The 110,065-nt window shown below is 47.2% G+C and overlaps 6 protein-coding genes and 1 non-coding gene across 16 annotated transcripts; 4 read left to right on the top strand and 3 right to left on the bottom strand.

Moving 5' to 3' along the window:
• Positions 1–4,273: 4,273 nt before the first annotated feature.
• TRNAS-CGA (transfer RNA serine (anticodon CGA)) lies at positions 4,274–4,355 on the top strand. Its single transcript has one exon. It is a non-coding gene; the product is annotated as a tRNA-Ser (tRNA).
• Positions 4,356–11,084: 6,729 nt separating this feature from the next.
• POLR1C (RNA polymerase I and III subunit C) lies at positions 11,085–14,907 on the bottom strand. Its single transcript, XM_075266521.1, has 9 exons — positions 14,827–14,907; positions 13,273–13,344; positions 13,081–13,188; positions 12,879–13,011; positions 12,624–12,743; positions 12,393–12,548; positions 12,004–12,153; positions 11,809–11,925; positions 11,085–11,710 (listed from the first exon to the last, which is right to left on the bottom strand). The coding sequence occupies exons 1-9, from the start codon at positions 14,887–14,889 to the stop codon at positions 11,592–11,594; spliced, it is 1,038 nt and encodes a 345-aa protein (XP_075122622.1). The 5' UTR covers positions 14,890–14,907; the 3' UTR covers positions 11,085–11,591.
• Positions 14,908–15,182: 275 nt separating this feature from the next.
• YIPF3 (Yip1 domain family member 3) lies at positions 15,183–24,951 on the top strand. Of its 2 annotated transcripts, XM_075267293.1 has the most exons (10): positions 15,183–15,329; positions 15,402–15,611; positions 15,686–15,792; positions 16,267–16,312; positions 16,404–16,496; positions 18,383–18,514; positions 24,094–24,207; positions 24,288–24,411; positions 24,625–24,759; positions 24,803–24,951. In XM_075267293.1, the coding sequence occupies exons 1-9, from the start codon at positions 15,255–15,257 to the stop codon at positions 24,750–24,752; spliced, it is 1,029 nt and encodes a 342-aa protein (XP_075123394.1). In that variant the 5' UTR covers positions 15,183–15,254; the 3' UTR covers positions 24,753–24,759; positions 24,803–24,951. The 2 variants fall into 2 exon arrangements, with proteins under 2 accessions (XP_075123394.1, XP_075123393.1); XM_075267292.1 differs by having other exon boundaries at positions 24,625–24,951.
• Positions 24,952–27,115: 2,164 nt separating this feature from the next.
• On the top strand, positions 27,116–32,760 carry LRRC73 (leucine rich repeat containing 73). 2 transcript variants are annotated; one of them, XM_075266518.1, is made up of 7 exons: positions 27,116–27,216; positions 28,125–28,427; positions 28,508–28,668; positions 28,756–28,878; positions 31,428–31,528; positions 31,778–31,964; positions 32,239–32,760. In XM_075266518.1, the coding sequence occupies exons 2-7, from the start codon at positions 28,156–28,158 to the stop codon at positions 32,307–32,309; spliced, it is 915 nt and encodes a 304-aa protein (XP_075122619.1). In that variant the 5' UTR covers positions 27,116–27,216; positions 28,125–28,155; the 3' UTR covers positions 32,310–32,760. The 2 variants fall into 2 exon arrangements, with proteins under 2 accessions (XP_075122619.1, XP_075122621.1); XM_075266520.1 differs by lacking the exon at positions 27,116–27,216 and adding an exon at positions 27,230–27,250.
• A 473-nt stretch (positions 32,761–33,233) lies between these two features.
• TJAP1 (tight junction associated protein 1) lies at positions 33,234–49,232 on the bottom strand. 6 transcript variants are annotated; one of them, XM_075267303.1, is made up of 13 exons: positions 49,191–49,232; positions 48,089–48,131; positions 42,053–42,162; positions 41,598–41,651; positions 41,142–41,281; positions 40,251–40,685; positions 39,145–39,173; positions 37,699–37,860; positions 37,550–37,616; positions 36,705–36,734; positions 36,306–36,413; positions 35,650–35,733; positions 33,234–35,412 (listed from the first exon to the last, which is right to left on the bottom strand). In XM_075267303.1, exons 5-13 carry the CDS (start codon positions 41,256–41,258, stop codon positions 34,243–34,245), a joined length of 2,202 nt encoding a protein of 733 aa, XP_075123404.1. In that variant the 5' UTR covers positions 41,259–41,281; positions 41,598–41,651; positions 42,053–42,162; positions 48,089–48,131; positions 49,191–49,232; the 3' UTR covers positions 33,234–34,242. The 6 variants fall into 6 exon arrangements, with proteins under 6 accessions (XP_075123404.1, XP_075123402.1, XP_075123405.1 ...); XM_075267301.1 differs by having other exon boundaries at positions 40,251–41,281; XM_075267304.1 differs by lacking the exon at positions 36,705–36,734.
• An 18,988-nt stretch (positions 49,233–68,220) lies between these two features.
• DLK2 (delta like non-canonical Notch ligand 2) lies at positions 68,221–79,020 on the top strand. Its single transcript, XM_075267308.1, has 7 exons — positions 68,221–68,233; positions 73,303–73,430; positions 73,903–73,992; positions 74,663–74,726; positions 75,847–75,977; positions 76,094–76,238; positions 78,296–79,020. The coding sequence occupies exons 3-7, from the start codon at positions 73,920–73,922 to the stop codon at positions 78,999–79,001; spliced, it is 1,119 nt and encodes a 372-aa protein (XP_075123409.1). The 5' UTR covers positions 68,221–68,233; positions 73,303–73,430; positions 73,903–73,919; the 3' UTR covers positions 79,002–79,020.
• A 1,500-nt stretch (positions 79,021–80,520) lies between these two features.
• Positions 80,521–101,031, bottom strand: ABCC10 (ATP binding cassette subfamily C member 10). 3 transcript variants are annotated; one of them, XM_075267299.1, is made up of 22 exons: positions 100,992–101,031; positions 97,080–97,264; positions 94,436–95,693; positions 88,002–88,229; positions 87,537–87,696; positions 87,335–87,462; positions 86,962–87,041; positions 86,713–86,884; positions 86,504–86,602; positions 86,183–86,372; positions 85,685–85,762; positions 85,252–85,437; positions 84,983–85,121; positions 84,057–84,246; positions 83,607–83,950; positions 82,769–82,938; positions 82,535–82,695; positions 82,144–82,397; positions 81,930–82,075; positions 81,747–81,844; positions 81,528–81,640; positions 80,521–81,404 (listed from the first exon to the last, which is right to left on the bottom strand). In XM_075267299.1, exons 2-22 carry the CDS (start codon positions 97,238–97,240, stop codon positions 81,269–81,271), a joined length of 4,491 nt encoding a protein of 1,496 aa, XP_075123400.1. In that variant the 5' UTR covers positions 97,241–97,264; positions 100,992–101,031; the 3' UTR covers positions 80,521–81,268. The 3 variants fall into 3 exon arrangements, with proteins under 3 accessions (XP_075123400.1, XP_075123398.1, XP_075123401.1); XM_075267297.1 differs by lacking the exon at positions 100,992–101,031 and adding an exon at positions 98,875–98,908; XM_075267300.1 differs by lacking the exon at positions 100,992–101,031 and having other exon boundaries at positions 94,436–94,561; positions 97,080–97,238.
• Positions 101,032–110,065: the final 9,034 nt, after the last annotated feature.

Here is a 110,065-nt window from a genome sequence, read left to right as displayed (position 1 = left end):
TAAGTGAATGGCTGGCAAGGATCCATGCCTGGGTGGGGTTTAAATAGCAGCAGAGAAAACAACCCACAACACCTGTGATGGCTAATGGCATGGAGAACTGAGAGCAAGGAAAAGATTAACCCTTAATCACCTAAGCACAACCAATAGAACTCTTAACACGTCTCCCGGGGAGTCGCCGCGCAGCAAGGAGACTGCGGTGACTCCGTATCCTGACAAAATCTCCCTCAACCGCCCGAAAGGAGGAGGACGTCCTTTCATGGCCGAGGTTCCTCCGCTGGAGGCTCTAGAGGACAAAGGTGTTCTGCCCCCCCCAGTTCAGGGGTAGGGGACGTGGCGGTTCCTGTGAGCAGAAGAGGGGCCTCTGACTAGCCCCCCATGTCCTAAGTCCTCTAGAAGTAGATGGGCCCGCTCTACATCTAGATGCCCGGCACCAGGATATTCATCTTCCTTGAGTCTCTTAAGCTACCCAGGACGGCTACAGAACATATAATCCATCCCTCCACCGGTAGCCGGATTAACATCTCACCCTTTTCAGGGCCCCAAACAACTTCATCTAAAGGTACCCGACCAGGAGGTCTCCTCTCTCGTCTTCTTGGTACCCAACACAGCGGGCAAAGGACGCATGTTCATCAATCTCTGAGTCCTGAACCAGTTCATCCACAGAGTTCGGTTCCGCTGGAAGTTTTTCAGATCGGGGATACTCTCATGACGGCCCGAACCTCAGTTCAGTTCCCCCGGACCTTAGAGACGAATATCCTCCGGAACCTACCTTTTCTGCGCACAGGCTCCCTGTAACAGAGATGGGACATCTAGATGGAGCACTACGATATCCTCAGATCGCCACCCTCCCACACGGCAAAGCTTCAGCCCCTCATGCCTTCAAGTAGGCAGTGGCTCCGGTTGTCACCCTGCGCCTTCAAAAAGGCTTCAAAGTCCCTTATCTGGATATCTGGCTTCTCAGAGCCCACATCAAGGAGGTCCCTTCCATGCAGGTTCACACCGTAGTAGCCAGTTCAAGCCGGCAGACCTGGCTGATAGACCTACCAAAGTCAATCGTGATTCCATCAACACGAATCCAGTTCCGGGGATTCACCATAGACTCTCTTACCTAGAGGATCTCTGCGCCCATTCCTCACAAAAGGGTCACGTTAAGAACGGACAGGAGAGTCCTAGGCGTAACATCTCCCTCTACAGGAACCATCCCTGGGGCTCTGTGGCATATGGGCCTACCAGACAGCGAGATCCAGAGAGTCTGGAATCACGGTCCTTCGGGACTACCCAAGCCTATCCAGGTAACCATCAGCACCCGGCAATCTCTTGCCCGGTAAGCCCGTCTGCGCAATGGGATGTCCTTGGCCAGGTTCACTTGGACCCTGTTGACAACAGATGCCTCCCTCACAGGATGGGGAGCTCATCTGGGGGAGACCCGGGTACAAGGCACCTGGAATTACCTGGAGAGAACCCGCTCATCCAGCTGGCAAGAGCTTATTGCAGTTCACGGGAATCCTCGGACGTTGGTTCCGCGTCCACGGAAGAATGTAGTCAGAATCTACACAGTCACCCTTAGTGCATCACTAGAAGAAAGTCGGGGCCCTCCCTCTTCCACAGATCGCCAACAGAAGCTTTACCCGCACAAGTCGCTCCCAGCTGTCGGCGGTTCTTATTCCAGGTCGCCTCAATATTTTACGGAATTAACTCAGCAGAGTCCTGGCAACTTCAGGCGAGTTGTCCCCAGACCAGGGTACCTTCCACCATCTCATGAAGAGGTGGGGTCTCCTCAAGGTGGATCTGATGGCCACCTCAAACAGTGCCAAAATAGAGGGGTGTTGCTCCCCGTCTCTGGAAGACAACCCCTTGGCACTGGATGCCCTGTCAATACCTTGGAGGTTCAAACTAACTTACATTTTCCCTCCCCTCCCAAGGATTCCGTAGGTATTGACAAAACACAGGCAGGACCAGATTTCGGCAGAAGTGAACAGGCCGTTCTGGTCGAAAAGGGCATGGTTCACCGATTTCATTCCTATGAGTCGGGGGAACAACTGAAGGCTTCCACCAGTGCAAAATCTGGTAATCCGGAACAGTCGGCCTTACTCAGGCCCGGACAGATTCAACCTCACTGCCTGGAGGATAACCAGCCCCTTGCTGGCGGAAGAGGATTGTCCCAGGGAGTGCTAAGGACTTTGGCACACTCAAGAGCAAAATCAACTAATCAGAGATACCAGAGGGTCGCCCGAATCTTCCAGAACTGGTGTACAAGTAACCAGTGCGACCCAAACAGGGATGCAGTCTTGGAGTTCCTACAAGATGGCCTGGAGAGAGGGCTGGCACCCGCTACCCTGAAGGTTCAAGTTTCAGCTCTGTCCGCTCTCCTGGAGACCAGGTTATTACTAGATCCTCTAATCAAACAATTTCTAAGAGGGTCTACTAGACTTCGCCCTCAGATGCAGCCTCCCGTCCCGACCTGGGACCTAGCTGCGGTCCTACAGGGGCTCTGTGCACCTCCCTTCGAGACCCTAGCTGAAGTGGATTTGAAGTACCTGTCATACAAAGCTTACAAGGTAGCAATAACCTCCGCCAAGAGGGTTGGCGAACTACAGGCCCTAGCGGCCTCCGAACCATTTATAACCTTCTTCCCAGACAGAGTGCAGCTGAGGTTCGTCCCAGGATTCTTTCCAAAAGTACCCACTTATCAGAATATCAACCAGGTAATTGTCTTACCTGCCTTTTTTCCTTCTCCCACCTCTGAGTGGGAGGAGAAGATGCACACGCTGGACTTGGTGAGAGCATTACAGATTTACCTGGAATGCACTGCACCTTTCCGGAAATCAGACAATTTGCTAGTTAATGTGTTCGGCCACACTACAGGTGTCAAGACATCCAAACCAACTCTGTCAAGATGGATCAGAGAAGCCATCATCTGCTCCCTACGTGCCCAAGACCTCCCGGTACCAGACTTTGTCCGTGCCCACGCCACCCGAGCAGTGTCAACATCGTGGGCCGAAAGGCGTTCCCTTTCTTTAGAGCAGATATGTGCCGCGGCTTCCTGGAGTTCACATCTAACTTTTGCTAAACATTATAGACTGGATTGGCGTACGACAGAGTCTACCGTACGACGGAGATTACCCACCCTAGGGTAAAAGCTATAATTGCTAAATCCCCAGTTGTGCTGCTGTTGGGCGTAGGGGGAATAAAAGATTATGAATGATAATCTGTTTTCCCTTAGCCCAAACAGCAGCACAAGGCTCCCTCCCTTTGCTGTATTTTGTACTATGTTGCACTATTTTATATTATTTCTATGAAATATACGCTGTACTTTATACTTGCTACTAACACAATGGGGAGTTGGTCTTCCAGCCTCTTATAGAGGTCAAAGCTGTTAGGTAATTAAAAATTCCACCTGTCCGAACAGCTCATAGAGGCAGGAATACCCCAGTTCCCTGTCGTCCTCAACAGCGGCACAATGTGGGGTATTTCTGCCCCTGTGTGCTGGTAGGACAGGCGGATATTTAATTAGCCAATCAAATGCGTGGCAGGCCCTATAAGAGGGCACAAGAACCTCCCCTCTGCGTGTTTTTTTCTGTCCTGTGTGGACAGAGGACAGGTGGGAGGACTTGTGTCCTCTTAGAGAAGCTCAGCAGGATCACTCACCTCCTGAGCGGTTGTTTTCTTCTTGTCACCTTCTGTGCCCTGCGGGGAGAAGGTGCTTGTTAGCCATGTGTGGCTACCCCCCTCTATCCCCCCTGCCCCCCCTCTCCTCTGCTTCCCCTGCTCCTTGTGACTTACCTGACATTTTGGTGAGAGTCCGGGGACTCCGCATGCCGCCTCTGGTGGCCGCGCAGACTGCCGGCGGGTGGAACCACACTGTTGTGTATCCTGTTCCCCGCCGGCCGCTGTAAGCGTGCACTTCCGGTTTCGCCAGAAGTATCATAGCGCCATGGCAACGGCCTGGCGCTGGCGGCCGCTCACTCAGGGAAGATTCAGGCCTTATTAAAGGCCGGAAAAGACGGGGAGATGTGGGGGTAAGTGCCCGTGTTAAGGGCCTCTTGGTGGGGGGGAATGTATATCTTTGCAGACCCCTGATTACAGGGTTAGTTGTCTGGGCAGGTTGCCTCACCTGCTTTGATTGTGGCTCCGCCCACTTCCAGCCGGCCAGAATTAAGAGGCTGGCTGGCCTGGTGTCAGAGACCTTCCTGCAGTATCTGCTGAAGGCGTGCGATTGTGGTGTTCATTGATCTTGAACTCTTTTCCAGTTTGCAAACTTTATTGGGAACCGGCTGTGATGGCCGAGTGGTTAAGGTTTTGGACTCGAAATCCAATGGGGTCTCCCCGCACAGGTTCAGATCCTGTTCACAGCGCCAGCCCGGCTAGCTCAGTCTGTAGAGCATGAGACTCTTAATCTCAAGGTCGTGGGTTCGAGTCGCACGTTGGGCGCCAAGTCACCTCTCTGTCCGGTCTACAGGACCTGGTAAGATTTACCCTTTTTTTAAAAGCTGGTATGATGTCATGGTGACAGTGTTGCATGGTCTATTATCTCTCTCTGTAGGATATGTCATCCTCTACTACCCCTCCTGGGGATGGTAGGAGGAAAACCTCTTCCAAGAGGAAACATCTTTCCTGCTTCGATTGCGACACACCGCTCCCTGATGGTAGGTAGCGGCTTGAAAGGTTGTGCCCTGCGGGGTACTACTGGTCCTATAACTTGCCTATTTTCAGGCTATGAGTGGGCCCGTTGTCGCGGGTGCAGAGGTCCTCCACCTGTGGAGCCCTCTCCCAGAGATATGATGGCATGGGTCAAGGAGATGGTGAGTTTGGGCATCGCTTGGGTAAATAGTTTTTCCCTTGCTTGTACTCTCCTTTTTGTTTTGCAGGATGATTCCCTCAAAGGGATCCATTGCACCTTGTCTCAGCTCACCAGGAGACCATGCTCTGAGCTCCGTTCCTCGTCTCTCCCCCCCCCCTTGTAACACCTGCGGGTGGCAGAGGATGATTCCTCCGAGGACGACTCAGTTATTCCAGCAGAACTGCGTTCCATTATGAACAAACGGGCAGGCTGCTGAAGTCCATCCGGTCTACAGTGGGCCGAGATGTTGACGGGGAAGCCTCCACGTCTGCCTCTGGGGGACATATTGCCTTCCATGCGGACGCCACGCTGACCGACCTTATGGTGCAGCAGTGGAAACAGCCAGAGAAAGGACATTTGCTTTCCAGGATCTTCAAGTGGGATTCCTGGGGGCCTCCCCCGAAGGTGGATTTGGCCGTAGCAAAGCTGTCCCGCAGAACCCTGGTGCCCTTGGAAGATGGTCAAATCTTCAGGACCCTCTGGATCGTAGGGCGGACTCCGTTCTGAAGAAGGTCTACTCAGCTTCCTCCGCGCAAGCCTCTGTGGCCATAGCCTCCTCTATGGTTGGTGACTTTTTCCGCAACCGCTTAGCCGCCTTGGAGCGGGATATAGACTTGGGCGTAGACAGAGATGAGATTCTGGCCTCTATGAAAAGAGTTCATAGGGCTGCAGATTATTTGGCGGAATCCTCCTGCCATCAATTTAAAATCTCCGCCAAATCTATGGCGTTGTCTACTGCGGCCCGTAGACCCCTTTGGCTAAAGCCTTGGCGGGCAGATTTTGCGTCTAAAGCAGCACTCTGTGCTCTCCCCTTTGAGCCGGGAAGGGTGTCTGGCCAAAGCTTAGACGCCATTATGGAGGGATTAGCTGAAGGTAGGGGAAGGTCCCTACCTCAAGCATCCAGGGGCAGACGTGCTCCCCCTAGAGGCAGAGGTTCTTCCTCTAATTATAGACGCCCTTCCCAACAACGGCGTTTTAGATATCGCCCTAGGGGAGCTGGTCGTGGCGCTTCCAAGGAGGACACCAAGAGGAAGCCTGAGTTTTGACGTGGGGAAGCTCCCTGTGGCCCCCCTTCCTGTGGGAGGACGTCTTTCCTCCTTTTCCAGAGCATGGTTCACCCATATCCAAGACCCATGGGTGTTGAAGATCATACAACATGGGTATCACATCGACTTTCATCTTCCACCTCCAGATCGGTTCGTTTCCACCCAAACTCTTCCACCTTCTCAGCAGGCCAGTCTAGAAGCCTTGGTTGCCGAATATGTTACCAAGGGCGCCCTGGAGAAGGTACCAACCTCAGATCACGGCCTGGGAGTTTACTATCCCCGTCTTTCTGGTCCCCAAGTTCACCGGGGGCTGGAGGATGATAATAGATCTGAGGTACCTCAATCGGTTTATCAGGAAGAGGTCATTTCGAATGGAAACCGTGGATTCCGTGGCTGTGTTTCTTCAGCCAGGAGAGGTGATGGTTACCCTCGATTTGAAGGACGCTTATCTACATGTCCCCATTGCTCATTTCCACAGGAAGTTCCTCAGGATTGCCGTTGCTATGGCCGGCCACAGGGAGCACTATCAATTCACAGCTCTGCCATTCGGCATCACATCCGCCCCACTGGTATTCACCAAGGTGATTTCTCCGGTCGCCGCGGCCCTCAGACTTCAGGGTCTTTTCATCGTCCCTTATCTAGACGACTGGCTACTGAAAGCTCAGTCTCCTGCTGCTCTCCTCCAGCAGCTCAACCTTGCCATCAACTTCCTACAGGAGTTAGGATTATCAATTGGGAGAAGTCCGAAATCGTTCCATCCACCTGAAGAAAATTCCTCGGATTTATAGTGGATTCAGAAGCGATGCAGATCTTCCTCTCCAGTCCAAGGAAGGAAAGAATCCAAGCCAGTGCACGATTCCTATTGCGCACTCGGCAGGTAACCATCCGGACCGCCATGAGAGTCCTGGGCCTGATGTCATCCTCGGCCAGGGCGGTGCCTTGGACTTTATGGCATTTGCGTCCCCTGCAGATGGAAGTGTTGAGAACCTGGAACAGGTCTCCACGGGGATTGCACAAGAAGATCTGCCTTTCTCCCGCTACCCGTCTTTCCCTCAGATGGTGGATACACCTGAAAGACGGAAGGTCCACGGTCCCGACAGTGTGGACCCTGTTGACAACAGATGCATCCCAGTGGGGATGGGGAGCCCATTGTCAAGACAAAACTGTAGAAGGACAATGGAGATGTCCGGAGCTGGGGTCATCCAATCTCAAGGAACTCAGAGCAGTGTACCTGGCCCTAGTACACTTTGCCCCAGAATTGAAAGGCAAGTCTGTCAAAAACCGGTCAGACAATATGACGGTGGTAGTCTATATAAACAAACAAGGGGGCACCAGGTCACCAACCTTGCTGAGAGAGACGAATCTCATATTTGCCTAGGCGGAGAAGAATCTGGTCCAGTTATCCGCTGTTCACATAAAGGGCTCCCTGAACATAGTAGCGGATCAGCTGAGTCAGGGTATTACCGTATCAGGAGAATGGTCTCTCAATCCAGACGTATTTCAACAGATCGTCCAGAGATGGGGTCTCCCGGAGGTCGATCTTATGGCTACCCGACTCAACGCCAAGGTGGGGACCTTCTGCTCTCTGTACCAGGAGGACAATCCCTTGGCGGTGGATGCCCTGTCCATCCCATGGAGGTTCAGGCTGTTTTACATATTCCCTCCAATTCCAATCATACCGAAGGTATTGATAAAAATAAGACAGGACCAAGCCTCGGGAATAGCCATAATCCCGTTCTGGCCAAAAAGGGCTTGGTTTGCTCAGCTCATACAAATGAGTCAGGGCATATATTGGAGGCTTCCCCCACTCCCAGACCTGGTAACCCAAGGAGAGCTGAGATGCCAGGATCTGAGGAGACTCAACCTGACAGCCTGGAGGTTGACCAGTCCCTATTGAGAAATAGAGGACTGTCACAAGCCGTCTTGAAGACCCTATCCAGCGCCAGAGCAGATTCGACTAACAGGAACTACCGTCGAATAGGTAACATCTTTAATGCCTGGTGTCTGCAGCATCAAGTGGACTCCACCGATCCCCCTACGGAGGTGATCCTGGACTTCCTTCAAGACGGACTAGACAGAGGTCTTGCTGCGGCCACACTCAAGGTACACGTAGCGGCCCTGTCCGCCTATCTGGGGAGGCGTTTGTCTCAGGATCCTTTAGTGAGCACCTTTATTAAAGGGGCAACTAGGCTGAGACCGGTGGTAAACACCCCTGTCCACCAATGGGACCTTATTCCGGTCCTGAACGCCCTATGTGGCCAGCCATTTGAACCTCTGGAAGAGGTCTCCCTCAAGTCGCTAACCGGCAAAATGGCGCTGCTATTGGCAGTCACACCTGCCAAACGCGTTAGTGAACTACAAGCTTTGTCCGCTGAGGAGCCATATACCACCTTTTTCTCTGACCATGTACAGCTTAGGTTCCTCCCTGGGTTTCGTCCCAAGGTGCCATCTGCTGTAAACAGGAACCAACTGATTTCCCTTCCAGTATTTTTTTCCGTTCCCTTCTTCTGCTGAAGAAGAAAGATGGCACAAGCTGGATGTGGTTAGATGCCTGCAGATCTACTTGCAGCGCACTCGCCCCTTTAGGTGGACTGAAAACCTGTTGGTCAGCTACACGGGGAAAAACAAGGGCGCCAAAGCCACCAAAGCTACAATATCACGGTGGGTTACCGAGACTATTAGAGTCGCCTATACCGCCCAAGGGCTGTCGGCTCCATCTTTCCTTCATGCCCATTCAACCAGGGCAGTGTCCACTTCACGGGCAGAAAGAAGTGCTTTGTCTGTGGACCAAATATATGCAGCTGCCTCTTGGGCATCTGAATCCACCTTCATTCGGCATTACCGCCTGAAGGACCAAGTGGCAGATTCCACTGCCTTTGCCCAGACCAGTTTAAGTTCGGTCATGGGTTTGTCCCACCCATCTTGGGGACCTGCTTGCTATATCCCCACATTGTGCCGCTGTTGAGGACGACAGGGAACGAGTGATTATGAAGATAATCTTGTTTCCCTTAGTCCTAACAGCGGCACAAGATTTCCCACCCTGGGAATCATATCTTATGTATAAAACTGTATATAAATGTAATGGAGGTACTTTTGTATTTACACGCAGAGGGGAGGTTCTTGTGCCCTCTTATAGGGCCTGCCACGCATTTGATTGGCTAATTAAATATCCGCCTGTCCTACCAGCACACAGGGGCAGAAATACCCCACATTGTGCCGCTGTTAGGACTAAGGGAAACAAGATTATCTTCATAATCACTCGTTGTGCTGCTGTTTGGGCTAAGGGAAAACAGATTATTATTCATAATCTTTCAATCTCACTCCACACCTGTGCTGCGGCCTGTAGAGGGACTGGCTCTATTTTTCCCAGCCTAGCTCACTTTGGAAATATGGATGTTACTGGAGTCAATTGCTGCAGTTTTGATCCAGTTATAAAGCAGAGCTAAAGCATCTATGGTTAATACCACTTGTCGAAAAGGAAGCAAAGACCGCCATTGAGAATTTCTGATCAGCAATAGCCACCTCTTAAGGTGTTTCTTGGTACCTTGGAGAATGAAGATTTTCTTCTCCAAAACATTGGGGCTGTTGTTTCACAGAGGATGGAACATTAGTTTGAGGCTTCATCACGTGGGACTGGACTCCGGCTCCCGTATGAACGATATTAGAGAGAACCGAGACTTCAGAAATATCTGGTTCTTCGCCCACGGGGAAGACATCAAGTACATGTTTACACTATATCCCAATGGATGGAAGTTGTGATTTTTCTTTGTTTATGAAGAAACCGCAACCTGATGGTTATCGGAAGGTGAAGAATTTTGAGGTTTTTTTTTTTTTTTAAAAAAAAGTCATCTAAATACAGGACTGCATGAATCCCCTTCGTCCTCAAAGTTTGCAGAGAGGATGACGACCACCTTAGGGCTGACGAAATCTTGAAGAGTAGGCATGTTAAGTGAAGAGTCTCCACTTTCCTGTGGTTATTTTCTAGGAATTTGTGGATCAAGGAATGATCTGGCAACATTCTTTCGAAGAATAATTTCTGCACTCTTCCTTCCATCCATCTTCTCTCTTTTGTTCCCAACTCGGTAAAATCCTGGACAGCCTCAGCAAAGGAAGGTAGTATCTTATCCCCAATCATCCTGCACTCACAAACCTAAACCCACGCCGTGAAGAAATTAAAGGAAAAACAGAAGGGGTAGACCTTAGTCATACTCAATCTACCACCACTATGACCTTCTCTCCAAGTCTACTGAAATATGGTACAAGACTCATATTTCTCATCCACTCGATCTGATACGTTATCTGTTGCCTAGATCACTTCTACTACCAAGAGATCATGATCTGAAGTTTACTCCACCCAATTTTTTCTCAACCTTCCTCAACACTGTGGTCACTTCCAGGCTAGAAGACTCCTTCAGCAGAATCATTATAGAACAAATTTTCAGCCCAGCGAGGAATAGGATGGATGACTCCGCAGATGGAAGCCACGGATCTCTGACAATTCTGACACTGAAAGGACAACTTTTTGTGAAGTTCTGCTATCTAACTGCACAACTTGAATTCAGCACCAGGTACGCAATGTCACAAGGACCATTCTGTCATATGTAGAAGCTACTGAACTAGTCCTGGATCTGGAGCACACAATATGGTGCGTAGTTCTCCAGAGAATGCAGGAAGCAACAGGGAAAGGCTAGGACTGGAGTGATGAAGCTGGCAACAACGCAACTGGCCTGGAAGAGACAATATGTGACAGTACAAGAGGACAATATGGCGTACGGAGATGCTCCAAGGAGTCAGGTATATGCCAAAGGGTAACCACATATGGATGACAGTGATATAAAACTCGAAGAAAGACATCCTAGTATTGTGTCCCATGGTAGCCCCTGCACACACTTCTAAGGACAGTATATATGGAGTCCAATAATGGGGTAATCGTACAAATTACTAGGAGAACACACAGTACAGGTAGATGGTGGTATGGTACGTGTAGTACAGGTAAAGAACGGACATTACAAGAACTGGAGGTTGAGGGTTTAAAGCGCGTGTAATAAATTTAAGCAGCGATACAGGACTTACAGCACTGGTGCACTACTAAACAATCAGCCACTTAGCAATGCAAGTTGTTTACCTGCGATTGGCTGGAGGACCCAACCAACCACAATGTCCCCTCTAAGCATAACTAGGAGGAACCACTGGGTGACATCACAATCATGAGACCATTGTACTATCCCTCATCTTCCTATATGGCAGGTGAATGGGGCCCCTCTCCACCTCTTGCACATCTCACCTGCCATGACAAATAGGCCAAGAACTATACCGACATCTGATGGACAAAATACTGGTGAATTCCTGAGCTGCAGACGGACAATGACCATGATGTGACAGCAGCTCTGGCAGTGACTGGAGTATAAACAGGGCAGTGACATGATATTAAAGCAGCTCTGGATGTGACTGTAGTAAAAGACATGACATAACACAGGACCAGTACGGTATCCAGGCCTTTATAACCAGTGGCATGGAGTCCAGAGATAGCGCTCCACTCGGCCTCTACACAGCAGCCATATATATATATTTTTTTTATTTTTTTTTAAAAATAAAAGTCTGCAGCTATTGTAATGGCAGCAGGGGGCACCACAGGCGCAGCGTCTTCTGTATGGTCAGGGACCACTCAGCAGTTTCCATGGGAAAGTCGCTCTGGAGTTGGGCCCTCAGTCCATGCTTGCGGCGTCCAGTTCGTCCAGGAAGCGGCGACATTTCCCCATCAGAACTTTAATGGCCTCCTTGAGCAGCGTGTCTGGCGGAAGGATCCCCGAGGACTCTACAGAAACTGTAGACAAGTGTGTCACAAGACAGAGACGACAAGCACTAACACTCACTGGGCCACAGTGTGGGGCCCGGCGATGCTCCCCCCCCCCAGACACTTACATATAAAGTGGTCCCGTACTCGTCCTATCTTCACCAAGTTCTTCAGATCATCATGGCGGAAAATCTCTCTGCTGCAGGTGTCCATACGTGCGTTCTCCACCCGCGCCACCTTCTTACCTAGCGAAGAGGGAAGGAATGAGTATGTGGGGGTGGGTGGGGCTCATCACATGACTGCAGTGACATGGCGCTACTTACCATTCACGTTGTCCACAGAGATAACTCCGGGGGAAAAACATCTCTGCAGTCTTTCTGCCAGTTTCCCCTCTACGGGCTGCAGCAGCGTGATCTCCGGCAGTAAGCGGTAACTGGCTGTGCTTACTGGTGAGAACTTGGCGTGGTCCTTCCCTGCAGAGACAAGACCCCAGTAGACATATTCATAAATTTATAGGTTCAGATAGCCACATAGAGGTATAGGGTAAAATTCTGCTGCCTGCCACCACTAGGGGGAGCTCCCCACACACACAGGTATAGAGCAGCCACCAAGAGAAACACCAAATATACAGATGTATTGACAACACCTTTGGGTAACTCCCATGACCCCCCAAATTTATTTGGGGTATTTCTGGTCTCTTCATTGTACTCACCAATGCCTTTGACACAGTGCATGACGACGTGGATCTCTTGGCCAGGGCGCAGCTGGGCAATCAGGATGTCGGAGTGTACAGGGCGCGGGGGGTCGTTCTCAGGGAGAAGGTCAGCCTGGTTGCCCTGAGGAAGCCACTTTATGTGACTGGTGTACACTGTGTGACACAGAAGTGACGTTAGATGTAGCAAAGGCGAGTGTGTGCAGGATGACCATAGATCTCTAGACAAACCTTTGTGGTCGAGGTAAAGCTCATTGGGGTCGGAGGAATCCTTGGAGGCGCGGGGGTTCCTGGAGCAGCAGACATTCAGCTCAAATTGAAGGGTGTCGATGTCTGTGCCCTCTCCCTCTTCTGCCAGTGAAGAGATAGTGTCAGTGACCCCAATAATATATAGAGGATGGTGTCAGGGACTCTCTTGGCATTATAATAAGGAAGAGCCCAGACCCGTACAGTATACTGAAGGGTTGTGCCAGTGTCGATCATTACCTGAATTGCGATACTCGAAGAGACGAGGATCAGCGCGGATAGGGATGAGGCCAAGGCGGTGGGCAAGGATCTCATCCTGGATGATGGAGGTGTTGTTATACACGTAGACCTTCTCTATGGCCATGGTGGGGACCTAAGAGGGAGGGGCTTAGTCAGTCACATGACTACAGAATGGACACTCTCACATGTGGCCTCTACAAACCTCTGCCAGCAGGATGCGTCTGAAGGCGTTCGCCAAAGCGGCATCGATGCCGACCATGTCAAACTCCAGGACATCGTCCTCCATCTTGATGATGTCCATGCGAAAATTCTGTCAACAGCAAGAAGACGTCTCAACCAGCAGCAAAAGTATGTGAACCCCCAGCCCACAAGAGGCTCCGTCCAACTCACTCACCTGCTCAAACCTGTCCTGGTCCCAGCTGTCATCATACCCGGGGTAATTTCCAGGAAAGTCTGTGCTGTGCACCTGCCAGAGGAATAGACTGGTCAGTGTCCTGAAGAGGGGACAGCAGGAGGTGACTATAGTGCAGCAATACAAGGGTGCAGGCCGAAAGTAAGAACAGTGGGAGAAGACTGAACTGTAGCACTACTAAGAAGCAGGGAGGATCATAAAAGGGTGACCGTGGAAATGGAGGACAGTGGGAAAGGGGGGAAATTGTGAGGCACAGGCAGCCAAACGTGATTGTGGTGCAGCTTTCCTGGTGTGTACAGGTGGAGGTGACTATAGCGCACCCTGACTAATGTGTACAGGGGAGGTGACTGTAGTGCAGCCTGCCTGGTGTACAGGTGGAGGTGACTGTAGCACACCCTGCCAACCATGTACAGGGAGAGGTGACTGTAGTGCAGCCTGCCTGGTGTACAGGAAGGGGTGACTGTAGTGCAGCCTGCCTGGTGTACAGGAAGGTGTGACTGTAGTGCAGCCTGCCTGGTGTGTACAGGTGGAGGTGACTGTAGCGCAGCCTGCCTGGTGTGTACAGGTGGAGGTGACTGTAGCGCAGCCTGCCTGGTGTGTACAGGTGGAGGTGACTGTAGCGCAGCCTGCCTGGTGTGTACAGGAGGAGGTGACTGTAGCGCAGCCTGCCTGGTGTGTACAGGTGGAGGTGACTGTAGCGCAGCCTGCCTGGTGTGTACAGGTGGAGGTGACTGTAGCGCAGCCTGCCTGGTGTGTACAGGTGGAGGTGACTGTAGCGCAGCCTGCCTGGTGTGTACAGGTGGAGGTGACTGTAGCGCAGCCTGCCTGGTGTGTACAGGAGGAGGTGACTGTAGCGCAGCCTGCCTGGTGTGTACAGGAGGAGGTGACTGTAGCGCAGCCTGCCTGGTGTGTACAGGTGGAGGTGACTGTAGCGCAGCCTGCCTGGTGTGTACAGGTGGTGGTGACTGTAGCGCAGCCTGCCTGGTGTGTACAGGTGGAGGTGACTGTAGCGCAGCCTGCCTGGTGTGTACAGGTGGAGGTGACTGTAGCGCAGCCTGCCTGGTGTGTACAGGTGGAGGTGACTGTAGCGCAGTCTGCCTGGTGTGTACAGGTGGAGGTGACTGTAGCGCAGTCTGCCTGGTGTGTACAGGTGGAGGTGACTGTAGCGCAGCCTGCCTGGTGTGTACAGGAGGAGGTGACTGTAGCGCAGCCTGCCTGGTGTGTACAGGTGGTGGTGACTGTAGCGCAGCCTGCCTGGTGTGTACAGGTGGTGGTGACTGTAGTGCAGCCTGCCTGGTGTGTACAGGTGGTGGTGACTGTAGTGCAGCCTGCCTGGTGTGTACAGGTGGTGGTGACTGTAGTGCAGCCTGCCTGGTGTGTACAGGAGGAGGTGACTGTAGTGCAGCCTGCACGCTGTGTATACAGTAGGAAGCTATTGTGGTGTACACAGAAGGACCTCCGTGTCTGTACTGTGTACACTCCGGTATACGGCTCTATCTATACACTGCCCCCTCCCGGTTGCCCGGTGTCTCTCACGTTTCGGGTCCCGTACTCCCCCAGCAGCACGCGGCTCCTCATCTCTCGCACGGTGTCCGCCATGTCTGAGGTTGTGGGCTCGGCGCAGGCGCAGTGTGACTCCTGTCCCCGGATATTATTACCATGGATACCACCGCCGCCATATTTTTGGTTGCCGTTTCCGCTCTCTATGCTCTGCCCCTCCACGTCCTCAGCGACTTGTTTACTTCCGGGTGCTCGGAGGAGCCGAGAGAGAAGCGGGGCCCCGGGTTTGACAGAGGGGAGAGCAGAGCTACAGGAGGGGGCAATAGAGAGTAGGGTGAGGGGGTCATACACAGAGGGGGCAGTAGAGAGCACAGGGAGGGGTCATATACAGAGGGGGCAGTAGAGAGGGGGTATTATCACATAGTATCCTGGGTGGTATTTAGGGGGCAAACATTTCGGGGTCCATGATGTCGGGCCCGGGTACAGGGAGCAGGAACCTGACCTCGGCTGAATGGGGCGGCTTTGAGGACAATATTCAGGTAATCTTCGCCCTCTGACCTTTGACCTCTGAGTCACTTGACTTGTCCCCATCTAACGTCTTGGTTTTGCAGACCGGGGGCGGAGCCGCTGTCATTGACATGGAGAACATGGACGACACATCCGGGTCCAGCTTTGAGGATATGGGAGAGATTCACCAGAGGATGAAGGAAGACGAGGAGGAAGGAGAAGGAGATGGGGTGACCGAGGAGGGGGAGGAGGACGGCGCCTTCCTGGGAATGAAAGGCCTGAAGGGTCAGCTGGGCCGGCAGGTGGCGGATGAGGTAAGGGGGGAGGGCTTGTGGCCTCAGGCTGCCGCCATCTTGTATGTCTGTGTCACGTCTTGTCTCTCCTTCAGATGTGGCAGGCGGGGAAGAGACAGGCGTCCAAGGCGTTCAACCTCTACGCCAATATAGACATCCTCAGGCCGTACTTCGATGTGGAGCCCGTGCAGGTCCGAAATCGGTGAGTCCACTGCACTGTCCTCAACCATCACATCGTGCCCGCATAGTTCCATGTTATATACTCCTAGTGCCAAACGATCATGGTCGCAGGGAATGCGGATGGGCCGGCAAGGTACAGGGCCCACAGCCAGCTGAAGATGGCCGAGGCCCGGTACCACGATGACAGCGGTCAGGGAAAGCCTGGTTCCCTGACCGCTATACATAGATACTAGGCCAGGGGAGGACAAAGGTTTGCACCTGGGCCCACTAGACACTTGTTACGCCACTGGTTACAAACCCTCCACGGTGTGAATTATTTAAATTCTGAGGCAATATATGGTTGTAGACAAGTGTGTGCGTGGTCAGGAAACAGTACATAGATCTTGGAACCATTGCATATCATGTGGTGGAGGTGCCCATATTTGTTAGGTGGCTTATAGGGTTATTATGACTTCTACACTATCTGTCTCTGACTGGTCTTGCCCCTTCCCCACAGACTCCTGGAGTCAATGATCCCGGTGAGGATGATTAACTTCCCTCAGGTGAGTGCACGATGCGACTGCTGCTCCAGATCCGGGTGACGCTGATCACAACTGCCATATTGATTGGTTACCTCTCATCCCCTCACTATAGAAAATCGCCGGCGAGCTGTACGGACCCCTGATGCTGGTGTTCACCATGGTGGCCATTCTCCTGCATGGAATGAAATCGTCAGGAACAGTTATTGTAAGAGGGGGAGGAGCCTGGGGAATGGGATGGGAGGAACCTGCAGGGAGAGGGGATTTTGGGTGGAACAAGAGGGACAAGAGGAATGGAGTATGGAAGGAGCGGAATATGGGAGGCATCTGGTACAACAAGGGGGAGAGAGGGGCAACGCGGTGGCTCAGTGGTTAGCACGGCAGCCTTGCAACGCTGGAGTCCTGGGTTCAAATCCCTCCAGGAACAACACCTGCAAGGAGTTTGTATGTTCTCCCCGTGTTTGTGTGGATTTCCTCCCATTCTACAAAGACATACTGATAGGAAAAAAATATGGGGCTCACAATCTACATTAACCCCTTAGCGACCCTTGACGTAACTGTACGTCATGGGTCGCATGGGGATGTATAGAGCGAGCTCACACGCTGAGCTCGCTCCATACACGGCAGATGCCGGCTGTATAATACAGCCAGGACCTGCCAATAACAGCAGCGGTCGGTGCCCGAGCCGATCGCTGCTGTTAACCCTTTACACACTGCGGTCAAACGCGACCGCAGCGTGTAAACAGCGCAGGCGGCATGGGCGCCACCATGTTTCCCCAATCGCCGCCCTCCTGAACGTCACATGAGGGCGGTGATCGGTTGCTATGACAGCCGGAAGCCTATTGAAGGCTTCCAGGCTTGTCTCTGCCCGAGATCTATTAGACGATGCCAGAGGCATCGTCTAATAGAAGTGCTGCGATTCTGCTATTCACTGCAGTACTGTAGTATTGCAGTGAATAGTATGAGCGATCAGACCCCCTAGGTTTCAAGGTACCTAAGGGGTCTGATCATAAATGTAACAGAAGAAAAAAAAAAGTTTTTAAAAGTATTAAAAAAATAAAAAAAATATAAAAGTTCAAATCACCCCCCTTTCCCTAGATTAGCTATAAAAGTAATTAAAGAACATTAAACATATTAGGTATCCCCGCGCTCCAAAATGCCCGAACTATTAGAATATTAAAACATTTATCCCGTACTGCGAACGGCGTAGCGGCAAAAAAAATAAAAACAGCCAAAAAGCGTTTTTTTCAACACTTTGCCTCCTATAAAAAATTGAATAAAAAGTGATCAAACCATCAGATCTTTCCCCAAATGGTATCAATAGAAACGTCATCTTGTCCCGCATAAAAAGACACCACAACCAGCTCCATACATGGAAATATGAAAAAGTTACAGGTGTTAGAACATGATGACACAAATTTTTTTTTCTATTTTGCAAAGTTTATCATTTTTTTAAAAGTATCAAAACATTTCAAATACTATATAAATTTGGTATCACCGCGTTCGTACTGACACGTAGAACACAGGTAACATGTCATTTGTACCAAACAGTGAACGCTGTAAAAATTAAACCCATAAGAAAATGGCGCAAATGCATTTTTTCTCCAATTGCACCTCATTCTGAATTTTTTTCCAGCTTCCCAGTACATTGCACAGCATATTGAATGGTGCCATTACAAAGTACAATTTGTCCCGCAAACAATAAGCCATCATGTGACTCTGTGAACTGAAAAATGAAAAAGTTATGGCTCTTGAAATGTGAGGAGGGAAAAACGAAAATGCGAAACCAAAAAATGGCCTGGTCCTTAAGGGGTTAAACAAAAACAATAAAAAACAAGGGGGAGAGGAGTTTGGGAGGATCCTGCCAATAGTTGCCAAAGGAGTGGAACATTGGAGGAGTTTGTGGGAAATGTTTTAGGAGCTTCTTGGGAAGGTACATGGGAGGAGCCTGCAAGGAACAAGAGGGATGGTGGGGTATGGGAGGAGCCTGCAGATAGTTGAGAGAGAGAAGTGGGAGGAGCCGGGGAGTGACCGAGATGACGGCAGACATGGAGTTGATGATGTGTGTAACTGGTTGTGTTTCTGCTCTCACAGATAGAAGGCACTCTCATGGGCACTGCCATTGGCACCTGCTTTGGGTATTGGTTGGGGATCTCGTCGCTGGTTTACTTCATTGCTTACCTGTGTAATGCTCAGATCACAATGCTGCAGACCCTGTCCCTACTGGTGAGTACCGGCCAATGTGTGCGCTGTTATATGGGGGTGTATTGGGATATACAGTGTTGGCTAAAAGTATTGGCACCCCTGCAATTCTGTCAGATAATACTCGTTTTGGTACTATTCCGTTATCGGGCCAGCAGCAGCGCATTTCAGCACCAGCTTTCGGGACAGCAGTTCAGTTCAGCAGCGGGAATTACAATGACATCCGAGGACTGCTGGCCCGATGCTTGTGCCCAGTAGCCAGTACATCAATGACCCCCCCTCCATCTCCTCCTCCTTCCAGTGCTGCCCCCCAGCTCTCCTTACATCTACCCCGTACCCTCTCCCCGCCACATGACTAAGCCGATGCTGGCCCGATGATAGAGGCCGTGCTTGTGTGTAGTAGGCAGTACATCGATCGATGCCCTCATCCTCCTCTTCCTTCCAGTGCTGCCCCCCAGCTCTTCTTACATCTGCCCCGTACCCTCTCCCTGTAATAGGCCTCACCGTAAATCTTGAGCAATGAATGCTACTAGATAGCCGCCGGACGCTGCAGAAAGTTTGTCCCTCCGGCTCGCTGTAGCTCACCGTTCCTATAGTCGGCGTGTTTCTTGTCAGGGCCTGGATTGAGCCCCGGTGTCTTTCCTTTCGGTCTCGGTACTAGCGCTGAGGTGAGGCCTAGTCGTGTGGCGGGGAGAGGGTACGGGGAAGATGTAAGGAGAGCTGGGGGGCAGCACTGGCAGGAGGAGAAGGATGGGGGAGGGGGGTCATCGATGTACTGGTTACTGGGCACAAGCATCGGGCCAGCAGTCCTCGGATGTCATTGTAATTCCCGCTGCTGAACTGCTGTCCCGAAAGCTGGTGCTGAACTGCGCTGCTGCTGGCCCGATAACGGAATAGTACCCTCGTTTTCTTCCAGAAAATGATTGCAATCACAAATTCTTTGGTATTATTATCTTCATTTAATTTAATTTGTCTTCAATGAAAAACCACAAAAAGAATTGTCAAAAACCCAAATTGGATATAATTACACAGCAAACATAAAAAAGGGGGTGGACAAAAGTATTGGCACTGTTTGAAAAATCATGTGATGCTTCTCTAATTTGTGTAATTAACAGCACCTGTTACTTACCTGAGGCACCTAACAGGTGGTGGCAATAACTAAATCACACTTGCAGCCAGTTGAAATGGATTAAATTTGACTCAACCTCTGTCCTGTGTCCTTGTGTGTACCACATTGAGCATGGAGGAAAGAAAGAAGACCAAAGAACTGTCTGAGGACTTGAGAAGCAAAATTGTGAGGAAGCATGAGCAATCTCAAGGCTACAAGTCCATCTCCAAAGACCTGAATGTTCCTGTGTCTACCGTGTGCAGTGTCATCAAGAAGTGTAAAGCCCATGGCACTGTGGCTCCCTAGATGTGGATGCAAAAGAAAAATCGACGAGATTTCAACTCAAGATTGTGCGGATGGTGGATAAAGAACCTCGACTAACATCCAAACAAGTTCAAGCTGCCCTGCAGTCCGAGGGTACAACAGTGTCACCCCGTACTATCCGCCGGAGTCTGAATGAGAAGGGACTGTATGGTAGGAGACCCAGGAAGACCCCACTTCTTACCCAGAGACATAAAAATGCCAGGCTGGAGTTTGCCAAAACTTACCTGAGAAAGCCAAAAACGTTTTGGAAGAATGTTCTCTGGTCAGACGAGACAAAAGTAGGAAAAGGCATCAACATAGAGTTTACAGGAAAAACAGAGGCCTTCAAAGAAAAGAAGACGCCCCCTACAGTCAGACATGGCGGAGGTTCCCTGATGTTTTGGGGTTGCTTTGCTGCCTCTGGCACTGGACTGCTTGACCGTGTGCATGGCATTATGAAGTCTGAAGACGACCAACACATTGTGCAGCATAATGTAGGGCCCAGTGTGAGAAAGCTGGGTCTCCCTCAGAGGTCAGGGGTCTTCCAGCAGGACAATGACCCAAAACACACTTCAGGTCAGCACTAGAAAATGGTGGTGAGAGAAAGTACTGGAGACTTGTAAAGTGGCAGCAATGAGTCCAGACCTGAATCCCATAGAACACCTGTGGGGGAGGAGAGATCTCTTGATGGCAGTTTGGAGAAGGCCCCCTTCACATCTCAGGGGGGACCTGGAGCAGTTTGCCAAAGAAGAATGGTCTAAGATTCCAGCAGAGCCTTGTAAGAAACTCATTGCTGGTTACCGGAAGCGGTTGTGCGCAGTTATTGTGTCTAAAGGTTGTTCTACCAAGTATTAGGCTGAGGGGGCCAATACTTTTGTCCGGCCCTTTTTTGGAGTTTTGTGTAAAATGATCAATGATTTGACTTTTTTTCATTCTCTTTTGTGTTTTTTCATTGCAAGCAAAATAAATGAAGATATTAATACCAAAGAGTTTGTGCTTGTAATCATTTTCTGGAAGAAACTGAGTATTATCTGACAGAATTGCAGGGGTGCCAATACTTTTGGCCAATGCTGTACTATATAGATAGATGGAGTAGCACCAGAGTGGGTGCGAACCCTCAATATCTGGCAGAAAGTCCCATGTACATAATAAAAAGGAAAAGGCCGCCCTCCAAACTGTAATGAAACTTTATATAGGATGAAGATACCATCTAATAATCAGTCTTCAGTCCAGTCCTAAATCATTATTCAATTATTATAAAAACCGTATCAGAAATATCAATAAAATAAAAATAATTCTAATTCCTTTCTTTTGAGAGCCTGAATTCTATTCCCACCCCTAAGTCGAACAAACTCTGATCCTAAATCTCCACTCATGTCCAGTGATGTGTCTCGGTACTGGAAGATCCCGGCGTGCCTTTCATGTACCGTATATACTCGAGTATAAGCCGACCCAAATATAAGCCGAGGCCCCTAATTTTACCGCAAAAAACTGGGAAAACTTATTGACTTGAGTATAAGCCGAGGGGGGAAATGCAGCAGCTACTGGAAAGTTTCAAAAATTAAAATGGTTGGAGTTTTTGGGTGCAGTAGATGCTGAGGAAGGGGAGGGGTTGTTTTGGTTGTCTGTCTGCCCCTTCCCTGAGCTTGAGGACTGTTTTTTCTTCCCCCACTTGGAATTCAGCCAGGCTGTATATAGGGTATCTGCAGTGCTCCTATTAACCCCTTCCCGACGGAACAGGAGCACTGCAGATCCCCTATATTCAGTAGACCGGGCACTCTCAGACACAGGATACCTAATGTGTTTGTGTTTCACAGTAATTTTCTACTTTTATATGTATTCTAGGGAAAGGAGGGATTTACAACTTTTATTTGCTTTATTTTTTATTTTTTTAAATCTTTTTTTTTTCTTCCCACTATTTTATGGGAGATTCTATACATTACTATTGGGGCTGGTCATAGACCCCCCTCCCAAAAAAAAAATAATTTTTTTTTTTTTGGCTTGACTCGCGTATAAGCTGAGGGGGGCTTTTTCAGCACAAAAACTGTGCTGAAAAATTTGGCTTATACTCGAGTATATACGGTATATCTGTGTTACTGGGACACATGAATGGTGTAGTCACAGTTATGTGCCAGATAAATTCTGATCTTATACTGTTCATCATTGGGTGTAAAAATACTGCCCTATTCCATAGACATCCCTAAGGGACAGTGTCCAAACTTTCACCCTATTTACAACTGACCCCCATCAGCAGAATACGTTTCCCCCTGTATTCCTCATGTCCCCCTGTGTTCTATAAGTCACCTGTAGTCTATGTGCCCCCTTTGGTCTATGTTTTGGTACAATTTTACATTTTAACACCTTAAAAAGATCTAAAACTTTGCAAAAAATTTTTTTTCTTAAAGTCGCCATATTCTGGTACCTGTAACATTTTTATATATATATACAGTCCTATGAAAAAGTTTGGGCACCCCTATTAATCTTAATCATTTTTAGTTCTAAATATTTTGGTGTTTGCAACAGCCATTTCAGTTTGATATATCTAATAACTGATGGACACAGTAATATTTCAGGATTGAAACGAGGTTTATTGTACTAACAGAAAATGTGCAATATGCATTAAACCAAAATTTGACCGGTGCAAAAGTATGGGCACCTCAACAGAAAAGTGACATTAATATTTAGTACATCCTCCTTTTGCAAAGATAACAGCCTCTAGTCGCTTCCTGCAGCTTTTAATCAGTTCCTGGATGAAGGGATTTTGGACCATTTCTTTCTACAAAACAATTCAAGTTCAGTTAAGTTTGATGGTCGCCGAACATGGACAGCCCACTCTCAAATGATCTGAAAACAAAGATTGTTCAACATAGTTGTTCAGGGGAAGGATACAAAACGTTGTCTCAGAGATTTAACCTGTCAGTTTCCACTGTGAGGAACATAGTAAGGAAATGGAAGACCACAGGGACAGTTCTTGTTAAGCCCAAAAGTGGCAGGCCAAGAAAAATATCAGAAAGGCAGAGAAGAAGAATGGTGAGAACAGTCCAGGACAATCCACAGACCACCTCCAAAGAGCTGCAGCATCATCTTGCTGCAGATGGTGTCACTGTGCATCGGTCAGCAATACAGCGCACTTTGCACAAATAGAAGCTGTATGGGAGAGTGATGAGAAAGAAGCCGTTTCTGCACGTACGCCACAAATAGAGTCGCCTGAGGTATGAAAAAGCACATTTGGACAAGGCAGCTTCATTTTGGAAACAAAAATTGAGTTGTTTGGTTATAAAAAAAGGCGTTATGCATGGCATCCAAAAAGAAACAGCATTCCTAGAAAAACACATGCTACCCACTGTAAAATTTGGTGGAGGTTCCATCATGCTTTGGGGCTGTGTGGCCAATGCCGGCATCGGGAATCTTGTTAAAGTTGAGAGTCGCATGGATTCCACTCAGTATCAGCAGATTCTTGAGAATAATGTTCAAGAATCAGTGACGAAGTTGAAGTTACGCCAAGGATGGATATTTCAGCAAGACAATGATCCAAAACACCGCTCCAAATCCTCAGGCATTCATGCAGAGGAACAATTACAATGTTCTGGAATGGCCATCCCAGTCCCCAGACCTGAATATCATTGAACTTCTGTGGGATGATTTGAAGCGGGCTGTCCATGCTCGGCCACCATCTAACTTAACTGAACTTGAATTGTTTGTCCAAAATACCTTCATCCAGGATCCAGGAACTGATTAAAAGCTACAGGAAGCGACTAGAGGCTGTTATCTTTGCAAAAGGAGGATCTACTAAATATTAATGTCACTTTTCTGTTGAGATGCCCATACTTTTGCATCGGTCAAATTTTGGTTTAATGCATATTGCACATTTTCTGTTAGTACAATAAACCTCATTTCAATCCTGAAATATTACTGTGTCCATCAGTTATTAGATATATCAAACTGAAATGGCTGCTGCAAACACCAAAATATTTAGAACTAAAAATGATTAAGATTAATAGGGGTGCCCAAACTTTTTCATAGGACTGTATATGTATATGTATGTATATATATATATATATATATATATATATATATATATGTATGTTGTGGGGGTGAATCCCCTTATACTCTATGTATATGATATGGGGATGTATTAGGGTATATAACATGCCGCTGCTTTCCTGATCTCCTCACTGTTGTCCTCTTCCAGGGGTATGGTCTGTTTGGCCACTGCGTCGTCCTCCTTGTCACCTACAACATCCATTTCCACTCTCTGTTCTACGTCTTCTGGTTGTGTATCGGGGGCCTGTCCACCCTGCGCATGGTGAGAGCCCCGTATAGCATCCACAGCCCCTCCCTATTACCCAGTCTACCCCCCTCCTTAATCTCTCTGTTGTGCCGTAGGTTGCGGTTTTACTGTCTCGCACAGTGGGCCAGACCCAGAGACTGATCTTATGTGGATCCATCGCTGCCCTGCATATGTTGTTCCTGCTTTATCTGCATTTTGCTTATCACAAGGTTGTAGAAGGTAAGTACTTACCACATTAGACATGGGGCGCGGTCTGCAGCATACTCTCGAGCGGGGGCGCAGTCTACAGCCTGCTGTCTTGAGAAGGGGTGCAGTCTGAAGCCCTCTTGAGCAGGGGCGTGGTCTACAGCATTCCCTCCTATTTGGAGGTGGGAGCCTTTACCTGAATGTGATTTATCAATTAATAACCCATAATTCCTCTTCTTCGGACAGGTATCCTGGATACATTGGATGGACAGAACATGGCTCCGCCTTTCCAGAGAGTCGCCCGTGACCTGTCAGTGGCCACTAATGCTGTTGTCAATACCACCGGGCAAATCATGAGCGTCAACTCCAGCTGAGCACAGCGTGGCCGCCACTGTTGTTGTCCTGATAAGTTTGTGAGACTGAGCCGCGCTCTGCAGCTATCGTATTCTATACGGTGGTGTAATGGACGTTGTTTCTCGGGGGGGGGGGGGGGGGCACCACCATCTAATATATACCCAGTCGGCAAAGGGATAATGGAAACTTTCCCCACCCGCCAGTACCTTTCATTCATTATACACCTGGGCACGCCCTCTGTGTCCTGTATGACTCCGCCCCCTCCCTGGTGTCGTCTTTGCGTATGGGATGTGATGTTTACAGGCGAGGGCGGGCACTGCTCATTACTACAGTACAGTCTGCCACCCTCGCCCCCTCCATGTCATCCTCTCATGCTCTAGTTTTTTAAAACTTTCAATAAAGGTGAAATGGAGGTGCAGGGTGTGTGGTCTCGGGATCGGGGTCTAGTGTATAGCTAACAAGATATTATTGTATATTGGGTCAGTGGTCCTGAAAAAAATAAAATTTTAAAAGTGTTGTGTGGATCTGCAGTGATTTCTGGGCAGTGAGTGCAATGTTGTATGAGGAAGCAGGGGGCGCTGTATCCTGTTACCACATGTATCATGAAAGATTGAAAGTCGCAGCCGTCAGTCAAAACTCCCTTTCCAGCGCTGAAGGTTCATGATGGCGTCAGCACAGCAGCGAATACTGATTGGTCAGAGAAGCCTGATGGAAAGCAGCCGAATGGATGACATGACATGATCCCCTCAGTCTGATCTATGGCCCAGTGTTATCCTCTATACACCCCGCAGTCTGATCTGCCCTGTCACTGTGTTATCCTCTATACACTCTGCAGTCTGATCTGCCCGTGTTATCCTCTATATACCCCACAGTCTGATCTGCCCCGTGTTATCCTCTATATACCCCACAGTCTGATCTGCCCCTGTTATCCTCTATACACCCCACAGTCTGATCTGCCCCTGTGTTATTCTCTATACACCCCGCAGTCTGATCTGCCACGTGTTATCCTCTATAAACCCCACAGTCTGATCTGCCCCTGTGTTATTCTCTATACACCCCACAGTCTGATCTGCCCCTGTGTTATTCTCTATACACCCCGCAGTCTGATCTGCCCCGTGTTATCCTCTATAAACCCCACAGTCTAATCTGCCCCATGTTATCCTCTATACGCCCCGCAGTCTGATCTGCCCGTGTTATCCTCTATAAACCCCACAGTCTGATCTGCCCCTGTGTTATTCTCTATACACCCCGCAGTCTGATCTGCCCCTGTGTTATTCTCTATACACCCCGCAGTCTGATCTGCCCCTGTGTTATCCTCTATACACCCCACAGTCTGATCTGCCCCTGTGTTATTCTCTATACACCCCGCAGTCTGATCTGCCCCGTGTTATCCTCTATAAACCCCACAGTCTAATCTGCCCCATGTTATCCTCTATACGCCCCGCAGTCTGATCTGCCCGTGTTATCCTCTATAAACCCTGCAGTCTGATCTGCCCGTTATCCTCTATACACCCCACAGTTTGATCTGCCCCTGTGTTATTCTCTATACACCCCGCAGTCTGATCTGCCCCGTGTTATCCTCTATAAACCCCACAGTCTGATCTGCCCCTGTTATCCTCTATACACCCCACAGTTTGATCTGCCCCTGTGTTATTCTCTATACACCCCGCAGTCTGATCTGCCCCGTGTTATCCTCTATACACCCCACAGTCTGATCTGCCCCTGTTATCCTCTATACACCCCGCAGTCTGATCTGCCCCCATGTTATCCTCTATACACCCCGCAGTCTGATCTGCCCCTGTTATTCTCTATACACCCCACAGTCTGATCTGCCCCCCTGTTATCCTCTATACACCCCGCAGTCTGATCTGCCCCCATGTTATCCTCTATACACCCCACAGTCTGATCTGCCCATGTTATCCTCTATACACCCCGCAGTCTGATCTGCCCCGTGTTATCCTCTATACACCCCACAGTCTGATCTGCCCCTGTTATCCTCTATACACCCCGCAGTCTGATCTGCCCCCATGTTATCCTCTATACACCCCGCAGTCTGATCTGCCCCTGTTATCCTCTATACACCCCGCAGTCTGATCTGCCCATGTTATCCTCTATACACCCCACAGTCTGATCTGCCCCATGTTATCCTCTATACACCCCGCAGTCTGATCTGCCCCGTGTTATCCTCTATACACCCCACAGTCTGATCTGCCCCTGTTATCCTCTATACACCCCGCAGTCTGATCTGCCCCGTGTTATCCTCTATACACCCCACAGTCTGATCTGCCCATGTTATCCTCTATACACGTGCTATTTTATGTCGGAGGTCAGCCTTACAGCTGCGTCTTTAATAAAATGACAGATGACGTCATTGGATCAGCAGGGCGTGGTCAGACAGTGACGCTCTAGTTGCTATAGAAACAAGACAGCATCAACGAGAGCGCAGGAGACCCCGGAACCGGCTTGTAGTCCCGGGGGGCAGAGGTAACTACCGGGGTGAGACCCGCCCCTCCTGCCGGTAATCACCGGGGCCCGTAACTTCTCTGCTGGGCCCCGCGCTCCAGTCATTACCCGCCCGCCCCTTATTCCTGCCCGGGCCGGGGTAATTACCGGACTGCCCTGGCCCCTCCCCCACTCAGATGTGATTGTTAACCCTTTTGGTTTGGGTAGTTACCCATCTGCCCTTCTCATGAGGTTTGGGGTAAAATTTTACCTGCCCTTTTTCCTCCTCCCTCAGGCTGGGGCAATTACTAACCTGTGCTCATCCCTCCTCCCCTGTACTGGGGTAATTACTATTTTGTTCTTGTCCCTCCTCCCCCAGGCTGTGGTAATTACTAACCTGTCCCTCCTCCCTGGGGTTGGGGTAATTACTAACCTGTCCCTCCTCCCTGGGGTTGGGGTAATTACTAACCTGTCCCTCCTCCCTGGGGTTGGGGTAATTACTAACCTGTCCTTTCTCCCCTGGGCTGGGGCAATTATTACTTGTCCTTGTCCCTCCTCCCCCCGGGCTGGGGCAATTACTAACCTGCCCTTTTCACTCCTCCCTTGGACTGGGTCAATTACTAACCTGCCCATGTTCCCTCCTCCCCCAGACTGGGGCAATTACTAACCTGTCCTTCCTCCCCCTAGCTGGGGCAATTACTAACCTGTCCTTTCTCCCCCGGGCTGGGGCAATTACTAACCTGACCTTTTCACCCCTCCCTTGGACTGGGGTAATTACTAACCTGCCCATGTTCCCTCCTCCCCCAGACTGGGGCAATTACTATCCCTCCTTTGTCATCCCCCCAGACTGGGGTAATCCTACACCTGCCCTCCTCCTTCTTCTCTTGCCCATAGTTTCTTGTACATACCATGGGGTGCAGCATTACGTTTGTTCCCGTCTTTTCCTGTAGGGGGCGCGACTCCTGATACCTCCTATACAAGATGTTACCGGGCTCCATCCAGATGTCGGGGGAGACGCTCTCCAGTGCAGAAGTGAAGGGGGTGTGCGAGGGTCTGGCAGAGGGCACGGTGCGCCTCCTTTCGCTGCGTGGATGCCACCTCTCGGACAGAGACTTTGCCCAGCTGTGCCAGGGGGTATCTGAGTCCCCGTCCCTTGTGCAGCTCAACCTTAACCTGGGAGTGGTGTCCAGCACGGGCCGGGTGCAGCAGCTGGCACAGAGTCTCCACCGCAACCGCTCCCTCCAGTCCCTCTTGTAAGTATCACTCTGTAGCCGGGGGTCAGCGGGTCGCCTGCCATATTGTGACTCTCGCCCTCTGTCCTTCCCTCCCGCAGCCTGCATGGTAACCCCCTGACAGACACTGGTTTGTCCCTTCTTAACCCTGCGCTGGCCAGTCACCCTGCATTGGTGTCTCTGGACCTGGGGGACTGCTTACTTGGTGATGAGGGTATCAGCTTAATCTGTGGCCTCCTGCCCCCTGATGGGGCAAAACCAGGTGAGGAGACCCTCCCCCGGCTGGTTGTTTGTTGGTTTATACCCAGATGGTGCCGTGGTTAACCATTTCCTGCCTGTGGGTTTTTAGGTCTTCGGGAGCTGACCCTCTCTGCCAACCCCGGGATATCATGCACTGGTTGGGCCCGTCTGGCCATCGCTGTGGCTCACAGTTCTCAAGTCAGAACCCTCAACCTGGATTATAATCCACTGGGTGAGAGAGATGGTCCTTAGTGTGTGGTTGTATCCGTGTAAGGGTTGTCCACGCTGTGTGATTGTATCTGTACAAGTGTCACACATGCCCTCCATGCTGTCCTCATTGGGCGATTGTCCCTGTACGTAGGTCCGTGTTGTCTTTAATATCTTTACAAGGGTCATACTTTCTCTCTGTTGACCTATGTGCGGTTGTAACTGTACAGTTTTCACACGTGCTCTGTGTGCAGTTGTATCTGTGCAGGGGTCACCGTTCCTCCATGCTGTCATATCTCTTCAGGAGTCACATGTTGACCTCACTGTGTTTATGTATTGGTTCTTATGTACAGTTCTAACTAAATCTGAATTATAATCTACTGGATGAGAGACTGATATTGTTCTTTGGGTGTGGTTGTATCTGTACATTGGTTACATGTTCTCCATGTCGTTCTCCGTGTATGGTTGTATCTGTACATAGGTTACATGTTCTCCATGTCGTTCTCCGTGTATGGTTGTATCTTGGAAGGACAACAGGGAGAATGTGTAACCCCTCAGTGTATGGTTGTAGCTGTACAGTTTTCACACATTCTCCATGTTGTCTTCACTGTACAGTTGTATCCGTACAGGGGATATATGCTCTCCATGTTTTCCCCAGTGTATGGTTGTATATGTACAGGGGATACATGTCCTCCATGTTGCCCTCAGCATACAATTGTATCGGTACACGGATTACACGTTCTTCATGTTTTCCTCAGTGTACTGTTGTAACTGTATAGGGGTTTCATGTTCTCCATGATGTCCTCAGTGTACAGATGTATTTGGACATGGGTGACATTTTCTCCATTTTGTCTTCAGTGTACGTCTGTATCTGTTTAGTTTTCACACATTCATTCTCCATGTTGTCACTGTACAATTGTATCTACACATGGCATACGGGATCTCTGTTGTCCTCAGTGTACGGTTGTATCTGTACATGGTTGACACGTTCTCCACGTTGTCTTTAGTGTACAGATGTTTTTGTACAAGTTACATGTTCCCCATTGAGTCTTCTATGTAGGATTGTAATTGTACAGGGGTTATACGTTCTCCATGATGTCTTCAGTGTACTGTTCTACCTAATTCTGAACTATCTAATGGATGAGAGAGTGATATGGTTCATAGTGTGTGGTCCTGTGTGTGTGGTGGAGTCTGTACTGTTGTCCTCAGTGTATGGTTGTATCTGTACAGGTTTCACACATTCTTCATGTTGTCTTTACGGTGTGGTTATACCTAAATCTGGATCATAACCCACGGCAGGAGTAAGAGACATAGGGTTTTGTATGCGGTTATATCAGCACAGGTTTCACACATCATGTGTGTGTGGTTGTATCTGTGGAGGGGTAACAGTTCCTCCATGTTGTTATTGGGCTTTTTCATCAACAGAGGAGTCGTACATCCTCCATGTTGTCCTCACTGTGTGGTTGTGTCTGTACTGGAGTCACTTGTCCTCTATGTTGTCCTCACTGTGTGGTTGTATCTGTACTGGAGTCACTTGTCCTCACTGTGTGTTTGTGTCTGTTTTGGAGTCACGTGTCCTCCATGTTGTCCTCAGTGTGTGATTGTGTCTGTACTGGAGTCCCGTGTCCTCCATGTTGTCCTCACTGTGTGGTTGTGTCTGTACTGGAGTCACGTGTCCTCCATGTTGTCCTCACTGTGTAGTTGTGATTGTACTGGAGTCACGTGTCCTCCATGTTGTCCTCACTGTGTGGTTGTATCTGTACTGGAGTCACGTGTCCTCCATGTTGTCCTCACCGTGTGGTTGTATCTGTACAGGAGTCACGTGTCCTCCATGTTGTCCTCAGTGTGTGGTTGTGTCTGTACTGGAGTCACGTGTCCTCCATGTTGTCCTCACCGTGTGGTTGTATCTGTACAGGAGTCACGTGTCCTCCATGTTGTCCTCAGTGTGTGGTTGTGTCTGTACTGTAGTCACGTGTCCTCCATGTTGTCCTCACTGTGTAGTTGTGATTGTACTGGAGTCACGTGTCCTCCATGTTGTCCTCACTGTGTGGTTGTATCTGTGCTGGAGTCACGTGTCCTCCATGTTGTCCTCACCGTGTGGTTGTATCTGTACAGAAGTCACGTGTCCTCCATGTTGTCCTCAGTGTGTGGTTGTGTCTGTACTGTAGTCACGTGTCCTCCATGTTGTCCTCACTGTGTAGTTGTGATTGTACTGGAGTCACGTGTCCTCCATGTTGTCCTCACCGTGTGGTTGTGTCTGTACTGGAGTCATGTGTCCTCACCGTGTGGTTGTATCTGTACTGGAGTCACGTGTCCTCCATGTTGTCCTCAGTGTGTGGTTGTGTCTGTACTGGAGTCACGTCACATGTCCTCCATATTGTCCTCACCGTGTGGTTGTGTCTGTACTGGAGTCACGTGTCCCCCATGTTGTCCTCAGTGTCCAGTTTTATATTTACAGGTTTCACATGTTCTTCTTGATGTCCTCACTGTGTGTTTGTATCTGTACTTCTCACACATCCTTCATGGTGTCCTTCCATGTTATCCCCTGTTAATTCTCCTCTTGTATTTGTACAGGCGATCACATTGCCTCCATGTTGGCTGTGTGTGTGGCGTCCAGTCGTACTTTGGAAGTTCTGGATTTAGAAGGGACCGGACTAAGCAATCAGTCGGCTCAGGTAGGCTTTTAGGTTTTGGATTCTTCTATCTATCTTACATCTAAGGATCACAAGAGATTGCACCTCGCCCCTTGAGGCTGTGGCCATATATAATATGAATACCCCCATGTAGCCCTTGCTGTATACAGGGCCAGAGCTACCGTGTGGCCCATTGCTGGCTATTTTACTGATCCTCATTATTAACCCCTTTAGTGTAACAGGCAGGTCAGTACCTGGAGGTTCTGGAGAACTTTTCTTATGTTCCTACAGATCCTGCTGGACATGGTTCAGAATTATCCGACTCCCCTAAAGTCTCTGGTCCTGTCCGAGAATAACATCAGCCTGGAACTGCAGCAGCAGATTGCCGATCTACTCTCAGAGGGCGAGGATGAGGACGAGAGTGAAGGAAAGGGCCAGGACCGACCAGTGAGGGAGAAAGGGCTGAAGAGTAATATAGGTGAGTGGTAGCAGAGGTGAGGGAGTCCAGTGGGTAGAGCTTCAGATACCACGGCTTGCCCCATGTAACATGTTATTTCGAGGAAGGGTGGTGTACAGCACTGGAGGGTGGGGATGATCGATACCGTCAGTACAATATGAGGCATATACAAGGGGAGGGATGTACAGTATGGGAACAGGGTCCAGAGGGGGGGTGTTGTATTCTGGGTGATGGGGTGTTTTGTACAACAAGACCCATTGCTGGTTGCTTACTCTCTATTTTTGTGGTTTCTCAGGCCCTGGCCTTCATCGGGTCCTCCTGACCTCCGGCATTGGAGATAGCCTCCTTGCCGAGACGGAGATGTGAGGCTCAACAGCTGTCAACACAACACGAAGAAGACTACTCGAGGTAACTCAACTCCTGAAGCCTTGACAATTGAACAATGGCTGCTGCTCCACCTGCGCAGCCTCCACCGATGGAGAAGACGGGTGTGCTCACTGATGGATGATTCACGATTTTGCACAATTCAGGAACAGTTTCTGTTTCTATTGCACAGAGGGCAGACAGGGTCTGGGGGTAAATGGGGGTGTCTATTATCAGATGGAGATTATTTATATGAATAGATTATATATACATGTCTATGGAGCGAGCCGAACAGAAATCGCCACCTTAACACATAAACTACATGCTTGACCACATCTCTGCCACCAGGGGGCAGCGACACTTGTCTGGGAGGAGGGGAGGGGGTGCTGCATGGGTCAGAGCTTGGGGAATTGTTCACACTACAAGCACAAGATAATAAAGGTTCTTATAGACTCTGTGAGGCTGAAGTGAATGACCGAGGGAATCGGGAGGGCTGGGGTGGAGGGCGAGGAACCTGGGACGGGTCTCATAACATGTCCAATCACAAGAAGATCAGCACGCTCCTCTCCTGAAATACTCTGTACTGCTGAGGACTCTGCTCCCTCCACTATGAAACACTCAATATGTGACCTCATCCCTCTGTTCCTCTATTTTGTTGTACTCCTGCCACTGACATCACAAATCTGATCTATGACATCACTGTCACCTATAGATGTGCTATAATGTTCAGAAGATTGTTTAGTGATGTCACCTAAAAGAACGATAACTGGAAAAGTGATGTCAGTGCCCCCTCAGTATGGCTGTACTCCACAATATGGCGGCCGGTACACTGTTGACAGCATCATCTGTGAGACCCTAGGAGGGGGGCACTTACTTTTCAGTCATCACCAGTCACATTTCATTTAAAATAGTTTATTTGTCATTGGAAAATAGACATTAGCTTTGAAAAAAATGTCAGAAAATAAATCTACGCGGGGTTAACAGTCTGAGATCGGGAGGACGAGAAGGCGCCGGACACACAGGAACGGGTAATACTGTGCCGCCAGATACAAAAATATATATATATGTGCGTCTATATACAGACATGACCGATGGACGACAAGTCTGACATGAGCACAATGACAAGACGGAGGCGCCCACCGCCCAGGCTGCTGACGGAACGCAAGGACAACGCTGCGCCCTGAGCGAGCCACGGAGAATGTCAGCGGCAGGACCGTACCACCACACAGACAGGAGAAGAACAGATCACACAAAACACAAGCGGCCGGAGGACGAGGAGCGCTCCGCTCACCACGCTCCACCATCGCACCGGGCAAAAGTAGCTGGAAATAGTCAACACTGCGTCAACGCTGTTTCATCATGTGACAGGTACCAGAGAATGGATCAGATGTCTAAAGCTCTGGTGTACAGCGCCACCCAAAGGCCTGCACCAACACTGGAGCTTTGGAAATCCGGCAGAGGTGAGCTACCCAGCGCCAGCAGCTCCAAATACGACATCCACAAGCTGAGGACGGGACCCCCTAGTATTATCTGCAGTGGTCAGAGGACACAAAACCACCCGCAGGAGGACCAAATACTGTATAATCCATGCCATCCCTCACCCCCATCATTACATCTCACACCCGCCATACTCTGCTTCACCAACCCTCCTCATCTCAGCCCTGAAGTCTGCTCTATCTGCCCGCTCTGTTTAACTTCCTTCAGGTCCTCCAATGAGAGCCTTGTCCTCCGCTGCTATGTGGAAGTCGGCGCTGTACAGTGGGTAACCCTCCTCCTGTAGTGCACTGTTGTCATGGCTGCAGACATGAGTGTGTGCGGAGGAGGCCGGAAGGTCTGGAAACCTTGGACTGTGTTATCTGCATATACTGTAAGGTAAAGGCCGAAGCCATAGACGTCCGTTCTGTATGACACCCCTCTCCTCCCCCCCCTTCCCCGGCTAGTTGAGTAAGTTACCCTGCTCCTGTGCCCGGGTCAGGCTGTCCTTCCGATGCAGATGGTGCACGCCCATTCGCTTGGGGCTTCTGTGTGGGCGGCCACTTGGAGGCTTATCCTTGAATATCTCCACGTCTTCCTGTTCCACACATGTCTCTAGAATATGATCTTCCAGTTCCTGCTCCTCCTCGAGGTCTTCGGGCAGAGGTGGTGGCGACTCTGTTGGGTCGTCGTCCTCTTCCACAGCAGCAGACAGAAGGTCCTGAGCCTCTTCCTTGGAGAACTCCTTGCCGTACTCATTGGGCAGTTGTCCCCTCTTTGTCCCGCTGCTTTCCTTCTCGGAGCTGAACTCCAGGCTGTCCAACCAGCTGTTCCCAGATGTCTCCCGCTCGGAGAAAGCTTGTGCGGCACGGCTCAGTTCCTGCATGGAGCGACTGAACCTCTGCTGCAGCTCCAGGGCTGTGTCACGACTAAAGGATGTGCGATGAGCCAAAGACCCCTCTGAACTTGGTGCCGCTTTATCAACAAACATTCTCTGCCAGTTAGCCAGCATGTCCTCCTCTGAGCTAGCAGAGCTGGGGGCAGCGCTACTTAATGGGGATCGTGTAGGATTGTCAGCACTTCGTGCCCGTTGTGGGTAGCTGCCTGAAGATGCAGGGCTATTTGGGACGGTGCGGTGTCTGTCAGGGCTCCCCTCTTCGCCCTGGACCAAGCTAAGTGAGATGGCTTGCCTGGTGGCATAGGTACAGTTGGGCAGTGGACTGTTTTTGGGGATCCTGACCTTCTCATCTGAGAACTCTATGACCTTACGTCCTGGGTACAGAGGGTGGGGAGGAGGAGGAGTTGGGTAAGGACTGAGTTTTTCAAAGGTTGGTGGATCTTCACTGGCACTGTCCACACTGCCTTGCTTCTGTAGGACACCATTCTGTTGCTGACCGGACCCACTCATGTCCACATGCACAAAGACATCCTCTGCAGTGGGACCGCTGCCACTACTGGATGTGGCGGAATTCAGAATAAGGGACTCTGGCTTCTCCAGAACACGGGCAATGACGGAGGTGGGCACCACGTCTGAATGTGATAGACCAGGAGGAGGAGTGTCCTGACCAGATCCAGGAGAGGAAGCGGAGCTCTGAAGATGCTTACTGACCATGTCCTGAAGCTTGTACGGTAACTGTGACAAGACGGAAAGAGAACATATGAGTCAGGGAGGTCACAATGGACCTGATACCACAAACTTCACACAAGCGTCAACAGTACACAGCACAGGATCCATAGACACCGGACACTATAGACCTGACTGATAAACACCCAAACAAAACAAAAAAAAAATCAGACACAAACACCAATCATCAATACTAGTGTTACATGATATTGCCGGTGGATGAACCATCATAGCGTCAGTACTCACATCGGCAAACTTGTGGTTCCTGAAGTGAGACTTGTTGCATTTCAGCAGCTGCACCGCGAGATTACAGTCCTGTCTATAGCGCTCCTGGTAAAGAAGAGAAGGGTATGGTAAGTGACCAGAAACATAAACCTCTGACCCCAGGTTACAAACACAGTCAATACCTAAAATACATACACTACTTATCCTGTACCGATCTTGAGTTACCTCTTGTATTATACCCCAGAGCTGCGCTCACTATTCTGCTGGTACAGTCACTGTGTACATACATTACATTACTTATCCTGTATTATACTCCAGAGCTGCACTCACTATTCTGCTGGTACAGTCACTGTGTACATACATTACATTACTTATCCTGTATTATACTCCAGAGCTGCACTCACTATTCTGCTGGTACAGTCACTGTGTACATACATTACATTACTTATCCTGTATTATACTCCAGAGCTGTGCTCACTATTCTGCTGGTGCAGTCACTGTGTACATACATTACATTACTTATCCTGAGTTACATCCTGTATTATACTCATTATTCCGCAGGACCATACTACCTTGGTGGTCTGAGGCTTATGGGTGTGGGTGTAGTTGTGGTCCAGGTTTGTGGTTCCCTTTCTGTATCGATTACAACCCCCATCCCCTCCCGCTGTTTGACTCACGTTCAGTTCCTCCAGCTTGTTGATGGTCGTCTTGGCGTCCAGCAGTTTATTCGTCAGCTCCACAATCTCCCAGTCCAGGGTCTTTCTATCCATCTCGGCCTTCTTAATCTAGAAAGGACCAGAGGGATAGGTCAGTGACCGCGTATAGCAGAACAAAGGATGGGGGAGGTGCAGCAGTGAGGAAACACATGATGTCATACATGCAACATACAGGAGACGTGTCAGCCATACTGGGGAAGGACGTCCGAGGTGAGAGGTGTTACTAGTAACCCTGAGGCTGCAGGTGAAAGACAAGAGTGAGGGGTAACATTCCAGAGAGACGAGACAAAAATCCCAAGAATTGTCCTCCCACCGCTACTGGAGCCCCCACCCCCACCCCCCACCACTACCAAACGCAACTGAATAGATCCAGCTCTGGCTGAACGAGGCCTGCAAAAGCACGAGATGGAAAAAGAAAGAGAGAATCACGTGTCAGTTATAGCAGTGCTTAACGTGCTGCCTCTACCGCTGTCACCGCAACCACACGGTGACCCTCCAGCCATCAACAAATCCACCGCCATCACTCTGGTTTCATCCGCTCCACTGTCACCTGGACCTAAGGTGTACCACATAATCTGTCATTTGTACCTTACCCGCTTCACCTATGTTATCACCTCATCTACTACGACTACGCCATCACCTGGGCCTCATTAGCACTACCGAGACTGTCACCCAGTCCTCAGCTACTCCACTGACACAGTCACACAGCCCTCATCTGCTCCACCTACCCCATCACCAGCCCTCATCTGCTCCACCTATACAGTCACCTAGATCTTATCAGCTGCACCTACAAAGTCACCCGGACCTCACCTGGACCACATCTTGTCTTGCTATGCAAATCACCCATGCCCTCATCCTCCCCACCTTCGCTGTCACCAAGATGTTCCTCACCCTAATGTGCTCCACCTTCACTGTCACCAGGACCTCATCATCTCCACCTATGCTATCACCCTGAACTCATATGCTCCACATACACATCACTCTGGGCACACCACCTACACTGTCACCCTGTCCTCATTCTTTCCACCAACAGTCACACAGAACTCATGTGCTCCACGACACCTGAACCCCAGACATACAAGTAGTCTCCTCCACACTACAACATTGTTGGTCACCGCTACACTACATCCATCACCACTATAGCAAGATGTGAGAAATATGGAGGAGATATCTGACAGTGAGCTAGCGATGTGAGGAACTCATACCAGGGTGTGTAACTTCTCCTCCAGGTCCTGGTTTGTCCTCTGTGAGGCCGTGTAGCTGTTCTGCAACCTGGTGGACCAGAGTTAATGGTGAGATAAAGGGTCACAGTCTATGGTACGACACTCATAAGACTGAACTCTCCATTATTTACCTGCGGAACTTGTCCTTGAGTTTCTCCAACTCCTCCCGATTACGACTTAACTCCACCTCCAAGTAATGCCGACTGGCGTCCACCTCGTGCTCCATGGCCTCCATTTTGGTTGTGGTATATGCCAGGCGCCTGCGCAGCTCATCATTCTGATGCTGCAGAAAGCTGCAGGAAAGGAGGAAAAGGGTAAAATACTGAAGAGGGGAGGTTGTCCACCATTCCAGGGACTGAGCAGTAGGGAAGAACCATCAAGATATATGGTCTAATGAAAAGGTTCTTTGTACTCCACAGCCATAGTCTATACCGAAGAGTTTTGGGGCACCCAGAGGAGAGTATCTACATACAGACACACCACAGTATAGCCAAGTAAATTTTACCATGGAGGGTTAGTGACCACCCCTATGGGAGTGGCCATATGGATTGTTTCCTAGCTATGCTGCAGATTATTTGTAGGAGAAGACAGAGTTAATACGGCATAACGCAGCAGACATTAATCCTGGTGGGCTCATTTGTCAATCCTTTCAGCTGGTCAACAAGAGTCGACCTGATATCATCAGGATGCTGAGATCTGAGTGGGATACAGGATATGTGTGTACACTGTGCAGAGCTGCAGTCACGGGGTCTACACACAATCACGTTCCTCCTGCATGGCCGCTCTATCGATGTGCCCAGTGTCCTAGATTCAGCCAAAATACGTCACAAGGGGAACACAGATGGAGGCGGCAGGGGGAAGCCGGCCAGACATGTCCTCTCAATAAGGGAGCAGCGAAGAGAAGGAGGATGAAGAAACCAAGGGTAGGGTGGCAAAACGAGGAGGGGGTAAAGAGGTGGGGATGACAAAAGAGGAGGAGAGCAATGAAGGAGGAAGAAACCAAGGGGACAAGACGAAGAGGAAAAGACCAGGAAGACAAGAGGACGACGAAGAGACCATGAGGAGGAAAAAAAGGAAAAGTGGAGGACAGCAATGAAGAGAAGAAGGGAGAGACCAAGGGTAGGGTGGCATAAAGAGGGGGGTAAGAGGTGGAGATGACAGAAAAGAGGAGCAGATCAACGAAGAGAAGGAGGAAGAGACCAAGGGGGCAAGAGAAAGAGGAAAAGACCAGGAAGACAAGAGGACGGCAAAGAGACCATGAGGAGGAAAGAAAGGAAAAGTGGAGGACAGCAATGAAGGAGGAAGAGACCAGGAGGGAAAGATTTGAAGGAGGAAGAGGAAAAGACTAGAAGAGCAAGATTAGGAGGAGGACTAGGACAAGACCACGAGGCCAAGATTAGGAGGAGACCAGGAGCGCAAGAATAGGAAAACAATAAGACCAGAGGGCAAAAGGCGGAGGAAGAGGGAGGGCTTTCGCCAAGGAAGGAAGATTTGAAGAAAATTTTAAAGACGACAAGTGGGGGAAGAGACTGGAAGAAGGGGAATGGTTGAAAGTAGGGGAACCAAAGAGAACTTACTGAATTCTATCGGCTTCCGTCACTGGGTCCTGTGAATGGAGAGAAAATCAGTCACTCAGGTCATAGCACAGAAGATCAAGGATCAATTCACCCATGACAATAGAGACACAAGAGCACTGGCACACCGTCCTGGGGGGCGCTGTAACACTTGGTACTCTGTCCTTCCCCAATAACCATGTTGACTTATATCCTCTATTATCAGAACCTCCCACGCTCGTATACAAGACTTCTCCCGAGTTGCACCACTTCTCTGGAATGCTCTACCCCGGACAATCCGATTAACTCCCAATTTCTACAACTAGAAGCACAAACTAAAGACGCATCTTATCAGACAGGCCTGTCACATGTCCTAATTGTAAACCCTTCTGTACCGTAATTAGAATCCCTAAAACAAACCCTCCTCTGTCCCTGCTCCCCCATTATCCTACATGATATGATGCCGTTTCAGACTGACTTTATATGTCCAGGCACCATCTGCATGATAAAGGACACGACTGGTGACGGCTCATACAGTTTTATGTTTGTGTAATGACAGTCACCTCTATTACAAAATTGTCTGACCTCTGTATAAGCAATGCCGCCCCTGCTACCTCTTGTGTCACCCCCTCTACCTCATAGATTGTAAGCTCTTGTTTGCAGGGCCCTCAGTCCCACTGTATGAGGTGACTATTTCTTTTGTAATGTATTTTTTTTGTCTGTACTTGAACCCTACAAATTGTACAGCGCTGCGGAATATGTTGGCGCTATAGAAATAACATGTATTATTATTGATTATACCTGAGAAAGCTGAGTGGGAACATTGTGGCTGTTATTATAGATCCCAAAGGGGTCTTCATCCAAAGTTTTTCAGGAATGAAAGAAACACGGACCTAGCTGTTCAGATGTGAGCAGGGAATGATCACTACATAACAAGGCAGATTCCATGCAGGATCCTGGGCGAGCTGGGCGACAGCCCACTAAATGGTAGGAGGTTCAGCAGTGACACGAGGAGACAATTACCATGAAGTGGAGAGAGGGGCAGATTAGGGAACCGGTGAGAAGAGACTGCTGGGGCACTAAAGGAATGATATGGGTAATAATGCTACAGATGTCCAGGGGGCACTAACCTTGTTGCGGGCAGCGTTAAGAGATGGTGATGTCCTAGGTGAGGGGCTTTTGCCCTCAGGACTCCAGTGAGAAGCAGAAGAGAGGGACTCTGTGTCCAGGTAGCCCTGCTCCGATGGGGTCTGACACCGCTCCTTACTGTGTGAGGCTGGGGGGAGCTCGTGCTTCCTGTCTGCTGATCTCCTCCTGCCCCTGGGGCGACCTGGAGACACTGCCCTTCGATGCCCCGTCCTCCTCCCATGCCCCTCTTCCACTCGGCGCCCACATCCGTTACCAGGTGTTCTGACATGTGGCAACTCATCGTCGGTGCTGGCCCCTCTCCTTTGGGCCCCCTGGAGGTTGGTGGGGCTCAGCACCCTGGAAGTGATCTCATCCAGAAACCTGGAGAAGTCGGCTTTGTCCTGCGGGGTCTTGCGGTCTGGGGAGGGGGATCCTGCCTGGGATGGAGACAGGGATGACGGTGAGCGCAGGGCTCCCGGTTGCTTCAGGATGCCCTTCAGGGGCTGACAGCTGGATGACTGGTGGCCTTTCTTTGGGGCTAGGACCTCAGCGGGCTCTTTAAAGACCAGGCTGCGCTCCAGACTGCGGCTCTTGCCCTCCTGCTTTCCCGCCTCTGATACAGCCACATTCTCCTCACTGCGACTTAGGAACCGGCGCAGTCCCATGAACCGCTTGGACTTCCCCACCTTCCCCTTGCTCCGGAGGGACTTCACCCTCCGCAAGAGCATCCGTGGTCTGCCCTTCCCTGCCCCCTCCCATTCTGCTTCCTTATCATTGCTGGACGCTATGGACCATGAGGAGGAACAGCTAAAGTGGTCAGAGGCATCCAGCTCCACCGCCTCGGCTCTGCTGAAGCAGGTGCGCTGGTACCCGGCTCCTCCACCTGCGGTTACCTGACTACTCTGCTGCTCCATCACCTCCTCCCGCATTCCTGGCGGTTCATGTCGGACCTCGCGGTGCTGCGGTGGAGCCTTGCGGTACGGCTTCTTAGCAGGGGCTGTGCTGCTCATTGTGAGCTCAATGGTCACCGATCCTACGGCACAGAAGACAGATCAGTGGTTTTATATGCAGGACACTGGGGCAGCAGAGTGACAGCAGTACACACAGCCACAGGCAGAGGCAGAATATTGATCTCTCCAGGGGGAGGCGCCACTCACTAGGGATAGATCAATCGACCCAACAAACAGAACACAAAACATGGGGAGGGGCTGACCTCACATCATACATTGGGCTCCAGAGCTGACACTCCACACTGCACCAATGGGCACTCAAACATACATGCCAAGCACAACACAATGACCTCAGTGATGGTGATGATGATGACAGCACAACCCCCATCCCATACTCACCACAAACAAACTTCACAAGGGGTCAAACGGATGATCCGCTGCGTGTCAGGAAGCCTGTGGAGAAGCGCACATGGTAGAGGTCAGCCAGGAAAACCACAAAAATACAAAAGGAGCGCAGGTCTAACACTTGGCTGGGGGGGGAGGGGGGGGGGGACAGATCTGAGCCTCAGCTAGAAGGTGGGGACAGGTTTATGCTTCAGCTAGCTAAAGGGGGCAAAGAACTAGAACTTGGCTGCGGGGACAAATGACAGCAGGGGTGCGGTGCTATGTCACATGTACACATAGTCACTGACTAGAAGGAATTTGTGTAGGGGGGAGGGGGCTTATACTTTCTGCTCCAGACATTCCAAGCAACAAAATGAAAGGACTTATATGAGGAGAACACTGGGCACGGGCAACGGCAAAAGGGTCTACTCAACCAAGGAGGGCAACATTGGAGGGAGGGGTCTTCTTACCTGTGTAAGGTGCAGCATCCTTGTCACACATGCTGCCATCTGGGTGACGGCCGCTGAATCTGTCTCCGCTTCGTCCTGTGTAATTCAAGCTGCAGCCGACGGCATTGTGCCTGCGAAACATGAGGACGGCGAGCGTCAGAGCGACAAGTATCATAACCTGATCCCCATCCCCACCTGTGACTACTGCCCCCACCTAAGCTCCCCACCTGTCCCCCACCAGCCTGCAGTACCTGAGCCCCCCCCCACCTGTACCTGACTGCCTCCCACCAACCTGCAGTACCTGATCCCCCCACCCATCTGTGACTACTGCCCCCCACAAGCCTGCAGAACCTGAGCCCCCACTAGTAACTATTGCCCCCACCTGTACCTGACTGCCCCCGACAAGTCTGCAACACCTAAGCCTGTACCTGAGTGTACCCCAACCGGCTTGCAGCAAAAGAGCACCAAACCTGTGACTACTGCCCCCACCAGCCTGCAGCACCTGAGCCCCCCACCTGTATCTGACTGCCCCAACCAGCCTGCAACCATCCTTTCAATATATGTCACTACTCTAATATCCTACAGAGGGCGCTGTCGCTATATGACATTACTCAGACATCCTGCAGAGGGCGCTGTCACTATAGGGAGTACTAGAGAGGGCACTGTCACTATATGGCATCACTCAGACATCCTACAGAGGGCGCTGTCACTATATGGCGTCACTGAGACATCCTGCGGAGGGTGCTGTCACTATATGGCATTAGTCAGACATCCTACAGAGGGTGCTGTCACTATATGGCGCTGCTCAGACATCCTGCGGAGGGCGCTGTCACTATATGGCATTAGCCAGACATCCTGCAGAGGGCGCTGTCACTATATGGCATTAGCCAGACATCCTGCAGAGGGCGCTGTCACTATATGGCATTAGCCAGACATCCTGCAGAGGGCGCTGTCACTATATGGCATCACTCAGACATCCTACAGAGGGTGTTGTCACTATATGGTGCCACTGAGACATCCTGCGGAGGGCGCTGTCACTATATGGCGCTGCTCAGACATCCTACAGAGGGTGCTGTCACTATATGGCATTAGCCAGACATCCTGCAGAGGGCGCTGTCACTATATGGCATTAGCCAGACATCCTGCAGAGGGCGCTGTCACTATATGGCATCACTCAGACATCCTGCAGAGGGCGGTCACTATATGGCGTCACTCAGACATCCTGCAGAGGGCGGTCACTATATGGCGTCACTGAGACATCCTACAGAGGGCGCTGTCACTATATGGCGTCAGTGAGACATCCTACAGAGGGTGCTGTCACTATATGGCGCCACTGAGACATCCTGCGGAGGGGGATGTCACTATATGGCGCTGCTCAGACATCCTGCAGAGGGCGCTGTCACTATATGGCATCACTCAGACATCCTGCAGAGGGCGCTGTCACTATATGGCACTGTTCCAGCATATCCGGACAGGTTCCATGTGGGTGTACCCATCAGGTGAGGTGACGGCGGGGGATTCATGGAGAGGTCTGTTTGTCTAGGAATCAGTGCAGTAATGTCGCAGCACTCCACCCCTCCTCCACCTTTTATATTGACTCGTGCCTCTAGGGCTCCAGGTGTATCCAGGTAAAGACACGCGTGATGCAGCCCCGCCCTTTCCTTGTCTCCGTATAAAGTTTGTGCCCCCCGGCTATGAACAGCGTGCCTCTCTGACTCGTACCTACAAGAATGTGAAGAGCAATCGTATGCCAGAAAAACACACACAGGACAAAAACTCCATCATCCTCCCACGTCCAGACAAGACCTGGCAGGGCTGGTAACCCGAGCGGCGAGACACAGCGTGCGCACAGTAATGGCAGCACAGGCACTCGGGTACTAGGCTGGCACGGGGCCAGGCACTAAACACCCAGACGTGCGACACCGCCATCTACAATCCCAAAACCTGCAGAGGGACAGTAGATGACCACCACACCGCCATATCTGTGACCACCACACCATGAGTGCACACCTGGCCGTGACAGTTCTAATAGAGCCCAGTGGTGGTCAGAGGGGCGCAGTTTTCTGGCATTTGTCATAGACAAGAGATGAAGGATGTGAACGTGTCTGCAAAGAGGCTAAACGTCCCCCCTCCCCCTCCACAGCGCAGCGTACCATGACCCCTGACCATACACAAGGCCTGAGCCCCGAAACCTGAGACCACAGCTCAAATGTCTGGAAAAACTGTGGCTCTTACATCCAAACAAGAGACACGAGGGAAACATATCTGAGACGCCGATAGAGTTACACAACAGCCAGCACCGGGGAGGGGCTAAATACAGGCAGAGGGGGGTATAGGAGTGCGGAATATACTTAACGTCGGGTATACAGGATGTGGGGGATACATACTCAAAAACCCTCCAGCCCCAGAATCGGTTCCCGTCCTGGTGAATATTTCTCAATGTGATGTAATGGTGATCTATGGAAGTGATGACAATATTATAGGAGAAAGTTATTAGGGAACACCGGACAATTGGGTGCAAGCTCTAGGGCCCTGTTAGGGCCTCTAGTCTGGATACAAGATGAGATACAGCAGGACTTGGAGGTATATACAGGCTCTGTATGGTATATAGCAGTACATTTACCACAGATGTTATAGCCGGCCCTGTAGTCTGGATACAAGATGAGATACGGCAGGACATGGAGGTATATACAGGCTCTGTATGGTATATAGCAGTACATTTACCACAGATGTTACACCTGGAGTCTGGATACAAGATGAGATACGGCAGGACATGGAGGTATATACAGGCTCTGTATGGTATATAGCAGTACATTTACCACAGATGTTATAGCCGGCCCTGTAGTCTGGATACAAGATGAGATACGGCAGGACATGGAGGTATATACAGGCTCTGTATGGTATATAGCAGTACATTCACCACAGCCTGTAGATCCTGCACACTCATAGGTTAGTGATGTCCCAGCCGGTCCTATAACTGGTGGATTGGTGATAAATGTGGCGACCGGGCGGGACCAGGAAGAGTTGTAATCTGGAGGAGACATTCCTGGGAACCCTTGTGTGTGTGTGGGCGAGCATTGTCCTGCTGGGATATGGCAGTGTCAGGATGTCCTGTACATATCACTGAGCTGTTTGTGTCCTTGTATCACTACTAGCAATGACCGACTGTCCTATGTGAGGGCCCCCACATCATCACACCTGCAGGGGGCAGTGTGTCTCTCCACAGTACAGGCAGGATTGAATCGATCACCATGAGGCTTCCATGCTCCAAAGCAACCATCATCAGATCCCAAACAGATCCATCACTATAGAGGACACGGCTCCAGTCTGTTCCCATTCACGATACCACTGCAGATGAAGACAATGGTGTCTGGTGGTCAATGGTCGGACATGTAATGGACGTGACACCAAATTTACTGCAGATGGTGCGAGCAGAGATCGTAAGGGAATGCAATGAAGAGACATGGTGCCCCCTATGTCTGGATGGTGAAAAATGATCCTGTGGGGCTGCTCGTCCTTGACGGGGATCAACCAATCCTCTGCTGCTGATCTGTCTGCCCTCATGAAACCTCTGCCTAAACAACTATCAGAACGGTTACATGGCGGCGATTCATGGAAATGACCAACCCGCTCCACTCAGTACAAAGATGTCCCCTCTGATAGTCTGTTAACTGGGTAAAACACCTATAAGTGTGTCATACAGTCATGTCTAGTAGTCACTGATCTCACAAAGAAGTACACTACCCAAAAGGAGTGCAGTGGGGGAGGAGATCTTCTACGCCCTCTTGTGGCATTTACATATGTGCCTGAGACAGAACTGCAGGATGAGTTTTACTGTAATCTGACCCTTCTATTTAGGGGTGGGAATTATTTTTTGTCAATGAGTGTATACGTACACAGAAGGGGTATACAAATATACAAAGTGAGGTGGGATAATAATATGTATATTTAGACACATAAGTATGCAAAAGTTTTAGACAGGTAAATAAATGCTGCTCAGAAAGGGTTGGAAGGGTTAATAGTTTACTTTTGCGAATTTAAAGAAGAACCAGGAGTCCTGGAAATGATTAAATGGATATGGCCCCCATAGATACAGCCCTGATCTCAACATCATCCAGTCTGTCTGGGATGACACAAAGACACAGACGGATTGGAGCAAACCTACATCCACATAAAATCTGTGCTTAGTTCTCCAAGATGGCGGGAACAACCTCCCTGCCAAAAACTGTCTGCAAGTACCGAGAAAAAGGCAAAGGTCACCCCAAATACTGATGGGATTCACAAAAATAAACTATTAACCCTTCTTTTTCTGGAGGCATTCTTACTGAACAACATTTTTTATACATCTAAAACTTTTGCACAGTACTGTATATACAGATATATAGGATGCTTAGAGGGAATGCACAGATATACAGGATGGATGGACGGGGATACAGCATACATATACAGAATGGATAGGGGTAGATCGCTATATATACACATGAAGGGTGTATACAGTTATACAGGATGAAGTAGGTGGAGATATATAGAGACACAAGGGATACAGATCTGGAACACTGAAAGTTACAGGACAGCGAGAGCTGGGGAGGGGGAATATACATAGAGAGGGGTAAACAAATATATAGTATGAGGTATGGTGGGATATATATATATATATATATATATATATATATATATATATATATATATATACATGGAAGGGTATACAGATATACAGGAGGAGGTAAGGGATATATATAGATAGATGCAGACACGAAGGGGCATACACATATACATGATAGATTTGGGGAGGGGGGGGGGGGGTCAGGCCTCTACTCCATCTATCCAGTAAGTCAACGCACAAGAAAACTTCCCCCCATGTACTGACCACACTCAGGAGGACGACTCCCATCATCCATTAGGCCGGCACTATTCTCCGCTGACCTCACACCAGGAGGATGACTCCCATCTTCTGCAGACTCCGCACAAGTGACACAAAGCGGCCGAGCAGGAGCTAAAGTCCAGTCAGATGTGGAGAGGTCAGAGTCCAGAGCCGGCGGAGATACAGGGGGTGCGGAAGTGACGGTGACTTATAGTCTGAGGTCACAGTACAGGAGGGATGTCTGCTGACAGGAATGGGGTACGAGGTCTGCAGCGCCTCTCATAGTACACTACAGGACTGGGATACGGGGTCTGCAGCGCCTCCTACCTCTCATAGTACGCTACAGGACTGGAGTAAAGGGTCTGCAGCGCCTCCTACCTCTCATAGTACAGTACAGGACTGGAGTAAAGGGTCTGCAGCGCCTCCTGCCTCATATAGTACACTACACGACTGGGGTACAGGGTCTGCAGCGCCTCCTACCTCACATATACAGTACAGGACTGGGGTATGGGGTCTGCAGCGCCTCCTACCTCTCATAGTACAATACAGGACTGGGGTACGGGGTCTGCAGCGCCTCTCACAGTACACTACAGGATTGTGGTATGGGGTCTGCAGCGCCTCCTACCTCATATAGTAAACTACAGGACTTGAGGTACGGGGTCTGCAGCACCTCCTTCCTCTCATAGTACACTAAAGGATTGTGGTATGGGGTCTGCAGCGCCTCCTACCTCTCATAGTACATTACAAGACTGGAGTACGGGGTCTACAGCGCCTCCTACCTCTCATAGTACACTATAGGACTGGGATACAGGGTCTGCAGCGCCTCCTACCTCACATAAAACCCTACAGGACTGGGATACGGGGTCTGCAGCGCCACCTACCTCACATAGTACACTACAGGACTGGGATACGGGGTCTGCAGTGCCTCCTACCTCTCATAATACATGACAAGACTGGGGTACGAGGTCTGCAGCGCCTCCTACCTCACATAGTACACTACAGGACTGGGGTACGGGGTCTACAGGACTGGGGTACGGGGTCTGCAGCGCCTCCTACCTCTCATAGTAAACTACACCTATTCTCTGTTATTGATCAGACCTGCTTATTATGAAGCCCTTCCATATTAGACATCAGGGTGTGTCTAGCACTGAACTCCCTCACAGCACAGGGGTGATCGGCCTCTTAAGGCTCCTTACCACACACGGGGTCCTCCACACTCAGAAGAGAAGCAGCGCTCACCTGCGAGACACAAAGAACAAAGTAAATGAGTGAGGCCGGACCCCACAGACACAACAACCCCCAACATCAGACCTAATCTAATCAATGCCAATAAGTCAAACCAACCTCAACATCTGTACCAGACCATGCAACATGTTACCCTATAGGACACCCAAAAACCATCCACCCAATCTGTCACCCAACAGCCGCCAATATGTCAGCCAATCCGCCCAAACATCTACTACCGACATGTCACACAATACAGTCACCCACAAAACCAGACCCACCTGAACAACAACCCCTGGCGTGTCACCCGACCCACCAGAACAACAACCCCTGGCGCGTCACCCGACCCACCAGAACAACAACCCCTGGCGCGTCACCCGATCCACCAGAACAACAACCCCTGGCATGTCACCCGATCCACCAGAACAACAACCCCTGGCATGTCACCCGACCCACCTGAACAACAACCCCTGGCATGTCACCCGACCCACCTGAACAACAACCCCTGGCATGTCACCCGACCCACCTGAACAACAACCCCTGGCATGTCACCCGACCCACCTGAACAACAACCCCTGGCATGTCACCCGACCCACCAGAACAACAACCCCTGGTACGTCACCCGACCCACCAGAACAACAACCCCTGGTACGTCACCCGACCCACCAGAACAACAACCCCTGGTACGTCACCCGACCCACCAGAACAACAACCCCTGGTACGTCACCCGACCCACCTGAACAACAACCCCTGGCACATCACCCGACCCACCTGAACAACAACCCCTGGCACATCACCCGATCCACCAGAACAACAACCCCTGTTATGTCACCTGATCACTCACAAAACCCCAACATATACCCACCCACCTCACATATGAGCAGATAGCTCGACAAGGCAGTTGTCATCCTCCCTGTCACCCTGCTCTATGGCGCCCCCTCCCTCGTTACTCAGCACTGCCGATACTTACACCCCAGACAGATGTCCCGTTCTCTGCACACTAGCGCCCCCTCCCTGAACAGCTGGCACATACCCCGCACCATCGCCCCATAGGCGGCCCCCTCCTTCTCTCACCTCCTGGCAGCCATGTTCCCGCGGGGCACGCCGGGTAATCCTTCGGAATCCCCACGTTGAACGTGTGACGTCACCCCCTGACTCTTCTGTAGGGCCGTCCCCGTTTAGATTAATAGAAGAGCGCGCTCCGCCATGTTATCAGAGTCCACTCAGCCTTTGTGGTAAGTCAGCGAACCTCGACAAGATGGCGCAGCACAGAGCACACATCTTAAAGAGAACAAGGCGGCCTCTAGCAACGAGCTGAAGCCCGGAGCCCGTTATAATCATCTTAAACATCTAAATACTAACACACCTTACCGAGCAACACCCAGAAATCTGTACTGGTGACTGTGGAGGTAGAGGGCGCCTAGAGAGAGGTGATATAGATAGAGACTGCCGGAAGAAGAGAGGAGCCGAGAGCGACCAATCAGAGCTCAGTGTTTAGCTTTAAGCCTGCTGAGGTAAAATGAAACCAGGTCTCTGATTGGTCACTGTCAGCGCAGAGGTCTCATTAGTCTAGTCAGTGTTAGACTGCAGGAGGAGCGCAGCTCTGGAGTATAATACAGCATAGGTAATATAATGTATGTACACAGTGACTGCACCAGCAGAATAGTGAGCGCAGCTCTGGAGTATAATACAGCATAGGTAATATAATGTGTGTACCAGTGACTGCACCAGGAGAACAGTGAGCGCAGCTCTGGAGTATAATACAGCATAAGTAATATAATGTGTACGTGTACCAGTGACAGTACCAGCAGAATAGTGAGCGCAGCTCTGGAGTATAATACAGGATAAGTAATGTAATGTATGTACACAGTGACTGTACCAGCAGAATAGTGAGCGCAGCTCTGGAGTATAATACAGCATAAGTAATATAATGTGTACGTGTACCAGTGACTGTACCAGCAGAATAGTGAGCGCAGCTCTGGAGTATAATACAGGATAAGTAATGTATGTGCACAGTGACTGTACCAGCAGAATAGTACGGGGAGACGTCACGTCTCCCCGCCCTGTACCCTCCCACACTCTCCTAAACCACTAGCCCCGCCTTCTTCCTAGGTCTGTAACACTAACCTGGGAGGTGGGGGCAGCGAGGTGAGGAGAGGACCGAGAACAGCGGGGACCGGACCAGCAATCTGTGCAGGTAAGTGGACAGCAGGGGGGACTAAGTAGCCAGAGGATTTTTTTAAATCACTATACAGCATGGATTCTAACAATTAAAGCGTTCAATTTTTAGACTCCATGCTGTGTAGTGAATAGGATGGTTTTTAAAATCCGATCTCCGATTATTAAAAAAATCCCATTGACTTGCATTGGGATCAGAATTGGGATCGGGATTGGGCTCAAATGGAAAATGATCAGAAATCGGATTTTAAAAACAGTCCTGAAATCTAAAGATCGGCTCAACCCTACCTGTCATAAATAATTGCAATTTTTTTTAGAATTCCACCCCATTCAGATTTTTTTTGTTTTCCCATGGACGAGTGGTGAAATTGAGAAGTATTAACTTATGTCATATAGAAGTATATAGCAGGGGCTCTCGCCCATATGTTTATTTAATAAAAAGTCCACCTTTATTCCAAAACAGGGTATAAATTCAGCATTAAAAGGAGAGAGGACACAGTAGGCGTATGAGCGACGGCTGTTTCACACCATATGCGCATCTTCTGGTCTTGTTATACAAAACCATGTGAAATCAACTGCTTAACATTTAGACACTACGTTCACCAGTTCACTTAAACAAAGCTTCCGGACAGTGATGCCGCGGACGCTGCGGCAGATCCCGCCACAGCAAGAAAGGGCAGATCACTATTTACCGCGAGCAGCACAAAAGCACTAGCGGAGAAAAGAAGTGAACGGCTTCCATTGAAGTCAATGGGATGCAGTTTTTTTAACCGGATCATGATGCAGATTCCACGTCAAAATTCGGCCCAAAAAACCCAGTGTGAACCCAGCCTTACTGCTGTTTTTATACACTGTTTTTGAATAAAGGAGGGCTTTTTATTAAATGGACATATGGGTGAGTGTCCCCTCTCTATATACTTCTATATGACATTGATGTACTATTTCTGTTAGAAGGATGTTGAGCACCACCAATGAAGGTATAGTCTCTCCATGCACTGGGATACAAATATATTGGGATTGTGGCTTTGCCGCTACTTTCTTTTATGGATTTTGAGAAGTATAATTTGTCCCACTGAAAAGAAGCCCTTGAATAGCTCTGTCAATGGAGACGTAAAATAGGAGAAAAAAACAAAAACCATATAGGAGGAAAAAACAAAAAAATCGTCTTACAGAACATGACATTATCGCTGTAGGAGTGGTGGGGGCTGGAGCGGTTAATATGTTTAAAGTGTTAGTAATATTTTTTTTAGAATATATGGTTTCCTGCTGTTAGTCCACGTACTGTAATATGGTGTCATTGAAATATATCCTGCAAATACCAAGACTTCATACACTAAAATAGAAAAGTCGGATCTCTGAATGTGGCAATGTGGAAACAAACACCCAAAATAGGTTCTCCTGGTATACTTATTAAACAGGTCTCCAACCTCTGTGACCCCCCCCACCCTCAGTGATGACAATAACAGGGGTGCCTGGTCCGTGTTCTTATTGGAAATTAGCCATAAAGATCATGTCAGGGAACGCCTTTAACATACAAAACTCTCTCTGACTCCATTTCATCACCGATCATAAGGAGACGCCCAATGCTCTGCTCATGATCTCACCCCAATGACCTCTTTACTTGTTCAGATTTTTGTTGTATTTTATCTTCTTCCTGTGTTCACCCCCAAACCTATCAATGTGGTCTGAAAACTCACTGACAAGCTTTTCATCTGACCAACGTTACCCTAACAAGACTACAATACTTATTCCTCCTCTTTTTGTCTTTCCTCCATCTCGTCTAACTCCTCATATAGATTGTAAGCCCCTATAGTCAGGACTCTTACTCCTCCTCTTCTTAAAGATTATAAGCTCCTATGGTTAGGAATCTTACTCCCCCTCTTGGCTCTACTGTTATAGACGTAAGCTCCTATGGTCAAGTCTTTACTCCTCCTCCTCATGGATGTCCTCTTATGGATTATAAGCTATGGTCAGGACCCCTCCAACTCAAGCATAAGAAGACATGCAGTCACGCAGATGATTTTTAGGAAATCAATGTTATATTCAAAATCTGAAGTTCGTTCCGTTGGGTCAAAGCCTTTCCACTCAGATAAATAAAGCATTTCCCTCTGATCCTTCAGTCATTGAGTGTTTCTTTTATTTCATATTGCATATCCTGGAAGGAGATCACAGAATAGTAAGGTAGCACCATCTTTGTTTTAGCATTGACATATGGTATGGTTAAGGAAGCGCAGAGAAGCAGAAGTCAAAAGGATCAAGGAATTGAGAAGAAATCTTACATTAAGTAAGCAACCTTCAGATGGATCTATGAATCCTGGAGCCACTTTACAGTTGTGACCCCAAGAAAAGGCATGTAGAGAAATATGTTCAGGATACGGACAAAGCGCTTATGACCTTCTCAGCTCAAAGTCAAATCTGGTTCAGTCTTTGATTGGTCATCTTGCGATCAGTGTAAATAATTACTGGGCAATGAGCTCCTTAATTTTGAGTAAAAAAACAACAGTGGAAAATCAAAACCTTCCTCGTCGTTTTGTGAGAGAGAAAACTGCTTCAACTTGCACAGATGGAGCATCAAATTCCAAATCAAATTGGTGGCATGAGCCAAGGCCCAGAAAACCCAGGACAGAAGAAAATTCTGGTTTAGTCAATACGTGAGGGACTCAAGGGAGGAGAAGTTATGGATGAATTGGCTATTATAGTTCAGCAATCCCAAAAAACACTAGCTTTAAATCTTCTAGGCTTTAAGTCTTTGAGGCCTTTGTGGAGGTCCTTTTTCAGTTCATCCGCAAAGATTGTGTACCTCAGGAGTGGCAGCTGTAACACCTTGAAAAAACACTTCTCTTGTTTGGCACAGAGCTTGTTGTCTTTGGGTTATGTAGGTGCAAAAACAGAGTCTTTTCATGGTTATGGCGTGACTGAAGATCTGAAGTGAAAATAAGGATGTCATCTAAATAGGATACTCCATAACTTCAGGATCCAGGAAGTTGAATTTCCACCGTACATAGAATGGATACACCATACAGGGAACTTTTTTGGAAAATCGAAGCATTGGTGGATTATCCGGCTGTTGGATAACCAGTGTTCTTAGCGATATGTCATCACTTAATGTTATGGTAAAACTCTTAGAAGAGAACAACAGTTTTGTAAAATGGTGCACATTATGACCAAATACTAGTAGTGGTCATTTTGTGCTGCCTTCTACTTCTTGCCATATTCTGGGCCCCAGGTCCAGACACTTTTCTGACATGATAAAGAATAGATGTTTGTTCTTGACAATTAAGTATTAAGACGTCTGTGAGGATAGAAAGAAAATAATCCAGTATTAAGATTAGGAAGGTAATTTATGGAAAAACCCTTTTTCTAGCTTCTCAAAGGCCTTGTGTTGAGGAATATACAGGGTTAGGCAGGGAGGTATGGATGATTTGAACTGGGCACCACGCAAGGTGGGGATAACCTTGGTGTATAAAGAGTGGGGGTATCTGCTCTTCAGCCATTTCAGTAGCAACGGAGACGTGGTCGATAGAGCATTGTGTGTTCATGTAAACACCTTTATTGAAACGGGCCATTCTGTCATTCAAACACAGAGACGTCTCCGGAATAATTTCAAAGTTGGCCGTCTTGGTCGTGTTCCAAAGTTTGACACGATAATGAAGTGGGTGAATCACTTTCAATGAACAGGTTCTTTGAGACCCGAAACTGCACGAGGAGGTGACTGAATGGTATGGAACCCGTTAAACATCGAAAGGGTGTGTCAAGCAGTTGAAGCCAGCCCTGGACGTTCAGCCGTAATCAATGTTTTAATTTCTTTCTATCTTTTGTTTTTCTTTGATTTTTGTAATGGCAACATCCAAGCTTCACAATGAAAAGATAAAATTTGAGTTTCGTTGAAAAATGAGCGTGTAACTGTTATTTCAAATCATCCATACCTCCCTGTCTAACCCTGTACCAAGTCATGAGAAAGATAGGAATGAGACAGAAGGACATTGATACAATCGTAGGGATGATGTGGTAGGAACTCTTCTACCTATTTGCAGAACACTTTTTGTCAAGGTCTCAGAGATGAAATCAGAGGACACAGGAACACTTAAACAGTCCTGAAAGCGGACAGGACGCCTGCAAAGGGTTTAATCAGCAGTAAAGGACTGACTGACATTTGGAGTGATGATCAGTCGTTAGACAATGAAATCAGGTTCCTGGTAGACATTAAAGGGATTCTACCATTAAACTTTTTTCTGTGGCTAACACGTAGGAATAGCCTTTAGAAAGGCTATTCGTCCCCTACCTTTAGATGGGATCTCCGCCGCGCCGTTCCTTAGTAATACCGTTTTTTACCGGTATGCAAATTAGTTCTCTGGCAGCGATGGGGGCGGGCCCCAGCGCTGAAAATGTGATGAGGGCGTCCCCACCGCTGCCTGAGAACAGGATCCTGCGCTGCCTCTGTCTTCTGCTGGATCCTCCCCTTCTTTCTTCAGCAGCGTCACCTCTGTCGGCTCTTACACTAGTAGAGCTGACTGCGCATGCGCGGCCATAGTTCCGAGGCCGCAATTGCAAGCAAATTAGTTCTCTGGCAGCGATGGGGGCGGGCCCCAGTGCTGAAAATGTCTTCTGCTGGATCCTCCCCTTCTTTCTTCAGCAGCGTCACCTCTGTCGGCTCTTACACTAGTAGAGCCAACTGCGCATGCTTGCAATTGCGGCCTCGGAACTATGGCCGCGCATGCGCAGTCGGCTCTACTAGTGTAAGAGCCGACAGAGGTGACGCTGCTGAAGAAAGAAGGGGAGGATCCAGCAGAAGACATTTTCAGCACTGGGGCCCGCCCCCATCGCTGCCAGAGAACTAATTTACATACCAGTAAAAAACGGTATTACTAAGGAACGGCGCGGTGGAGATCCCATCTAAAGGTAGGAGACAAATCGCCTTTCTAAAGGCTATTCCAACGTGTTAGCCACAGAAAAAAGTTTTTTAATGATAGAATCCCTTTAATTAAAATTAGAGTAAATTTCGACCCACAAGTTCGTATGTTTGGTCCAGAAACTTATTCCTCCAGATAGTCATTTTGCAATCTTTGTAATCGCAGTCCAAGTGAGATACCAGAGTCTGAATTTGTATGAAAGGTCCCATAATTGTTCTTTTCTGGACCACACCATTATACATTAGATATGTCATAGCTAGAATTGTCATTCCTCAGACCCCTAAAGAGGGAAATTATTAACTGGAAAAGATGAAGTCAAGATTGTAGAAATATGTGTATTCAAGTCCTGGCAAATAGGGATACTGAAGATAAATGGGGAGCGTTTAAAGATATATGACATGAATCATGTAGTAAATTTATACCCTCAGGTTACAAATTGTCCTCGAATGGAAGGAAATCAAAATGGCTGCATAAGGAAATACTGAAAATAATTAGAGAAAAAGCTTTTATAACATTGAAGGCTGACAGTTCAGACAACGCATTAAAGGCTTACAAAGAGCTCAGCATGAAACGTAAAAATGAAATCAAGTTATCTACAGAGAAGCACATCGATAGTGACACTAAAAGAAATCCCAAAATAATGTATAATTATATAAATGCCAAAAAGATAAAATAAACCCTGATAATATAGGTCTGCTATATGATAACCGTGGAAATATAGCCATAGAGGGCAGAGAAAAGGCTGGGGGTGTCCAGTGTCTTCTGGCCTTAGGATAGGCCATAAATACCTGATTGGTGGAGGGCCGACAGCTGGCCTCCGCACAGATCAGCTCTTCAGGGTTGTTTCCAATAATATAGTATACAGAGCCAAAAGCAGATGGAGTCTTGCCCCAAGATGAAGTAATGGCAGTAACCATATTGGAATTTATAAATGAAAAGGCCCCGAGTATAATAATAGTTCATGAGTGTGCAACTATGGGGCCTAATAGAGCTTGAAGGGTCCACTGTGGCCCCTGTAACCTCTATTATGTCCCACAGTCTATTGTGTCACTGTGGGGCATAATATAGGCTGCAGGTACATATTGGGTACGTGGAGAAGTGAGGAGTCAAAGATGTCTGTGTTGCAAACTTTACAGAGTCAAGTCACAGCTGGAAGAAGTGGTCATGGTGGTCCAAAGGGAAGAGACGGGAAATGTTGGAAGACGTCCCCTGTGAGTATTACTGCACAAAATATTACTGCATTGTATTTATTGTAATGTTATCACTAGGGAATATTTTCTTTTGATCGTCCGCCTCAGGCAGCAGAGAGGGGTTCACCACTGGATATAGTTTGGACTTGATGTACCTATGTGCTCATTGCTTGGAGAGGGGCAAATTGCACCAAATCCTGTGTCACAATTTTATTATGAGGCAGAATCATTTATCGAGGGGCAGAATGATACACACTCATGTATTCCTACTCCAAAGAAAAGAGTAGCATGTTTTGCTTTAGAAAGGGGCAGAATTACGCGCACCCGTGTTACTCCTCTGGAGAGGGAGTGCCATGTGGGGTTTGCAGCTCTTTTCTCTGAAAGATTAGCTCTGAATGCTGAGTTTATTTAAACACAGGGAATGAAATCTTTGGCCATGAGTAATGCGGGCGGGTCACTACTGAGCCCTTTAATTGCCGCTGTGAATTATGTATCCGCAGGGCACGTATTTTACACACGGCCTGGCTTATGTGCAAACACGTTGCCAAACCGGCATCGTGCCAACACACAATCTGGAATTACTAGCGTACAAAGCCACCAAACTGCAGCACTCCATTGAGGCTTCACACCTTTCCATGCTGGACTCAACGCATCCCAAGAGCACCAGCCAGGGGCGCTATAGTGCAGGGTTTTACTGAAATGACTCATTAACATAAATTAAATGATAGTAAAGACACTAAATCTCTAAATATAACTTCCCAGACATAACTCCGAGACGGAGAGGTTCACTTTACACCACTAGATTGTCAGATCAGTCTACTCTCCTTCATTTTTATACACTATTAAGAATACAGGACACTGTTCGTGAGACATCTTTCTCCTTTTGGGAGGACTAATGGAAGAATCCATCAGTAGCCATCTATGGGGCCGATAGGTCTGGTCTTCAGGCCCATGTATGGTCAGCTTCGTCCATTATCAATTTTTGAATACTGTTGTTTGTGGTCAAAGTAAAAGAGGCAGAGTAGGACCAATTCAAGAACCATGAGTTGAAAACTGGAGATCCAACCACAAGATAGGACAATCTGGAGAACCAAGAGTCAAAACTGGCCAGAGAAATGCAAAAATAAGTGATGGATGTAAAACAATGTGTGAACGAGATCAGAAAACAGAGATACTTGCTAATGAAGGTGTTTGGCCATCTGAGGGTTAATGCGTCTATCCGCTTTTAGAGTTGTGTGAGACGCGTCCAGACTCATTCATGCCCTGGATCACTGCCGAGATATTTTTACCATATTGATTTTATCAGAGTGTGTCACCAATCAGATTCCTTCGGGGATGGTAAAGTCAGGATCTAAAGAGACACCGTCCTCACAAAAAACAATGGCAGGGCAGCAATCTTCCTGGTCTCAGAAGTTCAGCCGCAGGGCAGGGGCAAGAGGGGCAACAATCTAGTTACATTAAATCTCACTACAACTATAATACCCAGTGCCCAATCGATGACCTTTTTCTATCCTACTCTCCACTAATAGCTCAAGATTGGCACTATGGGGGTCCACAGATGGTGGGTGTATGGATCATGTCCAAAACTGACAGTGGAGAGGATTACTCACACGTATCTGATACCCAGAAGCCTGCCAATTCCCTCTGGTTATCCACTCCTCTGATACCTCATCTGATAATACGGAATGCAATGATTACAGCATATATGTCTCATGCCCGGCTCACTTCCAGGAAGAATACGATAGAAAGGGTTTAGTGTCTGGAACATGTAGGGACAGTAGACGTAATAAACTCGACAAAGTATCTAAGCCTAGAATGATAGAGGGAGGAGAATGACATTTAATTACAGGCCCTTGTACTATTATTATGATGTTACAGATGCACCGGAGCATGGTGAAGCAAATACTGGACCAAGTCATGACATAACAACAACACCCTGGAAACTTTCTACTGTTACAAGTAACAGGGAAAGGTGTAGTATGGCGGCTGTTCGCACCAGGTTGAAGATTAGCTATGGGCGCCTCCAGCAGCCAATCTATGTTATCGAGCACTTCTCCAAAGGAGACGATAATTTTGTTCCAGTCGTCCACCTGTCCTGGTCTGGGGTTTGGTTACAGGTCTCTCCTGCCGGATCATCAAAGTTTCATGAGCTGAGCGGTGTCCTCTTACTTTCTGTTGTCACAACCTTTGTGTTATGGAAGGAGAATGTACTTGATGGAAGGCGACAAACACTTCTGTATAACAAATGGTAATGAAGATTGGAAATGGAAGCAAAGGAAAATTGGTAGCACTGGAGTCATGTATATAACCCTAAGAAGATTTCCCAGTGACTACAATGTCCATACATCATCCTCTTCTCTCATTAAACAGTCTCATCTTAGTTACAAGCCATAGGGCTGGGATCACAGCTTCAATACGTGGTTACCCAAGTATTCAAGACTTCTGACTAGGAAATACAAATGAATACTGCAGTATATATTTCTTGCGTGACCATTAAGATTTTCTATTCAGAGCCTGGGTTTAACTGAGAGCAGATTGTGAACCCATTGTATCACCAAACAAGATTGTCTTAGGGCTTAAGACCACTGTCTTAACGGCTCCTCTGGTCTTCACACTTAAACCCCATACAGGTATCAGCAGTTTCCTGCAGGTAGATCACCAGGTCGATCCCTCTTGGAGCTGTCCAGATGTTGTCGATGGCTAACCAGGCTGGTCAGGAACTGTGGTGCAGTGCACCAAGGGATTAGGGAGAGGTAGAATGTGAATACAGTCTGAGGTTAGGGCTGGCAGCACAGGGTTCAATAATTAAGAACAGGACAAGGATTATAACAGGCAGTCAGAAGAATGGACACAGCAGACTGGAATGAGGTCAGGAAACAAGCTGAGGCCAAGAACGAACAGAAACACATTAGCTGGACATGAGTGAGCTAGAAACCTAATTTTAGGTACACAGAGGTAGGATGGGGAGGATTCAGTGGCCTGTATGCTGGCCCTTTAAATAGCAGAAAGTGTGTGTGTGTCCATCCTATGGACAATCTAAACAGCAGAATCTGAAGTGCTCATGCTTAGTATTGTGAGGAAGCAAGGTGGCATATAGAAAAGGTAACGGCCAATATGGCTGCTGGGACAGGTGGTACACTGGTGGTCGCAGGCCACTGATGTTACACTGGGAAAGATGTGTTTAAACTGAAAACTAAATGACAGGCATGTTGGTTGCCCCTAATCTTCCTATCCTACTAATCCTACTAATAATATTATAAATGTGAAAGTTTGGATATTTGTTACTCTTTCACGCAAAAACAGCTGAATGGATTTGAATGAAATTTGGCACATAGATAGTTTGCAACCTTGATTAACACATAGGCTACTTTTTATACCGGTCAATGACATGGTTTCATGACTGTTATGAATTTATGTCCTCATACTATATTAAACTGCTCTTGGCAGCAGGTTGATAAAGCCAGGTCTGTTATCTCTCTATGTAAACACAGAGCTAACCCTCAGTCCATTGTGTATGTGCATTTGCATATTATCTGATCTGATTCAGGCAGAGTGCTGACACACTGGATGGGAAAACACCTTTAATCCAAATTGGCAGTTTGCTCATTTTAAACATGCTGGGAAAAAAATCTAATTTGTCGCAAAATTCTATAACAACGAGAGCTATAGAGGTAGCCAGAAGTCAAAAGAGTTCTCGTCAAGTGGAGCTCAGGGGGATCATCGATGCCAATAACACGCTCATTACATGGCTTCCCAGAACAATCACAGGCGCAGCGCAAGGAACAAGTTCATCAGCAGGACAGCTTGAAAACTGCCGAAATGCCAGAACAGGCAAACCATCGATGGCAGTAATTTGCTGAATATAGGCGGATCATCGATGCCAACAACACTCAGACAAAGTCGCGGGCAGAGGCTAGTACGTAAATATAACTAAAAAGCAGCTGGCTAGACCTTTAAAAAATAGGAAAGTATAGGCCCAAGAACATATAGTGCACCTTACTTACTACTGACAAGACTTTCCCAATATTCCTAAAATGCTAGGAACTTAGATCTGCTCATAGATGGAGTTGGGCATCAGATGCACTACTTTTGGCCAAAAAGATGACAAATATACACAACCCTGTGCCGAATAAAATTGCCAGATATAAATATGAAATATCCCTGTGTCTATGTCTAATTGGACACATCTATCTTCAGACTGCAACCAAATTCTATAAAATCCAACAAAGTGGATTATCTAGTCTACAGTTGATATCTTAAAAGAAAGAAGATGACCTATGAGATGGCAATAAGATGGAAACAGTTGAAATTGTACCGCACATCTGAAGATTTATCCCTCATCTATGGTTAGAAAAATTGGAAGAAATTTCATAATGATTTCTGAACACATCCAATGGATTGAGGCTGCTGGCTATTTGATATACCATGACCAGAAGGTTTTGGCTTCTACTGAGGTCAAGCGCATGTTGTAGCCTCTTTCGAAGATGTGTCTGGGTGCAGCTGTTTCTTCTGTGGGTGTCATATGTCTATTGGTAACCAGTTGTAGCCTTGTCTACGACATGTCACTTGGGATCCTAAGAGTGTGCTCCTCCATAAATTTGGAAAGGTAACACTGTGTACGTGTCAGGTTTGGCATGCAGTACAAAATACAATACGAAGAACATACATGATCTTGTACGTTTACATATTTAATAACCAGGCAAACCTTTAACTCTGGAATGTAGGGGTTAATCCATGACTTACACCAGGGCTCATTATGGCTAAAATTACTTCCACCAGTCACTGGTAAGCAGGGGGCTTGGGTTCCAAATTTAGCTCTGACATCCCAGAAAGTCGTGGTTAGCGTCCCTTGTGGCAAGTAATAAGTTAATCCAAGTATTTATAACCCCTGGGCCAGGCACTCTCCAGAGAAATGAAAGAGACTCATTATCCTTGACAACAATGACTAATGTAGACTTATCGTAGTGGTGGTGTCAAGAGTCATCGTTGCATTTCCCTGTGCACAAGCCATGAAGTGTTTTACACTGTTTCTTTTGGTTAACCAAGTCAACAAGTCAAGACAAACGCATTAATATGTCTCCGTCACCAGATAGCTTGGACTTCTGTTTGTCTGTGTTGGACAAATTATGGAGGTCACCAATGACCTGGTTGATAACAGGGGCGTGTATGATGATAATCATCCTGCTACCTGACATCATGCAAGATACAACCTTACGTTAGGTGGACTTCACATCATGGTGTTTTTTGTCTTCTTCTAGATCAAAATGGTAAAATTTTGGGGTGGACTAGATAAACCTATTACGTCTTTATTCGACCTTATCAAATGTGTAAGGGAATTTAATTTTTGCAGATATTCTTCGCATAATGAATCCGTTGACGATATAGTAAGTCAATAGGGGCTTGTTTGCTTTTACTTTTTTATTGCGGTCTTTGCGAGGGATTTGCTCACACAATCCTTCATGTGATCATTCGTTTCTCCCTCTTTTCCTCCAGCCACATTATTATTATCAGCACATCCCTTGTTTACATGATTTTTACTTCTTAACAGAAGATGCCATCAATTATTAAATTGCTGGACATGTTTAGGGTTGGGACCAACCACATAATCCACCAGCCTCCTATGTTGGCAATAACCGCACCAGTTTGAAGGTAAAATCTCAGGGATATGGGCAGATTTCTGAAGTCATTGGCTATTGGGGTACCAGCTGTGGTGCGGCCATTTACACTGGCAAGTGATAGAAAACCAATGTTCATAGGAATGCCCCTTTCTCCTCAAAAAATACCCAAGTGCAGTGCTGGAACCTTGGTTAGGTTACAGAGGTCTTCACTGGAGAACAAAAATGACAATGGGTCTCCTCTCTTGTTACACAGGCCAGTCTTCTTCCTTACCTCACTTTTGGCCACTCTCTAGCACCTCAAATCAATGTAACCCCCAACCAGCCAGTGAAAGCACAATAATGGGGATAAATCTATCCTGGCACTCCTACAGGGGGGGAAGTGAGGTCCAGGTGACATTGTTTGAGTCTCATAGCATCACCTTTTGCTCACCCGATTCATTTCTTCTGAGACATGTGGAGTGCCTAATGTCTCCTGAAGGTCATTACCAGGAAAAGTCTGGGAGAAGACTGTCCAAGCATTTGCAGGTTGGAGGAGCCTCCTCAGAACCCTTTTAAATAGATAGGGACCTGCATGAATCAGTTGTAAAAGGGTCTGTAGCTGTTTTACAGGGGTTTATACTCAACCAATGATGTCATTACACTGGGAGTTAGAGCAATGTCTGAACAGGGATGTAGTCAGAGGAGAATCATCCGTCATGTGACTCAAGTACTGGATGGAGTATCAATCAGATATCCTGCTATGGCCAGAGTATTACGATACAGGACAACAAATTGATTGATCATGCCTGAAACCTGGAATCTCATTACTTATCTTCGCATATTATTGGGCTCATCAGATCTCACTGATGTTTTTATAAAGCTTCTGCTTAAAACATAAATAAAATGTGAAATATCTCGGAGTGACTTCTGTGGGATTATATGTCCGTCCGGCACGTGTCACAGCTGAGGGCAGCTGCTCCCTTGTCCCCTACTGATCATGCTATGCAGGTACACAAGGTCATGTACCAGCTGAATCCCCACCCGCACAGTGACCTTCTGCACGTGGCAGACACTGGGGTCACACAGCTGAGGAGGCGGCGGGGTCTGAACAGCTCTTACATCCCCCAAATCCAGACACTGACATGATAGACAACCTGAATGCATAAGACAGAGCGTCAACTCCTTGACCATCCCTTATACACTCCTCAACCTGGAAATTGCAGCACCAAGAAGGAAAAGTCTGAAGTTTTGGGAATCCCAGGATGGATGGACAAGTTACTGATCTGTAAATGATAGAAAAGGAAACAAAATCTGGATTTATTCAATGTGGAGTATGAGCAGCGCACACAGAAATCTCCGCACTTACACAACTTGGCAGGTTGTCATTGAGGTTACTATTGGTTTTCTGAGGAATGTTATGCCATGCTGAATGCACTAGGGAACACAAATCATCAGGATTGGCCGCTCCCTTTACAATCGCTGACCATTGATGTCCCAGATGATTTTGACGGGAGACAATTCCGAAGAAGCTGTAGGCCATGGTATCACATTTAGGCCACGTAGGCTGCTGACAGTAATACAAGTAACATGTGGATTGACGTCCTGTGCAAAACCAACTCCTGGAACACTTTGGTTCCACCAACCAAATCAATGTAACACTGAACTGTCAGTACACTCGAAGCGGAATAGAGAGCTCCGACTCTGGTGCATTATACCACATCCCACCATAATCCTGGGAGCAGGTCCGCGGTGACGTTCCCATGTGAAGGCCTTGTTGTGGCATTAGGCACGTAGTGATAAACCAAGGTCCCTCAGTACAAGGAGGAGCACAATGATGGAGGAGACATCACACGCGAGCCAATTTTTGAGGCTTCATGTGACTAAAAAACTTTATTTTCAATCTGCCTTTTATGCCCCTCCCACTTGCCACAGATTGGAGCTTGGGGCTGGAAAATTTTATCATTTGCAGATCTCATAGATTATAAGCTCCTATGGTCAGGACTCCTCCACCTATGGCTAGGGACCTTGTGACTTCTATGTAGCCCCTGCAGGTGGTAGGTTCTTATTTCTGCAAATTAGTTGCTGATCTGGTTAATCTCCTGGGTTATAAGACATAAGGGGGCACTATGTGACAGCGTATATACTGCTTCTATATGGGGCCCTCATCTGTCTGTGCCCCCCAGTGTGTAGAAATAGTTAAGCAGGGCTATTGGATCCGCCATGTTGTTTCTAGTGTTATATCATGGAACACACTTCTGTCAACCTTTCCTGAAGTTGGAGTCTTGCTTCTGGACATAGTGCTGGGGGTTTCAGTGTATAATGTCCAGCAGGTGATGGAGTAGTGGGAGGGGGGTCTCAGATTTAGTGTCTCATAAATTAACCTTGGCCTGTGCGAGATGACAAGTCCTACAACCTACACGCGTGGCATCATGGAGGCCTGGCATTGGTTTTACGACAGTGGTGTCCATAGTGGTTCTCACTCACACGCCAACCCATCCCTGCCCCGCAGATGACCGTGAGGGACCTTTCTCTGTAAGACCTGGCTCGGTCACCCTGGGGTTTTCCTGCAGCAATCTTCCCGGCTTTGCTATTCTTGAGCTATCCTGGGTATGTGGGGAATGAGGCACTAGCCAAACACAGGCGCACGCCACCCTCTGCCACCCGCCTCCTGCTCCCTCTGATCTCCTGTCAAATATAGGGAACAATAGGCATCTCCAGTTACAGTGAGCTGGGGAGGGGTGGGGGGCTGTGTGATGCGCAGGGGGACATTGCTGGGGGTTAGACATTTGTTTCCATATGTTGAGTGCACTGCTGCGGGCGGCTGGATGACAATGGGCAGCTAGCTGGTGCTGGGCACAGGTCTGGGCAGAGTTTGGCTCCTGGCTTGGTGGAGAGCCCATTGCTGCAGCTGTCCCGCCACTGCCTCCTTCTCTTTGCTCGGGGGATTACAGCAGGGAAGGTGTGTGAGAGTCTGCACAAGTGTCTGCCTGCTCCACAGATTCCTGCTGCTCCCAGGTGAGGACGGCTGCTCCGTGCACACCTCCGCTCCATGCTCAGCGCTCCACACCTGGACCTGGGATCTGTGAGGACGTCATAGGGTCACCACTGGGGATAGACAACCTGTGGCAGCGTCCAGACGGGAATTCTGCAGGAAGCAAAGAGACGACTCAGAGAGAGAAGAGGGAATCTACCCCAAGGTTAGAACCGCCGTACTATACGTTATATCATGGGGAGGGGGGGGGGCACAAACTTAACAACTAACAAAGAGAATAGGATCCTGGCCAAAAGAGCTCACAATCTAAAATCTCCTTGCTCTAGCAATCTTAGTTCATATTCAGTCTATTATAGAATCCCCCCCAACACCATATCTAAAATCATATCATGTGTATTATAACTTCGGCACCCCTGTATTATAATAATCTAACATTGTATTGGGTGTTTTATAACATCACCCCCTGTATTATAATAATCTAACATCATATTCTGTGTATTATAACATCACTCCTTCTGTATTATAATAATGTAACATCCTGTGTATTATAGCATTAACCCACATATTACAATAATCCAACATTGTATCCTGTGCATTATAACATAACCACCCTGTATTGTAATAATCAACATGATATCCTGTTTATTATAGCATAACCCCCGTATTATAATAATCCAACATTGTATCCTGTGTATTATAACATCATCCTGTATTATAATATGACGCCCATAGTATAATAATCTAACATTGGATCCTGTGTATTATACAATGACCCCCATATTATAATAATCTAACATTGCATCCTGTGTATTATAACATAACCATCCCATTACCATAACCATTGTAATAATCTAACATGATATTCTGTGTATTATAACATCACCCCCATATTATAAACTAACATCATAGCCTGTGTATTATAGCATAACCCCCCGTATTATAATCTAACATCGTATCCTGTTGATTATAGCATAGCCCTGCCGTATTACAATAATCCAACAATGTATCCTGTGTATTATAACATCTCCTTCTCCATAACATAACAATCCAAGGTTATACATTATCCCATGTATTATAACATAATCCCCTCCATAACATAATACTCGGCAGTCACGCACTGTGTATTATCCTTCAGTCCCTGTATCTCTCAGTCCCTGTATTTCACCCAAGTCTCTCTGTCCCTCGTTTCTCTTTAAATCTCCTTCTTTTAATGTTGGAAATAGAGAAGCATTAATAAATTTGATTATATTGTCCCAGAATGTATGCGTCTGCTCTCTACCTGTATATTACACCCCAGCTTATATAATATGTCATACATTGATGTATTTATGACATTAAAATGTCTATATTCAGCTACTGTGTATATAGTATACAGTATATATAGTATAGTATAGTATATAGTATATAGTATAGTATAGTATAGTATAGTAGTATAGTATAGTATAGTATAGTAGTATAGTATAGTATATATAGTATAGTATAGTATAGTATATAGTATATAGTATATATATAGTATAGTATATAGTATAGTATAGTATATAGTATATATATATCTTCACCTTTTGAACTCTAAGTGTCCGTCTGACAGTCCTACAAAGGGACATGAAGGTCACGTACTGTGTATTATGACATCACCTCCTCTATATTATTACAGTCTAAGGTTGTATCCTGTATATTATAATATCACCCCCTCTTTGTTATATCATTTATGGTCACATCACATCCTGTATATTATAACACCACCCCCTCCCTATTATAAGAATTCAAGGTCACATCCGGTATATGATAACACCACCCCCTCCATGTTATAATAATCTATGGTCACATCCTGTATTATTACATCACCCCCTTCATATTATAAAAATCCAAGGTCATATCCTGTATATGATAATATCATCTCCTCAATATTATAATAATCTATAGGCATATCCTTTATATTATCACATTAACCCCTCCATATTGCAATAATATCCTTTGTATTATAACATTACCCCTCCATATTATAATAATTTTACAACAACCCGTGTATATTAAACAGGTTGTATCCTGTGTATTATAACATGATCCCCTCCATATTGTAATAATAGAAGTTCACATGTTATAACGTCCCTCCCACCATATGATATTACTATAAAGTCAAATCCTGTATATTAGAACATCAGTCCCTCTATATTAGGATAACCTAGGGTCATATCCTGTATACCTGGGGTCATATCCTGTATATTATAACCTTCCCCATATGTACAAAGTGCACTTCTCCCATCAGATACCCCCCAGTACCAAGGGCACATCCTCCACAAATCCTCTACTCAGCAACCAGAGCACATCCCCATCAGAAACCCCCAGAACTAAGGGCACAAACCCATCAGATAGTACCAGCGCCCGGGGCACATCCCCATCAGATACACCTATAGCTAAGGGCACATCCCCATCAGATAGTACCAGCGCCCAGGGCACATCCCCATCAGAAACCCCCAGAACTAAGGGCACAACCCCATCAGACAGAACCAGCGCCCAGGGCATATCCCCCATCAGATTCACCCAAAGCTAAGGGCACATCCCCCATCAGATACCACCAGTACCAAGGGCACATCCCCCAACAGATACACCCAAAACTAAGGGCACATCCCATATCAGATACTACCAGCACCCAAAGCACATCCCCCATCAGATACCTCCAGTACCAAGGGCACAATCCCGTCAGATAGTACCAGCGCCCAGGACACATCCCCCATTAGATATTCCCAAAACTAAGGGCACATACCCCATCAGATACCCCCAGAACCAAGGACGCCTCCCTCAACAGCCATTTGTATCGCTCCACCCAGATTACATCCCCAGACCCCAGCAATAAAACATGGTGATTCTTAATATTCCATCTCCTCGTAGGTCGTGTCCTCTTGGATCCTGGGTCAGGCGTCCATGTTGTATCCTTGGATTATCTGGAACCTCTAGAAGATCCTGGTAATGGCAGCCAGGCATCCAGGTCATTTCTCGGCCCTTGAGCATGGCGCTTATGAACAGGGTATACAGGCGCAATCCAAAGACATCTACTAAGTGGTTAACTGGCTGCACGTTATTGGATCAGAACATTGGTCCAGAGGGTGTCGCCATCTAGAGGCCCTGACGCTGAACTGGTCCCCTGTGGAGTGTATAAGTGGAGTCCTGGGATTGTGTGAATTCTGCATGACTAAGATCCTCCTGCCCAAGATCCATCTGAGGAAGCCCCGCCTGCAGAGACCAGTCCCAGGTAACAGCATCAGCCCCCAGACCCTTCGTCCAAATATACAGACATCAGTACTCACATGTATAACAGGGCCATGTATAAGTCTGGTTTCTCCTAATGTAGCAGAGAGGCCTTTGGGCAGCACGTACCTTGGCACCCCTAAATGGTACCCAATGCTTGGAGAATCTCCCCATTGACCGTGTGTGTATGACCTTCCTTGCAGTTGGGTGTAGTGTGGAGTGTATTGTGCGGTACAGTTGGATATATTTTCATTATAAGGCTGGTATATTATTCCACTTGTATATATTGTATAGCACAATCGGCATACTGTTTTGTACAGTCAGATGTATTGTTCATATAGTCTAGTACGTATTACACTGTATAATCTGATGTATTGTTCCTGGGGTGTGTTGTGCAGGACACAGTGGGGTGTTTGTGCCATACAGGCTGGGGTATTATTCTGTACTAATGACGGTATTGTACAACTATTTGCATTGTTCAGGACAGTCGATGGTATTTTCTAGAATAATAGATTGTATTATCTGGTACAGTCAGGTATATTGTACTATTTTATACCAGTGAGTGTACTTTTGTAAGCAGGCGGGTGTCTTGGTCTGTACAGTCCATTGTCGTTGTATTGTCCGGTACAGTCTGGTTTATTATTCAGAACAGTCAGTTGTATAATTCTTTATAGTCAGGTGTACTGTATTTCAGTTCCGTTCTGTGAATTACTCTGTGCGGTACAGTCAGGTAGATTTCAGTGTATTGTGTGGTCAGGTGTTTTACACTACAGTGGTGTGTTGTGCTCTTTACAGTTGGATGTATTGTAACGTACAGTCAGGTATATTGTGGGTATATTATTCTGAACAGTCAGATGTATTGTTCTGTATATTGAGGTGTATTGAGCAGCACAGTGACTGTATTGTATAGTTAGTACACTTGAATTCAATGTGTCATAAGGTCAGGTGTTTTATTCTGCAAAGTGGTAGGCATGAAGTCAGGTGTATTGATCTGTACACTGAGATGTATTGGAAAGTCAGGTGTAGTATTCTAGTATGTTAGGTGTATTATACAGTACAGCAGTGTGTAGTATTGTGTACAGTTAGGTATATTGCACAATACAACAGTCTGTAGTATTGTGTACAGTTAGATATGTTGTACAGTACAGCAGTGTGTAGTATTGTGTACAGTTAGTATATAGTTAGGTATATTGTACAGTACAGCAATGTGTAGTATTGTGTACAGTTAGGTGTATTATACAGTACAGCAGTGTGTAGTTTCATGTACAGTAAGATATGTTGTATAGTTAGGTGTATTGCTCATTACATGTAGGAGCATTGTACATAGTACAAGCAGATGTAACATCTGGAGAAATGGGTTGTATTCTGCTGTATGGTTTGGTGTATTGTTCTATACAGTTGGGTACCTTTCATTCAGTTCACTGTATTGTGTTACAGCATCAGTTATATTGTCTAGTACAGTAGGCCGGGTTGTATGGCACAGTCTGGTATTATATACACTAAGTATATATTGTCTGGTATTCTGGTGTATTATTTTATAGTATTGTGTATTATTCAGTTGGTTATTTTCTGGACAGTGGGGTGTATTATAGTCAGATACATTTTGCAGCACAGTAGGGTGTAGTTCTGTTTAGTGGTACAGTCCAATCAGTCCAAAAGTGTGAAATATGCTGTATACTGAGGTGTATTGTGTGGTATACAGTTAGGTACATTTTGAAGTACATTAGGATGTATTATTTAGTGTTACAGTCCAGTCAGGTACAATAGTGTGTAGTATGGTGTATTCTTTGGTGCAGTCGGAGGTCTTGTACAATACATTAGTGTCTAGCATTCAGTACAGCAGGTTGTATTGTATGGTACAGTCAGAGGTCTTGCACAATACAATAGAGTGTAGTATTTGGTACAACGGGGTGTATTGTGTGGTACAGTCGGAGGTATTGTACAGTATATTAGTGTGTAGTATTAGGTACAGCAGGGTGTATTGTATGGTACAGTCGGAGGTATTGTACTGTATATTAGTGTGTAGTGTTCGGTACAATGGGGTGTACTGGGTGGTACAGTCGGAGGTATTGTACAGGGTGCCTTCTCAGGATGGCTTGGTTCCTGGTATGACAGTAGATGACAGCGGGTCACATCACCATAGTTGGGTCTTCTCAGATACGTGAGGACTCTTCTGCAGTCACATCTGCCCACTCCTTCACCCCTCCATACGGCTGGCATCCTGTCATCATATAATCGCCTGTCTGCTGTCAGCAGTCATGGATTCACTGGCAGCCGGCGTACCCTGGGGACCTGCCCGGGGCCTGGATTATGTGTCATTATGATGTCCAGGTATGTGTACCAGGGACAGGAAACCACCTGCTGAGCACAATCTGCTGACAGATCACAATTAAAAACTTCCATCCACCAAACAAGGGGCTGACAACAGCATAGAATAATGACAATATAACTGCGGGTCACATGACTACACCTGCAGGGTACATGGGCACCTCCTGACATAACACACCGTACCTATATTAATCGGCTGATATAACACCCCGACCAATAGTGATATAGAGCGTCCATTCCAGAGACGTCAATCAATGAGAGCCCTTTACGGGGTGATTGGCAAATATTATATTGCTGCATAAGTGGGAGTAGCCTATATGAAGCTATATATATATTTAAACCCCATATAATATCTCACCTATATGTCTTATAACAGTCATTTACAGTTTATTACCCTGGTTTAGTAATTTTCTATATTTCACTTCTATGTAATTCCTCTATACAGTCTTGGATCTTGAGCTCTCAGCTTTGTACACGGAGGACGAGAACATTATTAGGAAACACCAGCCATTGTTAATGGAGTCCTGACCCAAGGCTTCAATCGTCCTTTGGTTTCCCAGTATAATGTACTGGTATACACAGTAGCTTTATATGGCAGAATATTACATGCCTCAAAATCCTATATACAATATACAGAGCTGTGAATACTAATGAACCGGTGACCAGGTGAGGGACCTGAAAACCGGGAGACTCCCGGCAAACCCAGGTGACTTGACATGTCCACCATTCTAATAAAGCCAGACCAAAAGTTAAGAGAAGAACATCGTCCACCCCCCGGGAATACTCCGGCTTTACCTATCAGGATATAATAACCACCTGGTCCTTACAAGGTCTTAACATACAGTAAATCCGACCTCAGGTGAAGAAGATCCCAACAGGGCATTATTTATCACCAAAAACTAGGCCAAAATGGAAAATTCATGTGTGATAACCAAGTGTGGCGCCCCCTGTATAGTAATAGCCCGACCTCCTGGTTTTCTTTATGACTTTTTATCCATCTCTCACATCGTTCTGGAGGAATTTTGGCCGACTCTTCTTTACAATGCCTCTTTTGGTCATTGAAGTCTGTTCATATTGGTTATGCTCAGCTCTTTTAAGGTCCGGCCACAGCATTTCCATTGTGGTGAGGTCTTGACTGTGACTGGGTCGTTCCAACCCTCCATGTGACCCTGGCTGGGCCATTACAACCCTCCATGTGACCCTGGCTGGGCCATTACAACCCTCCATGTGACCCTGGCTGAGCCATTACAACTCTCCATGTGACCCTGGCTGAGCCATTACAACCCTCCATGTGACCCTGGCTGAGCCATTACAACTCTCCATGTCACTGGCTGGGCCATTACAACCCTCCATGTGACTCTGGCCGGGCCATTACAACCCTCCATGTGACCCTGGCTGAGCCATTACAACCCTCCATGTGACCCTGGCTGAGCCATTACAACCCTCCATGTGACCCTGGCTGAGCCATTACAACTCTCCATGTCACTGGCTGGGCCATTACAACCCTCCATGTGACTCTGGCCGGGTCATTACAACCCTCCATGTGACCCTGGCTGAGCCATTACAACCCTCCATGTGACCCTGGCTGAACCATTACAACCCTCCATGTGACCCTGGCTGAGCCATTACAACTCTCCATGTCACTGGCTGGGCCATTACAACCCTCCATGTGACTCTGGCCGGGCCATTACAACCCTCCATGTGACCCTGGCTGAGCCATTACAACCCTCCATGTGACCCTGGCTGAACCATTACAACCCTCCATGTGACTCTGGCTGAGCCATTACAACCCTCCATGTGACCCTGGCTGAGCCATTACAACCCTCCATGTGACCCTGGCTGAACCATTACAACCCTCCATGTGACTCTGGCTGAGCCATTACAACCCTCCATGTGACCCTGGCTGGGCCATTACAACCCTCCATGTGACCCTGGCTGAGCCATTACAACTCTCCATGTCACTGGCTGGGCCATTACAACCCTCCATGTGACCCTGGCTGAGCCATTACAACCCTCCATGTGACTCCGGCTGGGCCATTACAACCCTCCATGTGACCCTGGCTGAGCCATTACAACCCTCCATGTGACTCTGGCTGGGCCATTACAACCCTCCATGTGACCCTGGCTGGGCCATTACAACCCTCCATGTGACCCTGGCTGGGCCATTACAACCCTCCATGTGACCCTGGCTGGGCCATTACAACCCTCCATGTGACCCTGGCTGGGCCATTACAACCCTCCATGTGACCCTGGCTGGGCCATTACAACCCTCCATGTGACTCTGGCTGGGCCATTACAACCCTCCATGTGATTCTGGCTGGGCCGTTACAACCTAAAATGTGACTCTGGCTGGGCCATTACAACCCTCCATGTGACTGGCCATTACAATATTCCATGTGACCCTGGCTGGGGTGCTATAACTCTCCATGTGACTTATAACACTGCGGTTCTTCTCTTTCTTGGCCATTGTGTTGTAGATGTGCTGCTGTGCTTGGGGTCTGTATCCTGTCACATCACCCAGTTTGGGCCCAGCTGTATCTCTTGTATAGACGGCTTCACATCTGACTCTGCTTTACTATACAAAATAGTTCATGGTCCAGTCAGTGACTACAAGGTGTCTGGGACCTGTGACTGCAGAACAAGCCAAATCCTCACCCTCCACCACCGGGCAGGACAATAAGTATGAGCTGTTTGTTCTCATATGATGGTTTAGTTCATGTTCATGTCAATTTCTCCAATCTATAGGGAGACCTGGGATGTCCGAGTGACAGGACTCATAACCCTCGCTATACTCTCCTCGCCTCAGGATGGGACCTTCACTGACCTTCTTACCATAATCTTCAGGACAGTCAGACTGTGTCCTTCCTCTGAAGGTAAGAGCCCTGGCAGTGAACCCACAAATCCAATAGTGTCCCCCTGTTATATACATGTCCATGTGTATGTTTGGGGCGTCCAGGATCCCTCAAAGTGACAGTGGTTTCTCCAGCTTTGAGTCCTTCAGTTCAGTCCACATGTGATGGTTCTCGGCCTAAGGACTGGAGGCCTCAGAGCTGTAGCCACTGCTCTCGGCCCATTTACTGTGTCTGACCCCCCGTTCCCCATGGCTTCCTCCCTCAGTGCAAAAGCTGAGGCCTGGGGTTCTCATTCTATTCTAGGTGTCGGTTACATGGCCACTTTGGCTACGACATGTCCCGTGACCAAAGATCAGAGTAGCGATGCCTCCATTTGCATAGTTGCAGTGATGTTGGGGTGTAGTGAGGGGGCGGACAGGGTGCAGATGTTGAGTGAGACCCCCTGCAGGTGCGGTCTGGTGGGGTCAGTGACTGGTGTACTCTCTCCGTGCAGACCCTGCAGTGCTGACCATGCTCTGGTGCCCTCCGATCCTGCTCTCCACCTTGTGTTGGGTCCTGTTCATCTTCCAGACTCCAGTAACAGGTGATTATTCCTTTTATACTGTTTCTGATTTTTCATATCTTATTCTCCAGTCACATCCAGAGCTGCAATCACAATTCTGCCAGTTGCCCTTGCAAACAGACAGTGCTTTAATGTCACCTTCAATTCAGGTGTGACGTAACTGAGCTATGACCTCATGGTCATCTAAGATCTCACAATGCACTGATCTCTGGTGACAAGAAACCGACGAAATAGCGGGTGGTGCTTTGGATGTGACTGGAGTAAAAGATGAGCCATGAAGTAACTCTGATCTTTGGGATGCACTTTTGTGTGAACATAAATTTGCACTAAAAATATTCCAGAAACCCCGGGAGCCCCCAGTAAAGTAGGGATCAGTGGCTTATAGCTTGTCTCCCTCGAAATGCTCTTGTTATAGGATCACGTGATCACATTCTAGTCTGTATAATATGAGTGACACCTACAGGCCTTGCCAGGTACTGCACCCCATCACACATAGTCTCTGTATCATTCAGCTCCTGGACTGTTTTTGAGATGATATTTTCCCGCCAGTTCCATCCCAAGTCATTTTTTTAAAAATATTTCTGTTATCTGTAAAACGGACTTAAAGTTTTGCAGGTTGATTTATATTATGGCGTACATCGCTGCGGTAACTGGAGGGTCAGAGGTCATGTGTGTTGTTGCTTTCCTGCAGCTGACGAGTGTGCGGAGCGGTGTGACCTGTACCACGGACACTGTGACGAGGACGGCGTGTGCAGGTGAGTGCACGGTCAGTACAGCGGGGAAGACAGAGCTCGATCTCCTGCCCCCACCTACTGTGGGCAACTTATAACAGCAATATCTCCTTAAGTGGTAAGAGACCATTAAAGGGTTATACCACTCAGTCATACGCATATCTTCTCTCAGGCTAAAAATTGAACATAAATCATACCCCAACACAGTCCACGTACCCCAAATACACGCTGCCACCACCTATCGCATTCAGGATCCATAGGAATCCAGTACAACCAGATACTCATTGGTCGCAGCAGTCAGACCGTAAACACAGTTAAGGCAAAGGGTCTGCAGAAAATACCCGGCCACCAATAAAGTGAACGCTTTAATACCAAAAGGTTCAGTACTTATAGAAACAAAAACAAAGAGACAAACAAGGATGACAAAACAGTTGTAAGATACAAAGGAGAAAAAACTGAAAACCTTATAAAAGTTATAGTCCTTTTGATTCCATGGAGCTTGCGAAGAATGATGGCTGCCACCCGGCTGCTGGCTGCTCCAAAGGTAACAATATCTGACTCCTGAATATATCATTTCCGACACTCCCAAAGAAGTGAATAGGAGCACGGGTTCACCCGTCTGCTATGTGACAAGCCTACATTCAGACTGGGTGCAGTGAGGGTGGATGCACAATGGGGGTAAAACACTCCCATGCTCAGGATGGGTCAGACCTCACCAACCAGGTATTTAACATGGACAGAAAATGAACTCTTTTCATGACATGACCTCTTTAAGCCCCGTCACGTACCAAGGCATTGGTGCGATGACCACCTCTGCACCTCCAATAGCTACCTGCACCCCTGGGGCAGATACAGAAGCATTAATCCCCATAGGTTGGAAATTAATCACATCCAGAGCTGCATTTACAATTCCACACCACAAGCTGCACTCCACCTAGTTTCTCTGCATTAGATTACACTACATCTCCCACAATGCAACACGGCAGAGCATCCCCTGCATAGACACTGACGGAGCAGGCCGCATGCCTAGATTAGGAGAGGATCAGATGCTCAGAACTGGAGAAAGAAGATGTTGGGGTGGGGGCTGGTGCCGGGTTATTACACCTTATCACCCATTGACCTGTGTCCTCGTTTTTGTCGGTAGGTGTGACCCCGGCTGGGACGGTCCATTCTGTGAAGACTGTGTGAGGATGCCAGGCTGCGTCCATGGTGTGTGCCACCAGCCCTGGCAGTGCATGTGTCTGAGCGGCTGGGCTGGGAAGTTCTGTGATAAGGGTGAGGTCAATGTCCTTATAATATTCAGGTCATAACGGGGATTGATGATGTCATCGGGAGCTCGGCTAGCTTTGCCACAGACTTTGCAGTTTATTCTGGTTTTCTTGTCTCCATAGATCTACACATCTGCGAGCGCTCCAGTCCCTGCCAGAATGGCGCAGAATGTATTATTACCCCGGAGGGCGATTACACCTGTAACTGCCCAGAATCCTTCCATGGCAAAAACTGTGAATTCAAGAGAGGACCCTGCGAGACAGAAGGGTAAGAATGTGACACCTCCCCCGGCATCAATACCCACAAAGCCGCCCCACAAATACCCTAGTACTGTAGCTGGCATTACTGGGCAAGGATTTGAGCCAGGATCACCCCATTAGATTGATCCACCAAATCAGTGCCAGGACTCCTCAATCAATGGTAATAATCAGAGATGAGCGAATACCATTCGATTGAGTAGATATTCGATCGAATATTAAGGTATTTGACATATTTGATTTTGATCGAATACCACGCGGTAAACGCAGTAAAAAATTGTATCCCCTCCCACCTTCCCTGGCGCTTTTTTTGCACCAATAACTGTGCAGGGGAGGTGGGACAGGAAGCAGGAAAAGGTAGGCATAAAAAAAAAAATAGGAAAAAATCATTGGCTGGCTAAATCAGGTGACCTTGGATTTATAAGAATAGTGGCAGCCATATTCGTGTCAGATGCGGTTGGGTGAGATAGGGAGAGACATCGTTGTGAGGGTCAGATAGCGATTAGCTTCTGCTAGGCAGGAAAGCTGAAGACAAAAAGGTCTTTTCACAAAAGCCCTTCCTAGGGCTCAAATTCATTACAAGTGGTATACACTATATACCTGTCCCCTAGGGGTGAGAAGAAAGCTTAATACTGTCATCACCTGTAAACATCTGAAGATACGTCAGGGTATCACAAAGGGGTGAGGACGGGGACGTGGAAATCCAGCTGGGGATCCAGGCCGCAGTCGAGCTACTGCGGATCCAAAGGCTACTGGAGAGCGGCAGCCAGCAGTGCCCTCATCGACAACGTCAAGTAGGGTACTCTGCTGACGAGGCCCAAACACCAGGAACCGATGTTACAGTGGATAGCAGATATTGCTTCCAGCGGCATTTGCATCAGCCAGTCAGCCACTACCTCCAGGCATGTAATAACACAACATTCTGCCTCTCCTGGCGATGTAGTGGCTGTGGACCCGCACCCAGCATGTCCCGTCCTCAGTGCTAATGACAAGATACAGTTCCATGTTTCTGTGCCAGCTCACAAGTTCCTTGTCCTCCTCCAACACCACCACCATAACCGTTAAAAACTAATTAAAATAACCCCAATAAGGCTCCCCCCAAGGGCCTGAAAATTAATCTTTTAGGGCTCACCCCAAGGGCTAAAAACTAAAACTCTACTGTTTAAAGGCTCAACTCACCCCAAGGGCCATAAACACTGCTGGTACAAGGCTCAACTCACCTCAAGGGCCAAAAACACTGCTGGTGCAAGGCTCAATTCTCTCAAAGGGCCAATAACTAAAACTCTGCTGCTACAAGGCTCAATTCACCCAAAGGACCTAAAACTCTGCTGGTGCAAGGCTCAACTCACTTTTTTGATGATACAAGCACTGTATGACCGCTCCACCAAGGCTCAACTGACTTCAAGGGCCTAATACTCTGCTGGTACAAGGCTCAACTCAACCCAAGGGCCTGAAGCTAAGTTTGGGAGGGCTCACCCCAGGGGCCTGAAAAGTAAATTTTATATGGCTCAGCTTAAGGGCCTCTAACTTAATTTGGAAGGGCCCACGTGAACGGCCAGAAAAGTAATTTTTGGAGGTCTTACCACATCACATACACACATACAGAAAGTTAAGGGTGGGGGCTGTTGGATTTCCCATTCATTGCCTATGCCATCCTTGATTTAAAGGGGTGCATGCTAATTTTTCTTTAGCTTTAAATTTGTGTTTCTGTCCATACTATTGTGGAGGAAAGAAGGTTTCCAAGTATTTTTCAACTTTCATAGAGGTTCTATTGAGTTCGGAAAGTGTCTAGTTGTTAGGCTGTGATGGTGGGGTAATACTGGGACTTGGGCGTGTTAGATGCCCCCAGACATGCTTCCCCTGCTGTCCCAGTTGCATTCCAGAGGTGTTGGCATCATTTCCTGGGGTGTGATAGTGGACTTGGTGACTTTCATTAGTCGAATGGTGGTTTCCCCTGAAATGAGCATTTTTCGATATTTGGTCGACTATTGAGGGTGAATATGAAACGAATATCGAATATTTCACTACTCGATCATCTCTAGTAATAATATCTTTTCCCTTGTACAGGTTTCCATGCCAGAATGGTGGGACATGCCAGGATAACGGGGGCTACGCGGAGACCTTCACATGCCGCTGTTTGGCCGGTTACGTGGGTCGACTGTGTGAGACAGATGTTGACGACTGCCTGATGCGTCCATGCGCCAATGGAGCCACCTGTATAGATGGAGTCAACCGCTTCTCGTGTGAATGCCCTCACGGCTTCCAGGGACGCTTCTGTACCGTCAATATTGATAACTGTGCTGGTCAGCCATGTCACAATGGAGGGCGATGCTACGATCGGGTCGGAGACTATGAGTGTTACTGTCCTGCTGGATATACTGGCAAGTCCTGCGAGATCCTTGTTCCCAATCCCACATGGGAATATGAGACTGGAACGTCGGCGATAGATCGGGTATCCTCAGCACCTCCAGGAAGGACAGTCAGTAGCACCAGATGGAGTCCTGGGTCCACCGAGAAACCTGGAAACTTCAAGATCTCGGTCAAGGAGGTGGTGACCCAGAGGGAACATGGACTAAGCGAACTGCAGTTAATCACCATCGCCGTGCTTGGAGTCATAACGCTCCTGGTGATCATTCTCACCGTGTTACTGGTGGTGAGACATCGAAACAGAGGAGCCTCATGTTGGTGTCATCAGCCCTTACCAGACACCAAGACTCAATATCACCAGTGTCAAGGGATGTCACTAGAGCATGGGAAGACCACAGAGTTATGAGTGGTCCTTGTACATAATGGTGGCCTCTCAATGAACTTGTCTAGGCCTAAACATGGAGATTATAAGGGGCAGAGAATCCAGGATGATGGGGGTGGTGAGAGGGGTCTCATGTCATATACATATATATGTATACAGCTGAACCACTGCCTGTCTGGTCACATGATCAGGGCACCAAGTCCCCTCTCTATGGTCTTAACAAACTCTTTCCGTCAGAGCGATACACGGTCACTTCTAGTGTGGAAAGTGACAAATCTCTGGAGGATATAAGATAAGGAGTCCATGACATCTGCACCCGGTGTCGTCCTCTCCTATAAAGTCTGAGAAACCTTGGTCTCCGACATATATAACAGAGATAACTGACAACCACTAATGGCCACCACTACTCTGCTGATAGTTGTCACTCCGAGACATACAAATCTGCATTATCTTGTAGCTACACCTGATCCCAGCTTTCTCTTCCCTCCTTCTCCATCTATGTACACGTCTATAATTCTGGTGTTTTATTCATGAACAAGGCAGCTCAGGATGAACAATGGAGGTAACCATACTTTAAATACGAAGTGTGCCCTCTACAGGCTGTGATGATGACAACAGGATCAGAAGGGTGCTCTCTATAGGCTGTGGTGTGCGCAGCAAGATGAGAATGGCGCCCTCTACAGGCTGTGGTGTACACAGCAGGATGAGAAGGGCGCCCTCTACAGACTGTGATTTTGGGGGAACTTTAAAGACTATGGAATGGATCATATGAGAAGAACGCCCTCTACAGGCTGTGATGTTGGGGCACTATAAAAGCTATACAGAGGGGGTTTTTGGAGGGAAATAAATCTTTGTCCAGTCCTGCCACGTGACCTGGATCCAGCGCTTATATCCAGAGATGTGAATATTAAATATAATAAAGTAAACTTTGTCATTGTCAGAATATGGAAATTGTGATTTAGTTTGTTGGTAGACATATTGCTATGCAGATGCTGTACTGGTGGTTCAGGGCAGGGAATGGGTTAATAATAAATTCCCTGGTGGTGAGGAGGTGAATCGATGGGTTGGGGGCTGTTTTCTGGTGCTATAGGGTGATGGAGGGGTACAATGTAAATTTTCCAGAGGACTGGGCGGTTGACTGAGTTTCGTATACATTCCCAGGATGGTCATAATGATGAAGGAGCTAGAAATACATTTTCTGGTGGTCTGGGGTGTTGAAAGGAATGGTTATAGATTCCCTGGTGGTCTAGTGAGGTGTACGGGTTAGCTGTAAACACCCTGGTGGTCTAGGGTGGTGTAAGAGTTAGTTGTAAATGCCCTGGCGGTCCAGGGTGATGAATATGCTAAATATAAATCCCCTGGTGGTCTAGGGAGGTGAAGGGGGTTAGTTGGGAATGCCTTGATGGTCTATGATGGTGCAGGATTAATCCCTTGGTAGTTTAGGATCCGTGCAGGGTGGTCTTCTACACAATGTGATTGCTCCGAGACAGCAGAGACCGATGTACAAAAAATATTTATGAAAATCAACAATATTTACATCTGATGGAGCAAAAAAAAGCCCCTCCCTGAGCGACAACAAAGCGTAGTCAGAGATTACAGACCCTGACACCTGTAGTGTCCCCATCACCCACAGTGTCCCCATCACATATGTAGTGAATCTGTTCCATATGATCACCTGTTCTGTCCCTGTCACCCAGCATCGCTTACTATCCCGGCGCACAACATCACCCATATTGTCCCATCACACATCTCCACCTGTACAGTCTCCATATTACAACATCAACCATACTGTCCCATCACACATCTCCACCTATATAATCTCCATTATACAACATCAGTCTCCATCACTAGGGCTGTGGAGTTGGAGTAGGGACCAGTAGGGAGTCAGAAAAAAGTTATTGATTCATTGTTATTAAGAATATTACGTAATTATTGATAATTAATTGGATGTATAGATTGTTATAGGAATCCGTTGCGAGAATCTGCACAGCTTCTGACTGGCCATGACTATCAGCCATTTAGGAAGGAGTCAGAATCGAGCTGTGGAAAATGAGAAGAGTTAGAGTCGGTGGTCTGGTCTACCAACCCCACATCTCTATGGTCACCCAGTGTCATTCAGTCATCATTAATCAGCATCACCCACTCTGTCACTATACACATCTTCACCCGTGCCGTCACTTCACTGTACAGTCACTCCAATCATCTTCACCCATACTGTCATGTCGCACCACCTGTACGGTCACCCTCATACTAGCCCTGCATTGTCATGGCACAGTCCATGATCTGGTCACTCAGGAGTTGGCGCTGTGTATTAGCCGGTAGAAGTGCGAGTCTTTGCTGCTGCTCAGGATTGTAGGAGAGTCCAATTCCGCCACTTTCCCAGCATGCATCACCAGCACCCGGTCAGAGTCCATGATAGTGTGCAGCCTGTAACAAAAGTGAGTCTGTTTGTGATATACGCAGCTGTATACAGTATGTGCAGAGCAGGGGGAGAGTGAGGTGAGGTCTGTGTGTGTGCACAGAGGAGATGGAGCTAGGACATATTAGCACCTGTGTGCGATGGTGAGGACCGTGCGCTCCTGGAACTTCTCACGGATGGTTGCTTGGAGGAGGTGGTCCGTCTGGTGGTCAACACTAGCAGTGGCTTCATCAATGCAGAGTATCTAGGACACAACAGACACCTACAGTCACATGGGGTCAAGGCAAAAACCTGATACAAGGATCCCTGTACTGAAGAGCATACACTCTCCGTAGGTCTGGTCGCTTCACCTTGGCATCTGTTAGCAAAGCTCTGGCCAAACACAAAAGCTGCCTCTGCCCCAGCGAGAAATTCTTCCCTCTCTCCCCCACATTGGCGTCCAGGCCTCCTGCAAAAGACAATGTTAACAGACAGTCAGGCAATGACAGGCAACCCTTTCCCTGCCGGGGACATGCTCTAGTTATAGCACTCACCCATGCGTGACACCAGATCCTGTAGGTGGCACTCTCTCAGCACGTCCAGTAGCTCCATGTCTGTGTGATGAGATAGGGGGTCCAGGTTCTCCCGCACACTCCCACTTAGCAAGAAGGCGTCCTGAGGGATGATGGCCAGCCGCGACCTGGAGGGAACATGGTGTCCATTATCTGTAGAACTCATTACCTGTATGTCCAAGTGTACGGTTCTCACCTCAGCACGTCCAGGTTCAACTCTCGGGTGGACACGCCATCAATGAGGACAGACCCAGAATTCAGCTCCATCATCCTGAACAGAGCCAAGAACAGAGTGGACTTCCCAGAGCCCGTCCTTCCCACAACACCAATCTTCTCTCCTGCCTGAATGGTAAAGCTAACCCCATCCAGAGCATTGGGAAGACCCGGCCGATAACACAGAACTGCATCTCTTAACTCAATGCGGCCATTCTGGGGCCACTGTGGCTGGACCTGGGGAAGAGAAGGAGGCGGAACATGGGACATCTATATGGAGCTCTATAGAACCCTCACCAGGTCACTTGGTTTGTATTGTATAGGTTGAAAGACTCTGGCTGGGTGATTTCCCAAGCTGTAGAGCCTAGACTCACCGTCATTGTGCCTTTGGTGGGCTCCGAGGGCAGTGTGGTGGCGTACTCCTCTGCTCTCTCCACGCTGACCATCATGGCCTCAGTTTGTGTGAAGCTTGAGATGAGTCCGGATAGTAAACCAGTGATGGAGAGAGCATAGGACAGAGACAGTCCCACAAGACCTGGTGAAGAAGAGGAGGCTGTTAGCCGGATGCACATCTGAGACACAAACACCAGAACATGACGAGACCTTACCTGGATCTCCAGCATTTCTCTGGTGCTGGATTAATGCAATAATGGCAATGGCAGTGACCACTATTACTCCAATCATCTGAAGCCGGATGTCTAACCACTGTACAGCTGTGTTACTGGCAAACAGGCAGCGCTGGTTCAACTCCATCCGGGATTCACATTCCTCTGCAAACCTGAATCATGCATAAAACAGTGAGGGAACAAACCCATCATCTGGTTACCCAACCACCTCATCCTGACCTGGCAATGCAAACATGACAGTCATGCTTCCACAGAACTCATCCAAACTAAGACACTATCACCCATCCAAACCAAAGGACCCATGCAACCATTCATCTAAACCAAAAGACCAAAGAACACACCCAAAACCAAACACAATCATCAGTCTAAACCAGAAGACCCATCCAAACACAACCACCCATCCATATCTGAACACAACCAGAAGACCAGAGAACCCAAACACAACCATCCATCTAAACCATAAGACCAGAAATCCCATCCAAACCCAACCATCCATCCAAATACAACTATCTATTCGAACCTGAACACAACAAACCATTCATACCATCCAGATTACTCTCCAAAGCCAAACACTAGCCCCCATACAAACCAAGGGACCCATCCAAATCCGGACACAACCACCCACCCAAACCAGAAGACCAGAGAATCCACCCAAAGCCAAACACAATCATCCATCCAAAACAGAGGACTATTGAAACCAAGACACAACCATCCACCCATGATAACCAGGGGACCCATCCAAAACAAAAGACCAGAGACCCCATCCAAACCCTAACACATCCTCCCATCGACACCAGAAACATACAACTCTACATCTCACCTTTCAGCATGGCGTGTGGCCCGGATGGTGGTCAGGCCAGTCAGGGTCTCTGAGAAGTGGCTGTAGATGGGGGAGAGAGTGATGCTCTGCAGTCTCTTCAGCTCCCGTGAGGTGTGGCGGTAGAAACGCTGGATATAGTAGTATAGGATTGCCAGGGGCACAAGGATGGGCAGGATCATTGGCAGCCCATAGCTGATCATCACCAACATGCCCAGGAGACCAAACACGTTGGCCAGGAAGATGTTCAGCATGAAGGGCAGAAAGTCGTCCACACAGTAGAGGTCAGAGGAGAAGCGGTTAATGATGCGGCCAACAGGTGTGCTGTCAAAGAAGGTGACCGTGGCCTGGAAACAAGGAGATCATTGTGAATAATGGATAATGACCCCTGCCCAGACGTTACCTCTGAGGTTTATGGACGTCACGTTCTGCACAGTATATTGCACTTCTTACCCGTAACACCCGCTGTAACAGGCGCTTGTGGATGACTGTAGCTGCACGGACTGTGCCAAAGGCAAAAAGGAGGGCACGCAGGGCAGTAAAGATGGAATTCGCTGCCGCAATCCCACCATATACTGATAAATAGAAGCTGATGTCTGCAGATGTGTTCTGCTCCATAGACTGGCCCCAGCTCACCGGGGTCCTGAATCAAGAAAAAGAAAGAGGGTTGAGGGTAATACACAGGTGCTCTTACCACACAACCAATAACAGGAGAGAATACACAGTAGAAATATTACAAAACCACTGACCGCAGATATTACACAGTACGGAGAAGTGCTCTTACCACACAACCACTGACAGCAGATAACACATGGTATGGCGAGGTGCTCTTACCACACAACCACTGACAGCAGATTTTACATGGTATGGAGAGGAGCTCTTACCACACAACCAATGACAGTGGATATCACACAGTATGGAGAGGTGCTCTTACCACACAATCACTGACAGTGGATATTACACAGTATGGAGAGGTGCTCTTACCACACAATCACTGACAGTGGATATTACACCGTATGGAGAAGAGCTCTTACCACACAACCACTTACAGATGATATTACACAGTATGGAGAGGAGCTCTTACCACACAACCACTTACAGATGATATTACACAGTATGGAGAGGAGCTCTTACCACACAACCATTGACAGCAGATATTACACGGTATAGAGAAGTGCTTTTACCACACAACCACTGACAGCTGATATTACACGGTATGGAGAGGTGCTCTTACCACACAACCACTGACAGCGGATATTACACGATATGGAGCGGTACTCTTACCACACAACCACTGACAGCTGATATTACATGGTATGGAAAAGTGCTCTAATCACACAACTACTGTAGATAATATGCAGTGTGGATATCTTACTTACACAAGACCTCCAGTAGAGAACAGCAGCAGTGATGGCGCCAGCACCGGTGGCGTTAACATCACAAGAGAGGAGTTTTTAGGGTCGTCCGATAAGGTGGCAATCCAGTACGACAACCACCAGTCTGAGATGTTCCTAGATGCTGTAAGAAAGGTGAACACGTAAAGATCTGCAGCTGCTCTGAGGTGTCAGCCAAGTGGCTGCAAAAGATCGGCTGAACATCCAGAGATTGGGGTGATATCGGTATCAGGGTAGATGGAATGGACACTTACCCTGCATGAAGAGTAACGCCAGCAGCACCGAGGCCCCCAGGGCAGCCCCCACTGCTCTCCAGTATGCCAAATACACCTGCAGGGACACGGCGCCCTCCTTCTTTTCCTCTTCCCCCATCCCTGAACTTGGGGCTGCTGCTGGTTCCTTGTCTTCATTGTCTGCAGTCTCAGGACCTACACTGGAGTCTAGGATGACAGGAGACAGCAGTGACAGGTATACTGACAGCTGATACAAGGGTTAATGTTCGGACATCCAACTGTAACATCACTAAAGGTTCCCCACAGTGCTTGAGCCCGCTGGGGTTCTCGCATGTCTCATGTATGGATGGGTACCTCACCTCTATACCCTGCACAGGACACATGCAGGGGGTGAGCCTACAATAGGGCAGAACCCCCGAAACAGCACAAGCCAAAATCAGTGAATGATACCCACCGTCCTCTGTGCTCTGAGGTGAAGACGACTTCAGGTTAGGAGACTTCTGCACTCGCGGTAAGATCTCGTCTGGTGGACCTACAAGGAGAGGGCAGTGTTACAGAGAGTACAACACCCATCATCCAGCTGTACAAAGGGTACAACACACATCATCCAGGTGTGTAAAGGACACAGCACCCATCATCCACATGTACAGAAGGCACAACACCCAACATCCAGATACACAGAGGACACAACACCCATCATCCACCTGTACAGAGGCCACAGCACCCATCAACCTGCTGTGCAAAGGGCACAACACCCAACATCCAGCTACACAGAGAACACAACACCCAACATACAGCTACACAGAGGACACAACACCCATCATCCACCTGTACAGAAAGCACAACATCCATCATCCATCTGTACAGAGGGCACAGCACCCATCATCCTGCTGTGCAAAGGGCACAACACCCATCATCCAGCTGTACAGTGGACACAACACCCATCATCCACCTGTGCAGACAATCTTCCCATCCTCCATCAGTACGATGACATCGGCCTTCTGTAGCAATTCGGTGCGGTGGGTGCAGAGGATGCGTGTTCTTTGTCTGAGAATACCCAGAATGCATCTGTCCATGAGGTGAGCAGCCACATCAGTATCTACAGCAGCCAGGGGGTCATCCAGGAGGTAAATATCCTTCTCCTGAGGGGTAAAGATCAGTCACATAAGACACTCCTCCACCAAAATAGCTGCCATCTTTAGAGGAGTGTTGGTCAAGTGTCAGTGGGTGACTACTCTGAAGGACACCACGATGAGCAGTGACATGGACTCACCTGATATACGGCGCGTGCCAGGCTTACCCGAGCCTTCTGGCCCCCGCTCAGTGTCACACCGCTCTCCCCAACCTCCGTCTGGTCACCGGCTGGTAGGATCTGAAATGTAGGACAATGTTGTGATGAGCTGGTCACATGACCTGGACCCTGACTGCCGGTCACATGACCTGGACCCTGACATCTGCTGCATCCCTCCCAACCTCACTCACACTGAGATCCTGGGTCAGGGCGCAGGCCTCCAGCACCTCCTTGTACAGGCGCTCCTCGTACTCCTTCCCAAACAGGATATTCTCTCGGATGGTGGCGAACTGGATCCACGACTCCTGAGCCACAAAACCAAATCCGAACTCCTGGTGGGCGACAAACAAGTCTCCACCCAGTCTGCAGCAAGAAGAGACGAGATATGGTTTACTATCTACACCATGAGCCGTGGCGGAGCATCTGACCATGGCCCATACCTGCGGAGCTCCCCTGTGATCGCCGACAGTAAGGAACTCTTCCCACAGCCAACCTTCCCGACAACTGCAAGCAGCATGCCCTGCGAATGAGACCGACAACCCGACTATCATGTTACATCTCACATTACACTGGAAATAAAGATCCGACATCTAATCTTATTCTCCAGTCACAGCCAGAGCTGCAGTCACAGTTCTGCTGTTAGGTCATGACGTATTCTCCAGTTAGCTCCAGCTCTGGATGTGAGTGGAGTACAGGTCATGATATAACAGGCTGTTAGCGCCATCTTTTGGCCTTAGATATGGTCAGTGTGGGTCAGTCCAGTACGTACACAGTGGGGGTCACTATATGGGGGCTCTGGTCGGGGGTCCTCACCTTTTTCACAGACAGATGCTGGATGAAGAGTGTGAGGGATCCGGACCCCTCGCTGTCCTTGACCTCTGACCCCCAGGAGAAGGTCGCGTTCCTCATCTCCACCACTACACAGCCGTCTCTAGAGGGAGCTGAAACAACGCGAACATTAGAGACATCAGGTCATGTGACCAGCAGCTGCGACCCCAGAACGCCCCCGTCTTACCTTCCACCCTGTAGTAGCGCAGCATGTCCTGCTCCGGGAGGTCCAGGAAGGCCTGCACCCGATCTAGGGACACTTTGGCCTCTAAAACGCCATTCAGCACCCAAGGAAAGTTATTGAGGGGTAGAATCAGCATCCCCACCAGGGCCAGGGAAGTGAACACCTGCAAGGGGGAGGGGCAACATCAGGACCAGGGGGGCAACCATATGTAGTGACAGAGGAAAACCCGGGTCGGGGAGGAGAGTGAGAGGAGGAGGAGCAAAGAGAAGACAGCGGGAGAGTGGGAGGGGCCAGGATAGGAAAACGGGCAGGGCTACGATGGATGGAAAGTAGATCAGGGGACAGTAGGCGGGGCCAGGAAACAATGAGAGTAGATGGGAGGCAGTAAATTGGGGGTTTGAAGTGACAAATAGTTGTCAGGGCAGAGGCTCAGGAGTCAGGCGCGCTGCTCCCCCCCCGGGCACTGACCTTAGCAGCTGTCAGTTGATGTCCCAGCAGCACATAGGTAATAAATGTGATGATGGATGTGAGGACCGGCAGCGCCGCCCACAGGTAGACACACACGGCATCCAAAAGCTTAATGGCACGAAGACTTCTCAGCTCCGCCTCCCGTAACCTGGACACCTGACGGGAAAAGTGCTCCTCCCACGTGTAAAACTTTACCACCCGCATCCCAGACAACAACTCCGTCACCAGCTAAAGAGAGAAATATAACAGGAGGTATATAGCTATATATGTTGTATCATACAGGTGGTGACATCACCAGATAGCAGAGATAGCATACAGGAAGTGACATCACCGGATATCAGTGATATCATACAGGAAGTGGCATCACCAGATATCAATGATGTCATACAAGAAATGACATCACAGGATATCAATGATATTATACAGCAGGTGACGTTACCGGATATCAGTGATATCATACAGGAAGTGACATCACTGGATATCAGTAATATTACACAGCAGTGACATCACTGAATATCATTGATATTACACAGGAGGTGACATCACCAGATATCAGTGATATTATACAGCAGTGACATCACCACTCTCCAGGTATATGTTATATTATCGATAGGTAAGGAAGAAATCCAGCGTCTCCAGGAACTTGTTAAAAATAAATCTTTATTTCTTCATCTTTAAAAAAAGCTTTGACAGCATACCGAAGATGGCAAGTACTCCAACATGGGACTTATTATTTGAGCTACGCGTTTCGGAACTACTTCGGTTCCTTCGTCATGGCATACTGAGGGCTTACTTTTGCAGGTGTTTTAAACTGTGATTAATTAAAAACCCCACCCCTTAAAACTATTAAGTCCATGTAGTACGTCAGACTTGCCATCTCTACTATAATAAACAAAATATCTATATAACATTGTATTTATTGTGTGTCCTTATTAATACATATTTAAATAATTATGATAATATCATTGGGACAAACAAACCATATCCCTGGACATATTTACGTTTTTTGTATATATCACATATGTCACTTATCATTCCTTGATCATTTATTATACAAATTAAATATATATATAATCTCCTGACATAATCTTGCTAGCTCCGTATGTTCTGACCTGTCTCGATGGTATTCTTTTAATCATATTCTATAAATAGATCATATAAGGAGATGTTGAGTTTACTAGGAGCCGTTTCTTCCATAAGATTATACACATGACCCATCATGTGACTAGGCACCTGATAGGTCTACACTCCTCCTTGCATCACATGATCAGAGATTTAATGCATGAGAGGGTCCTTAGATCTATATAGTTATATCTTTGGACCTATACCCAGAAACCAACTCATCACCAGGTAAGTGTCTATCTTAAGGTATAATAGAAATGTTTATTTTAATAGATGTAAGATACATCTGAACGTATGTTTAACCCGTGAAGGTGTCGTGTATTAAGTGTAACTATCCAATACGCTTCACGGGTTAATAACCTCTTACGCCAATTTCCGCCCCTAATGGGCTTAGGTATTTTTTCTATAGCATAGTACACTAGTGTTGAAGTATCTCCCGCATGAATTTCTGAAAAATGTCGGGAAACGCCCGACATGTTTTCTTTCCTTTTAGAGCTATCCTGAATATGCTCTGACACTCTTGTCTTAACATTACGGATGGAACAGCCGACATAACTCAAATTGCATGCAGTACATTCCACTATATATATTATATGATGACTCATACAATTTAAAAATTGATTTATATGATGCAATCTGTTACCTTCTGAGTTTGTAAAAGTTTGTGTTTTCTTGGCATAGTTACACATATTGCAGCGGGGCATTCCACATTTGTGGAAGCCCTTAATTTTTAGGCATGTCTCCGACTTTTTTTGGTGGTCATCATCCACGAACAAGCTTGGAGATAAAATATCTCCTAATGTTCGACCTCTTTTTGCTACACATTGTACCCCTCTATTCAATATATTATAGGTTGCCGGGTCTTGATATAATATAGGGATATTCTGATTAAATATTTGTTTTATTTGATTGTACTGCCTACTAAAAGGTGTGGAAAAAACTACTCTATTGGGAATTGTAATATTTTTATTTGTTTTATCCTCCAATAATGACTTTCGAGTTTTATTATCCACGATTTTAATGGCTCGATTCAATGTCCATGAACCTGATTCAATGAACCTACGGGTCAACAAGTATTTAAAAATGTGTCCGAATCTAGAGCATCTAAAATTGCGGCAATATTTGACAATCACACACCAAGAGGTGCTGTCAGTCCCGATTTGAAAATGTTGTTTAATGACTGGGAAAAACTAACAATTAAGGAGATTAAAACTCTATGGGATTGCATAACCTTGGAAAAATACATAGAATACAGTATGATCCCTAGAGGACTCAGACTCAAAAAATTCCCTACGTATGAATATGACGATGCATTTATCACTTCCTGGAATAGTATTTTATCAACATGCTCATTTGACTTAATGCAACTCATAGTGGATTATGAAAAGAAAAAACTTATTGAAATTAAAGCAGAAATATCTAAACTAGATGAACGTTTAAAAACCTTGGAATCTGATGTTAACTATATAACTATTAAAACCAAAGTGGAGAAAAAGATAGAAAATGTGGAATCAACCATTATGGAAAATAAAAAAAAGAAATTTGTTAGAGATACGAATGATTACACTACAGGCTTTGTGTATCAAAAGAAAAAAGACTATAATAACACAAATCCTAAATCTATTTTGAAAAAGCCTAACATGCTATATAGAAATAAACGCAGAGTATCGTTTTCATCATCTGAACTGGGTTCAGACCTGTCGGTATCAACATGCAGCGAAGGCTCTAATACGGATACATCTGCTATAAATACGTCTCCATCAACTCCACATAATAAACGAAACCAACCTAAAGGTGGCAAGTATTCATCAAAAAACGATCTAGACGAGCGGGAAGGAAACACAAATCGAAATATAAAGTATTCAACCCGCTCCAATCGACGACAATAGCATCTACAGAGGAACACAATGAAAATTTCCCTACCAATATAGTCAACTTTTCATCGTATCAACTTTCACAGGATGAAGAAAGAATCCTATCTAAAGGCATGGGTTTTGTACCTAGTCAGGACTTTGATTATTTCCATACGTTAATGGACATTAACAAATTCGTCCGATTACTTACAGTTAAGAGACATTTTTTGGATATTGACAAAGATAAAGAAAATGAATGTCAAATACAATATACTGATGATGATAATAATGATTATAAAGGTTTTGAATATGATCAAATTGAAACTAATGGTTTTGAGGGTTTTTTGTTCCAAGAACAGATGTCCATGGTTAACCTTATACAATTACAAAATGAGAGTGTTTTACCGGATGATCAACCTATACATAATATAGGAGTTACAGGCACTAATCCGGCTTTTTATCCCTTGGGATCGCGGGCTCCCTCCTATGCACAATTTCAGTCTGCCATGGAGAGGGACCTCGGGACCCTAAGGGATACTATTAATCATAGCAATAAGCGACAAAGAAACAACCTAAACTATAGAGAAAAACAGGCATTAAAAACATTAAAAGAACAAAAAGCATTAGTGTTTAAAAAAACAGACAAAGATGGGAAAATAGCAGTGATGGATAAACAATTCTATAGAGAAGGTTGTCTAAAAATATTAAAAGATAGTACCACATATCGCAAGTTAGAAAATGACCCTACTCAGGAGTTTATGACTTCCTTAAGGGGATTAGTGGACGAGGGAGTACGTTGCGGTATATTTTCTAGGGAACAATCAAAACATCTTATACCTGAATTTCCTGTTAATGCAATTTTCCACTGAGTCCCTAAGACGCATAAAAATGAAATACCTGTCCCTTTTCGACCCATTGTGGCCGGAATCGGGTCACTAAACGAAAAATTATGTTCATGGCTTGATTTACTATTACAGCCATTAGTGTCCCGAATGCCAGGGTACATCCAGGATACTAAAATGTTATTAAATGTAATTGACAAAATTAGGTGGGAAGACAAATTTTCCTGGATTACCAGCGACATCCAGGCTTTATATTCAAACATCCCACATACTGTTGCAATCAAAGCCTTGTCTTTTCATTTGGAACATTACAGCCGATATTCTGATATACTGAAAGAATATATTATAGAAGTGACATCATATTTGTTAACACACAACTTTTTTCTTTTTTATAGAGAATACTATCTGCAAATTAAAGGCGCTCCCATGGGAGCGCCTTTCTCACCTTCTATAGCGAACTTAGTGTTGGGGTGGTGGGAGGAAAAACAGATTTATTCTACTACTAACCCATTCCATAAGGAGTTGGTGTGGTACGGGAGGTACATAGACGACGTCCTCATGATTTGGCAGGGGTCGTCTATGTCCGTACCACATCTAATCTCATATTTCAATCAAAATGAGATGGGTCTTAAATTTACTTCCTCTCACCACCCCACAAATATATCCTTTTTGGATGTGAGCCTTATTGGCAACACCAAGGAGGCAAGAATCGATACCAGCATTTATCGTAAAGAGCTAGCAGGGAATACATTATTGATGGCTGATAGCCATCACCCAGCTCATACCATTAAGTCAATTCCTATTGGAGAACTCATCCGAACGCGACGTACATGTTCCACTGAAAAAAGCTATAGGGAACAACGAGATATCACAGTAGACAGGTTAAAAAATCGGGGTTACCCTGGATGGACATTGAATCGAGCCATTAAAATCGTGGATAATAAAACTCGAAAGTCATTATTGGAGGATAAAACAAATAAAAATATTACAATTCCCAATAGAGTAGTTTTTTCCACACCTTTTAGTAGGCAGTACAATCAAATAAAACAAATATTTAATCAGAATATCCCTATATTATATCAAGACCCGGCAACCTATAATATATTGAATAGAGGGGTACAATGTGTAGCAAAAAGAGGTCGAACATTAGGAGATATTTTATCTCCAAGCTTGTTCGTGAATGATGACCACCAAAAAAAGTCGGAGACATGGCTAAAAATTAAGGGCTTCCACAAATGTGGAATGCCCCGCTGCAATATGTGTAACTATGCCAAGAAAACACAAACTTTTACAAACTCAGAAGGTAACAGATTGCATCATATAAATCAATTTTTAAATTGTATGAGTCATCATATAATATATATAGTGGAATGTACTGCATGCAATTTGAGTTATGTCGGCTGTTCCATCCGTAATGTTAAGACAAGAGTGTCAGAGCATATTCAGGATAGCTCTAAAAGGAAAGAAAACATGTCGGGCGTTTCCCGACATTTTTCAGAAATTCATGCGGGAGATACTTCAACACTAGTGTACTATGCTATAGAAAAAATACCTAAGCCCATTAGGGGCGGAAATTGGCGTAAGAGGTTATTAACCAGTGAAGCGTATTGGATAGTTACACTTAATACACGACACCCTCACGGGTTAAACATATGTTCAGATGTATCTTACATCTATTAAAATAAACATTTCTATTATACCTTAAGATAGACACTTACCTGGTGATGAGTTGGTTTCTGGGTATAGGTCCAAAGATATAACTATATAGATCTAAGGACCCTCTCATGCATTAAATCTCCGATCATGTGATGCAAGGAGGAGTGTAGACCTATCAGGTGCCTAGTCACATGATGGGTCATGTGTATAATCTTATGGAAGAAACGGCTCCTAGTAAACTCAACATCTCCTTATATGATCTATTTATAGAATATGATTAAAAGAATACCATCGAGACAGGTCAGAACATACGGAGCTAGCAAGATTATGTCAGGAGATTATATATATATTTAATTTGTATAATAAATGATCAAGGAATGATAAGTGACATATGTGATATATACAAAAAACGTAAATATGTCCAGGGATATGGTTTGTTTGTCCCAATGATATTATCATAATTATTTAAATATGTATTAATAAGGACACACAATAAATACAATGTTATATAGATATTTTGTTTATTATAGTAGAAATGGCAAGTATGACGTACTACATGGACTTAATAGTTTTAAGGGGTGGGGTTTTTAATTAATCACAGTTTAAAACACCTGCAAAAGTAAGCCCTCAGTATGCCATGACGAAGGAACCGAAGTAGTTCCGAAACGCGTAGCTCAAATAATAAGTCCCATGTTGGAGTACTTGCCATCTTCGGTATGCTGTCAAAGCTTTTTTTAAAGATGAAGAAATAAAGATTTATTTTTAACAAGTTCCTGGAGACGCTGGATTTCTTCCTTACCTATCGTCTTTATCCAGTGGATCAAAGTCCGTCCACGTCCGAGCAGCCTGGGAACCATTTTCCATACATCAAGAAGGGTGAGCTGGATATTCGGTTTTCTACATATGTTATATTATAGAGGTGGTGACATCACATACAGACACGTATACAGGAGGCTCATACCTTGACCCGGGCGTCCTTATGCTTCAGCATTTCTTTGTTGTTGTTCATGATGCGGGTGGCGATGACTTTGTTGAGGGGCACAAGCGGCAGCGCCAGGCCCAGCCCCCCTAGGAAGGCGATGCCCACCTGCTGGTACAAGAGGTAGAGCGTGACTGCGAACTGCACCGGAAGACTCCAGAGCTCATGGAGGCTGCGGCAGAAATTTGATATCCGATCGGCGTCTGTGCTCATAAAGTTGACGACTTCCCCCGGAGAGAATGTAGCCAGGCCCGTTCCCTCACCGCGGAGGGTCTTCCGGTAGACGCTGCTCAGCACTGAGGCCCGCACCGTTAGCATCAGCTTATTAATCTGATGTGTGTACTGATTCTGAACAAGAGCACCGAAGAATCCTGTAGTGAAGAGTCCGATGGTGTACAGCGCCCCCCAGCTCAGTGCCTCCTCCCTCGTCTCCATGAAATTCACCAGAAGATTAAGCAGCACGGGCCCCATGAAGGCCAGAGCACAGGAGGCGAGCTTCAGGAATCCCAAGGAATAGAAGTGAGCTCCAAAACAGGAGTGCAACGTCCGAAGGAGACGCGGAGCAGAAGGACCACACCTAGAGAAGATGTCCTGGGAGATCTTTGGTGTCTGGAGATGGTGGGGCAAGAGATACACATCCTGAGGGCCCTTCAGTCCTCCACCCGCTCCTCTCTGCAAGAGGGGCTGCATCCAAAAATAGAAGAATCGGGATAACCAACTTTCACCATCCTCTGCTGGTTCTTCATGAATGTCTGAGGGGAACGTGGCCACCAAAGGAGAATATTCACTGTCCTCATTGATGGAGACAACAGCAATAGAAGTGACACGAGGAGAAGGGACAAGATAGGCCCGGAGATAGACAACGATACATAAGACACGGAGACAGGAAAGCGAGAAGCGGGAGACCAGCATGACCTGTAGAGGGGGCCTCACCGCTCCCTCCTCACACACCCAAACCAACGTAATCACCACCGTTGGTATGGTCAGGAGGACGGGTAACATCAGACTCACAGGGCCCCGGGAATTTGCATAGCAGGACTTTCGGAGGGTGTAAAGTGATAGAAAGTGCGTGATCCATGCTAAGAAGGACACAGAGCCCGAGAGGACCTCCAAGCTGGTGGTGACTTCACGAGGAAAGAGACCTCCGAGGACCAAATCAGCAACACAAAGACATGACATAAAGAAGGAGACGAACGTCCTGCACAACCAGGTGGAGCTGGGAGAGCCAGAAATGGGGTGCCTAGAAGAAGACAACACAACCAGTCACCGACATGGCCAGAGATGTCACCCAGGGACCCCCGTCCTAGCACCATCAAGGCCTTCTCTGGCCACGTTTGTTTCCCTTCTTAGTAAATATATAGAAATTATATAGAAAGATAAAAAAGTATAAAATAGAAATCAAATGTTTTAAAAATCTGCATCCTGATCGATGGGACGAGACCAATCTGGGAAACCGGGGGAGATTTATCCCCATTGTGTACGCCGGGGTACTGCCATTTATTCCTATAGATGTATGGCATTTAATGGCAGCGGGGGAGGGAGCGGGGTCTGTGCTCACCACAGCTACATTCACAACAGGGGCAAAACCCCCCATTCTCAGGATCAGTAGGAGGGGGGCCTCAGTAGTCAGACCCCGACCAATCCAAAACTTACCCTCTAATTTTTATTTTTTTAATAAAAACAATCAAACATATGGGAGAGCGTGCTTACTTGGGAGACAGTCAGTAGGTGGAAAGTACAGAAAGCACTTATTAGGGAGACAGTCAGTAGGTGGAGAGTACAGAGAGCGCTTACTAGGGAATCAGTCAGTAGGTGGAGAGTACAGAGAGCGTATACTAGCGAGTCAGTCAGTAGGTGGAGAGTACAGAGAGCGTATACTAGCGAGTCAGTCAGTAGGTGGAGAGTACAGAGTGCGCTTACTAGGGAATCAGTCAGTAGGTGGAGAGTACAGAGAGCGTATACTAGCGAGTCAGTCAGTAGGTGGAGAGTACAGAGAGCGTATACTAGCGAGTCAGTCAGTAGGTGGAGAGTACACAGAGCGCTTACTAGGGAATCAGTCAGTAGGTGGAGAGTACAGAGAGCGTATACTAGCGAGTCAGTCAGTAGGTGGAGAGTACACAGAGCGCTTACTAGGGAATCAGTCAGTAGGTGGAGAGTACAGAGAGCGTATACTAGCGAGTCAGTCAGTAGGTGGAGAGTACAGAGAGCGCTTACTAGGGAATCAGTCAGTAAGTGGAGAGTACAGAGAGCGTATACTAGCGAGTCAGTCAGTAGGTGGAGAGTACAAAGAGCGCTTATTAGGGAGACAATCAGTAGGTGGAGAGTACAGAGAGCGTATACTAGGAAGTCAGTAAGTGGAGAGTACAGAGGTCGCTTACTAGGGAGTCAGTCAGTAAGTGGAGAGTACTGAGAGCTCTTACTAGGGAGACAATCAGTAGGTGGAGAGTACAAAGAGCGCTTATTAGGGAGACAATCAGTAGGTGGAGAGTACAGAGAGCGTATACTAGGAAGTCAGTAAGTGGAGAGTACAGAGGTCGCTTACTAGGGAGTCAGTCAGTAAGTGGAGAGTACTGAGAGCTCTTACTAGGGAGACAGTCAGTAGGTGAAGAGTACACAGAGTTCTTACCTGGGAGCTCCAGCATGACATGCGCTGCTCAGAGCCAGGAGAACATGAGGGACGCAGCTGATGATGAGCTGATTGAAGCAAACCCCAACATGTCCCTGCACCCAGACGGGCACCGGGCTCAATGAGCTGGATCCACAGAGCTGGGCGAGGACATTCTCCATCACAGCCACAGCAGACAGGACACCCTACAGGAGGGAAAGGAAACGTCACTGGAGTCATAGCCATATACATTATATTATACCCTATACATTATATATCCTGTATATTATATATCCTGTACATTAAATCTCCTGTATATTATTATATATCTTGTATATTATTATATACAGTGGGGCAAAAAAGTATTTAGTCAGTCACCAATAGTGCAAGTTCCACCACTTAAAAAGATGAGAGGCGTCTGTAATTTACATCATAGGTAGACCTCAACTATGAGAGACAAAATGAGAAAACAAATCCAGAAAATCACATTGTCTGATTTTGTAAGAATTTATTTGCAAATTATGGTGGAAAATAAGTATTTGGTCAGTAACAAAATTTCATCTCAATACTTTGTTATATATCCTTTGTTGGCAATGACAGAGGTCAAACGTTTTCTGTAAGTCTTCACAAGGTTGGCACACACTGTTGTTGGTATGTCGGCCCATTCCTCCATGCAGATCTCCTCTAGAGCAGTGATGTTTTGGGGCTGTCGCTTGGCAACACGGACTTTCAACTCCCTCCAAAGGTTTTCTATAGGGTTGAGATCTGGAGACTGGCTAGGCCACTCCAGGACCTTGAAATGCTTCTTACAAAGCCACTCCTTCGTTGCCCTGGCGGTGTGCTTTGGATCATTGTCATGTTGAAAGACCCAGCCACGTTTCATCTTCAATGCCCTTGCTGATGGAAGGAGGTTTGCACTCAAAATCTCACGATACATGGCCCCATTCATTCTTTCATGTACCCGGATCAGTCGTCCTGGCCCCTTTGAGTGCAAACCTCCTTCCATCAGCAAGGGCATTGAAGATGAAACGTGGCTGGGTCTTTCAACATGACAATGATCCAAAGCACACTGCCAGGGCAACGAAGGAGTGGCTTTGTAAGAAGCATTTCAAGGTCCTGGAGTGGCCTAGCCAGTCTCCAGATCTCAACCCTATAAACCCCAAAACATCACTGCTCTAGAGGAGATCTGCATGGAGGAATGGGCCAACATACCAACAACAGTGTGTGCCAACCTTGTGAAGACTTACAGAAAACGTTTGACCTCTGTCATTGCCAACAAAGGATATATAACAAAGTATTGAGATGAAATTTTGTTACTGACCAAATACTTATTTTCCACCATAATTTGCAAATAAATTCTTACAAAATCAGACAATGTGATTTTCTGGATTTGTTTTCTCATTTTGTCTCTCATAGTTGAGGTCTACCTATGATGTAAATTACAGACACCTCTCATCTTTTTAAGTGGTGGAACTTGCACTATTGGTGACTGACTAAATACTTTTTTGCCCCACTGTATCCTGTATATATTCTCTGATTATTATTATATATCCTGTATATTATATATACTGTACATTATATATCCTGTACATTATTATATATCCTGTATATTATATATACTGTACATTATATATCCTGTATATTATTATATATCCTGTATATCATATATACTGTACATTATATATCCTATACATTATATTCAGTGTGCTGGTCACTCTTACACCCCGAGCTGTGGATGCTGAATATGATCTAGAATAAACCTGTCACTGCTCGGCTATGGAGGTCTAAGTTATGGGAGACACCGGCCACTTCTCACCTCCTTCCTGCTCCCAGGCAGCTCACACCACGGAAGTGGAACCAATCAGGAGGATGCTAAGTTTCCCGGGGAGGACAATACCTGACGAACCCAACTCCACAGACCATAGAGAAAGGGCGTGTACAGAGCGACTGATGTGTCTACGGGCTGCACTAATGCTGCCAGCCACTAGATGGCAGCAAAGACGCCTTCAATAAGTAATACAATAAGTAAATGGCAGAGTAGAAAAGCAGACGTGTAAGCAAGAGGGCGGCCACTAGATGGCAGTACAATAAAAATGTAATACAGCGACCACTAGATGGCAGTACAATAGATATGTAATACAGCGGCCGGCCGGCAGATGGCAGCATAGACGTACAGTAATGATGGGGCTATTCCTCCTTATTCTCCTCATCTACCCAGGTGCTGGGATTGGGTCATTCAAAACTATAACAGAGTAAAATATCTATCTATCTATCTATCTATCTATCTATCTATCTATCTATCTATCTATCTATTTCCTATCTATCTATCTATCTATCTATCTATCTATCTATCTCCTATCTATCTATCTAGCTATCTATCTATATGTTATCTATCTATCTATCTATCTATCTATCTATCTATCTCCTATCTATCTATATGTTATCTATCTATCTATCTATCTATCTATCTATCTATCTCCTATCTATCTATCTATCTATCTATCTATCTCCTATCTATCTATCTATCTATCTATCTATCTATCTATCTATCTATCTATCTATCTCCTATCTATCTATATATGGCTGCCAATATCACGCCAACAAAGATCAGCCCCACGTTCTCTCCCCACCAGCCCTCAGACAATATCTGTGCTGCACACTGCGCTGTGGTGAGATATGGTATCATACACCTAAATCCCAAGTCTCCCTATGGCTCTGCCTATTCCCACCCATGTCGCTTTGTGACCCCACACAATATAATGCCCCTTTAGTGGCCTTGACACAGTATAATATCCCCTTCTTGTGGCCCCTGCACAGTCTAATATTCCCTCTATGTGGCTCCTGCACAGTATAATGTTCCCTCTATGTGGCCCCTGCACAGTATAGTGTTCCCTCTATGTGGCCCCTGCACAGTCTAATATTCTCTCTATGTGGCTCCTGCACAGTATAATGTTCCCTCTATGTGGGCCCCTGCACAGTCTAATATTCCCTCTATGTGGCCCCTGCACAGTATAATGTTCCCTCTATGTGGCCCCTGCACAGTATAATGTTCCCTCTATGTGGCCCCTGCACAGTCTAATATTCCCTCTATGTGGCTCCTGCACAGTATAATGTTCCCTCTATGTGGCCCCTGCACAGTATAATGTTCCCTCTATGTGGCCCCTGCACAGTATAATGTTCCCTCTATGTGGCCCCTGCACAGTCTAATATTCCCTCTATGTGGCTCCTGCACAGTATAATGTTCCCTCTATGTGGCCCCTGCACAGTCTAATATTCCCTCTATGTGGCTCCTGCACAGTATAATGTTCCCTCTATGTGGCCCCTGCACAGTATAATATCCCCTTCTTGTGGCCCCTGCACAGTCTAATATTCCCTCTATGTGGCTCCTGCACAGTATAATGTTCCCTCTATGTGGCCCCTGCACAGTATAATATCCCCTTCTTGTGGCCCCTGCACAGTCTAATATTCCCTCTATGTGGCTCCTGCACAGTATAATGTTCCCTCTATGTGGCCCCTGCACAGTATAATATCCCCTTCTTGTGGCCCCTGCACAGTCTAATATTCCCTCTATGTGGCCCCTGCATAGTATAATGTTGCGCTCCTTGTGGCCCCCACAAAAACAAATAAAACGAATCCCTCACCCCCTCAGTGCACTCCGGCCTCTGTTGCTGGAGGATTAGGTGCAATGTGGTGACGTCTCTATTACCTCCGCCTGAGTCCAAGCATATTAGCGTCCGGCTCCTGTAACCTCTGATGTGAAAGTCATAACTCAGTGCCTCAAAATTGGGCCCCTGTACCCCCATATATGAAGATGATATCACAGTTAGGGCCCCTGTACCCCCATATATGAGGATGATATCACAATTGGGGCCCCTGTATCTTCACATGTAGAGATGATGATATTTATGAGTCCCACAATTGGCGCCCCTGTACCTTGTTTTCGGCTTCCCCCTCTGCTCCCTCTTCTCCCTGTCTCTTGTGCACAAGGCTCCAGATCGGTGAAGTTTGATCTTTGTACAGAACTTGATATCTAGAATTGTCATAAATCAAGCTCTGGTGCCAGGAGGCGGCGGTGACAGGGGACTGGAAACACTACATAGCGAGCCCGCGGCAGGATTACAGTGCCCGGGGTACACGACCACCAACATCTCAACAGGTGGAGCGTCAATGACCACCCTACACTGTCCTTACAGTGCTGTGCAAAAGTGTTAGGCATAGTTGGAAAACACTGCAGTAAGAATAATTTCAGAAATAGAAGAGTTAATAAATAATACTTTATTTTTGTGAATGAAGTAAAGAGAAATGTAAATCGATATTTGCTGTGAACTTTGCCCTTTGGAGTCTTGGAAGTGATGACCGGTCCCCACAGATATAGCCGTGATCTCCACATCATCCAGTCTGTCTATATAACATGCTAGGATCTACAATAAAACTGGCTGACTGACAGATATTACAACCCATAGACATGGCCGCCATCTTACTTGCTCTACACGCTGACCATTCCCTGCGGCCGTACACCTCCGGCCACTGCCCCTGGGTCTGACCATAGGGTCAGCGTGCGCTCCCTTTCTCCCAATAAACCTTCCCCAGCCTTTCTCTGTCAGTCGCCTGAACAATGGTTCCTAGTGTGCTAGTGTCCTGCCGCCCGGGGTGTTTCGTTCTGCTGATTGTTCCTGACCCCGCCTGTTACCGGATCTGGTCTCTTCTCTGCCCCCAACTATTCTGCTGGATATCGGTGTTTGACTTCGGCTTGTCCCCTAATTTAGTCCCTATCTGCTGACAGTATCTTCTGATCACCTGGTACTGACCCCGACCTGTTTCTGACCTCCAGCCTTGACCTCGACCTGTATTCACACTCTGCTTCTGCCTCACTGCATGTGCTCAGTGGTCACCAACACCAGGATTACCACAAGAGGTAGCGACCTGGTGTGAAGTCCAGATCAGGGGTTAGAGAGTGAAGACAAGGAGTGAGACAACACCTCTAGAGTGGCCCTAGGACAAAAATGGTTTGGAGATACTGAGGGCCCACAACATATCAGGAGAAGCGATCAGGCCAAATACCTCACACTAAAGATGGCCGCACACCTTAGATATGCAGCACATAAACAAGCTGACTTTGGAAAGTTTGCCCAACCATGTAATGTGTACAAGGGCCTCACAGACCTCCACCGAGGGTAGGTGTCAGAGGGGGTAAGGATCAGGATAGGCTGATAAGCCGATGCTCCCTGTTCAGCTCAGCCAAGTGTGCATGTATGTGGGGATGTTTGTGGTGATCCAGTGGGGGGTGCAGTGTAATACTGGGGCTGGGCTTGTCCTGACGACGCTCTCCTGGTGTATGAGCACCATCAAAAGACAGAATCTACCTTGTACAGTGGGTGAGCCCAAGATAGATTATTACAGCGCTCGCTCCCCAGTGTAGTAGTCAGGGGTCCTGTATACACAGGGGGTGTATGAAAGGGGGTGCCTATGTACACAGGGGTGTATTATTTGGGGGTCATGTATACACAGGAGGTGTAATGTATTTTTTGGTGGTCCTGTAAACACAGTGGTTGTATTACTGGGGGTTACTGTATACAGAGGGGTATACAGTGTGTTATTGGGGATCCTATATACAGAGGTGGTGTAGTGGATTTCTGGTATGTCCTGTATACACAAGAGATGTAGTGTATTTTTTGGGGTCCTGTATACAGAGGGGGTGTAGCATTGAGGGGGTCTTTTACACAGAGGGGGTGCAGTATGTTATTGGGGGTCCTATATACAGAGGTGTTGTAGTGTATTTTTGGCAGGTCTTGCATACAGAGGGGATTATGAGCTGGGGGTCATGTATACAGAGGGGGTGTAGTATTGGGGGGATCCTGCATACAGAGGGGGTGCAGTGTGTTATTGGGGGTCCTGATTTTTTTTAAAATTTATCTATTTATTTTGTCATCACTGTCCCACACAGGGCTCACAATCTACATGACTTTGAACTGTATACAAAGGGTTGTATTATTGGGGGTCCTGTATACAGGACTGGTTTATTATTGGGGGTCCTGTATACAGAGGTGGTTTATTATTGGGGTCCTGTATACAGGGCTCATTTATTATTGGGGGTCCTGTATACAGGACTGGTTTATTATTGGGGGTCCTGTATACAGAGGTGGTTTATTATTGGGGTCCTGTATACAGGGCTCGTTTATTATTGGGGGGTCCTGTATACAGGACTGGTTTATTATTGGGGGTCCTGTATACAGAGTTGGTTTATTATTGGGGGTCCTGTATACAGAGGTGGTTTATTATTGGGGGTCCTGTATACAGAGGTGGTTTATTATTGGGGGTCCTGTATACAGAGGTGGTTTATTATTGGGGGGTCCTGTATACAGAGGTGGTTTATTATGGGGGGTCCTGTATACAGGACTGGTTTATTATTGGGGGTCCTATATACAGGGCTGGTTTATTATTGGGGGTCCTGTATACAGGACTGGTTTATTATTGGGGGTCCTGTATACAGAGGTGGTTTATTATTGGGGTCCTGTATACAGGGCTCGTTTATTATTGGGGGTCCTGTATACAGGACTGGTTTATTATTGGGGGTCCTGTATACAGGGCTGGTTTATTATTGGGGGTCCTGTATACAGGACTGGTTTATTATTGGGGGTCCTGTATACAGGACTGGTTTATTATTGGGGTCCTGTATACAGGACTGGTTTATTATTGGGGTTCCTGTATACAGGACTGGTTTATTATTGGGGGTCCTGTACACAGAGGTGGTTTATTATTGGGGGTCCTGTATACAGGGCTGGTTTATTATTGGGGGTCCTGTATACAGGACTGGTTTATTATTGGGGGTCCTGTATACAGGACTGGTTTACTATTGGGGGTCCTGTATACAGAGGTGGTTTATTATTGGGGGTCCTGTATACAGGGCTGGTTTATTATTGGGGGTCCTGTATACAGGACTGGTTTATTATTGGGGGTCCTGTATACAGAGGTGGTTTATTATTGGGGGTCTTGTATACAGGACTGGTTTATTATTGGGGGTCCTGTATACAGGGCTGGTTTATTATTGGGGGTCCTGTATACAGGACTGGTTTATTATTGGGGGTCCTGTATACAGGACTGGTTTATTATTGGGGTCCTGTATACAGGACTGGTTTATTATTGGGGTTCCTGTATACAGGACTGGTTTATTATTGGGGGTCCTGTATACAGAGGTGGTTTATTATTGGGGGTCCTGTATACAGGGCTGGTTTATTATTGGGGGTCCTGTATACAGGACTGGTTTATTATTGGGGGTCCTGTATACAGGACTGGTTTACTATTGGGGGTCCTGTATACAGAGGTGGTTTATTATTGGGGGTCCTGTATACAGAGGTGGTTTATTATTGGGGGTCCTGTATACAGGGCTGGTTTATTATTGGGGGTCCTGTATACAGGACTGGTTTATTATTGGGGGTCCTGTATACAGAGGTGGTTTATTATTGGGGGTCCTGTATACAGAGGTGGTTTATTATTGGGGGTCTTATATACAGAACTGGTTTATTATTGGGGGTCCTGTATACAGGACTGGTTTATTATTGGGGGTCCTGTATACAGGACTGGTTTATTATTGGGGGTCCTGTATACAGGACTGGTTTATTATTGGGGTTCCTGTATACAGGACTGGTTTATTATTGGGGGTCCTGTATACAGAGGTGGTTTATTATTGGGGTCCTGTATACAGGGCTCGTTTATTATTGGGGGGTCCTGTATACACGACTGGTTTATTATTGGGGGTCCTGTATACAGAGGTGGTTTATTATGGGGGGGTCCTGTATACAGGACTGGTTTATTATTGGGGGTCCTGTATACAGGGCTGGTTTATTATTGGGGGTCCTGTATACAGGACTGGTTTATTATTGGGGGTCCTGTATACAGAGGTGGTTTATTATGGGGGTCCTGTATACAGGACTGGTTTATTATTGGGGGTCCTGTATACAGAGGTGGTTTAGTATTGGGGGTCCTGTATACAGGGCTGGTTTATTATTGGAGGTCCTGTATACAGGGCTGGTTTATTATTGGGGTCCTGTATACAGAGGTGGTTTATTATTGGGGGTCCTGTATACAGGACTGGTTTATTATTGGGGGTCCTGTATACAGGACTGGTTTACTATTGGGGGTCCTGTATACAGAGGTGGTTTATTATTGGGGGTCCTGTATACAGGACTGGTTTATTATTGGAGGTCCTGTATACAGGACTGGTTTACTATTGGGGGTCCTGTATACAGAGGTGGTTTATTATTGGGGGTCCTGTATACAGGGCTGGTTTATTATTGGGGGTCCTGTATACAGGACTGGTTTATTATTGGGGGTCCTGTATACAGAGGTGGTTTATTATTGGGGGTCCTGTATACAGAGGTGGTTTATTATTGGGGGTCTTGTATACAGGACTGGTTTATTATTGGGGGTCCTGTATACAGGACTGGTTTATTATTGGGGGTCCTGTATACAGGACTGGTTTATTATTGGGGGTCCTGTATACAGGACTGGTTTATTATTGGGGGGTCCTGTATACAGGACTGGTTTATTATTGGGGTTCCTGTATACAGAGGTGGTTTATTATTTGGGTCCTGTATACAGGGCTCGTTTATTATTGGGGGGTCCTGTATACAGGACTGGTTTATTATTGGGGGTCCTGTATACAGAGGTGGTTTATTATGGGGGGGTCCTGTATACAGGACTGGTTTATTATTGGGGGTCCTGTATACAGGGCTGGTTTATTATTGGGGGTCCTGTATACAGGACTGGTTTATTATTGGGGGTCCTGTATACAGAGGTGGTTTATTATGGGGGTCCTGTATACAGGACTGGTTTATTATTGGGGGTCCTGTATACAGAGGTGGTTTAGTATTGGGGGTCCTGTATACAGGGCTGGTTTATTATTGGAGGTCCTGTATACAGGGCTGGTTTATTATTGGGGTCCTGTATACAGAGGTGGTTTATTATGGGGGTCCTGTATACAGGACTTCTCTCTTCTTATTCTTCTGGACCTCTCTGCAGCTTTTGACACTGTTGACCATCATCTCCTCCTCACTATGCTCCGCTCAGTCGGCCTCATGGACACTGCGCTCTCCTGGTTCTCCTCTTATTTCTCAGACCGCACTTTCAGTGTATCATTCGCGGGCTCTGTTTCCTCCCCTCTTTCCCTTGCTGTTGGGGTTCCTCAGGGCTCGGTCCTAGGCCCCCTGCTCTTTTCTCTCTACACAGCTCCCATTGGACAAACCATCGCCAGATTTGGCTTCAGGTACCATCTTTATGCTGATGACACCCAATTATACACATCTTCCCGTGACATCACCCCTGCACTCATACAGAACACCAGTGACTGTCTTTCTGCTGTATTAAATATTATGTCTGCGCTTTATCTGAAACTAAATCTCTCTAAGACTGAACTACTACTGTTTCCACCATCTAATAGATCTGTCCCTGATATATCCATTGCAGTCTCAGGCCTTACTATAACTCCTAGGCAGTATGCCCGCTGCCTCGGGCTCATATTTGATGCAGACCTTTCCTTCACCCCTCATATTGAATCACTCGCACGTTCATGTCACCTCCACCTCAAAAACATCTCCAGAATACGCCCTTTCCTCACCAGAGATACACTAAAGACACTTATTGTCTCTCTGATTCATTCTCGCCTTGACTACTGTAACTCCTTACTAATCGGTCTTCCCCTCACTAAACTCTCCCCTCTACAATCTATTCTGAATGAAGCGGCCAGGCTCATCTATCAGACTAGACGTAACAGCGATGCCTCCGGTCTGTGCCAGTCACTACACTGGCTGCCTATTCATTATAGAATAAAATATAAAGTTATCACTCTCATCCACAAGGCTCTCCATAATGCCGCACCTCCATACATTTCCTCCCTCATCTCTGTCTACCGCCCAACCCGTGCTCTCCATTCACTCAATGATCTAACACTTACATCCTCTATTATCAGAACCTCCCACGCTCGTATACAAGACTTCTCCCGAGCTGCACCACTTCTCTGGAATGCTCTACCCCGGACAATCAGATTAACTACCAATTTCTACAGTTTCAAACGCAAACTAAAGACACATCTTTTCAGACAGGCCTATCACAATTCCTAATGCACAAAATTGTCTGAACACTGTATAAGCAATGCCGCCCCTGCTACCTCTTGTGTCACCCCCTCTACCTCATAGATTGTAAGCTCTTTTGAGCAGGGCCCTCAGTCCCATTGTGTGAAATGACGTTCTTTGTTATGTATGTCTGTATCTGAACCCTATAAATTGTACAGTGCTGCGGAATATGTTGGCGCTATATAAATAAAATGTATTATTATTATTATTGGGGGTCCTGTATACAGAGGTGGTTTAGTATTGGGGTCATGTATACAGGGCTGGTTTATTATTGGGGGTCCTGTATACAGAGGTGGTTTATTATTGGGGGTCCTGTATACAGGACTGGTTTATTATGGGGGTCCTGTATACAGGACTGGTTTATTATTGGGGGTCCTGTATACAGAGGTGGTTTATTATTGGGGGTCCTGTATACAGGGCTGGTTTATTATTGGGGGTCCTGTATACAGGACTGGTTTATTATTGGGGGACCCTGTATACAGGACTGGTTTATTATGGGGGTCCTGTATACAGGACTGGTTTATTATTGGGGTCCTGTATACAGGACTGGTTTATTATGGGGGTCCTGTATACAGGACTGGTTTATTATTGGGGGTCCTGTATACATAGGTGGTTTATTATTGGGGGTCCTGTATACAGGACTGGTTTATTATTGGGGGTCCTGTATACAGGACTGGTTTATTATTGGGGGTCCTGTATACAGGACTGGTTTATTATTGGGGTCCTGTATACAGGACTGGTTTATTATTGGGGTTCCTGTATACAAGACTGGTTTATTATTGGGGGTCCTGTATACAGAGGTGGTTTATTATTGGGGGTCCTGTATACAGGGCTGGTTTATTATTGGGGGTCCTGTATACAGGACTGGTTTATTATTGGGGGGTCCTGTATACAGGACTGGTTTATTATGGGGGTCCTGTATACAGGACTGGTTTATTATTGGGGGTCCTGTATACAGGACTGGTTTATTATTGGGGGGTCCTGTATACAGGACTGGTTTATTGTTGGGGGTCCTGTATACAGGACTGGTTTATTATTGGGGGTCCTGTATACAGAGGTGGTTTATTATTGGGGTCCTGTATACAGAGGTGGTTTATTATTGGGGGTCCTGTATACAGAGGTGGTTTATTATTGGGGGTCCTGTATACAGGGCTGGTTTATTATTGGGGGTCCTGTATACAGGACTGGTTTATTATTGGGGGTCCTGTATACAGGACTGGTTTATTATTGGGGTCCTGTATACAGGACAGGTTTATTATTGGGGGTCCTGTATACAGGACTGGTTTATTATTGGGGGGTCCTGTATACAGGACTGGTTTATTGCTGGGGGTCCTGTATACAGGACTGGTTTATTATTGGGGGTCCTGTATACAGAGGTGGTTTATTATTGGGGGTCCTGTATACAGGACTGGTTTATTATTGGGGGTCCTGTATACAGGACTGGTTTATTATTGGGGTCCTGTATACAGGACTGGTTTATTATTGGGGGTCCTGTATACAGGACTGGTTTATTATTGGGGGTCCTGTATACAGGACTGGTTTATTATTGGGGTCCTGTATACAGTACAGGTTTATTATTGGGGGTCCTGTATACAGGACTGGTTTATTATTGGGGGGTCCTGTATACAGGACTGGTTTATTGCTGGGGGTCCTGTATACAGGACTGGTTTATTATTGGGGGTCCTGTATACAGAGGTGGTTTATTATTGGGGTCCTGTATACAGAGGTGGTTTATTATTGGGGTCCTGTATACAGAGGTGGTTTATTATTGGGGGTCCTGTATACAGGGCTGGTTTATTATTGGGGGTCCTGTATACAGGACTGGTTTATTATTGGGGGGTCCTGTATACAGGACTGGTTTATTATTGGGGGTCCTGTATACAGGACTGGTTTATTATTGGGGTCCTGTATACAGGACTGGTTTATTATTGGGGGGTCCTGTATACAGGACTGGTTTATTATTGGGGGTCCTGTATACAGAGGTGGTTTATTATTGGGGGGTCCTGTATACAGGACTGGTTTATTATTGGGGGTCCTGTATACAGGACTGGTTTATTATTGGGGTTCCTGTATACAGGACTGGTTTATTATTGGGGTCCTGTATACAGGACTGGTTTATTATTGGGGTCCTGTATACAGGACTGGTTTATTATTGGGGTCCTGTATACAGGACTGATTTATTATTGGGGTCCTGTATACAGAGGTGGTTTATTATTGGGGGTCCTGTATACAGAGGTGGTTTATTATTGGGGGTCCTGTATACAGGACTGGTTTATTATTGGGGTTCCTGTATACAGGACTGGTTTATTATTGGGGTCCTGTATACAGGACTGGTTTATTATTGGGGGGTCCTGTATACAGGACTGGTTTATTATTGGGGGTCCTGTATACAGAGGTGGTTTATTATTGGGGGTCCTGTATACAGAGGTGGTTTATTATTGGGGGGTCCTGTATACAGGACTGGTTTATTATTGGGGTCCTGTATACAGGACTGGTTTATTATTGGGGTTCCTGTATACAGGACTGATTTATTATTGGGGTCCTGTATACAGAGGTGGTTTATTATTGGGGGTCCTGTATACAGGACTGGTTTATTATTGGGGGTCCTGTATACAGAGGTGGTTTATTATTGGGGTCCTGTATACAGGACTGGTTTATTATTGGGGTCCTGTATACAGGACTGGTTTATTATTGGGGGTCCTGTACACAGAGGTGGTTTATTATTGGGGGTCCTGTACACAGAGGTGGTTTATTATTGGGGGTCCTGTATACAGGACTGGCTTATTATTGGGGTCCTGTATACAGGACTGGTTTATTATTGGGGGTCCTGTACACAGAGGTGGTTTATTATTGGGGGTCCTATATACAGGACTGGCTTAT

The sequence above is a fragment of the Leptodactylus fuscus genome, chromosome 3 (assembly GCF_031893055.1).
Source record: "Leptodactylus fuscus isolate aLepFus1 chromosome 3, aLepFus1.hap2, whole genome shotgun sequence".
Lineage (NCBI taxonomy): Eukaryota > Metazoa > Chordata > Amphibia > Anura > Leptodactylidae > Leptodactylus > Leptodactylus fuscus.
The sequence above is the reverse complement of the archived record's forward strand: the minus strand, read 5'-3'. Positions and strand labels throughout refer to the sequence as shown.

Excerpts from the sequence above, each read along its gene's own strand:
- POLR1C (XM_075266521.1), bottom strand. The coding sequence starts at position 14,889 with ATGGCGGACACCGTGCGAGAGATGAGGAGCCGCGTGCTGCTGGGGGAG. Across the intron at positions 13,012-13,080 it reads GACGCATCCTGCTGGCAGAG|GTCCCCACCATGGCCATAGA; the intron begins GTTTGTAGAGGC and ends CCTCCCTCTTAG. Across the intron at positions 12,154-12,392 it reads GCACTGTGTCAAAGGCATTG|GGAAGGACCACGCCAAGTTC; the intron begins GTGAGTACAATG and ends TTGTCTCTGCAG.
- ABCC10 (XM_075267299.1), bottom strand. The coding sequence starts at position 97,240 with ATGGAGAATGTCCTCGCCCAGCTCTGTGGATCCAGCTCATTGAGCCCG. Across the intron at positions 86,373-86,503 it reads TGGCACGCGCCGTATATCAG|GAGAAGGATATTTACCTCCT; the intron begins GTGAGTCCATGT and ends TTTACCCCTCAG. Across the intron at positions 81,845-81,929 it reads GGATCTGGTGTCACGCATGG|GAGGCCTGGACGCCAATGTG; the intron begins GTGAGTGCTATA and ends TGTCTTTTGCAG.
- YIPF3 (XM_075267293.1), top strand. The coding sequence starts at position 15,255 with ATGATGTCGGGCCCGGGTACAGGGAGCAGGAACCTGACCTCGGCTGAA. Across the intron at positions 15,612-15,685 it reads GCCGGCAGGTGGCGGATGAG|ATGTGGCAGGCGGGGAAGAG; the intron begins GTAAGGGGGGAG and ends TCTCTCCTTCAG. Across the intron at positions 18,515-24,093 it reads TGCAGACCCTGTCCCTACTG|GGGTATGGTCTGTTTGGCCA; the intron begins GTGAGTACCGGC and ends GTCCTCTTCCAG.
- TJAP1 (XM_075267301.1), bottom strand. The coding sequence starts at position 41,258 with ATGAGCAGCACAGCCCCTGCTAAGAAGCCGTACCGCAAGGCTCCACCG. Across the intron at positions 36,735-37,549 it reads AGGAGAAGTTACACACCCTG|GCCTCGTTCAGCCAGAGCTG; the intron begins GTATGAGTTCCT and ends GTGCTTTTGCAG. Across the intron at positions 36,414-36,704 it reads GCCAGAGCTGGATCTATTCA|ATTAAGAAGGCCGAGATGGA; the intron begins GTTGCGTTTGGT and ends GGTCCTTTCTAG.
- LRRC73 (XM_075266518.1), top strand. The coding sequence starts at position 28,156 with ATGTTACCGGGCTCCATCCAGATGTCGGGGGAGACGCTCTCCAGTGCA. Across the intron at positions 28,879-31,427 it reads CCTGGATTATAATCCACTGG|GCGATCACATTGCCTCCATG; the intron begins GTGAGAGAGATG and ends GTATTTGTACAG. Across the intron at positions 31,965-32,238 it reads AGGGCTGAAGAGTAATATAG|GCCCTGGCCTTCATCGGGTC; the intron begins GTGAGTGGTAGC and ends GTGGTTTCTCAG.
- DLK2 (XM_075267308.1), top strand. The coding sequence starts at position 73,920 with ATGCTCTGGTGCCCTCCGATCCTGCTCTCCACCTTGTGTTGGGTCCTG. Across the intron at positions 74,727-75,846 it reads GACGAGGACGGCGTGTGCAG|GTGTGACCCCGGCTGGGACG; the intron begins GTGAGTGCACGG and ends TTTTGTCGGTAG. Across the intron at positions 75,978-76,093 it reads TGGGAAGTTCTGTGATAAGG|ATCTACACATCTGCGAGCGC; the intron begins GTGAGGTCAATG and ends TTGTCTCCATAG.